At 43.5% G+C, this 144,179-nt stretch overlaps 1 protein-coding gene across 2 annotated transcripts; it reads right to left on the bottom strand.

Annotated features, from left to right (window-relative positions):
- Window positions 1-24,167: 24,167 nt before the first annotated feature.
- Window positions 24,168-141,791, bottom strand: ACSS2 (acyl-CoA synthetase short chain family member 2). Of its 2 annotated transcripts, XM_069752130.1 has the most exons (19): window positions 140,983-141,734; window positions 94,140-94,335; window positions 66,957-67,048; window positions 66,735-66,838; window positions 58,432-58,504; window positions 58,263-58,338; window positions 57,414-57,525; window positions 52,743-52,781; window positions 40,245-40,382; window positions 39,998-40,168; window positions 39,738-39,871; window positions 36,124-36,256; window positions 35,975-36,031; window positions 35,636-35,716; window positions 33,877-33,985; window positions 31,565-31,633; window positions 31,163-31,339; window positions 30,930-31,004; window positions 24,168-26,167 (listed from the first exon to the last, which is right to left on the bottom strand). In XM_069752130.1, the coding sequence occupies exons 1-19, from the start codon at window positions 141,092-141,094 to the stop codon at window positions 26,040-26,042; spliced, it is 2,076 nt and encodes a 691-aa protein (XP_069608231.1). In that variant the 5' UTR covers window positions 141,095-141,734; the 3' UTR covers window positions 24,168-26,039. The 2 variants fall into 2 exon arrangements, with proteins under 2 accessions (XP_069608231.1, XP_069608232.1); XM_069752131.1 differs by lacking the exon at window positions 52,743-52,781 and having other exon boundaries at window positions 140,983-141,791.
- Between the last annotated feature and the right edge of the window lie 2,388 nt (window positions 141,792-144,179).

Here is a 144,179-nt window from a genome sequence, read left to right as displayed (position 1 = left end):
GTAAATGTTGAGAAATGTGATTGGAAAAAATACATTTTTTTTTTAATGGTCTTGTGACATTACTGATTGCCGCAAATGATCCATTGCTTTGTTAATGTCAAGTAATGAAACCCAGGAACCGTATGCAACGTTATTACCAATTCTACCATTTTAATTAGATGTTACATTGCACTGAAATTAATAAAACCTCATTTATCTTTAACTCTAAAAATGACTTATTACCACACTTATTTCATGTTTAGATTCTTGTTCTTCAGTCCCCCCCCATGGACTGATCATCAATATTCAAGAGGTAAAACAAATGCCTACATATTAACTTTGCTCTGTTACAGCACAGATTTGATCAGTGACTGCAGCCAAGCTGTATATTCCAATGGAAGCTACGGTAGATTCACCTCCCGAATCAAGCTGCTGTTCTGTACTTCCACCATACTTTACATTTCTGCTCTGCGTTTTCAAGTTTAGCAGTTAATGTAACATATGAACATCTGATATGCATAGATTTCTTTTGGCGTGGTAATAAAAGCAACATATGGGGTGGGCTTTCTCACAATAGCTTCCTGGTTGTGTAATTAATTAGTTTTGATGGTGTAATAAAGATGAGTTTTACTACATGTGATGTGTGATTCATACAGCACCAAAAGGAGAATTTTGTGTACTCACCATAAAATCTTTTTCTCTGAGCCAATCATTGGGGGACACAGAACCATGGGTGTTATGCTGCTTGCCACTAGGAGGACACTAAATAAACTCAAAGAATTAACTCCTCCTCAGCAGTATACACCCCTTGACTGGCCAGTAACGACCCAGTTCGGTAGTAAAGCAGTAGGAGTATAAGAAAAACCAAGACAAGTAAACTATGTAAAAAAAAAAGAGAGGAACAAACCACAACAACAACCAGCCAATAGGCTAACAGGGTGGGTGCTGTGTCCCCCAATAATTGGCTCGTAGAAAAAGACTTTAGGGTGAGTACACAAAAATCTCCTTTTCTCCTACACCTCATTGGGGGACACAGGACCATGGGATATCCTAAAGCAGTCCCTGGGTGAGGAGCAATTGCACTGCTAAAACCCCATGTACTACTGACTTACTGAGATACCACCGTCTGCAGAATGCCTGCCAAGGGCAGCGTCTGCCGAAGCCTGGGTATGAACGTGATAGTGCTTCGTGAAGGTATGCCTACTGGACCAAGTCGCAGCTTTACACCTTAATCCCTGCTGGGACAGGGGTGTTCCTGATGCCGTAAGATTCCTGAATAGTGGAGCGAATCCACTTGGCTAGAGTGGCCTTAGGAAAGGTCTACCCGCCTCAATGTCCCTCCGGAAGCATGAACAGGACATCCAACTTACGGAAGGGAGCCGTGCGGGATATGTACCGCCGAAGAGCTCTAACCACATCCAGAGAATGGAGAGCTTTCTCGATACGATCAGTTGGTGCCAGACAGAACGACGGCAAGACAATGTCCTCATTTAGATGAAAGGAGGAGACTACTTTAGGTAGGAAAGAGGGAGAGGTTCTCAAAACTACCTAGTCTGGATGAAAAATCAGAAAAGGGGGTCGGCGAGAGAGGGCCGCCAACTCAGAAACTCTCCTGATTGATGTAATCACCACAAGAAAGACCACCTTCCAAGAAAGGAGAGAGAGAGAGAGAGATGTCCTGCAATGGTTCGAAAGGGGCCATCTGAAGAACTTAGAGAACCATGTTAAGATCCCATGAAGCCAAAGGCATTCTGTAAAAAAGGACCACCCAGGAGACTCCTTGGATGAACGTCTTAACTGGCAGTCTGGAAGCGATCTTTCATTGGAATAGAACAGACAAGGCAGACACTTGTCAGGCCTTGCCCTAGGCTCGCTCAAGGGACTCAACCTGATTGGAGAAACTCCAGAATGGACGGAATGGAAAACACCAGAGAAGAACGTCCATGGGCATTGAACCATGAAAAGAAGATGCGCCAGATACGATGATAAATGCGCATGGATACAGGTTTCCTAGCACGAATCATGGTAGAAGAAACCCCTGGGGAGAATCTGGCTTGGGCTAAAATCCAGGATTCAATGGCCACGGCGTCAAAGACAGGGCCTCGGAGTTCTGGTGGCAAATGGGGCCCTGTGAGAAGATCCATGCGATCTGGAAGCCGCCAGGGGACGTCGGCGACCATTTAGACGATTTCCACATACCGGTCTCCCCTCTGCCCTGATCTTCTTGATGACTCTTGGGAGCAGAGGAAGAGGTGGTACCGATGCCACGACAGGACCAGAGCATCTGCTCCGATGGCGCGAGGATCGTGGGATCAAGCAATGAACTCGGGAACCTGGTTGTTTAGCCTCGAGGCCACAAGATCCACATCCGGTGTCCCCCAGCAAAGACAAATCTGCTGGAAGACTTCCGGATGGAGGGACCACTCGCCCGAGGCAAGACCTTGGCAACTGAGGAAGTCCGCTTCCCAATTCTCCACACCCGGTATGTGGATCGCCGAGATGAGCGAATGATTGGTCTCGGCCCAGCGTAGGATGTGGGAGACTTCGAGCATGGCTGCCCTGCTGCGGGTTCCCCCTTGCCGATTGATATATGCCACAGCTGTGGCATTGTCGGATTGGATTCTGATGGGATGGCCTGCGAGAAGGTGGTGAAAGTTGTGTAAGGCAAGTGTGATTGCTCGAATCTCCAAGATATTGATTGGAAGACGCCACTCTTGTGGACCAACGACCCTGTGCCGTGTGGTGATTGAAACCTGCACCCCAGCCCAAAAGGTTGGCATTGGTGGTCACCACTAATTGGCGCACTGGGAGAAACGACTTCCCTTGGTCCAGGGAGGACTGCAGCGTCCACCACCTGAGGGTCTGCCTGACCTATGGGGACAGGCGAAAACGACGGTCGAGGGAGGATGGACTCCTGTCCCAGGCTAACAGCAGCGCCTGTTGCAGGGGACGGAGATGGAACTGCACAAACGGAACAGCTTCCATCGCCACAACCATTTTCCTGAGGATGCGCATCGTGAAGCGAATGGAGTGAGGGACTTGCGTGCTCCCTGTTGTAAGGACAAGACCTTATCTAGAGGGAGAATGACTAACCCGTGGGACGAGTCCAAAATCATGCCCAGGGAGCAGATTTGCTGAGCCGGCTCTGGAGATGATTTCTCGAAGTTGATTTTCCAACCCAGGAGAGAAAGAGAATCCATGGTGATATTTACAGACTCCTCGCAGGCATAATGAGACAGACCCTTGATTAATAGGTCGTCCAGATACGGAAGAACTACCACTCCCCGAGCGTGAAGAATGGCCATGACAGCTGCCATGACCTTCGTGAAGACTCTGGGGGCAGTGGCGAGTCCGAAGGGCAAGGCAACAAACTGGAAGTGTTCTTCCTGGACTGCAAAGTGCAGGAACTGCTGATGAGAGGGAAAAATTGGGATGGGTAGATAAGCATCCTTGATGTCTATGGATGCAAGGAACTCTCCTTTTTCCAGGGACGCGACAACGGAACGGAGCGAGTCCATCCTGAAGTGTAGAACCCGTACGAACTTGTTTAGCAGTTTGAGGTCCAGTATGGGCCGTAGAGTCCCGTCCTTCTTTGGGACCATGAATAGGTTGGAGTAAAACCCCTTGAACCTTTGGTCTCGAGGGACTGGAATTATGACACCGTCCCTTTGAAGCGCCTGTATGGCCTGAAAAAGATGTGACGCCCTTGATTTGGGGGGAGAAGACTGAAAGAAAACTCGATTTTGTATCCGGAAGACACGAGCTCTCTGACCCACTCATCGTGAATGACCGAAAGCCAATTTTGACGAAACGAAAGAAGACGTCCGCCTACTTTGTCGGTGTCCTCCGGACACGTCGACGAGTCATTTTGTAGAAGGTTTAAGGGATGCGGATGCCTTAGGGCCAGAAGGTCTCGGTCTGGGTTTCCAGGGGCGGTTAGGTCTATATGAGATCTTGGGATTCCTGTTTTCCCACCGTCCCAAACCAGGGGCAGTGGAGGACCAACTGGAGTTGTTACTGTTACGAAAGGATCAGAATTGAAACTGTTGTTGATTCCGAAAAGGCCTGGTAGGTTTTTGCTGGGGAAGAAATTTACTCTTCCCTCTGGTAACATCAGAAATGATTTGGTCTAGTTTCTCCCCAAATAAACAGCCAGCTTGGTAAGGTAAAGAAGTCAGCGACTTTTTAGAAGCAGAATCTGCTCGCCAATCACGGAGCCACAAGGCCCTCCTGATGGAGATTGCGATTGCAGCCGTTTGCGCTACGCAATTAGCCGCACCTATGGAAGCGTTAACTACGAAATCTCCAGCCTGAGCCATCTGGTTAGCTAGACTAGCCACCTCTGGGGGGAGATTGCTGTCATGGACGGTAGAGGTTAACCCCTCTGCCCAGGCAACCATTGCCTTAGCCACCCAGGTAGCGGCAAAAGATTGAAGGAGAGCTGCTCCTGAGGCCTCAAAAACTGAGCGAGCCAGGTAGTCAATTTGATGGTCAGAAAGATTTTTGACTGATGAACCGTCGGACAGAGATAAGACTGTTTTGGATGCGATTCGCGAAACGGCAGGATCCACAGAAGGAGAATCAACTCCGTCACATCCTTGGAGAAAGGATATTTAGCTTCCGTGGCATTTTGAGCCGTATATCACTTCTCCAGGTGTTCCCTGTGTATTTGGACAATGTCCTGAAACTCAGCGTGATTAGCAAATATCTTTTGAACGCGTTTAGTCTTTTTAAAAGACACGACATGTTCCTGAGTGGATACAGATTCCTCGTCCACCATTACTGTTTTGTTGACTCAATAAGGGAGTCAAGTGTCTCCTGACCGATAGAGGAATCTTGGGTTAAAGATTCCTCCGACTTGTAATCCAAATCATGTACACTGTGACCCTCGGGGGAGCCAGATGAGCTTGCAGATGCTGAAGCTCAAGTGTGTACAGGAGACGAGGGAAGGGTCCTTTTTCTGGCACCCCGAGATTCCCGTAGTACAGTACGCCCTCTGTGGTCGGACGGCCCCGCACCTGCGCCAGATTCCGACGCAGTCGATGAAGGTATGTTCTGGCTTAGGGAGGATCCCCGGAAAGAGTCCAATGCCTTGACCAAGGATTCCATTGATCTTGACAAGGACGTGACCTACTCAGGAAGGTTAGGCTCGACTGGGTCGGTGGACACATTGGAGGTGGAGGCAGAAGGCGGCTGCGCACAGGCTTGGTCACAGTTCTGGCACAAAGGGGTATTGTGGGCTTGTAGCAACACAATTGCAAGCGGCACATGAAGTAAAGAACACAGTGTGCATTTTATTGCCCTTTTAGCCTCCTTAGATTGAGACATAGTGTATATCTATTCTCCAATAAACTGCGATAGCAGGGCTATGGGTGCAGAGAAGGGGTTAAGCTTTTCCCTATGGAGTGGAGCAGCTTACCCACGGTCCTGTGCTGGCGTCCCCAGGGAGGAAGAGAGGGAAGTAGCGTTTTCGGCTGAATTTCCCCGCATAAGTGGAGTCCCAAGATGGTGCCTGAGATTTGCAGGGCTCTTCTCGTTCAGAGCGAGAACCGCCTAAGTATTGGGTGGGGTTCCGGCGGTGGGCAGGATTTTTGAACTGCGGCCTAGTCCGGCTGAAGAAGTCGGGGACTAAATTTGGGGGGCCGGCCGGCGGAGCGCGCCGGCGGCCGCAACGCCGCGCCTAATGATCACCGCTGGCATCTAGCCAGCGGTACCTCTCCCCAGGGACCCAGATCGCACCTTCCCATGCCGGCAGCGTGAGGAAGGGTAGTACTCACCAAGGAGGGAGTCACCTCCAGCTCAATCGATCCTCCCTATGCCGGGGTATGGAGAGCGTCCTGATGTGTGCCTGCCGCAGGGGACTTACGGATGTGCCTGCCGCAGGGGGCTTACGGCTACTGTGGGGACTACATGACGCCGTCAGGTGAGGGCTTAATTGCGGAGGAGCCCCGAAGATGCACATAAGAGGTATACTCTATGTGCTCATCCTCTTACAGGGGGGAGATTGGGACCATATAGGAACCATCGCCCTAGCGTAGATTAGGAGTGCGCCAGTCGTCGCAGGAGAGGTACGGGGAGGTATACTCGCCGTGCTCGCCTGTTGATCGGGGGAGAGCAGACCCTGAAAAAGAGTTCGTCACCCTCTTCAGTCCGTTAATTAAAAAATAAAAATTTACCGAAAAAATAAAAATAAAAACGTTGGGGTCTGAAAACAGATCCAAGTGCCTCCTACAGACACTAAGCAAGAACTGGGTTGTTACTGGCCAGTCAAGGGGTGTACACTGCAGAGGAAAAGTTAATTCTTTGTTTACTTAGTGTCCTCCTAGTGGCAAGCAGCATAACACCCATGGTCCTGTGTCCCCCAATGAGGCGTAGGAGAAATATATATATTTTTTAATCGCAAGACAGGATTCCCGTTATTATGGCATTACCCAATTAGCCCTCAGTGAAGGAGCACAATTGTGGTCCTCATTGAGGGTTACATACTTTTCATATATAATCACCATTTTAAACTTTTGGAGGAAGAGTGCTTTCTAGAAATTAGATCAACCTAAGATGTCCGATTTCAAACATGGCAGTCCTAGACCAGTTTTCATCTCCTAACAAGTCCCTTTCCTGCACTGTTCTCACACAAGAGTGCACATAGCCACTAAGCATTACTATGAAAACATTTTTTTTGCTTTAGTGTTCGGCTAATCAATAATCTAAATATACACGGACACCAGAGATTGGCACGGTATGCATGGTTGAGCACCTGGCTATTCACTCTGGCCATGAGCCTGCATCACCTAAAGGTTGTTTTTACATTTTATATAATACGACATACTTTGTCAAGAGTCTGGACTGATTAGAAGCTCCTGCACACATAATTTATACTAATAGTGATGAGCGGGTATACTCATTGCTCGGGTGGTCTCCGAGTATTTGTGACTGCTTGAAGACTTAGTTTTTGTTGACACAGCTGCATGATTTACAGTTGCTAGCCAGCCTGAGTACATGTGGGGGTTGCCAGGTTGCTAGGGAATCCCCACATGTAATCAAGCTCTCTAGTAGCCGCAAGTTATGCAGCTGTGGCAAGGAAAATCTTCGAGCAGTCATAAATATTACAAAGCAGGATATAATCCACAAGAATAAATATGTATGGTTAGCAATGGACGTAAAACTTAACTTTTATTATCTCCAAATGAGAAACATGCAAAGTGCCCACTAAAATCACCTAAGTGAAGAAAATGACGAACATGACACTACAAGACACAAGAAAGGGGAGGGGGAGGGATAAAAATACTGATGACAATGGAATAGTATGCTCCTATGGGAGCCTATACCAAAAAAGAGTGTCAGAACGTGATTCTGAACATATAGTTCAAACCCGGTCTCGTACCGGAAAAGCTTAAAAAATAAGCGACACAAGAATCACCACACTAGGTTTTATGTCAATCAAGTTGTCAGACAGCAAAATAGGTAGGAATTGGCGCAAGTGCTATTCAGTCACGTCCCAGCGTATAGTAGAAGTGTCGCTGAGATCTTTACCAAAAAAGAACTGCAATACAGGATGAATAAGCTCAAAGGGTATACAAGTGTTAATATGACCTATAACACAACATACTTATTGGGTATTAATGAAATTGCAACCCATTACATCCTTTGCTCATCCAGCTGTGTATAAGAAAATGCACTTATCATCCTACCGCATAATAATGTTGAGATTAGTGACAGAAGTGACATAAAGACCACTATTGTACATCAGCATATAAATAGTAGCAAATGAGAAAAAATATATATAGAAGGCTCAAAGTGACAAATAGCGTGCCTAGGTTCCTGTATGTTAGCGGGCTAAATGCCCATCTCTTGCATCCATAAACCACAGGAAACCTTATACAATAATGCCTATAGCCACATCCTTTCACCTGCAATGAAAGACAACACAACTCCTATACTTCCTAAGATAGCGCAAATAGGGTTGAACATCATCTGCGTTTACTTTCAATATCAAGCGGTGATAAGGTTAGATCTCGCCCAGTTCCCGAAATGGCTGTACCATATCCCTGCAAGGTTTCACACGCCTTCAGAAATGGGGAGCGGGTGGTGAGCCTCTATAGCGTCTCCCGACGCGTTTCATCCTATCTCGGATTCATCAGGGGAGTGTAAGCGATAGCTGCAAATAGCTGCGTTACCTATTCCCCGCCTGTGTCTTTTACAAATAGTCCGAAAACCGGAAGTGCGTCAGACGCCGAAAGCCAGCTGGCAACCGCGCGCGACCCACCTCCTATGCCTGGAACGCATCACCACACCCGTGGAGCGCACCTAATGCGCATGCGTGTGATGTGCCAGGTAGGTTACACGCCGAAAGTCAGCTGACAACCGCGCGTGACCCACCTCCTATGCCTGGAATGCATGACCGCACTTGTAGAGCGCACATAGTGCGTATGCGTGTGATGCACCAGGCTGGCGATGTCTCAACGCTGATGGCATCTAGACAGCGTATAATGCACCTGCCATAGTAATGTACAGGTACAAGTATGAACTATCGCCTATGTATGATCTCGCATACATGTAAGTCCCAAGAGCAGACCATTCATGAGGGGAAGTCTCAGGACTGATCTCTTAACTGTGTATTTGCAAAAAGACACCAGGGAAGCCCCTATGGAGATAAATTAAAGGGCTTGACATGTTGTCTATACTGTGTTTTACAACTTAAATCATGATAAATATGATTCAGAAAAGAGAGAATACACAGGAGAGATAAACAGGATAGATGTTGGTAATCGTTAACAACAAAGATCCTGTTGGATCCGAACGGTATGATTCAGGCTCTACTTAGAGCTATATAAAACAATGGGACACTGAATAGAATGGATGCTAAAAGAACCAATAAACCAAATTTATATGCAAATATGAAATGGACAAACTTGAAAAAAGGAACGCACTTGGTTGTCTTGGTTGGTGAAGGTCTTGTGATTTGACCGAAAACGTTTAAATAATCTTTAAACTAGATGCACAAATAAATGGGATGTTCACTTTTTTATCTGAAAGAAACCATTTGAGTGCCAAGTGATTTATTGCTATTGGATTGACGGGCTGGAAACCTGACTTGGGCACCACACAAGATCCTTGAGTGCCGTGTGTTTTGTCTTTACCCGTCTCAGACTAGTCATCTGAGCCACTTAGGGCACGATTCACTAAAACTGGCATTTTATATATCAGTTGTAGTGATGAGCGAATATACTTGTTACTCGAGATTGCCCGAGCACGCTCGGGTGTCCTTCGAGTATTTGTAAGTGCTCGGAGATTGTTTTCCTTGTAGCAGCTGAATGATTTACATCTGTTAGCCAGCTCGATTACATGTGGGGATTCCCTAGCAACCAGGCAACCTGTTGTGAATTCTGTGATCAAGCTCCCTCCTGTGGTCACGAGTGGTACTGCGGCTTCTGAGTTTCCTTCCTCAGGTGATGAGGTTAAGTCGTTAGGTGCTGCTCTATTTAACTCCACCTAGTGCTTTCATCCTGGCCTCCAGTCAATGTTCTAGTATTGGTCTTGCTTCCTCCTGGATCGTTCCTGTGGCCTGTCTGCTCAGCATAAGCTAAGTTCTGCTTGTGTTACTTTTGTTGCTATATTTTCTGTCCAGCTTGCTTTTTTGGTTTTGCTTGCTTGCTGGAAGCTCTGAGACGCAGAGGGAGTACCTCCGTACCGTTAGTCGGTGCGGAGGGTCTTTTTGCCCCTCTGCGTGGTTGTTTGTAGGTTTTTGTGTTGACCGCAAAGCTATCTTTTCTATCCTCGGTCTATTCAGTAAGTCGGGCCTCACTTTGCTAAATCTATTTCATCTCTGTGTTTGTATTTTCATCTTTACTCACAGTCATTATCTGTGGGGGGCTGCCTTTTCCTTTGGGGAATTTCTCTGAGGCAAGGTAGGCTTATTTTTCTATCTTCAGGGATAGCTAGTTTCTCAGGCTGTGCCGAGTTGCATAGGGAGCGTTAGGCGCAATCCACGGCTACCTCTAGTGTGGTTTGATAGGTTTAGGGATTGCGGTCTGCAGAGTTCCCACGTCTCAGAGCTCGTCCTATGTTTTGTGGTTTTTGTCAGGTCACTTGTGTGCTCTGAACTTCAAGGTCCATTGTGGTTCTGAATTACCTATTCATAACAGTACTGGAGGCCCAAAGTACTATGCTTCTCAATAGAGGGAAAAAAGAAGTTCTGAGACCATTTTTTTTCTTTGCACTGTGTTTTGCCTTTTTTTTCCCCTAGACATTTGGGTGGTTCAGGACACAGGTGTGGTGATGGACATTAAAGGTCTGTCTTCATGTGTGGATCTTCTCACTGCAAGAGTACAAAATATTCAAGACTTTGTGGCTCAGAATTCTATGTTAGAACCAAGAATTCCTATTCCTGATTTGTTTTCTGGAGATAGAGCTAAATTTCTGAGTTTCAAAAATAATTGCAAACTGTTTCTGGCGTTGAAACCTCGCTCCTCTGGTGACCCAGTTCAACAAGTTAAGATCATTATTTCTTTATTACGTGGCGACCCTCAAGACTGGGCATTTTCCCTTGCACCAGGAGATCCTGCATTATGTAATACTGATGCGTTTTTTCTGGCGCTCGGATTACTGTACGGTAAACCTAATTCAGTGGATCAGGCAGAGAAAAATTTGCTGGCTCTGTGTCAGGGTCAGGATGAGATAGAGATTTATTGTCAGAAGTTTAGAAAGTGGTCTGTGCTCACTCAATGGAATGAATGTGCTTTGGCAGCAATCTTCAGAAAGGGTCTCTCTGAAGCCCTTAAGGATGTCATGGTGGGATTTCCTACGCCTGCTGGTCTGAATGAGTCTATGTCTTTGGCCATTCAGATCGGTCGACGCTTGCGTGAGCGTAAATCTGTGCACCATTTGGCGGTATTATCTGAGCATAAACCTGAGCCTATGCAGTGCGATAGGACTTTGACCAGAGCTGAAAGGCAAGAACACAGACGTCAGAATGGGCTGTGTTTCTACTGTGGTGATTCCACTCATGCTATCTCCGATTGTCCTAAGCGCACTAAGCGCTTCGCTAAGTCTGCCACCATTGGTACGGTACAGTCGAAATTTCTTTTGTCAGTTACTTTGATCTGCTCTTTGTCTTCCTATTCTGTCATGGCATTTGTGGATTCAGGCGCTGCCCTGAATATGATAGACTTGGAGTTTGCTAGGCGCTGTGGGTTTGTCTTGGAGCCCTTGCAGTGTCTTATTCCATTGAGAGGAATTGATGCTACGCCTTTGGCCAAGAATAAGCCTCAGTATTGGACCCAGCTGACCATGTGCATGGCTCCTGCGCACCAGGAGCATATTCGCTTTCTGGTGTTGCAAAATTTGCATGATGTGGTCGTGTTGGGGTTGCCATGGCTACAAGTCCATAACCCAGTATTAGATTGGAAATCAATGTCTGTGTCCAGCTGGGGTTGTCAGGGGGTACATGGTGATGTTCCATTTCTGTCTATCTCATCATCCACCCCTTCTGAGGTCCCAGAGTTCTTGTCTGATTACCGGGATGTATTCGATGAGCCCAAGTCCAATGTCCTACCTCCACATAGGGATTGTGATTGTGCTATCGAGTTGATTCCTGGTAGTAAGTTTCCTAAGGGTCGACTGTTTAATTTATCTGTACCTGAGCACGCCGCTATGCGGAGTTACGTAAAAGAATCCTTGGAGAAGGGTCATATTCGGCCGTCGTCATCGCCATTGGAAGCAGGGTTCTTTTTTGTGGCCAAGAAGGATGGTTCGCTGAGACCTTGTATTGATTACCGCCTTCTAAATAAAATCACGGTCAAATTTCAGTACCCCTTGCCGCTGCTATCTGATTTGTTTGCTCGGATTAAAGGGGCTAGTTGGTTCACCAAGATAGATCTTCGTGGTGCATATAATCTTGTGCGTATTAAATGGGGCGATGAATGGAAAACTGCATTTAATACGCCCGAGGGCCATTTTGAGTACCTAGTTATGCCATTCGGACTTGCCAATGCTCCATCAGTATTTCAGTCCTTTATGCATGACATCTTCCGAGAGTACCTGGATAAATTCCTGATTGTATACTTGGATGATATTTTGGTCTTCTCGGATGATTGGGAGTCTCATGTGAAGCAGGTCAGAATGGTGTTCCAGGTCCTGCGTGCTAATTCTTTGTTTGTGAAGGGATCAAAGTGTCTCTTTGGTGTTCAGAAGGTTTCATTTTTGGGGTTCATTTTTTCCCCTTCTACCATCGAGATGGACCCTGTTAAGGTCCAGGCCATCTATGATTGGACTCAGCCGACATCTCTGAAGAGTCTGCAAAAGTTCCTTCGCTTTGCTAATTTTTATCGTCGCTTCATCTGTAATTTTTCTAGTATTGCTAAACCATTGACCGATTTGACCAAGAAGGGTGCTGATGTGGTCAATTGGTCTTCTGCTGCTGTGGAAGCTTTTCAAGAGTTAAAGCGTCGTTTTTCTTCTGCCCCTGTGTTGTGTCAACCAGATGTTTCGCTTCCGTTCCAGGTTGAGGTTGATGCTTCTGAAATTGGAGCGGGGGTTGTTTTGTCGCAAAGAGGTGCTGATTGCTCGGTGATGAAGCCATGCGCCTTCTTTTCCAGGAAGTTTTTGCCTGCTAAGCGAAATTATGATGTTGGCAATCGAGAGTTGCTGGCCATGAAGTGGGCATTCGAGGAGTGGCGTCATTGGCTTGAAGGAGCTAAGCATCGCGTGGTGGTCTTGACTGATCACAAGAACTTGACTTATCTCGAGTCTGCCAAACGGTTGAATCCTAGACAGGCTCGTTGGTTGCTGTTTTTCTCCCATTTTGACTTTGTGGTTTCGTACCTTCCGGGCTCTAAAAATGTGAATGCGGATGCCCTGTCTAGGAGTTTTGTGCCCGACTCTCCGGGTTTGCCTGAACCGGCGGGTATTCTCAAAGAGGGAGAAATTGTGTCTGCCATCTCCCCTGATTTGCGGCGGGTGCTGCAAAAATTTCAGGCTAATAAACCTGATCGTTGCCCAGCAGAGAAACTGTTTGTCCCTGATAGGTGGACGAATAAAGTTATCTCTGAGGTTCATTGTTCGGTGTTGGCTGGTCATCCTGGAATCTTTGGTACCAGAGATTTGGTGGCTAGATCCTTTTGGTGGCCGTCGCTGTCGCGGGATGTGCGTTCTTTTGTGCAGTCCTGTGGGATTTGTGCTCGGGCTAAGCCCTGCTGTTCTCGTGCCAGTGGGTTGCTTTTGCCCTTACCGATCCCGAAGAGGCCTTGGACACATATCTCTATGGATTTTATTTCGGATCTCCCAGTCTCTCGAAAAATGTCGGTCATTTGGGTAGTTTGTGATCGCTTCTCTAAGATGATCCATTTGGTACCCTTGTCTAAATTACCTTCCTCCTCTGATTTGGTGCCATTGTTCTTCCAGCATGTGGTTCGTTTACATGGCATTCCAGAGAACATCGTTTCTGACAGAGGTTCCCAGTTTGTTTCGAGGTTTTGGCGAGCCTTTTGTGCTAGGATGGGCATTGATTTGTCTTTTTCCTCGGCTTTCCATCCTCAGACAAATAGGTAAAAGCAAAGCAATATTACAGGGATCAAAAAAGAAGAAAATCGTACCACGCAGGAAAAGTCAGCAGGAAAAGATTTGAGTTGATTTGGGCGGTGTGGTGGCACTATATCACTTTAATAATTTATGCACCTTAGTATAGCTTTGGTGGTTTTATTAGTGGGTTTTATTACCCCCTGTTCTATCTACCCCCGTTTCTTTGTTTCACATAAATTTGTTTTGTTCTTAATTTTTTGTGCAACAGTAATTTATATATATATCACAGTATATGAGATTTTGCAGTCAAATAATTAATTTATTTTTTCACCATTTTGCACATATTTTATTATATATTTTTACACAAAAAAAACCCTTTTTTATATACAATTTACACTTAATTTTTTTCTTTTTTTATTCCTGCCTTTTTCTATTTTCTTCATGTAAATTGTTTGGTGTACAGTCTATTCATTTTATCCTGATATTGTGGGGGCCCTTTTGCTTGTACAGCTTTGTAATCCTGTTGCTACGCGGATGTGGTTTTTTCTGTTTTTATTCTTTATGATTGTATTATCATTGGCATTTCCTTGAATAAAGCCATATTTTTAATTGTTCTTTGCGTGGTACGTTTTTCTTCTTTTTTGATCCCTGTAATATTGCTTTGCTTTTACCTTCTTGAGCAGTGGTTTCATTGCAATTGGGCACAGTGCACCTTGGTGGTTGATTTTATCTATTCTTATATATATCACTTTTTTAGGGGTGATATCATATCGGTGAATTTTATACATACCAATTGTGGGTATACTGTGTTATTTATCTAATCCTCAGACAAATGGCCAGACTGAACGAACCAATCAGACCTTGGAAACATATCTGAGATGTTTTGTTTCTGCTGATCAGGATGATTGGGTGTCCTTTTTGCCGTTGGCTGAGATCGCTCTTAATAATCGGGCTAGCTCGGCTACCTTGGTTTCACCGTTTTTCTGCAATTCTGGGTTCCATCCTCGTTTCTCTTCAGGGCAGGTTGAATCTTCGGACTGTCCTGGTGTGGATACTCTGGTGGACAGGTTGCAGCGGATTTGGACTCATGTAGTGGACAATTTGACCTTGTCCCAGGAGAAGGCTCAACGTTTCGCTAATCGCAGACGCTGTGTGGGTCCCCGACTTCGTGTTGGTGATTTGGTTTGGTTGTCGTCTCGTTATATTCCTATGAAGGTTTCCTCTCCTAAGTTTAAGCCTCGTTTCATTGGTCCGTATAGGATTTCTTTGGTTCTTAATCCTGTGTCTTTTCGTTTGACCCTTCCGGATTCTTTTTCCATCCATAACGTATTCCATAGGTCATTGTTGCGGAGATACGTGGCGCCTGTGGTTCCATCTGTTGATCCTCCTGCCCCGGTTTTGGTGGAGGGGGAGTTGGAGTATATAGTGGAGATTTTGGATTCTCGTGTTTCGAGACGGAAACTCCAGTATCTGGTTAAGTGGAAGGGTTATGGTCAGGAAGATAATTCCTGGGTCTTTGCCTCTGATGTCCATGCTGCCGATCTTGTTCGTGCCTTTCATATGGCTCATCCTGGTCGGCCTGGGGGCTCTGGTGAGGGTTCGATGACCCCTCCTCAAGGGGGGGGGGTACTGTTGTGAATTCTGTGATCAAGCTCCCTCCTGTGGTCACGAGTGGTACTGCGGCTTCTGAGTTTCCTTCCTCAGGTGATGAGGTTAAGTCGTTAGGTGCTGCTCTATTTAACTCCACCTAGTGCTTTCATCCTGGCCTCCAATCAATGTTCTAGTATTGGTCTTGCTTCCTCCTGGATCGTTCCTGTGGCCTGTCTGCTCAGCATAAGCTAAGTTCTGCTTGTGTTACTTTTGTTGCTATATTTTCTGTCCAGCTTGCTTTTTTGGTTTTGCTTGCTTGCTGGAAGCTCTGAGACGCAGAGGGAGCACCTCCGTACCGTTAGTCGGTGCGGAGGGTCTTTTTGCCCCTCTGCGTGGTTGTTTGTAGGTTTTTGTGTTGACCGCAAAGCTATCTTTTCTATCCTCGGTCTATTCAGTAAGTCGGGCCTCACTTTGCTAAATCTATTTCATCTCTGTGTTTGTATTTTCATCTTTACTCACAGTCATTATCTGTGGGGGGCTGCCTTTTCCTTTGGGGAATTTCTCTGAGGCAAGGTAGGCTTATTTTTCTATCTTCAGGGATAGCTAGTTTCTCAGGCTGTGCCGAGTTGCATAGGGAGCGTTAGGCGCAATCCACGGCTACCTCTAGTGTGGTTTGATAGGTTTAGGGATTGCGGTCAGCAGAGTTCCCACGTCTCAGAGCTCGTCCTATGTTTTGTGGTTTTTGTCAGGTCACTTGTGTGCTCTGAACTTCAAGGTCCTTTGTGGTTCTGAATTACCTATTCATAACAGCAACCCCCACATGTACTTATGCTGGCTAATAGATGTAAATTATTCAGCTGCGGTGATGAAAACTAAATCTCCAAGCACTAAAAAAAAAATCGGAGGACAGCCGACCATGCTCGAGAAAGCTCGAGTAACGAGTATATTTGCTCATCACTAATCAGTAGTAATGGAGTGCAGGAGTAAGATGTGCTTAATTCTCAAACTTAATGAATTAATCGGATTTCATCACCATCATGCGCCCCACCAGAAATGTTAATCTAGTCTGTAAATTGAATACATTTCTGGGGTAAATTATGCTGCTAAAATGGCATACCTTTTCAAAAACTTGTGAGGCGGGCTTCACCATGCCCTGTCCATTTTGGGGGATATGCCTGAATCCATTATGAAAACAAAGTTGCTAAATTTTTGCCCAACTTCGAGATCAGATGACATGTTCCCTTTAATACGTTTTGTACATCTTTTGAGGTGGCTGTGTGCCAGTGTCAGAAAAAGTACTCTAGTCAAGGGCAAGCATTTCTTTTAGGCTGTATTCACACATCAGTATTTGTATGCCAAACCACTAATGTCTCCAAAACACAGGTCTCGAGCTTTCATTTATAGTTTTTCTCTGCCAGTTCCACTCCTGATTTTGGCATACAAACACTGATGCAGAATACTTACATGTGAAGGTGACCTTACAAAGTATTCTATTTTCTAATGTAAATTATAGTTCACTTAGCACAGCCTGAAATACTATGTTCTTTTGATTTCAGAAGTTTTGGATCTGACCTTCCCCCAATAAAATAAGAAATATATTTTTTTTTGCTCAACGTGTTGTGCAAATCTTTGTGGCTTTTATAAAAATTAAAAAAAAAGTGTTGCTCAGGCTCCTGTGAGCAGTGCAAGGTCTAAAACATGCTACCTTGGCCTCCAGCATGTCCAGGGTTGTCTCATATCTGGGACATCATTAGTTGACAATTGCAAATTGAGCTGCCAGCAGAAGATCATGATGCTCAAGTGCATTTGGCTTGGCAGAACAACCATTAATAACTTACCTGATAGCAGCCAGGACTGTAACTGCTAGAATGTCTGCACATGGCATCATACTCTACACTAAGCACCATTTTCAAAACCTTTATTTATTCAGTATTTTTTTTGTCAGCATTGGAATATCACTAACAAGTCTATTAATCCTTTGATAAGCACAATGTCATTTCCTTCTTGCTGCTGCAATGCAATATGGAGGAGTGCATTATGTTAGCTATGGGGGCTGTGCTCCACTTCACACACTTTTAGTAGTGTCAGACAAGCATGGCAACTGCTGTTTTGGTGGTGAGATGCAGAGAACCAGGGACTTTTAATCCCTATTCATCAGTCACTAAATTTGTTCTATTTTGTGGGTAAACTAATTCAGTAGGTTCATTTATGTAGTAAAGCAGTTGTCTGGAAAGCATGTCATGATTTATGTCCAATGTGGCATTGCAGAGCAAATACACCCTTTTCAGGCTGTTTTGCAGATTACTAAAGGGGGTTCATGAATACAGTGGGACCTTTTGTGCAAAGCAGAATACCCCACCCATGCAACAACGTTAAAGTTCTTTTATTGAAAACAGTAAGACAGTAGTCTGTGCCTAAAATATCAACTGAAATGCATTAAATCTAAAGGCCTTGGCCCAGCTTCATAATTTGTGATTCTTTTAAGTCACTAATTAACTAAACACAGAAAAAATAAACCCAAATGCAATAATTAGTTGGGCCTTCTTGTGTCTAGATGAGATAAGTAATTATTTCCTACTTTAAAAACTAAGAAATAAATAAGGAAAGACACAAAAGTAAGAAAGATGAATTTTACTCTATTCAGCAGAATGTGACAATAGGAAAATATATATGTACCAAGCAGTACATAAGTGTCATGAGAAAAATGCAATATTAGACATACAATAGACATTGCACACTTAATATTTCCCTTTATCCAGCAACTATGGCAGGGATCAAAGCACAAATCAATCAAGATAAGTCATTCACTGGGAATACACAGTGCTTTCTCCAACTAAGACACATTGGTAGCTGCAATGATATATGTATTACAAATTGATTAGAATGTCTTTAAAGTGTAAAAGCAATAAAAAGTTATTCTTTACTATAGGCTCCTACCATTGGGATCACTGAGTAATGCTGTTGGATTCCATATAACATGGCAGATACCTGTATGAATCCAATGAGGCTTACGATTTACTGAAGTTCAGAAATTACTTTAAAAGGTAACACTGACATACACAGCGATAATTTGTTGAACATTCTAATCTACAGAAGCATTTCTACTTTGATTACAACCCATCTTCTATATCTGTTTGATCTGCACAAACTGTTTGAAAATGATTCTGGGTGCTTGATAGAGGTAGCCGTTGGCAGATATATTTGTCATCTAGACAGTTGATCTATAACCAACTTCACACTGAAGAGCTGAATGGATGGCAGTAATTTGTGCACACGGTGTAATCCATCTCATACCAGTAAATAGCTAATTGTAGGTACATAGTCACGTTAAAGTGTATACATCACTTTGTGGATGGGATAAAACAGTCTAAAAAACTAAAGCCTAGGGCTCTTCAATAATGCCTTTTTTTAACAATGCAGATTCTTAATTTCCAGCCTAAGTTCTTTATTTCAGTTGTTCATAGAAGTCACGTAATACCGATTTCAATATATGATGAATCCCAGCCAATCTATAAAGGAGGTTACTTGCGTTTTTGCCATTTAAACAGAAAAATAGCATCACACACTGGTAACATCTTGCTGTTAATGTGAAGACCAGAACAATTGTAAGTAAGTTTAACCAATCCAACCTAAAGGCCCTCTTACACAAAGTACTGATGATCAGAGATGTAGTTACGTATGTCCGTATTTGGACTGCTGATTGCATCGTTCTCCCTGAGACAAGCCGCTGGTCGATGTGTTAGTTGGCGTCTTTTCATAGAGAACACAGAACTGTCGGACGAGATTGTTGTTGGCTAAAGCATCTGACAGCCATCTACTGTGTAGGACCAGCCTTAATTTAGGCTGGCCATAAACATTGTACAATCATAAGGTCCACCCTTTCCTTCCTCTTTAATGAACCAAATAATGGCTTTTGCTTAGGGTTAAGTGTGAAATCTGTGCAAAACAATCTATGCAAAACATTTTTGCTTGGTCACATTTACTAGAGATGCCACCACCTTAGACATTTGACATAACATACATATCTGATAAATTTGGGTTTCTCTCCTTACCCTTTTATCAAGGTGAAAATGTACCTTTAAAGGTTTTACAATAAATACCTGAAACAAAATCCAAGAGAAAAATTTAAAGTGTGTTAAATTTGGAATTTCATGCTGTACATCCAGAACTTTTGTACATACACTGCATTCATTACTCAAAAAAAAAAAATCCACGCCAGTATTGATCTTCACATCAATGTAGACATGGATTTTGTTCTACCACTACCCTGTCCTTTTACAAAAGAAAGTTTTCCTTAAAACGTACCTCTGTTAAATCACACAAACCTCTTTGGAGTATTCACTTCAATGTGTGAATTCAGGTTTCCAATGTCAAATTATAAAAGGCGTATTCTATGCATTTTGATGCCCATTTCATTATGGTGCAAAGGCTTTAAAGAGTAAATGCACGTCCCAAATAAAAACATTTCAGAATAAGCTGTTGTGTGTGTATATGAGGGATATCGCTAGTTCTGCCCATTACAACTTGGAAGCTGCATTTTAGCAGTTTACTTCAGCAATAGATGTATCTGCAGCAGCTTCTTGGGGTTTATTGCTTTTGTTATCCCCCTGATTCTTGGATCTCTAGGTGTCATTTGCATCCCTTTCTGTAGATGGATTTGAGTAGTTTTTGGACAGTGAATGATCAGTCCAGGAAAGGAAAAAGACTGAAAGTGGCTAAAACGTTCATTAATTATGGTGATTAGATTCTATTGTACTATTGATTTATAGGAGAAAAATAAGATACTATTACAATTACTGCAGTTATTAAAACAACAAAATCCAAATCTATGCATATCAAGTGAAAGCTACATGTGGTTTTGCCTAGTATACTTACATAGAAGGATGAAAATGGCTGTTGGAATATACAAGAATGACTGTTTAACAATCACACATTAAAATGCCCAATATTTAAATTGTCTCGCATTAACACTAAAAATCTCCAGCTTATGTTGTGCCGATTTCCTAATAATGTAACAGGTGGCTGTATTTTGGCCCTCCAGTATAATATTAGTGTAATACAAAACTTCTCAATTTGTAACTAACAAAATACAACTGAGCTGTCACTTCAGGCACCTTTTTAAGTCCTATGCACATGCCATCATTGTCAGGTAATGACACTATGAATCGTGTAATGAAAAGTACAATCTCAATTTATTGCCTGTACCATTATATTCTATCTACATTTAGGCTTCTCATTTGCATCATGGATCCTCATACGCCTTAATAGCCAAGTCTGATATACAAAATTGAATGAGATATGCTCTGAGCCATACAGATCTCACTCTCAGATTTACAGATGTGTGAATACCATTCCAACCTATTGAGTCCGAGTGAGGTCCAAATATATATAAAACATTTGGATGGCATTCAGATGTGTCACACGGGTGTGTGAATGCAGCCTAAACGTAATAAAGATCTATCAGAAAATCCATGTTCTGCTCATTTTAAACAAATTGTTGATTCTAAAACATGTTAAAAGGCCTGTAAGTTCATATCTCTACCATTTTCCACAAAGTACTAGGGGTGCAATAATTATGAAAAATTGTATTTATTAAAGATGAAGCACAAATTGGGTCTACAACCTAGTGTCATCAATTACATGGTTAGAGAACCTTTTTGTCATTATCATTAATTAACAGGATGAAATGGGTCTCATTAGTTTTCTGTCAAGTGCCCGAAATGAACACAGTCCTCGGTGGTTCCCAGATACTTGTCAACCTATAGTCTACTAAATGAAATTAAGGGAGTCTATCGCCCCTAAGCGCACATAGGAAAGCAAGTGATCCTCGGCGCACTCGTAATCTGGCCAAGGGCTCAGTGCACCATTCCACCCCCACAATAAACATTCTGCATATCTTACCTTGATTGACAGAGCTCACTGTCTGAATTGGATCCCCGTCCACACAGCATACAAGAGCAGAGTACACTTACACAGCATCAGTGCGAGAGCACCCTCATCCCACTCTCCTGTCTGTATTCGCTTGCTACTGTGTGATCCTTTGTGCATCAAACAGGAATGGAAGCGCTCCCATACTAACACTATTTGCGTACACTTTGCTCCTGTAGTATCAGTGCAGGGCTGGAGATTAAATTTAAACAGCGCTCAGTGAGCTCTGGCAATCAAGAAAAGAGGTGGTGTGTAGCCTGTTAATAGAGGGAGTAGAACAGTGGCCAAGCTATGGGTGCACTGAGGACCCCTCACTTAGGGCTTGTTTCCATTTGCGAGAAACACGTCCGTGTCTCGCAGGTTAAAACCAAGCTCTGGTGCCGGCACTTGGGAGCGGAGCGTGCAGCTCCATGTGTTGCTATGTGGCCGCACGCTCCGCTCTGGAGTGCCGGCGCCACAGCTTGGTTATCACATGCGAGACACGGAAGTGTTTCTCGCAAATGGAAACAAGCCCTTACATATGAAAAACATTTTTTGTCCAACTAAAGAATCAATCTCATACCTGCAGTATAGATTTTACTACAATTATGCAATGTTCTCTGTAGGACTTTATATTTCAATCGCGTTTTTGGAACGACATAGGCTTTATCCAATTTCCATTTTAAAAATTTGAATGTCAGTTAAAAGTTGGGTACGTTTAGATTGTTCTTGTGTCCCCTAAGATACAAATAAAATATATAGTATATTATGGCCATTTACTGTATTTTGCGGATTATACGAGACACCCCAAATTTTGGGGAGAAAAATAGGATTTTTTTTTTTTCTAATAATATGGTGGTACTTCTTATAATCCATGCATCTTATTGCTTACTGGGGGTGGTGACTGCGGTGAAGCGGGGTCCCAGGGTCGCTGCTGGAGGAGGCAAAAGTGGAGCGTTACTGCAGGCCGCAGTGAACTCCGAGAAAACGGCTGCCGAGGGCAGCGCTTGCACAGATGGAGATCTTGGCGCTGAGATCTCATTCTCCCCGTGATCTTGGTGCCGAGATCTCCATCTGCGCATGCGCTGCCCCCGGCAGCCACTTTCTCGCAGTCCACCGCATAGGAAACCATGTACGTGCGGGGGCTCTGGGCTTTCACAAAATGTTGGTAGAGCCCCCCGCAGCACCGAACACCCGCAGTAGCACGCCGCACATCTGAACACCCCCTCATCCCAGCCTGCAGCAACGCTCCACTCTTTCCTCCTCCAGCAGCGACCCTGTTCTACTGTGGCCGGTTAGGTATGTCCTCATTATAAGACGCACTACCCCCCCCCCCCCCCCAAATTTTTGGGGAAAAAGTGTGTCTTATAATCCGAAAAATACGGAATTTTGGTTAGACAAGAAAAGACATGGTTGTCTGGGATTCAGTATATCACATTCCCATTGTAGTCACGAAGTGGATTGCTTGTTGAACACCTTAAAAAGGAGCTTGGCTACGTGGTTTCAAAATATATACAACACAAAACTAAAAGCTCTACTCTCGTATCAATCCCTCGCAGTAGTCATGTGGCAACTCTCCAGAAGAGGAAAGAAGAGACCAGCAGGGGACATAAGCAGTATGGAGGAAAAGCAGGGAAACTGGTTGAAGAGTATAGAGATTTTTTTTTTTAATTTCTAAATTATACGGGGTCCAGTTTGGAAGAAAAAAAAAGTCTTAATGGGTGTATCAAAATAATCTTATGAAAGTGGCTAAACTACAGAGCAAACAAGTCTGTGGCTAAATCCACAGGAGTTTGCTTCACTATCCTGTCAGACATTTATTGCCTATCCTGGCTTTACATAAGGCTGCATTCACACATCCGTGTGACAAGTCCTAGTACTAGCTTTTTTTTCCTCCTACAGCACACGAACCCATAGTGTTTCACTGTGATCTATAGACACATCAGTTCTAAATACAAATCAGTGTCTCTAGTTTAAGAGACTCAGAGCATGTCCTATTCACATCTGTTTTTTTGGATCAGACTTGGCCATTAAAGTGTTTGGAGATCCGTATACACTGAAAACAGACTGAGGCTACGTTCACATTAGCGTCGCGTCGCTGTTGCGTCGGCGACGCAGCGGCGACGCGCCCCTATGTTTAACATAGGGGACGCGTGCGTCTTTTTGCACGCGTTTTCCGACACGTGCGTCGTTTTAGACGCTAGCGTCGGACGCAAGAAAACGCTACAAGTTGCATTTTTCTTGCGTCCGATTTCGTCAAAAAATGACGCACACGTCGCAAAACGCGTGCGTTTTTGCGCGCGTTTGCGCGCGTTTTTCCGTGCGTTGCGTCGCCGACGCGGGGCGGCGCAACGCTAGTGTGAACGTAGCCTAAGACAGTTCTATTTGCGTTTGATCTGTTTTTAATTGATAAAAAAATGTTTAGACAGTTTACCTGTACCTGATTCAGTGAAATAAAAAAAAAAAGCATAAATTGGTCCATTTTTCTCAGATGGTAACATTTGCACACCAGCCCCTTTAAAGAGGACAAGCATACTTCTCCTGATATGTCTGACATTTTCTCATATCCCCCCAAATTATTTAGCATCCTTTACTGGAAGTCTGTGTTAGGGCTGTTTCAGATGTTTGTGATAACCGATCCAATGTCAGATCACAATGCACGGGCTGGCCGCACATCTCCTGACCAAGGTGGGATAGCTTCATATATTTCTATGAAGCCGTCACGCTCGGGTCAGGAGATGTGCGACCAGCCCATGCATTGCAATCCGACATCAGACAGATTATCTTAGACATCTGAAACAGCCCTTAGGTGGTTCTTTAGTTATTCCTGCTAGAAATGTATGAATAAATTAAAAACTGAGTGTTTTTTTTATTTTTAATGCGTTAGCCTCACACATGGAATGTCCAACAGTTTCCGATTGTGAGGACACATCCTATGGACTGGGGAGAATGGTAACGCCCAATGGTAAATGTATCCATATCTCTCTAGGCAATAACAGAAGACAGACAACACAAAGATCTAACAAAAGATTCTCCAGAATGGTTAATTTACAACAGATGATAGATGCAAGTATTACTATAGACATACCAGGGGAGCAGACAGGCCCTTTTTTCTTTTTTTAACACATTTCTAGGATATTTTCATCATGGAATTAGCTTATTTCAGAGTACACACATTCATTTTGATGCATTATGGGCAAGTAGTTTAATATGACAGAATTCGCAGAATACATTAAGAAAAAAAAAAAATAAGACTGTCACAAAACACATGAGTCAATCCTCATAAAATATACACACTATCCCTTATCAACATAAAAATTATATAACCCATAGCAAAAATATATAGAATCAACACACTTAAAGGATCTTTGTATCACGTGCCCGACGCCGGAGGACCCTCACAGTGCACAGTAGAATGACTGCAGACTTTCACCCTATGGTCGGACAATCATTTTAATAAACTTTTCAACTTGGCCAATTAAAAGAAAACATGGTCTGTACCACAGAGTTGTCAACTTAAGCAACAGGAAAGATTAGAAGTATAGGTTTCCATAGATAAGAATAGGTTTAGATAGGATATACACAGTGGAGTTGTTGTACTGTACCAGCATTGTTATTTCATGAAATCTCATTCCTATGCTAAAAGAAAAAACTTGCAGCATAAACTGACCTGTGCTGCAACAACAATATCACCCCGAAGATTACACTTTTAGCACATCTTGTTACTGCAGGTTTTCCAGTATACCCTTAAAATCCTCCATGATGGAACGTCAGTGCTGAATGTGGCAAATTGATGCTGGTTGCTCCAAATCAGTTGTGTGTAAAATGCATAATGTTAAAGTAGTAGAGAGGAGTTAATCGATTTACAGGACCCTGGTGGTAGTCCATGACTGGGCAAACCACCTTTTATCTGCTGGCATCCCCAGAGCCTCTTCTGATTAACAAGAGCATAGTGCAGTAGCTGCGACATTACACTGGGCTTACAAATCAGAAAACGTGCAGTGGAGTCCAGGAGGTACAAGGCAATTCACAGGGTTCCCTCAGTGCACTCCAAACTAATTCACTCATCTCGTGTTAAAACTTTAATTCAGGAAAGACATTAAGTTAATGACGTATCCATGAAATACCCTAGATCTCAATTAAAATTAAAAATTGATGGTAGAAACTAAATAAGTCTCATCAAAATTTTTAGTCTGTAATCTGTCCTTATTATGTATGCAGGGGTGTGTAAGTATTAAAATACATACAGACTGCCATCTTCTCAGTTGTCTAGTGCCGCTCCAGTCCTCTTCTGAACCACATGACTGCCCTTCAATTTTGTCAGCTCATGCAGCGTCTACTGTCTGGAGCAGTAGCTGTTTTCCTATAAATCACTGAGTTGCTTTCTTAATCATAATGAGAAATTTCTATCTATCTGTCTAAACATAAACCTCTTTGTGAGCCGGCTAGTCAGATTTCAGGTCACGTGGGCCAGAAGAGAACTGAAGTGCTGCTGGAAACGGGAAAAATGGCAATCGGTAAGTATTTTAATACACTTGCACACCATTACATACTCAACTAGGATGGATTATGGACTAAAATTGCTGAGATAATTAAAAAAAATAAAAATAAAATACAAAATGAATAACAAAGCTCCATCCTGCTAAGTTGATTGGTCAACTAGCATTTGAGGGAGTCAAAGCAGCTTGATGTAGAATATTGTTTATCATTAGTGAGCTCTGTCTCAAAGACGTCAGGCCATCCTAAACACCAAAAGAGGAGAAACGTGTTTTTTTTATACATTTGTCTTTTTTATTACAATTCTGTAAGTTTCTTTCTCTACTCCGTCTGGAGAACCAAATTCCATTATCTAAATTATATAACTTATTTGTTTGAAGGGTGCGTGCGCAAGTAAAAAGGCTGTGTGAAAATCCTATAAGTGTGGCGATCCAATATATTTTTTTCAACCCTGTATCACTGCCATATACAGAAGGTGTTTGCTCATCCATGGGATTCACAGAAAACATTACATTCCCCTTCAAAGGATTCATGGTTATGCCCCTTATGTCCTAATGAATAGTTTTACATCGGTTCTCAAACAGTTGATTTATGACACTTGTGTCTGCAAGAGTTGAAGTGTCTCCCAGTTCTCGATCATTTTTGGCAATTTTCCTCAACACCCGTCTCATTATTTTACCTGCAAAAAAATGTAAACAATGCAAAGATACATTATCACTATTTAGCAACACAGTGCAGAACCTGACATTGGGTTTACAGGCTTTAGCAAATAAAACTCTTGTGAGACAGTTTTCTACCATACGTTGTGTATCCCTTTCTAAAAGGTTTTCAAGACATGTGCTTAAAGTTATTAAATGAGAATCTTTACTTTGACCTCCAGTTATATTGGATGGGAGTCTTCATTGCCTTTATCGATGTTATTTGATAGGAAACTTCATTGGGACACCTCCAGTTAATTACCACCATGTCATAGAAACTTTATAAGATTGTAATACCTTTCTACAAGTTTTCATAGAGTTTATCTAAAGTGAAGACATTCTATCAAAATGCCATAAATGTAGCCATCACTGTATTACATGTGCATTAGCAGATTTCTGGAATTAAAATATAACTTTTAATAAATATAAAAATATAACATCCTGGTCAGTGACACTAAATCAGAACATGTGTTTATATACAAAAAAACAAAACAAACAACTCACTGTTTTTCAGCACCCCAAAAAATCATAGGACCCCCCATTGGTGTTATTCCTCTTTGCTGACAAAACGGGATACTTTGTTGAAGGGGATACCTCATAATAATGTCATCTTATTAATGAGTGTACATAAAGGAACAATCTCACCAGGGTCCATTCTGGGTTGTTCACTTGGAATCCCTCATGTAAATCGGGAAAGGGGAGGTGGTGTATGCAATCCCAACCCAAAATTCCCTTTTATCAGAGGGATAATTGCAGTCTCCCAATGCATTTCCCCACTATTGATTCATCAGCGGATAGTGAAAGTGCCTCTTCATTTAGCCGATTATATAGGGGGCCCTCCCTGTAAATCAGATTTACTAGATTTGCCATTACTGTACTAGATGTAAAATCCCCTTCCTCACTGAGCCAGCTTTAGTTTTTGCGCTTTCATTTTTTCTGCCAACACCACCATATCAGGGCATATTTTTTGCAGGACGAGTTGTATTTTTGAATGAAACCCTTCACTTTACCCTATAATGTATTCAAACACGGGAAACAAATTTCAGTGTGGGCGCAATGGTAAATAAAAAAAATAATTCTGCCACTGATTTTGCTTTTATGGTATTTATTATGCAGCAAAACTTTCCTGGTAACTTGATTCTCTAGGACTTAGGTCAATATGATTACGGAGATGCTAAATTTAATTGTTTTTATTTAGGTTTTTTTTAACTTTATTAGTTTTCTACTAATTCAGAACCTTGGAGCACATGATTTTTTATTTTTACAATTTTCTAAGACATAACCATGTTCCTAGGATGAGCTATTTTTTGTTGATACACCTACCTTTTTTGGTTGTATTTTAGGCAATGTGACATATTTAAAACAAAAAAAAAAAAAAACATTGATTCTGGCAGTTTCATTATTTCTTTTGTGACCTTTACTATACGAATTAAATAATTTTCAGAAATAGGCCTTTTAGGCTACGTTTCCACGATGAGCTTTTGGTGCGTGTTTGATGATGTAGCATTTCTGCACCTATTTAAATTGGGTTAGGTGCAGTTTATTGTTGCTTTCTTTTTAACATACGTTTTTATCACGTTTTTGTCTGTGCGTTTTTTGGCTGTGTTTGGTATGTCATGCTTTAAATAAAGCAGTTTTGATACTTCCCGTTTTTTTGCTTTGACAAAACTATTGATATACTTACTGTAGGTGTGGATTACATGCATTTCCATGGCAGAAACACAATAAAAACCCATGCACGTTTTTTTCCTGCAGATTTTCCGCATCTAATGAAAACCTATGGGGAGACTCCACACTGAAAAATCAGCTTACCCACAAGACAAATTGATGTGTTGTGGATTTAAAAAATGCAGCGCAGGAGACTTCGGCTATGTGCACACGATGTGGATTAGGCTTAGGAATTTCTGGTGCGGATTCTGCCTCTCCTGGCAGAAAACGCACCTGCGGATAGGTCGTGTTTTTTGTGCGGCTCCGCAGCTTTTTTGTGCGTTTTTGCTGCGGTTTTCTTGCGTTTTTTACCCCATGCGGTTTTCTATAATGGAATGGGTACAAAAACGCTGCAGATTCACAAAAAAGAAGTGACATGCTACTTCTTTTAAACCGCAGCGTTTTTTCCGCAAAGTGTGCACAGCATTTTTTTTTCTCATTGATTTACATTGTACTGTAAATCAATTGCGGATCTGCAGCATTTCTGCGCCTCAAAAAACGCTGCGGATCCACAGAGAATCCGCAACGTGTGCACATACCCTTAACGCAAAATTAAAAAGAAGAACAGTGTGTATGAGATTTTTATAAATCCCATCCACTTTGCTGGTACTGTAAAAAGCTGTGCAATAACATGCAGTGTCAAAAACACACCAAAAGCTCATTGTGGCACTGTAGCCTTACAGACATGGTAATACCCCGTATGGTTCTGCACTGGGTTGATCTTGTGCGGAGTGCGCTGTAGCTAAGCTACGGTAGTTTACCATTTAGATGCTGCGGTCAATCTCAGAAGATGGCTGTGAAAATATTTACGTGATGCAGTCTATCAGACCCCCATGAAGAGATCGTGGATCATTAATGGGATACTATGATAGCTGAAAGCCTGCTACAGACCCCTGGTTGCTGCCAACTTGGTTCTCTTCCTAGTCTCAGCTATGAACTGGGACTATGAGACTGCAATTTACCCTATATACTGCCTAACTGTGGTACTATAGTGTATAGTATCACAAAATCACAGCTTAAAGTTCCCTAGGGAGGCTAAGACATACTGTATAAAGTAAATTATAAACAACAAATTAAAATATATTTTTTTAATCTTAAATATTGAAACATCAAATCAATGACAACAAAATGAACACAAAAAAATAAAAATCATATTTGGTGTTATGCCTGTAAGTGTCTAATTTATCAAAATATAAAATTAAAGTACCACTCCAGCATTTTTTTTTTTAATCTTACCATTGGAGTGGTGCCACTAAGCAAGTTCCCTACCCCTAGTATTATACCCACCAGCAGCCGTTTTCGTCTTTTGTCTATGCTGCTCCGGTCGGTCTTCTGCAGTTTATGATCTGCAGGATAGCTCTAGTCGTTTACTAGCTCGATTTGGATATCACAACTCAATGCAAGTCTATGAGAGCTAGAATGAGGTTCTCAGACTCGCGTTGAGAGGTTGTGACTGTTACTGTGCAACTTCGGACTGACCGAAAGTCCGGGTACAAGATGGCTGTGCAAGACCTGAGCAATGCCAGTATCAGCTGAAAATGGCGGCTAGTGACTATTATACTAGGGTGAGGAAACCTACATTAGTGGTGCTGCAAACATTTTTACTATATTATGATCACTCTAAAAACAAAACCTTAAAAACTATTGAGGAATTGCATATTTTTCACCATTTAACCCCACACGGAATTATTCAAGTTATTGAGTACAATATACAGGAACATTTTGTCATTAAAAACTACAACTAATCTTCAAAAAACAAACCCCTTATACAAGTGTGTCAATAGAAACACAAAAAAGTTATAGATTTTGGAAGAAGAGAAGGGATAAACAAAAGCGCAAAAGAAAGCCATTGTTTGGGAGTGAAGGAGTACCAAGATGGCATCAAAAGAGGCCTTCAGTAAGTTCTCCGCTACCATGGTAACTCTCACCTGGATTGCGACTCTTAAATACCACTGTCAGCAACTTGACAGCAGCATCCAAGTGTTAAACAGCAGCGATCAGACCTAGCCCCAATAGCTGCAGTTCAGAGGCAAGTATCAACTATACAGCATGGCCGTCATACACCAAGTACTGGTATGAAGCAGGCAAAGTTTCTGAGCCAACGCTAGAAACATGCACCCAACATTCACCGGAAATGTCTACCGGATGTTGCTAGGGGGTTAATTATGCTCTTAACATAATGGACTAATGTGAAACTAAATTGCATCAAGTGAACAAAACCATATAATGAATGTTTGCCCAGATAAGCATTTTTTGCTGACCAATTTCCTAATATAGGTTTATAGCAGTGCAAGCTCAGATTTACTGATACACTGCACAAACTCTTCTGTACTGTCATCAATGCGAAGGATAACTAAACTTAAAGGGACTCTGTCACCTGAATTTGGAGGGAACAATCTTCAGCCATGGAGGCGGGGTTTTTGATTCACCCTTTCCTTACCCACTGGCTGCACGCTGGCTGCAATATTGGATTGAAGTTCATTCTCTGTCCTCCGTAGTATACGCCTGCACAGTGCAAGATTGCCTTGCGCAGGCATGTACTATGGAGGACAGAGAATTAATTTCAATCCAATATTGCAGCCAGCATGCAGCCAGCGGGTAAAGAAAGGGTGAATCAAAAACCCCAAAACCCCGCCTCCATGGCTGAAGATTGTTCCCTCCAAATTCAGGTGACAGTGTCCCTTTAATAAACTTAATAGCCACAGTTCAGTATCTTCAATAGTGGGGGTCTGGATACTGAGATGTCCATTACCGAAATGGTATGGGTTGGCACCCTGCTCTGCTTGTGCTCCAAAGATTACTTCTGAGCTTCTACCTCTTCGCAATCAACCTATTAATATGGGCATACAGGTTATAGAATGCTTAAAATAGTCATACATGTATGCCTCATATCTGAGGTCTTGTTGTGCAGAAATCATATTTCCCTTATTCCCAGGCTCTGGGCAAAAGCACAAAGAGGAAAAATGGTTGGGTTAGAAAAGTGGTAAAGACACAGTACGGTAACTATGATATGAAATTTAATGCAGTATTGGTTACCTGAGCGTGTTTTAGGCAGTCCAGGGGCATTCTGGATATAATCTGGAGTTGCAATTGGTCCAATCTTTTCTCTTACTATAAAAGAACAGTAATTAAATCACTTTTTGGTGGAATAAATAATTAACTAAATGTTATCATTGAGCTTACAGACCACAAATCAATATTTGATTGTGTAAATGGCACTCATAATAAGCTACCAAATATGCCCATAATATAAAAAGAATAGCCATTACCTAGTTTTTTGAGTTGATCACTTAGCAAGCTAGTAAACTCATGTCCATCGCGCAGTGTGACAAAGCAATACAGACATTCACCCTTCACTGGGTGTGGATGGCTTACGGCAGCAGCCTCAGCTACAGAAGAGTGTTCAACTAGTGCGGACTCCACCTCTGCTGTGCTAAGCAAGTGACCTGAGGGTAGAGTGAAAGCAGAGCATCCAACAGATTCAGTGACTAGTACAGAGAGCCATGACGACAGAAGCTAGTGAATTTATAAGGATTTCATTTAGGCCGGTTTTACACATCAGGCATTCATGGGCAAAGTACAGACCACACTGTGATGCCACACTGTTGACGATCTTCTCAAACGGACATGGCACTCCATACTCTGACTGTAGAGCAGATGAAATGACTCACCAGAGACATTAAGCATGTCATCAATCCTGCCAGTAATCCAATAATAACCATCTTTGTCTCTTCTACAGCCTAAAAAAAAAAAAAGGAGAAGTTATTTTAATGAGCAATCATTTTTACCAAGCCAATGTTTTCAGGTTTTCAAACAAGCAGATGGACAATATCCTTGTTATATAAAGGAAACATTTGATGAACATCCTCAATTCCTTTATAAAATAGAAGTAGTATGATTTGTGGCAACAGTAAATATTAAAAACATGGATCTTTATTCTGGACTCAAACCAAGTTTCAAAATGTTAAAGCAAGAAAAACAGGTTTGTTAAGTCATTTCCTGGTCCTTATGTTTCTCTAGACATTTATGTAGGAACTGTACTTTCAACAATAGTACAGTAAACAAGAAACTTTGTAACATATCTTATCAGAGATTTCTGCTTCTTCCCCTCCACCCTGCCTTTTGAAGTCACCATCCACTGTGGGGAAAAAAAAATAGCTCAACCATCTTGCTCAAGACCAGACTAACTGCCAGTGTAGTGAGGGATCAGGTTACACCTCAAATTGTACTGTATAGGGAGAGTACGGGGAGTAAGGGTACCGTCACACAGTGGCACTTTGATCGCTAGGACGGCACGATCCGTGACGTTCCAGCGATATCGTTACGATCTCGCTGTGTCTGACACGCTACTGCGATCAGGGACCGCGCTGAGAATCGTACGTCGTAGCAGATCGTTTGAAACTTTATTTCGTCGCTGGATCTCCCGCTGACATTGCTGAATCGGCGTGTGTGACGCCGATTCAGCGATGTCTTCACTGGTTACCAGGGTAAACATCGGGTTAATAAGCGCAGGGCCGCGCTTAGTAACCCGATGTTTACCCTGGTTACCAGCGTAAACGTAAAAAAAACAAACATTACATACTTACCTTCAGCTGTCTGTCCCCGGCGCTCTGCTTCTCTGCACTCCTCCTGCATCCTGTGTCAGCGCCGGCCAGCCAGAAAGCACAGCGGTGACGTCACCGCTCTGCTTTATGGCTGACCGGCGCTGACAGTGCAGAGGAGAGCACAGCGCCGGAGGACAGACACGGAATGTAAGTATGTATGTAGTGTTTGTTTTTTTACATTTACGCTGGTAACCAGGGTAAACATCGGGTTACTAAGTGCGGCCCTGCGCTTAGTAACCCGATGTTTACCCTGGTTACCAGGGGACTTCGGGATCGTTGGTCGCTGGAGAGCTGTCTGTGTGACAGCTCTCCAGCGACCAAACAGCGACGCTGCAGCGATCGACATCGTTGTCATATCGCTGCAGCGTCGTTTCAGTGTGACGGTACCCTAAGTTTTAGAAGCATAGGCAAACACAGAAAGATTGTGCCAGGCATTCTGTCAAGTCTTTAACCTCACCCAGATCTGGAATCACATTTACACTGGTCAGTGCTGATGTACAATCTCCTCCATACTTCTGTTTGTTTCTACTAGGGCATGTAGAGCAAGAATCCCACTGTGTGGGGATAAGGGAGACATAACTACTCTCCTCTCAGCAGCTCAGACTTAAATGCAAATTAAGAGAGATTACATACATGGGAAAACTAATTTAATTGCAGTATACAAGTTATTTAAGGGCAAAACAGCATGATTCCTCACACATACACGACAGCTTATTCTGAAAAGCTACTTGAAAGTATAGCTATCAGATAAAGAGGAGCTTTCACAGTATAATTTAATTTGAGTATTATTATTATTTATTTATTTATTTATATATATAGCACCATTAATTCCATGGTGCTGTACAAGAGAAAAGGGGTTACATACGTATCACCTCCAAATGGCCCCTCTCACTGGATTATGGAACCGTTTATCTTTTTCTTCTTTGCCCCCAAGTTCTACAGTTATGTCTAATGGTAATAAAGATGCAAATTTTTCCTTCAACCAACTGGACACAAACCACAGAACTTATCTGTGAGCTCTGCCACATTTGTATTGCCCAGCATCAGAGGAGAATAAGCAAACACTCTCAGAGAAGTTCTGTGTTATACGCCCAGTTGGTTGAAGAAAAAAATGTGCATCTTTATTACCAGGAGGACCAGGGGAAAAAGAAAAAAAGAAAAAAAATGAAAACCAGTTCCGGAATCAGTGCCAATTAGAGGAGGCACACTGTTTAAGTACAAAAAAATCCAGTGAAAGATCCTCTTTTTAAAGATACTCCAGTTATTCTTTGCATAAAGATTTTAAACAATGTTCCAAATAAACAATTTGTACCAACTTAGATGACGACGAGTATACAGAAAGTAAACTGAAAAATTGTGTAGGTAAGAAGATAACATACCATCTCCTGTCACATAATATCCAGGAAACTTCTTAAAATAGGTTGTCTCAAACCGTTCATGGTTTCCATAGACTGTGCGCATGAGCGCAGGCCAGGGTTGTTTAAATACCTTATGAATAAGAGAGTCATCATATGGAAGGTGAAAAATCATTCATTAATCATGCTCTATAGAAACAAAACTGGATTTACTGTAAATTTCCTTTGTATAAAGTAATTTTGTAGATTATACCATTCTCTAGTTTTAGGCTAAAGTAGTTTCAACAGAAGAAGACATTTTAACTTCCACATAATCCCCTTTATATGTGAATTTCCGGTACTTGTAGTATTGTCAGTACCCTACGTAAAGGGGGTTGGTCCAGCCTTAGGGTACATTGTGATGGCAGCCTTGTGAATCCTCACAGCGTGTATCGCTGCCGGGAAGCGTGCAGTGATGTGAGCGCAATTATGCAATTTGCATATTTCCAGCCACATTCTGACTAGTTGTGTCCCTCCTCTGCACGTCTAGATGGCATGTGACTGCATGTATACAAATCCTACACTTATGGCCACACGTCCGCCGTCAGAGAATCCTCACAGTGCGCACAGTGAGGATTCACAAGTCTGCCCTTATTTAGAGTGACTTAAAACTTGTACCCTAAGGCCGAACAATTCTTCAAATATGAACGTGCAAAAGATTTTTTCAGTTTTGTCCCTTTTGGAATGGCTTGGCTATATTAATTTGCAAGTCAGAAAGTATGCAATCAACCATAGCCATACTGGTGTAACTAGCTGCAAGAAAAGTGAAGATTAAGAGCGCCATACATACAAATTTAATGTTGGTATGATTGTGTTAACTTTTGTGTGGTCCAGAATTTTGGACACTCCAATACTTGTGCTTTTGCTAGTACAAAATAATTTACTGCTTGTAATAATTTAATATTTTGCTATGTGTTATCCAGTAAAATGAGAAGCTTTCAGAATACAGCTAATTGTGCAGAGTACACAGAAATCATTGCTTCCCATAACAAAACCTAGAATCGCCCCCCACTTCAGGACTAAAATATAATGCTCTAGTTAGTAATCTTTTTAATCACTTTAGGGGTATGTGCACACATTAAGTGATTGCAGCAGACATTTCGGTATCAAAAAACATGCCTCAGCAGGAAATATGCTGCATAAAAACATGTCTTTTTGGGTGCGCTTTTCCCAGTTATTAGAATGGGTGAAAACGTCTGAAAGAATTGCCAGGCAGATTTGAAATGGCTTTAAATCTGTAAGAAAAAATAAGCAACATGTGCGTGAGATTTCAGAAAGCTCATTCACTTTACTGGTACTAGGAAATGCTTCAGTTTTTGTGACATAACCGAGCTGAAAAAAATGAGACAAACACACATTAAATACTTAACATGTGCACATACCCTAGAATTACATCTATATAGGTGTTGGAACTTTGTTTTTCAGAAACCGTTAAATTTTTATATTCTGGATCCACCACTAGGGGGAGCACACAGTACATGGATTTATATACAGCATAGCAAACCTTTTCACACCTGTACAAGTCTCTATGCAGTGAGCTCCCCCTAGTGGTGATTGCAGGAAAATGGTTTCACTAAGTTGGCAAGCAAAAAAGTTGTTGCGTGCCAAGCCAATAAAGGTGGCCTAATAGGAAAGTATGTCACTGTGGTTTGTATTTCTAAAGTATTTGTCTACAGATGGCTAGATGAAAAAACCTGGGGAATTGTAAAATAGGCTTTCGACATTAGATTAGTGAAAATCGTACCAGATAACCTTCAGCTTCTCCTTCAAGTTCCTCCCCAGATTCATTTAAGATGGCAGGAACTACTCCAAAAAATGGAAAAGTCTTAATAAAGAAGGGAGAAAATGACAATTAATTTATGGAGTATACAACTAGATAACTCCTTATTTACTAAAGCTCCAGTCTCTCAATTAGTACATGGCAGCTACAGTTTTCAAGGATATATGCAAGATTGTAGTGCTTCCTTTTAGGGATAAATTATTTTACACAAAATAATCACAAAAATAGGATTCTACATGAAAATATTCAAAAGAATGCTAAAAAAACAAAAAGAAAAATAATCTATATTTTGCCGTCACTTACTGCTGAGCCAGGCTTGGTGGCAGTTGCCCCTGGAAGTGGAGTTAAGACATGACCCCCCTGCAAATAAATAAGCACGTTACCCTCTATTGCCACAGATCATAACTGACTATTGAGACTCCTTTGTAAGACACTCAAGTTCTATTTCTCACCGTTTCAGTCTGCCAAAAAGTATCGACAATTGGACATCTCTTCTCCCCTACCACATTGTAATACCAAAGCCAAGCTTCAGGATTAATTGGTTCTCCAACTGTTCCCAAAATCTTCAGGGATTTCCTACTATACCTGTCAGGAAAGATGTATACATGTTAAATGCCCACATTTATCCATATGAATAACACAGATCACACTACTGACAATGTTTGATGATCAAAGCTCACCATATCCCCTTTCCTTCACAGATTACAAGGTATGCTTAGGAGTCAAGGAACATGTCCTTTGTCCATTTCATGTGTTATACCAACAGAAAAACTCCAGCAAGAAATAGATCCATACTATGATGGATAAAAAACACACCATAGGGACTCCATCAAAGGGAATCTTTCAGTAGGGATAACCTTGCCTAATACCTATGGGCATGTAGGTCACAGGAAGCTGAATAAAATGATACCTTGATATCTGCGATTCAATGTCTTATTCCAGAGACATCCACATTTTTCTTATATGTAAATGACCTCTTCCAGGCTCTGGGAGGATGGTGCCTGGAAGATAACTCTGCCTCCAGAGATTATTTTACATGAAGGGGGAGTTACTTGTCTTACACTGGTAACTAAGAGAACAGGAGAACTGAAATTTCTCTTCTTGCAAACACATTTTTTGCTTCTGTCTGATCTCTGCTGTAATGCAACAATATTATAGTCCTGTCTGCCTGTGAGCTGGAAGCTGAGAGGAACCTGCAGATGTGTTAGGTAAAATCACACACAGCAGTGAGATCAGGAGAGCAGACAGCGGCCATTACACATCACACTGGTAACTCCCCCTTTGTTTAAAATAAACTCTGGAGGCAGAGTTATCTTCCAGGCAGCGTCCTCCCCAGAGCTGAAGCCCTGCTAAGTGTAGCTCAGGCAATCAGAGTATTGCAGCTTCTACACTGTGTGCAGAATTATTAGGCAAGTTGTATTTTGATCACATGATACTTTTTATACATGTTGTCCTACTCCAAGCTGTTCAGGCTTGAGAGCCAACCACCAATTAAGTAAATCAGGTGATGTGCATCTCTGTAATGAGGAGGGGTGTTGTCTAATGACATCAAAACCCTATATACGATGTGCTTAATTAGGCAACTTTCTTTCCTTTGGCAAAATGAGTCAGAAGAGAGATTTGACGGGCTCTGAAAAGTCCAAAATTGTGAGATATCTTGCAGAGGGATGCAGCAGTGTTGAAATTGCCAAACTTTTGAAGCGTGATCACCGAACAATCAAGCGATTCATAGCAAATAGCCAACAGGGTCACAAGAAGTGTATTGGGCAAAAATGGCGCAAAATAACTGCCCATGAATTGAGGAAAATCAAGCGTGAAGCTGCCAAGATGCCATTTGCCACCAGTTTTGCCATATTTCAGAGCTGCAACGTTACTGGAGTAACAAAAAGCACAAGGTGTGCGATACTCAGGGACATGGCCAAGGTAAGGAAGGCTGAAAAACAACCACCTTTGAACAAGAAACATAAGATAAAACGTCAAGACTGGGCCAAGAAATATCTTAAGACTGACTTTTTAAAGGTTTTATGGACTGATGAAATGAGAGTGACTCTTGATGGACCAGATGGATGGGCCAGAGGCTGGATCAGTAAAGGGCAGAGAGCTCCACTCCGACTCAGACACCAGCAAGGTGGAGGTGGGATACTGGTATGGGGTGGTACTATCAAAGATGAACTTGTGGGACCTTTTCGGGTTGAGGATGGAGTGAGCCTCAACTCCCACCTACTGCCAGTTTCTGGAAGACAACTTCTTCAAGCAGTGGTACAGGAAGATGTCGGTATCGTTCAAGAAAAACATGATTTTCATGAAGGACAATGCTCCATGCCTCCAACTACTTGGACATGCCTCCATCTACTCCACAGCGTGGCTGGTCAGTAAAGGTCTCAAAGAAGAAAAAATAATGACATGGCCCCCTTGTTCACCTGATCTGAACCCCAAAGAGAACCTGTGATCCCTCATAAAATGTGAGATCTACAGGGAGGGAAAACAGTCCACCTCTCGGAACAGTGTCTGGGAGGCTGTGGTGGCTGCTGCACGTAATGTTGATCGTAAACAGATCAAGCAACTTACAATCTATGGATGGAAAGCTGGTGAGTATCATCATAAAGAAAGATGGCTATATCGGTCACTAATTTTTTGGGGGTTTGTTTTTGCATGTCAGAAATGTTTATTTCTAAATTTTGTGCAGTGATATTGGTTTACCTGGTGAAAATAAACAAGTGAGATGGGAATATATTTGGTTTTTATTAAGTTGCCTAATAATTCTGCACTTTAATAGTTACCTGCACAAACAGATATCCTCCTAAGATAGCCAAATCTAAAAAAAAAAAAAACCACTCCCAACTTCCAAAAATATTAAGCTTTGATATTTATGAGTCTTTTGGGTTGATTGAGAACATAGTTGTGGATCAATAATAAAAATAATCCTTCAAAATACAACTTGTCTAATAATTCTGCACACAGTGTAGTATGGAGACTAGTGAAGCTTCTATAAAGTAAAAAAAAAAAAAAAAAAGTTTGAATTTTTTTTTTTTAAATGAAAATATAAAAGTTCAAATCACCTCTTTCACACCATAAACTTTTTTTTTTTTTTTTTTTTTTTTTTTTTTTTTTAAACCTGCATATTTGGTATTGCAGCGTTCAAGAAAATGTCCGATTAAAATACAATAATCTGATCAGTAAATGCTATAATTAAAAAAAAAAAAAAATCAAAAACACCATAATTACATTCTTTTGGTCGGCACAACATTGCATCAAAATACAATAACAGGCAATCAAAAGATCATAAATACCACAAAATTGTATCAATAAAAAAGTCAGCTCAGCACGCAAAGAAATAAGCCGATATTAAAAAAATAAAATGGAGAAGCTACAGGTCTCGGAAAATGGTGCCTTTTTATTTTTTGCAAATTTTGGAATTTTTTTTCACCCTTTAAATAAAAAAGAATCTATACATGTTTGGTGTCTGTGTACTTATAACGACCCAGAAAATCACAATGGCAGGTCAGTTTTAGCATTTAGTGAACATGGTAAAAACAAAAAATTGTGGAATTGCACTTTTTTTGCAATTTCACTGCACGTTGAATATTTTTTCCCCGTTTTCCAGTACAAGATGAGGTAAAACCAATGGTATCGATCAAAAGTACAACTCGTCCCGCAAAAAAAAAAGCCCTCACACGGCCATATTAGCACAAAAAAAAAAAAAAGTTAAGGCTCTGGGAAGAAAGGGAGCAAAAAAAATGGAAACGCAAAAACGGAAAACCCCAAGGTCATGAAAGGGTTAACTACAGTAGAGTGTCTGACTTCCATGAGGTTGGACATAATTTTAATTGAAAAAATAGAGATTGTGGTGTTTTTTCTGGTTAAACAGACAACTTATTGAAACCAACGAAGATTTTAATGGACGTGTGATACTATTAGCAAAAAAGTATTTGTAGTTATCTGGCTTCGCAGTGCTATTATTTTACTAGTTGACCTTAAATGAGCACACACTAATCTGTGCATAATATTAACTACTATGGCTATCTAAAAGGCAAAAATTTCAATTTAGGAAAGGCTGATGTGGTACCTTTTCACTGGCTCCTCTCCATACTTCATCAGCAGGCGAATTGCTGTTGGCGCTGTATAGAATTTGCTTACACTGTACTTATCAATGATCTGCCACATGCGGCTAATATCTGGGTATATGGGTAGTCCTTCAAACTGGAAAAAAAAAAATAGAAAATTGTACTAAATGAATAATTGTAAGAGGAAATTAACATACATTAAAAGGCTTGAATAAGTTTGTGTTTCAGAAGGGGCTACATCTTGTCTGAAGAATTTACTTACCAACACACTGCTTGCCCCATTCGCTAAAGGCCCGTATGCAAGGTAGGAGTGCCCAGTAATCCAGCCGATGTCAGCAGTGCACCAGTATATATCATCATGATGGTAATCAAACACATACTTGAATGTGGTGGCAGTGAAGATCATGTAACCTCCTACAGTATGAACAACTCCCTGAAGATTAGAAAAATCATTAAATATTTGATCCTCTTACTATGGATTATTTTTGACCACAAGTGTATGCATTTACCTTGGGCTTGCCGGTAGACCCACTGGTGTAAAGAATAAACAGCTCATCTTCAGCATCACACCACTCCGGCTCACACTCCGTGCTGGCATTCTTCACAAGTTCATGCCACCACAAGTCGATAGATGGATTCCATGTGGTCTGTAAATAAAATACTATCTTTATTGCAAAGAATCTGACTAAACCCTATGGAAACCGCAAACAGCTGTGCACATGCTGCGGGAAAAACCGCGCGGGAACGCAGCGGTTTACAATCCGCAGCATGTCACTTCTTTGTGCAGAATCGCGGCAATTCTGCACCCATAGGAATGCATTGATCCGCTTACTTCCCGCATGGGGCTGTGCCCACCATGCGGGAAGTAATGCGGATAATGTGCAGATGGTACCCGGGGTGGAGGAGAGGAGACTCTCCTCCAGGCCCTGGGAACAATATTTGTGTAAAAAAAAAAATAATTAAAATAAAAAATAATGATATACTCACCTCCCAGCGCTGTACGCGGCCGTCCGGTTTCAGGTTGCTATGCGAGCAGGGTCTGCGGTGACGTTGCGGTCACATGACCGTGACGTCACGAAGGTCCTTCTCGCACAGCATCTTTGGAACCGGACCGCCGGACCGCATATGCAGCATCAATAGTAAAACAAGTGCAGGATTAAACCCGCAGCGGAACCCGCAACACAAACCGCGATAAATCTGCAGGGATAACCGCAGTGGGTTTGCCCTGCAGATATATCAAATCCGCTGCGGGAAAACCCGTGGGAGAACCTGCAGCCCCCTTCCAACGTGTGCACATAGCCTTAACAACCATTGAGACTACAACAGTTCAATTCTGAAATTATAGACACTGCTCATGGGGTGTGGAAAATTCTAATGCAATGAAGGCTGCAATTAATGTGTTGGAGACTATGAAGTGGTTGCAAGGTAAGGTGTTCATAAGGGGCTTTCTACTACACTCCGTGTTCCCCTTCCTTTTAACATGTTTTTAAAGAGGTCAGGAAAGGTCAGCAGTAACCCAAAATAATTAAAGGGGCATGTAAATAAGTTGCAGCCCCCTTTTGCCTAAATATTGTGGAAGGCTAAAAGGTCAGAGTCCCTCACTGGTGGTTGAGGAACAAAAACTGCGACAACCATGACATGTAAATAAAAACGAAAAATAAAGCCCTAATAAGATTAGACAGCAGAAGCGAGCCTGTTCATGGCAACGTGCTAACAGTTTTTCAAGGGAGCAAATACAGTATATAATAAACATCTATTATGAGACTAATATCTTTAATGCCTCATTCAGACATCCATGATTTTTCCCCATACATAAAAACAGACTTATTAGTGATGAGCGGGTATACTCTTTGCTCAGGTCGTCTCCGAGTATTTGTAACTGCTCGGAGATTTAGTTTTCGTTGCCTTATCTGCATGACTTACAGCAGATAAGACAGCTTGATTACATGTGGGGATTCCCTAGCAACCAGGCATGTTCTCAGGCTGGCTAGAAGCCGAAATCATGCAGCTGCGTCAACCAAAACTAAATCTCCGAGCAGTTACAGTTGTGTGAACACGCCGCATACAGAGTATGTATCTTAATGCATTGGTGTACCACACGGCCAAACCCTTATTGAAGGCTGGCTGTTTCATTAGGTATTGCACCTGTGCATTTGCTATTTTATTTGGGTCTGCTGCACCCTGCTTGTGGATTTGTATTGAGGCCCATTTAGACAGGTAAGCATCTCTGCCTGTTTTTGGTGTGTTTTATTGAATTTTTCCTTTTTAGTGTTTTTAAATCTCCGAGCAGTTACAAATACTTGGAGACCACCCAAGCAACGAGTACACTCACTCATCACCAACTGTTATTCATCAGTGTATAGGATCAGATTTTCGTGAGCATTTGGTCAGTACTTCAGTTCTTAGCATTTCATCAGCGATTTTCACTGATGAAATAAAATCTGTAAGCTTCTCCTTACATTAACCACGGACTGCATATGGACGCCAACAGTGTGCCAGTTGGGATTTTCATGGACCCATAAACACGTATGGACAATCTAATCCATGACTCGGATGAAAAACAGACATGTCCCAGTGATTTTTTTCAGACTTCTTGGTCTGCAAAAAATACACGGATGTGCGAACAGTTCTATAGACTAATGGCATTCATGCGGGTCTGAATAAGGCCAAAGTAGCAGAGCTTCACTTTAAAAAGACACACGTGGGAATAATGAGATCAAAGTGGAAGTAAAAGTATAAAATGAGAATTAGGGGCAAACCGACCAAATATGACCATTACGCAAGTACAAGCTCAAAATTTAATACAAAGTTGTGAGCTCATACTCTGTTCTCATGCTATAAGCAAATTGGTCCATGCAAACTGTTTATTACCTTAGATCACATATCATACAAAGACTGGGCTATGACAGCACCAAGTCAAAAATCAGCCATGCAAACCAGATATGTGACAGCAGCCGTCAGTGCTCGACTGCTCAGCTAGAAAAACAGATCAGCAATTGACAACCTAACAGAAGCATGTATTGTTCTACAAGAAAGTCAAGTAGATTTAAATTTTATTTAACCAACGACTCAACTTTTGGTAACAAAATATTATGAAAACAAAACACAACATTAAAGTTTAAAGCGAATTTGTTAACAGGATTTACCCTTATAATAACAGCACTGCAAGTGTCTTATCCTCACCCCAGTGTTTATATAAAGTCTCTTGTATTTTCACAAAAATCTCTATTCAATCCTTTAAGGACCATGGAATTTTTCATTTTTGCACTTTTGTTTTTCTCTCATTTATTAGCCACAACTTTATTTTCCCATCAAACTTTTTGACACAGTGTTTTGTTTTTGCACCGTTCATAGTGTGGTACAAATTATGTGGAAACATGATTCTCCAGGTCAGTCAGATTATGGCGATACCAATTATACTTTGTTTGTTTTTTCTACTGAAGAGATGAAAAATAAAATCATAATATTGTTAACAAATGTTTTTGCATTGTCAACATTTTCCAAGACCTGTGAACTTTATCTTTCTGTTGAAGGGGTTTAATGAAAACTTGTATTTTTCATTGTGAACGTTTGTTTTTATTGATTCAAATTTTTTGTTCATACAGATACTGATCTACTGTGAGTCTGTGGAAAGGAGTTTTTTTTTTATAATGGTGACTATGTAAGACAGCTGTCTTTAATGCAGGTAACGAGTTGATTAGGAGCGTCAACTCTAACCGGTCTGTAGGAGCCAGAACTCTTATGGTTGGTAGGGCATCAAATACTTATTTCTCACTGCAAAATGTAAATAAATTTATAACATTTATAAATTGTAATTTTCTGTATTCTATTTTTTAAATTCTCTCTCTTAATGTTAAAATTAACCTACCCTTAAAACTACAGACTGTTCATGTCCGTCAGTGGGCAAACTCACAGAATCAACAAGGGGTCACCCAGTCAATTTTGTGTTTTCCATGAAAACTCTACTTTTATTAATCAAATGAGTTGCCAAATGAATTTAAAATCTAGTCCAGACATTGACAAGGTTCTAAAAAAAAAGATTATTTGAAATCATAATTTCTCCTTCAAACTTTGCTTTCGTCAAAGAATGCTCCCTTTGCAGCAATTACAGCATTGCAGACCTTTGGCATTCTAGCAGTTAAAGGGACTCTGTCACCTGAATTTGGAGGGAACAATCTTCAGCCATAGGGGCGGGGTTTTCGGGTGTTTGATTCACCCTTTCCTTACCCGCTGGCTGCAATATTGGATTGAAGTTCATTCTCTGTCCTCCGTAGTACATGCCTGCACAAGGCAATCAGTCATGCTGAAAGATGTTGCAGATCGCTCTCCATGGCATCTCCAGACTATCACATCTGTCACATGTGCTCAGTGTGTATCTGTTTCCTTCTGTGAAGAACACAGGGCGCCAGTGGCGAATTTGCCAATTCTGGTGTTCTGTGGCAAATGCAATCGTCCTGCACGGTGTTGGGCTGTGAGCACAACCCCCATCTGTGGACGTCGGGCACTCAGACCATCCTCAGAGTCAGTTTCTAACCGTTGGTGCAGACACATGCACATTTGTGGCCTGCTGGAGGTCATTTTGCAGGGCTCTGGCAGTGCTCCTCTTGTTGCTGCTTGCACAAAGGCTGAGGTAGCGGTCCTGCTGCTAGTTTGTTGCCCTCCTACATCCCCCTCCACGTCTACTGGTAGCGCCTCCAGCCTCTGGACACTATGCTGACAGACACAGCAAACCTTCTTGCCACAGCTTGCATTGGGTGAGCTGCACTACCTGAGCCACTTGGGTGGGTTGTAGAGTCCGTCTCATGCTACCACGAGTGTGAAAGCACAACCAACATTCAAATGTGACCAAAACATCAGCCAGAAAGCATTGGTACTGAGATGTGGTCTGTGGTCCCCACCTACAGTACCACTCCTTTATTGAATGTGTCTTGACAATTGCCAATAATTTCCATCTGTTGTCTATTCCATTTGCACAACAGCATGTGAAATTGATTGTCAAACAGTTTGATGTCACAGAAGTTTAACTTAATATCATTTGCATAATAATTTGGAACACAGTGTAAAAGTAAATATATTTTCTTTATTTTATTATTGTCCCTACCTATGGGGGTGATAAAGGGGGGGAAGGGTCATTTACTATTTTTTTGTATTTTGATCACTCTGATACATTTTGATCACTGTGATAAAACCTACATGGAACAAATCTGCCGGCCGATTTGGCGGTCGCACTGCGCATGCGCCCGCCATTTTGGAAGATGACGGCACCCATGGAAAAGACGGACGGACAACGGGAGGGTCGGTAAGTATGAGGGGGTGGGGGGAGCATGGGGGGAGCACGGGGGGGATCGGACAGGAGGATAGGGGAGCGGACAGGAGGACGGAGGGGAGCGGACCACAGAACGGAGGACTGGGGAGGAGATCGGTGGCGGGGGGCTGATCAGGGGTGCATTGGCCATGGCTGGATTGTAATATTTCACCACTTTTCATAGGTGAAATATTACAAATTGCTCTGATTGACTGTTTCACTTTGAACAGCCAATCAGAGCGATCGTAGCCACGGGTGGGCCAAGCCACCCCCCTGGGCTGAAGTACCACTACCCCTGTCCTTGCAGATCGGGTGAAATTGGAGTTTACCCTTTCACCCGATCTGCAGGGACGCGATCCCTCCATGACGCCACATCGGCGTCACAGGTCGTGATTGGCACCGACTTTCATGACGCCTACGTGGCATCACAGGTCGGAAATGGTGTTAATTGTGAGGAGCCAAATGCATCCAAGAAACCATACACCCTATGCTTGCCAAGTAGAAAATGCACATATACAGTACAGACCAAAAGTTTGGACACACCTTCTCATTTAAAGATTTTTCTGTATTTTCATGACTATGAAAATTGTACATGCACACTGAAGGCATCAAAACTATGAATTAACACATATGGAATTAAATACTTAACAAAAAAGTGTGAAACAACTGAAAATAGGTTCTTCAAAGTAGCCACGTTTTGCTTTGATGACTGCTTTGCACACTCTTGGCATTCTCTTGATGAACTTCAAGAGGTAGTCACCGGGAATGGTTTTCACTTCACATGTGTGCCCTGTCAGGTTTAATAAGTGGGATTTCTTGCCTTATAAATGGGGTTGGGACCATCAGTTGTGTTGTGCAGAAGTCTGGTGGATACACAGCTGAAAGTCCTACTAAATAGACTGTTAGAATTTGTATTATGGCAAGAAAAAGCAGCTAAGTAAAGAAAAATGAGTAGCCATCATTACTTTAAGAAATGAAGGTCAGTCAGTCTGAAAAATTGGGAAAACTTTGAAAGTGTCCTCAAGTGCAGTGGAAAAACTATCGAGCGCTACAAAGAAACTGGCTCACATGAGGACCGCCCCAGGAAAGGAAGATCAAGAGTCACCTCTGCTTCTGAGGATAAGTTTATCCGAGTCACCAGCCTCAGAAATCGCAGGTTAACAGCAGCTCAGATTAGAGATCAGGTCAATGCCACACAGAGTTCTAGCAATAAACACATCTCTACAACAACTGTTAAGAGGAGACTGTGTGCAGCAGGCCTTCATGGTATAATAGCTGCTAGGAAACCACTGCTAAGGACAGGCAACAAGCAGAAGAGACTTGTTTGGGCTAAAGAACACAAGGAATGAACATTAGAAAAGTGGAAATCTTTGCTTTGGTCTGATGAGTCCAAATTTGAGATCTTTGGTTCCAACCACCGTGTCTTTGTGCGACGCAGAAAGGTGAACGGATGGACTCTGCATGCCTGGTTCCCACCGTGAAGCATGGAGGTGGTGTGATGGTGTGGGGGTGCTTTGCTGGTGACACTGTTGGGGATTTATTCATAATTGAGGGCATACTGAACCAGCATGGCTACCACAGCATCTTGCAGTGGCATGCTATTCCATCCGGTGTGCGTTTAGTTGGGCCCTCATTTATTTTTCAACACGACAATGACCCCAAACACACCTCCAGGCTGTGTAGGGGCTATTTGATCAAGCAGGAGAGTGATGGGGTGCTACGCCAGATGACCTGGCCTCCAAAGTCACCAGACCTGAACCCAATCGAGATGGTTTGGGGTGAGCTGGACCGTAGACTGAAGGGAAAAGGGCCAACAAGTGCTAAGCATCTCTGGGAACTTCTTCAAGATTGTTGGAAGACCATTCCCAGTGACTACCTCTTGAAGCTCAGCAATAGAATGCCAAGAGTGTGCAAAGCAGTCATCAAAGCAAAAGGTGGCTACTTTGAAGAACCTAGAATATAAGACATAATTTCAGTTTTTTGTTAAGTATATAATTCTACATGTGTTAATTCATAGTTTTGATGCCTTCAGTTTGAATGTACTATTTTCATAGTCATGAAATTACAGAAAAATCTTAAAATGAGGTGTGTCCAAACTTTTGGCCTGTACTGTATATGTGTGTGTGTGCATATGTATGTATGTATGTATGTATGTATGTGTGTGTGTGTGTGTGTGTGTGTGTGTGTGTGTGTGTGTGTGTGTGTGTGTGTATGTGCGCGTGTGTGTGTGTGTGTGTGTGTGTGTATATATGTATATATCTATATATCTATATATCTATACACACACACACACACACACACACACACACACACACACATATACATATATATATATATACATATATATATATATATATATATATATACACACACACAGTATCTGTATCTCTCTCTGTCTTCATACATACACATACATCCACACACACATACACACATATATAATCTTGCAAGATATTTGTACATCTAAGGTACCTTCATATAACTATTTTTGTAATCAAATCTGATATACCTGGATGTCTTTATTGGTATATTGCTTCTCACTCAATTAGAATATCATCAAAAAGTTAATTTATTTCAGTTCTTCAATACAAAAAGTGAACCGCATATTATATATAGAGTCATTACTAACAGAGTGATGTATTTCAAGTGTTTATTTCTGTTAATGTTGACGATTATGGCTTAGAGCCAATGAAAACCCAAAAGTCATTATCTCAGTAAATTAGAATACTTTATAACACCAGCTTGAAAATCCAAAATGTTGGCCTACTGAAATGTATGCTGAGCACATGCACTCAATACTTGGTCAGAGCTCCTTTTGCATCAATACAGCATGGCATGGAGGCGATCAGCCTGTGTCACTGCTGAGATGTTATGGAGGCCCAGGTTGCTTTGATAGCAGCCGTCAGCTCGTCTGCATTGTTGGGTCTGGTGTCTCATCTTACTCTTGACAATACCTCAAAGGGGGTTAAGGTCAAGCGAGTTTGCTGGCCAATCAAGTACAGTGCTACTGTTGTTTTTAAACCAGGTGTTGGTACTTTTGGCAGTTTGGAATGACTCTATACGAGTTTCACTTTTTGTATTGAAGAACTGAAATAAATTAACTTTTTGATGATATTCTAACTTAGTGAGAAGCACTTGTATATGCTTTGTGTATTTTAGGAGCGGTGGATACTAGGGTCTTCAGGGGACAGTCATCAGTAAGCGGGGGCGCCATATCGACAAATTAGGGTGCCAACCTCCGTGGTCAGACAGGCTAACAGCTCTATAGGGCCTATGAATTTCAGTTAGCTTCATTTCCTGAATATTAAAGGGAACCTGTCACCCCGTTTTTTGAGATTGAGCTATAAATACTGTTAAATAGGGCCTGCGCTGTGTGTTCCTATAGTGTATGTAGTGTACCCCGATTCCCCATGTATGCTGAGAAATAACTTACCAAAGTCGCCGTTTTCGCCTGTCAATCAGGCTGGTCAGGTCGGGAGGGCGTGGTGACATCGCTGGTTCTTCCTCAGCTGTACGTTGGTGGCGTAGTGGCATAGTGGTGAAGACACAGCGCGCGATCTGCGCTGTCATCCCTTTCGTCGGTGGGGGCGGCCATCTTCCTGGGGCCGCGCGTGCGCAGATCGAGTGCTCTGCTGCACGGGGCTTCAGGAAAATGGCCGCGGGATGCCGCGCGTGCGCATTAGAGATCGCGGCGGCCATTTTCCCAAAGCCGAGTTTGCATCTCGGCTTTGGGAAAATGGCCGCCGCGATCTCTAATGCGCACGCGCGGCATCCCGCGGCCATTTTCCTGAAGCCCCGTGCAGCAGAGCACTCGATCTGCGCACGCGCGGCCCCAGGAAGATGGCCGCCCCCACCGACGAAAGGGATGACAGCGCAGATCGCGCGCTGTGTCTTCACCACTACGCCACTACGCCACCAACGTACAGCTGAGGAAGAACCAGCGATGTCACCACGCCCTCCCGACCTGACCAGCCTGATTGACAGGCGAAAACGGCGACTTTGGTAAGTTATTTCTCAGCATAAATGGGGAATCGGGGTACACTACATACACTATAGGAACACACAGCGCAGGCCCTATTTAACAGTATTTATAGCTCAATCTCAAAAAACGGGGTGACAGGTTCCCTTTAACTAGAATGGCTCTTTAAATGAGAATGGTCCTAATATGGACAATTTTAAATATTAATAGTTATTTTTAAAGCTTCTTTTTTATGATTACATATTGTTTGAGACCCCCACAATATATATATATATATATATATATATTGTAGTCTTGTAAAGCCTAGCCACAGAGTGAGATTCATAAGACAATCATTTTAGCTTTTAAAAGCCCCTGCACCACTAAATACCTTGTTGTACCAGCCTGCGGACTGCAGCCATGGCCAACTCATGCCACTGATGAACTCTCCTACCAGCCTTGAGCACTCAGCATCTCCTGCCCTGCCAGCAACTAAACCTGCCACCTGCTCCACCACCGCTGTTCCCCAGGTAATCTACAGCAAAAGTGGATTATAACACACCATTTTATTAAAAAAATGATGTTTTCCTATTTTCCGCCCCAAAATTTGGGGTGTGGCTTATAAACCAACATCTTATAATCCACAAAATACGGTACTTTTTTTAGATTGTATAGTAAAAATTAATTCAAAACAACTTGTCCTACAAAAAAAAGAAAAGAAACTTCATATGATTATGCTGACAGAAAAATAAATGAGGCATGGCTCGTGAAAAAGGAAAGGATGAGAATACAAAAGAGCAATAATGAAAATTATCTGTGTTGCAGAGGGGATGATATAGGAAAACTTTGAAATATACCTATTGCTCGGTTTGGACACATCATACGAAGAGAGCAATCGCTGGAGAAGGACTTCGTGGTCAGAAGAATAGAAAGAACAAGACAAAAAGACCAACAAACTCAATGGCTTATTATAATAAAAACTATGGAGAAGACACTTGCGGATCTATTTACACCTGCACAAGATGGATCTTCCTAGAGATTGTTGATGGCTTGGGATTGAGTCGAAGGCCATTTAGGAAAGAATAAATAAAATGCTCTGTTGTCAACATTACAGTGAATATTTCAGGGAAAGCGCAAACAATATATTCCTACATTCTGTTAAACTCCATTATGTGAGTAGAAGCGGCCTTCATTCAGATCAGTAGATCAGTAGGTCTATTTGTTATAAATTAGTGTACTTCACCAGCAGTCCATGTGAACTTTACAGAGAGTGCAGGAATATACATTTGCACAGACCATCAGTCTAGTCAGAGTATGAATCTGACCAGAAAGCGCCACTGCTGAGCCAGACCCGGCAACTTCAGCATTTTTTGTGACAACAAACCAACCATTAAAGATACGTGCGCATGGAGCCTATCTGTGGCCTTTCCTCAGCGACAAAGCCAATCTGTATCAAATTGAGTCAATTTCATTGCGGATTTGCACAGAATGAAAATCCATTCAGCAAGTAAGTTTCTGCACGATTTCTAACTGGTTTATTAACATTTGAATGAGATAAGAGAAAGCCCGACATCAGAATTTAACCCAGAAGCTATTTAAGCGGTCTCCGAATACCATTTTTAAATGGAGTTTAGTGCCACAATATGCAAAAATAAACTACTTAAAACGGTTATATAGGAGACTTGGACCCTAAAAGAATTACGGCAGCAATATACATTTTAAAGTATTTTTGTTAAAGGGCACCATTTAGCCCCCAATTTGCATTTTTTAGCACTCCATGCGCTCCTGACAAGCGAATGCCACTGGAATGCAATCTACAAACCTGTGCATTAACGGAATGACATCTGATGCTCTCATCCTATGGCACGATTAGTGTGGGAGGAGGGAAAGAAGAGCAGAGCTGACAGCACTGTGAGAGGAGAGCTGCATATGTGTTTGTTATGACACACATCTCGTCCCTACTCCTCTCCCTCACTTGTAATCACAGTAGATATCTGCCAGCAGTGAGATCAGTCAGGAGAGCAGCGCTGTGTGTCATTACATAGCTAGCATATTTCCCAGAGGAGCATTGCGGCTTTAAGTCTCCTCATACCGGCATGCTTAGCATGTCAATCTCCGCAAGGAGAAAGATACTTCTTAGAGATCAGTCGGACGCCTCTCACACAGCCAAACCAGATCTCCGCTTTGTACTGACGAGGGGCAGTACCCTGAAACACAGTGTCTACAAATTGAGATTCTGGTTTGGCTATTATCCTAAGTCATGTGATAAGGCTTGTTAAAGGGTCGACATTGACTGTTAGGATTGCTACTTCCAATAGGTGGCACTAGAGTTCTAGTTCTCTTCCTCTCTGAAGAGACAATTTGCATAATTAGCACGTCTCATGAAAAACGCTGAATCTGAAAGTCTCTTGGTGCATATTCATTTTTTTTTCTCCCCGGCATGAGGCCTCCTGCCTAGGGAAGTAAATTCCCTAAGAAGCTAATATCTGCTAACACCCTGTTGATCTTTGCTTGTAAAGTATTGATTCTAATTATCGGCAATATCTCAGCAACTAAGATGAGACATTAAAAAATAAAAACATTGTTTTATTTAGCTCTGCAGAGACACTACGCCATGATGTGGCCAGTTTAACATGGCAAAACTAGTGAAAGGTCCTCTTTATATTTATTCCTTGGCCATCTTCCCATAGAAAATCTTTTGGGGTGCATTAATAATCTGTATCTCTAGCAGGTGACTAAGCAGGTGTCTCCAAAAAGAGATTTGGCATAGTCACCTGATAAAAGGAGTACCCGCATTTGGCAATGGCAGGACAAAATTAATGCATAGGAAGGCCATATTACCTAATTAATAGAGGATTAAAGAAATAACATGGTGTGTCTCTGCTTTATTCACTTGAAAGTCTTCGTGGAGGGCAAGCAGGCAGAAATCCAGCCAAGGGTAGGAAGTGTGTGAATTTGGCACTTTTAGATGACAAACTCAAAAGGTAATATCAACCCGTATACAGTTTATAGGACCAAGTAGACAAGCGGACCGTGAGTTAGAAGACTGCTAATTGGATGTATACTAGCATATTTAGGCTGCATTTACAATAGGTTTTTGATGCAAAAATAGTTTTTGACACAATTTTAAAAAACTATTTAAAAAATGTTGCAGTTTCACCACGATCGAGGCATAAGCAACATGTGAACGCAACCTTAAACTGATAATTGGCAAAAGTGTTCAAAAGAAAGCTCGTATCAGATTCTCAACTCATCAACATGGGCCTTTACTCATGAGAAACTCAGGGCTACTTTTCCCTTGTAATTTAGGCGGCTTTCACACTAGCGTCGGCGCGGGGCAGTCGTGTGGCCATATGTCGCAATGCGTCGCTAATGTTAATCTATGGGGAAAAAAACGCATCCTGCAGACAACTTTGCAGGATGCGTTTTTTTCTCCTAAATGACGCATTGCGACGTACAGTCAAAAACGCTAGTGTGAAAGTAGCCTTACTCTGCACAAGTTAATTTAACTTCACACAGCTTATCAATATATCCTGTTGATACTTAATCCTTTACTAAACAATGTTCATAAAATGTAGCCCTGGTCCAAGTTAAACACATAGTGTTCAAGACTATACGTAAGCAAGACCGTGCATGTTAATGAGACACCCTGGGACAGACATATGCAAAGACAGAAAGCCACGGAGCAGTTAGTGACACACTAGAAATGATTAACACAGCTGCCTGTGGACACAGGTGAAATACCTGGGGTACAGCTCGCTTTGCTTTGTCCTGCTTGTTTCCCTGTCAAAAACCCAGACATACAAGCATATTCAGTAGCCTTAAAAAGCAGCAAACACTGACAGGGTGAGAAAAAAAATAAGGTTTATATACCGTACTTGCTTTCCTGCAAACAAGCACACATGCATTCACTCATACATTTCCCTCCTCAGTCGAATCCTTTGCAACTTTTTTTTTTTACTAAAAATTGCAACTGGGAAACCTGTGTGATAAGTAATGTAGCCATTGTTACATATAATCCATATAGAAACTATAATGGCAGCAACATTAGTAAACATCTAGGCTTCTCAGAACCACACAAAAGATATACGAGAAGATCTTTAATTGGAGAAGGTCAATTGAATTCCAAGGCAGTAAGCAAAAGCAATAGCATGGGAAGTGGGTTACTGAAAGCAGAATCTTCTACTAACCACAAAGTAGAAATTGGGTCAAGAAAATAATAATGTCACAAGCTATTAGTACCCCCTGGAGAAGGCAAACTGGATGATTCAGTAAGTGCAGCCCAATAGGCCGCAGGGAGCCTTCTCCTCTGGGCAATACGTGCATTGATCCTTGTAACTGTGTCCTGGTCTGAGCATTCACAATAAGTTGGGACTTTTATGTCATAACTAATTGTTAACACAATTGGGGGTTGTTATCCTGAATGAATTTCGGACTGAACAATGTAATGCTCTGCATTTATTCTCCTAATGTCTTAAGTGACGTCTATGAATATATCATAACTTTTTAATTATCTTTACATAAGGAAGGGCTGCAAACAGAAGGTATCCCACTCTCCTAACTAGTTGTGGTATAGCTACTTAGGGACCCCTTGAACTAGCCAGCCACTAATAAAGAACCAGCTCTGGAGGGCATGGAAAATCATGTATTTACTGGAAGCAATTAAGTAGAATGGCAGCGTATAATTTTACATTATTAAAAAGGGTTATCCATAATTTTTAAAGTGATGTTTCATCCGTAAAAGACCAATAGAGCAGGGGTCTTCTGCAGTGGGCAGACCTGTACAAATTCTCCAAATTTAGTCAGTCAATTTAACCAGCAGGGAGAGAAATATATATATATGAAGCAACTTTGAATCATATTGTTATACCCCTCCATGCCCCATGTGTTGCTCCTGCCCCGACAAAGGGCAGTACCCAAGTATGGTACTGTCTAAAAGAACCCCAAAACCAAGTGTCTTTCCCAAGTGGGGCATGACAGGGTATAACAGTTTAAATCCTTGAGACGACTGACTCCGATCCCTCCTGCACTTAGGATTCAGGTAAGTCATGCAATTCTGGGAAGACCTAACCTTTTTTATGAGCACTTGCAGTTTATATGTTTATTCTGGTGGTATATATATATATACAGTGGGGCAAAAAAGTATTTAGTCAGTCAGCAATAGTGCAAGTTCCACTACTTAAAAAGATGAGAGGCGTCTGTAATTTACATCATAGGTAGACCTCAACTATGGGAGACAAACTGAGAAAAAAAAATCCAGAAAATCACATTGTCTGTTTTTTTAACATTTTATTTGCATATTATGGTGGAAAATAAGTATTTGGTCAGAAACAAAATTTCATCTCAATACTTTGTAATATATCCTTTGTTGGCAATGACAGAGGTCAAACGTTTTCTGTAAGTCTTCACAAGGTTGCCACACACTGTTGTTGGTATGTTGGCCCATTCCTCCATGCAGATCTCCTCTAGAGCAGTGATGTTTTTGGCTTTTCGCTTGGCAACACGGACTTTCAACTCCCTCCAAAGGTTTTCTATAGGGTTGAGATCTGGAGACTGGCTAGGCCACTCCAGGACCTTGAAATGCTTCTTACAATGCCACTCCTTCGTTGCCCTAGCGGTGTGCTTTGGATCTTTATCATGTTGAAAGACCCAGCCACGTTTCATCTTCAATGCCCTTGCTGATGGAAGGAGGTTTGCACTCAAAATCTCACGATACATGGCCCCATTCATTCTTTCATGTACCCGGATCAGTCGTCCTGGCCCCTTTGCAGAGAAACAGCCCAAAAGCATGATGTTTCCACCACCATGCTTTACAGTAGGTATGGTGTTTGATGGATGCAACTCAGTATTCTTTTTCCTCCAAACACGACAAGTTGTGTTTCTACCAAACAGTTCCAGTTTGGTTTCATCAGACCATAGGACATTCTCCCAAAACTGCTCTGGATCATCCAAATGCTCTCTAGCAAACTTCAGACGGGCCCGGACATGTACTGGCTTAAGCAGTGGGACACGTCTGGCACTGCAGGATCTGAGTCCATGTTGGCGTAGTGTGTTACTTATGGTAGGCCTTGTTACATTGGTCCCAGCTCTCTGCAGTTCATTCACTAGGTCCCCCCGCGTGGTTCTGGGACTTTTGCTCACCGTTCTTGTGATCATTCTGACCCCACGGGGTGGGATTTTGCGTGGAGCCCCAGATCGAGGGAGATTATCAGTGGTCTTGTATGTCTTCCATTTTCTAATTATTGCTCCCACTGTTGATTTCTTCACTCCAAGCTGGTTGGCTATTGCAGATTCAGTCTTCCCAGCCTGGTGCAGGGCTACAATTTTGTTTCTGGTGTCCTTTGACAGCTCTTTGGTCTTCACCATAGTGAAGTTTGGAGTCAGACTGTTTGAGGGTGTGCACAGGTGTCCATTTATACTGATAACAAGTTTAAACAGGTGCCATTACTACAGGTAATGAGTGGAGGAAAGAGGAGACTCTTAAAGAAGAAGTTACAGGTCTGTGAGAGCCAGAAATCTTGATTGTTTGTTTCTGACCAAATACTTATTTTCCACCATAATATGCAAAAAAAAATGATAAAAAAAAACAGACAATGTGATTTTCTGGATTATTTTTCTCAGTTTGTCTCCCATAGTTGAGATTTACCTATGATGTAAATTACAGACGCCTCTCATCTTTTTAAGTGGTGGAACTTGCACTATTGCTGACTGACTAAATACTTTTTTGCCCCACTGTGTATATATATATATATATATATATATATATATATATATATATATATATATATATATATATATATATATATATTTATTTCGCTCCCTGCGGGTTAAATGAAATAAAAAAAGTCATCCTAAAATGGCGGCAATCAGTATCATATTGATATGAATCTTAACTTTTTGCACACCAGTAGATTAGCTGTTTTAACAAGCAAGTGCTGGTGCCATTATTCTACTGCCCAATGCTGAGCTTTTTGTGAAATGATGCAGCAATATGAAGCATAGCAGCTATGGAAAATATAGCACTGTGCAGTAAGGTCCCATGGAAACTATGAAGGGAAAACAACACCCCCAAAACCACTACTACCCTACAATCAGTTTAGATAAATTACTAAATGTCCAGAAAATAACAAAGGGCACTTCAACAATACTAAGACACTAGATCCCATAGCAATCTCAATGGACCCAAGAAGAGATCCCACAAATAAAATGTAAAATCATTTTTATTAGTAGGTAAATATAAAAGGAACAATGAATAGATCCAAAAATTACACAAAATACCGTACTAAGGGACGCCACAGAACAAAGTAACTAAGGGTACATATGCATAACAACCATCTGCATAAGACACATGCTAGAGGATGACTAAAAGTGCTTGAGCCAAAAAAGGGGTGAAGGGGACGCCCAGGAGAAGTAGTGTGGCAGGTAATATACATCCGTTGGTTATCTCTTTTTTCCCCCCTTTTCTAGTGAGACTGTTAAGCCCTTTATACTGGCCCATTGCGGCAATTATATATGAATCGGGGGGGTCCAATATTGATTTTGAGACCCTATGTTGTTTAGAGTCTTGGGTGATGATTATATATGCCACTTAGCTTCTCTGTAACATGGGTATTAGTGTCAGTACTTTTTTGGCTCAAGCACTTTTAGTCATCCTCTAGCATGTGTCTTATGCAGATGGTTGTTGTGCATATGTACCCTTAGTTACTTTGTTCTGTGGCGTCCCTTAGTACGGTATTTTGTGTAATTTTTGGATCTATTCATTGTTCCTTTTATATTTATTTACTAATAAAAATGATTTTACATTTTATTTGTGGGATCTCTTCTTGGTTCCATTGAGATTGCTATGGGATCTAGTGTCTTCCTACAATCAGTTTGTCTGACACCACTGATGTAATATTGATAGACTATTCATAGGAGAGGCATTCAATTTTACAAACAAATCAGCATTCTAAAGTCCAGACTTCTGGGACTGCTAAAATTTGAAGATGATTTGTCTTCATGAGAGATCTCCTCTAAGAGTCTACTCCATGATTGTCTCATGCAGGTCACGCTTATTATCTCAAAGGATTTGCCTTAATTCCTGCATGAGCCAGGTTATCTTAAAAGGAACACTGTCAACACAGGATGACTGTTCAAACTTACTACAAACACTTGGTGCATTATGGCATGCATTTAACTACACCTTCCCAACATTTCCACACAACCACCCTCAACTGAAAACTCTGGCTTCATAGGGCCAGAGAAGGGCAGATATACATAGTAACCAAGCAAGTGGGAAGGCCAATAAATGATGCACAGAGTGCCCGTAATTGGTTTGAAGTCATTGCCTTTAAAAACCCTCACCAAGCACATATGCTTCACACAGAGCGGACCAAAATGCATACTGGGATATTGGATCTGTTGCCATGGGTTTACCTGTACATTTTGGCACGGCCTTTTGCATGGAGGAGAGGATGTGCTTGTTCCATCACAGATATCATCTCTCCCCAAGTGTTTCAGTACGATGCACTTTCTCAGTGGGTAGTTCCTGCAAAGAAACACTAGTTATACATAGGTATTTGAGATGCCAATAATGTCAAATATTTTATTCAAAACTGTACTTCTCCTTATTAGCACAGTAAGGTTTAAAGTTCAAAGAATCTTCTCATTTAGTCAATTACTACATTCCAGCATATACACATTCACATGCTCTAAAAATATTTACAAAAGCAATTTTTTGTAAGACAACCCCCTTTAAACGATAAATGAAGGGCAAAGAGAATCTATATATATAATTGTCTAAGGGTTTTTCCGTCTGTCTGTCTGTCCTGGAAATCCCGGCCCTCTGATTGGTCGAGGCCACCAGGCCTCGACCAATCAGCGACGGGCACTGCGACGATGATGTCATAATGGTTGCTATGGCGATGATGATGTCATAAAGGTTGCCTCGACCAACCAGCAACGGGCACAGCGACGATGATGTCATAATGGTTGCCATGGCGATGATGATGTCATAAAGGTTGCCTCGACCAATCAGCAACGGGCACAGCGACGATTATGTCATAATGGTTGCCATGGCGACGATGATGTCATAAAGGTTGCCTCGACCAATCAGCGACGGGCACAGTCTGCCGCGAATTCTGGAATCATCATTTTCCATATACTACGGGGACATGCATATTCTAGAATACCCGATGCGTTAGAATTGGGCCACAATCTAGTTTAATATATTTCTCTTCAATAGAAAGGCAGGTAGTCATCCATATCATATTTTGCTCCGCTTACTTCTCTGAACACTTCTTTAGTGCCTCATCTGCAATCTGCTTCAAGTTAATCAACTTATCTCCACGAAAAAAGCCATCTGAAAAAAAGTCAGAATATATGAAGAAATTCAAAAATCTTTTCTAAAATCATTTCCCAATGCAAGCCCAAGCACTTTAAGAACCATGTCTACCTGCAGTGATAAGAAGGGAGCAGTGAGAGTCCAAGATCCGCTCACACAAAGACTCGGCCGAAAACCCTGCAAACTAGACAAAACAAAGGTCAAACTTTTACTAACAAATATCTTTCCTTACCTATTAAAGAGCAAGATAGAAGTTTCTGCACAAGAGGTTTTTCTTTTTGTCATACTCATCTGATGACAATTTGAGATGTACAGGTGCTGCCAAAACATACCAACTGATCATTCTTGTGGAGAAATTAAGAACCAGCCATGTTTTTTTCTTTTTAAACCGATTTCCATATTTGCATCTCAGATGAGCAATGTTGGAAGTCTCCAGTAGTTTACTTTAAAGCACCACTTCAGCGGTTTGTTTTTTCCCAGTGCTGGAGTGGTACTTTAAATGTAAGCCCCATGCCCCTGTTCTTATACTTACCTTCTGGTGGCTACACCTTTTACTGATGCCACTCAGGTCCTGCGGCGTCACCTTGTGCCCGTAACATTTGACTGGCAGGAAGGAATATATATGACATGCGTATGCAATGCATTCTTAACATCACCTTTTACATACTGTATTTCCCTATGTAATTTAAAACTAATTTTCCAACTAATAAGCCAATGATATAAAAGATATAGATAGAAAAATATTGGATAGCTAATAGATATGGCAGCTCTAATGAGTGTTGTCGTCACTATCTGGCGACGCCTGTGAAAAGCAGGAGCTTTACTACTATTGACAGTTGCCGAAGGCAGATTGGGGGAATGTGGACTATGTCGTAGCTTCATGGAAACATTTTTTGGTAATAAATTGGTGAACGATGGACAGTCTCTCGTTTTTATTTATGTAGTTTTAGGTTTATCGCAATCGTTGTTAACTGCAGATCTTGGGATTTTTTTGACTTTTTTACAATAAATTGGTGAACGAGGGATAGTGTGGGGGAGTCTTTATTTGAACAAGTATTTTTTCTGTGTGTGCTTTTATTTTTGATTACCGAGTTAGTAATGGGGGTGTCTGATAGACACCTCTCAATTACTAACCCAAGGGCTTGATGACAGCTGTGAATTGTCAATTAAAGATACCATCAAAAACAACTAATATTACCCAAGAAATTGAGGAGTGCAGAAGACAGGGGTTCAAACGGAGGCTGTGTGAGCCCTTTGAGGATTATATTTAACCCCTTTACTCCCAAAGGTGGTTTGCACGTTATGGACCGGGCCAATTTTTACAATTCTGACCACTGTCCCTTTATGAGGTTATAACTCTGGAACGCTTCAACGGATCCCGGTGATTCTGACATTGTTTTCTCGTGACATTGTACTTCATGATAGTGGTAAAATTTCTTTGATATTACCTGCGTTTATTTGTGAAAAAAATGGAAATTTGGCGAAAATTTTTAAAATTTCACAATTTTCCAACTTTGAATTTTTATGCAATTAAATCACAGAGATATGTCACACAAAATACTTAATAAGTAACATTTCCCACATGTCTACTTTACATCAGCACAATTTTGGAACCAAAATTTTTTTTTGTTAGGGAGTTGTAAGGATTAAAAATTGACCAGCAATTTCTCATTTTTACAACACCATTTTTTTTTTAGGGACCACATCTCATTTGAAGTCATTTTGAGGGGTCTATATGATAGAAAATACCCAAGTGTGACACCATTCTAAAAACTGCATCCCTCAAGGTGCTCAAAACCACATTCAAGAAGTTTATTAACCCTTCAGGTGTTTCACAGGAATTTTTGGAATGTTTAAATAAAAATGAACATTTAACTTTTTTTCACAAAAAATTTACTTCAGCTCTAATTTGTTTTATTTTACCAAGGGTAACAGGAGAAAATGGACCCCAAACGTTGTTGTACAATTTGTCCTGAGTACGCCGATACCCCACATGTGGGGATAAACCACTGTTTGGGCGCATGACAGAGCTCGGAAGCGAAGGAGCGCCATTTGACTTTTCAATGCAAAATTGACTGGAAATGAGATGGGACGCCATGTTGCGTTTGGAGAGCCACTGATGTGCCTAAACATTGAAACCCCCCACAAGTGACACCATTTTGGAAAGCAGACCCCCTAAAGAACTTATCTAGAGGTGTGGTGAGCACTTTGACCCACCAAGTGCTTCACAGAAGTTTATAATGCAGAACCGTAAAAATAAAAAATAGTTTTTTTCACAAAAATTATCTTTTCGCCCCCAATTTTTATTTTCCCAAGGGTAAGAGAAGAAATTGGACCCCAAAAGTTGTTGTACAATTTGTCCTGAGTACGCCGATACCCCATATGTGGGGGTAAACCACTGTTTGGGCGCATGAGAGAGCTCGGAAGGGAAGGAGCGCCATTTGACTTTTCAATGCAAAATTGACAGGAATTGAGATGGGACGCCATGTTGCGTTTGGAGAGCCACTGATGTGCCTAAACATTGAAACCCCCCACAAGTGACACCATTTTGGAAAGTAGACCCCCTAAGGAACATATCTAGATGTGTGGTGAGCACTTTGACCCACCAAGGGCTTCACTACAATTTATAATGCAGAGCTGTAAAAATAAAACAAACATTTTTTCCCACAAAAATTCTTTTTTAGCCCCCAGTTTTGTATTTTTCCAAGGGTAACAGGAGAAATTGGACCCTAAATATTGTTGTCCAATTTGTCCCGAGTACGCTGATACCCGATATGTGGGGGGGAACCAACGTTTGAGCGCATGGCAGAGCTCGGAAGGGAAGGAGCATTATTTGGAATGCAGACTTAGATGGATTGGTCTGCAGGCGTCACATTGCGTTTGCAGAGCCCCATATGTACCTAAACAGTAGAAACCCCCCACAAGTGACCCCATACTGGAAACTAGACTCCACGATGTTGTGAGAACTTTGAACCCCCAAGTGTTTCACTACAGTTTATAACGCAGAGCCGTGAAAATAAAAAATCTTTTTTTCCCACAAAAATTATTTTTTAGCCCCCAGTTTTGTATTTTCCCAAGGGTAACAGGAGAAATTGGACCCCAAAAGTTGTTGTCCAATTTGTCCTGACTACGCTGATACCCCATATGTTGGGGTAAACCCCGGTTTGGGCACACGGGAGAGCTCGGAAGGGAAGGAGCACTGTTTTACTTTTTCAACACAGAATTGGCTGGAATTGAGATCGGACGCCATGTCGCGTTTGGAGAGCCCCTGATGTGCCTAAACAGTGGAAACCCCCAATTATAACTGAAACCCTAACCCAAACGCACCCCTAACCCTAATCCCAAAGTAACCCTAACCACACCTCTAACCCAGACACACCCCTAACCCTAATCCCAACCCTATTCCCAACCATAAATGTAATCCAAACCCTAACCCTAAATTTAGCCTCAACCCTAACTGTAGCCTTAACCCTAGCCCCAACCCTATCCCTAGCCCCAACCCTAGCCCCAACCCTAACGGGAAAATGGAAATAAATACATTTTTTTATTTTTTCCTAACTAAGGAGGTGATGAAGGGGGGTTTGATTTACTTTTATAGCGGGTTTTTTAGTGGATTTTTATGATTGGCAGCCGTCACACACTAAAAGACGCTTTTTATTGCAAAAAATATTTTTTGCGTTACCACATTTTGAGAGCTATAATTTTTCCATATTTTTGTCCACAGAGTCATGTGAGGTCTTGTTTTTTGCGGGACGAGTTGACGTTTATATTGGTAACATTTTCGGGCACGTGACATTTTTTGATCGCTTTTTATTCCGATTTTTGTGAGGCAGAATGACCAAAAAACAGCTATTCATGAAATTCTTTTGGGGGAGGCGTTTATACCGTTCCGCGTTTGGTAAAATTAATAAAGCAGTTTTATTCTACGGGTCAGTACGATTACAGAGATACCTCATTTATATAATTTTTTTATGTTTTGGCGCTTTTATACGATAAAAACTATTTTATAGAAAAAATAATTATTTTTGCATCGCTTTATTCTGAGGACTATACCTTTTTTATTTTTTGCTGATGATGCTGTATGGCGGCTTGTTTTTTGCGGGACAAGATGATGCTTTCAGCGGTACCATGGTTATTTATCTGACTTTTTGATCGCGTGTTATTCCACTTTTTGTTCGGCGGTATGATAATAAAGCGTTATTTGCCTCTTTTTCTTACGGTGTTTACTGAAGGTGTTAACTAGTGGGCCAGTTTTATAGGTTGTGTCATTACGGACGCGGCGATACTAAATATGTGTACTTTTATTGTTTCGTTTTTTTTATTTAGATAAAGAAATTATTTATGGGAATAATATATATTTTTTTTTTCATTATTTAGGATTTTTTTTATTTATTTATTTTATTTTTTTTACACGTGGAATTTTTTTTTTTTTTTTTTTTTAACTTTTTTACTTTGTCCCAGGGGGGGACATCACAGATCGGTGATCTGACAGTTTGCACAGCACTCTGTCAGATCACCGATCTGTGTGAGAGCTATGCAGGCTTACCAAGCCCTGCTCTGAGCAGGCACTTGGTAAGCCACCTCCCTCCCTGCAGGACCCAGATGCTGCGGCCATTTTGGATCCGGGCCTGGAGCAGGGAGGGAGGTAAGGAGACCCTCGCAGCAACGCGATCACATCGCGTTGCTGCGGGGGTCTCAGGGAAGCCCGCAGGGAGCCCCCTCCCTGCGCGATGCTTCCCTGTACCGCCGGTACACCGCGATCATGTTTGATCGCGGTGTGCCGGGGGTTAATGTGCCGGGGGCGGTCCGTGATGATAGGCAGCTGACACCCGGCTGCGCTCCCCCGTGAGCGCGGCCGATCGCGCTGGACGTACTATTCCGTCCTTGGGAAGTAGGGCCCACCCCACATGGACGGAATAGTACGTCCAGTGGCAGAAAGGGGTTAAGTCCCAAGGAGGGACAACAGTCTGCCTTCTGGGATGAGATCTGAGGGCTAAGACATGAATCTCTTAATCCAAAGGTGGTTGGCCAAATCCTGTTCGAACATAGAGCTTAGGGAGAAAACTTGAACCTTCAGAGTACTAGGTTTAAGGCCAAGATCTAGCCCTTTTTGTAAGAAATCCAACACTTGTGGAATATTTGGATGGAATCAATCAGGCAGATTCGGGAGACAGAAGGATGAAAACTTCTTCCATACCTTACTATATATAGCATTTGTAACTGGCTTCCTGGATCTCTGTAGGGTAGAAATTACTGTGCCTGAAAGCCCTCTAGCTCTTAGCACCTGGGTCTCAGTAACCAGGCAGCTACGTAGATTCAATATTTGAGGTACTGGATGAAGAAACGACATCTGCTTCCCAGAGTCTAACAGAACCCCCAGAAACTTCCTTGTTTTGGAAGGCTGAAGCTGGGACTTCTTCAGATTTGGCCACCCCCCCTGCGATCGCAGGATATCGAGAGTTTTTGATATGTGGTTTCTGAGAATCAGAGAAGAGGAACCTACAATTAGAAAATCGTCCAGATAAGGAACTATGCAGACTCCTTGTTTCCGGATATATGAAACGGCCTCTGACTTTTTGGAAAAAACTCTCGGCACCGAAGAGATGCCAAAGGGGAGCATGTTGAACTGAAAGTGCTTCACCTGCTGATTTTGCTGTACCGCAAACCTCAGGTATTTCCTGTGTCGAGGATGAACTGGAACATGGAAGTAGGAATCTTTGAGATCTATAGTTGCCATGAAGAAATGCGGGCCTATCAGGGGAATGGCCGACTTCACAGATTCCATCTTGAAGCTGCGATAGAAGATGTGCTTATTGGGATTTTTTAGGTTTATACTAATGCGTGCCTCCCAGAAGGTTTCTTCACTAAAAAAAAAAAAAAGAGACAGGAGTAGTGGCCTGTTCCCCATTGCTGCAGAGGTACTGGGGAGATTGCTTTTGACCTTAGGAGATCCTGGAGACCTGTCATTAGAATGGTTTGGGCTCCTGAAGATGGAAGGGAGGTGACCCTCAGAACCCGAGGAGGGGAGGACTCGAACTCTTTCAGCAGGCCCCCCTTGATGATATTGAGGACCCACTGGAAGTTGGAAATGGCCTGCCAATGGTGGAAAAATTTTGTAAACCTCACCCCTTACTGGGTTGGAGTCATTGCTTATCCTGCCGGGGCTGCTGCTGGGGGACAAGGATGTTCTTCCCCCTTCCCTTCGCATAACTCCATCCTCCAGTTTTACCCTTTGCCTTTGTCTGGGGGGTCTGGGACTGGGAGGCACGAAAAAAAATGCTTCTTGGAGGTTTTTGTTCAGGAAGGGCTTTTTTCCTGTCAGTGGCTTCCTCTAAAATTTCATCAAGAGCAGGGCCAAACACATTCGCCTTTAAAGGGGATTGAACATAATTTAACTTTTGAGGCAACATCCCTGCTCCACATTTTGAGCCAGAGAGCTCTTCTGGCAGAGTTAGATTTGAACTAGGGACCTGGAGGCAATTCAGATTGATTCCATAGATGTATCAGCCAGAAAGCCTGTAGCCCTTTGGAGAATAGGAAGAGAATCCAATAGCATCCCCCTTGAGGTGCGCTGGGATATATGATGCTCCAACTCTTCAAGCCATCGGAAGAGAGCTCTAGCTACACAGGTGGATGTTATTTTAGATTTTAACGCAGAGGTGGACGTTTCCCAGGATTTCTTCAACAGACTATTTTTCTATCCATAGGATCTTTCAATTGTGAAGAATCCACAAACGGGAGTGTGTTTTTTTTAGCCATTCTAGCCACCTGAAGGACCATCTTAGGAATCTCCTAAGTAGGGGAATTACCGTCCAAGGGAAACGTTTCAACTCTGAGGGGGTGGAAAGGCGTTTCTCTGGGAGCTCCCATTCCTGAGCTATCAGATCCAGAATGTTTTTTATTAACTGGAAAGCCCCTTTGTTTCCCTGTTTTCAAGCCCCCCAAAATTTTGTCCTGAATGGACTGCAGGACTGACTCCTCCTCCAACCCCATAGTAGAACGTATAGCGCTCACCAACTCTTCTATATACTCTGACGTGAAAAAATATTTTCTAGCCTCCGAAATCCTGGGGGATGTAGATTCTTTCCATGTTTCAGAGGATGAGGGATAAGAGTGTTCGGACTCGTAATCAGAGTCCACCCCCTCAATTTTCCGTTTTTTTTGTTTTGTTTTTTTTTTTAGAGGTAGATGGCCCTGGAATGAGTGGTGGCGGAGGAGGGGTAAAGGCGGCAAAGGAGGACTGAACCTCCTGCTTGACCAGGGTACATATATCCTCGATGAGAGAGGGCTGTTCCGCTCTGACCACTTTGTCTGTGCACACTTGACAGAGCTTCTTCTCCCATAGCGAGGGAAGCTTACTATTGCAGATCGCACATTTGAGAGGCTTTTTGGCAGGGGTATTATGGGCAGACTGGTCTCCCTAAAAAAGAGGGAGAGTAGTGCAAGTAGAGGGACGTCTATACTGAAAAGGTCCCTAGCCTAGGACCCTCCCTATATCCAACTTACAGGAGCAGCACTGGGTTCTGCAGGAGCAGGGCAGGAAGCACCAACCATACTGAGGGCATCAGTCTTACCTGGAAGGGGTCTTCAGGCAGGTTTAAATAGTTATAAACCCTGCCCCCAGCGCGATTGGCTTTTCTAATTTCCTCCTCCCCGGGTCCAAGAGCAGGCTTCAGCGCACTTTCAAGTGCTCGGCACGCCGTTAAGTAGTCCGGGTGCATGGCACTGGAAGTGCATGCGCCCTCCACTTCCGGGAAGCCGAATAGCGCGCAAGTGAGGAAGAAAGGACCGGAGAGCTTCGGGAGGCCTCTGGTCGGTGATCACCGGCCCGCTTTACCCTCCTTGTGGGGGCGCAGGTGGGCTGGGAAGGTCCCAAGGCCACAGCTGGCGACGGGAGCAGATCTGAGGAGGGACGAACCCACGACCACCACTGTCCGGTTTAGCAAAAGAAGGTACGCTGCAGTCACTGGCCCTACAGCATACTACAACCTCTCCATGCCCCATGGGGGACAGGAAAGACACTGGCGAATAGGAGGTGGGAGGGGCTTTTAACCTCTTGTGCTTCCTGTCCCCCATTAGGGTGTGGAGACAACCTCCCATGCTGTCGTGGAAGGTGACTATAGAAAAATTGCAGATGAGCAATCGTCTGAATTATATGCTGTATTATATGTGTGAGCGAGCCCTAAGTGGTTGCCCAAGCATAGATATAGGTTTTAGGTTGCCAATGTCCATGTGGCGATATCACAGCATGTCTCCTAATCCGTGAGGTTCACTATTGTAAAATAAATCCATTCACTCCATTATAAAATTCAGTGCACAAAAGTATAACTTTGAACCTGCTGTATATTTAGTGACAATTATGAGATGAGATGATATGATCTTCATAAAAATATATGTCCAAACATAAAACTCACCACTATGGAGTGAATGGCTCCAATTCGAGCACAAGCCAGCATTGCCACAACAAGCTCTATCACCATGGGCATATATATGGACACACGGTCTCCTTTTTTCACACCTGCGGAAACAAATGTTAGTTTGTTTTAATGGGTTATGGATACATAAAAAACGACCGTGGTAAGAGTCCACGTTTTATTACAGTAACATTAAGCAGGCATGGTTAAATGACCGTATACCTTGACTACGTAGAACATTGGCAAACTGGCACACCTTCTTCAAGAGCTCTGCATAAGTGATGGACGTAGAGTCTCCTGGTTCATTCCCTTCCCTAAAAAAAAAAAAAAATAAATCAAAGATGAAAGACAGAAATGATCAATTTAAAGTGACAGTAACTGGCCTAACCGCAAAAGAAAAAATCCCTTCGCCCCCTAAAAAAAGAATGAATACATTAGATTAGGCACATAATTCAATCATGACAATATATAATGTAACTCTTAGTCACGCCATCTAGAGCTGAGATTATATATATATAAAGCTGAATGTGTGTGTGTGTATGTCCGGGATTGGCATCCGCACCGTCGCAGCTACAGCCACAAAATTTTGCACAGTCACACGTCTGGACCCTGAGAGCGTCATAGGCTACGTTGTGAGGTGAAATTTTAACCCCGCGCTTTCCAATTCACCAAACAATTTTGCCCCTATCTACATAATGGGGAAAAAGTGAAATGAAAAGTGTTGGAGGCGTCGCAGCTACAGAAACAAAATTTTGCACAGTCACACGTCTGGACCCTGAGAGCGTCATAGGCTACGTTGTGAGGTGAAATTTTAACCCCGCGCTTTCCAATTCACCAAACTATTTTTCCCCTATCTACATAATGGGGAAAAGTGAAAGGAAAAGTGTTGGAGGCAAATTGACAGCTGCCAGATGTGAACAAGGGAGACTTAAAGAGTGAGAGCGATGGCGCCAAAGAGTATATACCGTATAGTTGCTAAGGTGGGACCCCGACATGGGATACTCACCACACACGGGGATATGAACACACACACAAAATGCGCCACACACTACCACCTGCTTGAACACATATACCACCCTCAGCACACATTTCACCACACATACACCAACCTCGCCACATAAAAGTCGAAACACAAAAGTCGCCGCTCAAAACTCACCACGCGCAAAACTCGCCACATGCAAAAAATAGGCTCACGCAAAACTCGCCACAAGTGCAAAACTCACCTCATGGAAAACTCGCCACACGCAAAACTTGCACATGCGGAAAAATTGCCACATGCACAAAATTTGCAACACATGCAAAAGTTGCCTCACACAAAACTTGCACATACTCAAAAGGCACCAGACAAAACTCACCACGCGCAAAACTCGCCATGCGCAAAACTTGCTGCACACAACTTGCTACACTAACCTGTCACATGCAACTCGACACACAAAAAGTTGCTACACGCATGTTGCCACACAAAACTCAACACACACAACTTGACAAACGAAACTCACCCTAAAACACACACAAGTCTGGTATTAGCCTTCAAAAATAAAATTCTGATTAATAAGCAGACAAACTACAAGAGCAACAAATGTACCATATAGGAAATACGGCAGCTGTCAGTCACATACACATAATAGACAGGTTATGTGTGAGCTAACATATACTGCCAGGGGGAGGGCTTCCTGTTGGCTCGGGATATATCAGGCTGCCAATTTATCTTACAAATACTGAGGTAAAAATACTGAGCAAATAACGTGTTAACGAGGTCTAATACAGGAGATCACACAGGTATATACTATATACAGGGGAGATGACACACAGATATATACTATATACAGGAGAGATGACACACAGGTATATACTATATAAAGGAGGAGATGACATACAGGTACATACTATATTCAGGAGGAGATGACATACAGGTATACGCTATATATAGAAGATGACATACAGGTATATACTATATACAGGAGGAGATGACGCACAGATATATACTATATACAGGGGAGATGACACACGTATATACTATATACAGGAGGAGATGACATACAGGTATATACTATATATAGGAGGAGATGACATACAGGTATATACTATATATAGGAGGAGATGACATACAGGTATATACTATATACAGGGGAGATGACACAGGTATATACAGGAGATGAAATACAGGTGTATACTATATATAAGGGAGATGACAAACATGTATATACTGAGGTGAAAATGAGAGGTGTGAGGTGAAAATGAAAAGGTGTGAGTGCAAAATGAGAGGAGTGAGGGAAAATAGTGGAGTGATCGGAAAATGAAAGATGTGAGGTCGAAATGACAAGTGTTAGGGGGGAATGAGAGGAGTGAGGGAGAAAATGAGAGGTGTGAGGGAGAAAATGAGAGATGTGAGGGGGAAAATTAAAGATGTGATTGGGAAAATGAGAGGTGTGATGGGAAAATAAGAGAAGTGAGGTGCTATAACTAACCACAGATATTTACTATACGCCTCCAACACTTTTCCTTTCACTTTTTCCCCATTATGTAGATAGGGGCAAAATTGTTTGGTGAATTGGAACGCGCGGGGTTAAAATTTCACCTCACAACGTAGCCTATGACGCTCTCGGGGATTATATATATATATATATATATATCTGATCTAACGGTTGTTTGAACTACAGTTACAAGTAGCCTAATCTTCAGACAAGTGAGACTTATTATTTATCTAGGCCATTTATACATCTGCTCCACTCCTTTATTTTTGTCACATCACTGATGATAAAAGCCACTTGTTATTTACATGACTGTTCATCTTGGCTATATCCCATTTAGATGACCTAAAGCAATATAGGACTCCGATATTTATTCATCTTCCTATGAGACCACTGGGTCCTCACACTAGGGGTACTTTGTGTGAAAAACTTTGTGTGTGAGATTTTTGTGTATTTTTCAGTGTTTAGTATGTTAAGGGTGCATTAGGGCCTTCAGGACTACCAACGCTGAGCGACGGCGCCATCACGTCTACAACCAGGGTGCCAACCTCCGCTGACAGGTAGGGCGATTTCTTAGGGCTCTTCTAGGGAGAGATTAGCCTTTCATAGTAGGTTATAACACTTTTTCCCTGTTGGCCCATACTTTAGCACCATTTTTAAGCAAATATTGATTTTTAAAATATATATCAATAAAAGTCAATTCGTAGAGGTCTATTTTCCTTTTGGTTCTGAACAAGGGATGACATTAACAATGTGATGGAGGGGGCAGTTGCCTAGCTGATACTCCAGAGACTGTTCATAGCTTGTTCTCCACCACAACTACATCATGATCGTTACCTAGCGCTATTGCCACGAGCTACCAGAAACCAAAAGCCACACAGCATAATCTTGCAAGTTGGGGACCCTTGCACTAGGATACAGGTCACACAATATTAATTGTTCATATAATAACTAGTACTTTATTATAACTGAAAATTAAAGGGAATCTGTCACCTAATTTTGGGCCTATAAGCTGCGGCCACCGCCATCAGGGGCTTATCTACAGCATTCTGTAATGCTGTAGATAAGCTCCCGATGTAACCTGAAACATAACAAAAACACGTTAGATTATACTCAACCATGGGAGGTCCCGATGCGGTCCGGTCCGATGGGCGTCGCAGGTCCGGCGCCTCCCATCTTCATACGATGTCGTCATCTTTTCTTCCTGTCGCAGCTCCTGTGCAGGCGTACTTTATCGGCCCTGTTGTGGGCAGAGCAAAGTACTGCAGTGCTCAGGCACAGGGAAAGGTCAGAGAGGCCCGGCGCCTGCGCATTGAAGTACTTTACGCTGCCCTCATCAGGGCAGATAAAGTACACCTGCGCAGGAGCCGCGACAGGAAGCAAAGAAGAGAACGACATCGTATGAAGATGGGAGGCGCCGGACCCGAACCTGCGACGCCCATCAGACCGGACCGGGACCACTCCTGGGTGAGAATAATCTACCGTAACTTGTTTTTCTTATCTTTCAGGTTACATCGGGGGGGGGGGGGGGGGGGCTTATCTTCAGCATTACAGAATGCTGTAGATAAGCCCCTGATGGCGGTGGCCGAAGCTTATAGGCCCCAAATTAGGTGACAGATTCTTTTTAATTACCGTATAAAGCTGAAATGAATCCTATCAAGCACTAATGAGTCTACAAAGATGGCACACTTAAAGGGAACCTGTCACCCCGTTTTTTCAGATTGAGCTATAAATACTGTTAAATAGGGCCTGCGCTGTGCGTTACTATAGTGTATGTAGTGTACCCTGATTCCCCATGTATGCTGAGAAATACATTACCAAAGTCGCCGTTTTCGCCTGTCAATCAGGCTGGTCTGGTCAGGTGGGCGTGTTCACAGCGCTCTTTTCTTCTCCAGCTTTCCGTTGGTGGCGTAGTGGTGTGCGCATGTCCAAGGTCCGAATTCCCTGCGCCCACGTGAAGACACAGCGCGCGATCTGCGCTGTAATCCCTTGCATCGGTGGGGGCGGCCATCTTCCTGGGGCCGCGCGTGCGCAGATGGAGTGCTCTGCTGCACAGGGCTTCAGGAAAATGGCCGCGGGATGCCGCGCGTGCGCATTAGAGATCGCGGCGGCCATTTTCCCAAAGCCGAGTTTGCATCTCGGCTTTGGAAAAATGGCCGCCGCGATCTCTAATGCGCACGCGCGGCATCCCGCGGCCATTTTCCTGAAGCCCCGTGCAGCAGAGCACTCCATCTGCGCACGCGCGGCCCCAGGAAGATGGCCGCCCCCACCGATGCAAGGGATAACAGCGCAGATCGCGCGCTGTGTCTTCACGTGGGCGCAGGGAATTCGGACCTTGGACATGCGCACACCACTACGCCACCAACGGAAAGCTGGAGAAGAAAAGAGCGCTGTGAACACGCCCACCTGACCAGACCAGCCTGATTGACAGGCGAAAACGGCGACTTTGGTAATGTATTTCTCAGCATACATGGGGAATCAGGGTACACTACATACACTATAGTAACGCACAGCGCAGGCCCTATTTAACAGTACTTATAGCTCAATCTGAAAAAACGGGGTGACAGGTTCCCTTTAAATGCCTTTAAAAGGAATCGGTCACCAGATTTTCACCTGAGAACAGCATGATACAGGGGCGGAGACCGACGATTTCAGGGATGTATTATTTAATGGGCTGCTTGCTGCAGTTTTGAAAAAAATCAGGTTTATGTGCCGCAGATCTATCAACTCTCCGAATACTGAACTTTTTATAACCTCGCCTACAACACTAATTGAGCTTTCAGACTATGCAAACTGTACACAGCTTTCAGTGTTGGGGGTGGGGTTATGCAAAGGAGAAGCCCCCTCACCTTACATGTCTAATCATTTACATATAGCAATCACTAAAGACCATGTCATTTAAGCAGATAAACAGCAGAAATCGGAATTCACATTACAGTGCCAGGGGATCAGTTACTGTGCCCTTTTGAGCAGGATGAAGTACATGTGTGTATGGTAAGTACACCCTGCAGCTGACATACATATACGGTATCAATTTCAGTTCAGAACGACGTGATCAGCTCACATAGGGCTTACAGGCATGGGAGAAATATGTTGTTATCAGGCTGCGGGAGTAATGATCACTTATTGACTCATTGGGTATTATGCTGGTTGAGCCAAGTTTAAATAAATCTCTGCTTTAGACTGAACTTTCTGGTGTGCAATGCTGCCGTGGGCCTGTGAATTCCAGGACTTAATCCCTTAAAATACAGTCACAAACAAGGATAACAATCCATTGTTCTGTATATTATCATCTTTTTATAGGTTGACATTGTAATGTACATATAGCACCCCTTCAGGGCTAGAGTTAGTGGCAGGCTGACCAGGCCGCTGCCTAAGGTCCCCAGCTGTGGTGTGAGCTAATAGCAGCATACCACAAGGCCGCTATGGGGCCCAGCATCGTGCCGCCATCATTAAATTAGTCGGTGTCACGGAAGCCGAAACATTTGGAAGCAGTGACTGAGGAGAAAGTGTCAGATGACGCTCTCTCTCCCATCATTCCCCCGCTGCTTCTGATGCAGTGGACGCGTGATGACGTCACTTCATCGTGCGTCATGCTATGCCAGTAGTGGAGCTGATGAGATGCAATGCAGAAGCCAGAGTAGCAGGGAACGAGGAAAGGTAAGCATTGTGTGTAATACTGCTGGAGTAAGTGTGAGTGTGTGTGCACGCATTTTGAGGGGGTGCTGCATTATATTGAGCAGTATGATGACACATAGTACAATACACATATACAATACGGGGGACTGTGGTGCACATTATACTATGTGGAGGACTATGGGGTGTATTATACTAAACAAACAAAATGATGCCTATTTATCAAATGATTGTATTGTTTATGCCGAAACAAAAATAATTGTTCTCAGCAGCACATCGTCCGATGTAACCTGCAGATATACTGCCGATATCATACTGTATGGTAACACATTTATCTACTAGTGACCATTCTGCGCCCATCATTCTTCCTCAGGTGTAAAGAGGCCAGGAAACAAGCATTGAACGACTTCAATATAGTCGATCGCACTCGTTTAGAGGCCTGAGCTCAGCGCATGTAAATGCAACAAAATGTTTCTGTGTGATGTGGTAAATGTTGGCATTTGGGGCCCCATTTTAAACTTTTGCCCAGGATCCAACTTTGTCCTTAATTGGTTATGAACTTACCTTCCCTTTAGGGAAACTAAATGGCAAATCCTTGGGGGAGCTTTAATGGCAGACATTAATTCACAAGCCTATAAAAGATTTAAAGCTGTATTCCTACCACAGTAAATATTTTCACACAGCAGATTTTTCATATCATTCACCTGAATAAAGTTTGCAGAAATCCAGTAACAAATCGGCAACAAATTTAGTACACAGAAAAGAGAAAGTCCCCCCAAAAAAGCTAATCATGCAAAAGCAATCTAAAATAAAATTCTATAACTTGGATAAACATCAAATTAAATTAAATTTACAACACTGCTAGGGTGCTTTCACATAGCATTTTTGACTGTGTCCGAGGGGCCACCTCCAGTAGGCGTTTATGCCCGAAAATTATGTATGTCAATGCACTCTGTTGAATATTAGACAAAGACAGCAGGAACAATAAACTTCACATACTTAAAAGGGTCATAATTAGTTCAAAAACATTTTGGACATGACAATTTTGGATAAGTGGGACCCCATCGATCACGAGTTTCATAGGCAGCCATTTGTAGTGAACGTGGAAAATACTTTCCCCCATTTAAAATGGTCAAGGAGCGTGGTAAGGGACAGGGAACTGGACATAATGGTGATGGTGCATGCAGAGGCCGTGTCCAAGCTGAAATCGTGCCACAACAAACACCCATATCTTCTCGCCCGACATTCCTGTATGAATTATTAGGGGACCGCAGCACACCACTATTGAACCTAGAGCACTGTCAAAAGGTTGTTGATTGGATAGCAGATAATGCTTCCAGTCACTTTGCCACCATCCCCACCCTGTCTTCCACACAGTCAAGTCTCAGTAGCCGTGAATCTGGACCGCATATTCCTCACCCTGGTCCGCCTTCCTCCCACCATGCCGAGTGCCCAGAGACAACTGATCCCACACTTGGACACTCCGAAGAGCTGTTCACTTTTCCCATTTATAGATTTGGGCCTCTTGCCAGGTCCACTTGAAGAGGGGCAAGAGGAGATCCCATGTAGCGATGCCCTAATATTTGAGCAGCCACAGTCACACGAAGGCGACGGTAGGAAAGTGTCACAAGAGGTGGACGATAAGACATAATTTCCAGAAAGTCAGGAGGACAACCAGGGTGCGAATGTGGAGGACGAGGTGGTGGATTATATAGTAACTGACCCAACCTGGCAGGAGAATATGCAGAGCGATGGCAGCAGCACACAGGGGGAGGGAGGCTTAGCACCCCAACAGGCAGGAAGAAGCAGTGTGGTGGCCGCAGACAGAAGGCAGTCAACCATTCCCCATAACACCAACACGACGGAAGTGGCCAGTACAACTGTTAGGTCTTCCAGAGTCTGGTTGTTTTTTAAAGACTCTGCCGATAACCCAAAGAGGCCATTTGCACCACCTGCCAGGCCAGCATCAGCAGGGGTAGCAAAATTACCAGCCTGACCACCACCAGCATGATCAGGCACATGGCAGCAAAGCACCCGACTTTGTGAGCCGAACCCCAGGGTTCAGGAACAGTGTCTGCAGGTGACACCCCTGCTTCTTCCGTTGTTGTGTGTGCAAGCCAATCCCTTGTCCATGGTGCATGCAAAGATTCCTTCTGCCCTGCACCTGTCGCACACACTCAACCTAGCACCATCAGCAAGCACGCCACGTCCTTGTCCCAGCGCAGCGTTCAGTTGTCTATACCCCAGTCCTTGGAACACAAGCGCAAATATGCAGCCAATGCCCCACAGGCCACACTACTAAATTCACACATTTCACAACTGCTAGCGCTCGAAATGTTTCCTTTTAGGCTCGTGGAGACGGAAGCTTTCCTCAACCTGATGGTAGCGGACGTCCCTCGGTACTCGGTCCACAGCCGCCACTATTTCTCCCAATGTGCCGTTCCCGCATTACACAAGCACATGTCCCACATTAGCCGTGACCTCAACAAGGCAGTTACTGGGAAAGTCCACCTAACCATGGATACGTGAACAAGTGTTTGTGGGCAGGGATGGTACGTCTAGCTGATGGCACACTGGGTAAACAATGGAAGTCGGGACCTAGTCGGACCTTGGGATGGAACACGTCCTCCCAATGCTGAGGATTGCAGGCCCTAGGTCAAACAGGGTTGCCACCACAGTCTACAGCTCCTCCACCTCATCCTACTCCTCCTCTTCAGCCTCCATCTCTCAAATGACCACTTCAGTCACAAGCTGGAAGCACTGTAGCATTGCCTCAGTCAAGCGGCAACAGGCTGTGCTGAAGCTAATATGCTTAGGTGACAAACCACACAATGCTGAAGAGTTGTGGACAGCTCTGAAAGAGCATGCAGATCTGTGGCTGACACCGCTGAACCTACAGCCAGGCATGGTTGTGTGTGACAATGGCCGGAACCTGATGGTGGCTCTGAGGCGAGCTCACACGTACCATGCCTGGCCCATGTGCTTACCCTCGTGGTTCAGCATATTCTCAAAACCTACCTGGAACTGCCGGATCTGCTTGTCACAGTATGCCGCCTGTGTGCCCATATTAGCAAGTCAGCTACAGCTTCAGCCGCCCTTGCTGTGCTTCAGCAGCATTTGCAGCTTCAGCCTCACCGACTGGTATGTGATGTCCACACGCGTTGGAACTCTATATTGCAGATGTTAGAAAGGATTTGTGAGCAGAAGAGGACAATTGTTGACAACCAGCATCAACAAGCCCGTCGTTATTCAGTTCAGACTCCACACACAAGACCTCAGGCGTGGACATGGATGTCAGACATATGTTCCATCCTCCAAAACTTTGAGGTCTCCACCAAGATGGTGTGCGGCAATGACACTATAATTAGTGTCACCATCCTGATTCTGTGTTCTGAAACGCTCTCTGCTCACAATCAAAAGAGGATTCATTGCAGGCGGAGCACGATGAGATGGAGCAAAAAACCATACAGGGTGATTACACACAGCCCAGCCTCATCTCATCCCAATGTGGATTGGGTGACAATGAGGAAGGAGTTTAGCATGGTCAGTTGTCCTCTTGGTGAGGACACTGAAGTCTTGCCTGTTAGCAGTCTGGCACGCCTGGCTGAGTTTCTATTATACTGCCTTTCCAGTGACCCTCGTGTTCTCAAAATTTTGGGTGAGTCATTACTGGTTGGTGACACTACTAGACCCATGCTACAAGGAGAACTTCCGATCTCTTATTCCTGAGGCGGACAGGTCTACTAAAATGGGGCAGTACCAGAAGGCCCTTGTTGCGGAATTATTAAAAAAATTCCCATCTGAACGTTGGTGGCAGCAGAGGTCACCGTTCATTGGACAACCAAGGAGTACAGGTGAGAGAACTCCAATCCAGCAAAGTTCTGGGAGAGTTTTCTCAGACACTCCCCATTGCACAGGTCGTGAGGCACAGGGTACTCTCACAAGGAGTGCAAAGTTTGGGAAGATGCTGAGGGAGTACCTTGCTGACCATACCAACGTCCTCTGTGATTCCTCTGTGCCTTAATTATTGGGTATCCAAGCTGGACACGTGGCATGAACTGGCTCTCCACGCCATGGAGGTTCTGGCCTGCTAGCATTTTGTCAGAGTGGGTTTTTAGTGCTGCTAGTGGAATTATAAAACTGATAAGCGCATCCGCCTGTCAACTGAAAATGCTGACAGGCTGACTATTAAAATGAACAAGGACTGAATTGGGCCAGAATTCTCAACACCACCAAATGTTAGCAGCGTAACAAACTCAAATCCAGTGTCTTTTTTAAGGTCTATTCCCATGCACCTCTTCACACCTACGCATGGGTATACGCTTCCTGATTTTGGCTATTTGCTGTTGTCGTCCTCCTTCTCCTAATCCTCCACCACCATATCACCAGGGTGACCGTGATCCCATGATGCAACACCCACATCATTTTTTTAAAGGGTGTTTATGATGCCTGTTTAAAAAAAATTGGTAGACAGTATGTTCATGTACATTCCATAGCGGTAAATGTTTGTCAGCCCATACACTTCGTGCATAGGCATTAAACGTATAGGAGACCCACTCTTTTTTTTTTTTTTTTTTTAATGAGGCCCTCCATGTCTCTTCCAAGGGGCATTGGAGTGCCTCCAAATTTTGGGCAGCCGTTGCTTCACTGCATAGGCAAACACTATGGGAGACCCACTTCCTAATAATGAGAACATTGTTTTCAGTAGGTCCTCCTCTGTCTCTTCAAAGGGGTTTTGGGGTGCATCCAAATTTTTGGCAGCCACTCACTGCATACACAATAACAGTAAAGGAGACCCACTGTTTAATAATGGAAACAAAGCATAGCCGGATGATAGCCCTCACTATACTTAGAGAGCTAACTGCTGGACCTATAAAAATAGGTTTTGTGACTTTCAGAGGTCCTCCTTCATAAATGAAACAGGATGTGTCTGATGATGTGTCACAAACACCACATGGCCAGATAAGGTTGGAAAATGTTAAAATGACATTTCCTAGTGAATGCTTTTGTCTTGGTTGAAAGCAAAGCTAAAGTTCAAAAACGCATCAAAAACGCTACGTGTGACCATAGCCCAAGGTGTGGAGGAGCATTTTTGGTTATTTTGCCTTATATACAAGTCATTACCCTGGAAAGGAATTTCTTTAACATATTTCCCAGGAAAATCCATTTTGTTTTTGTATGTTTTATTGTGAGTCTGTAAAAGCGGTGTAAGACTCTGATAATATTGTTCACAGCAGTGACCTGGGAGTCAGAAATGCTTCCAGGGGGTCTTCCCCATGCTGTTCCCATGTCATTTGAGCACTGTTCCCATCGATTTCCACAATTTCTAGTGTCTCTGAGGACCGCCGGGGGGGTCCACCGGAAAAATGCTTGAGTTTCCCATAGACTTACACTGGGCTTGTTGCTCGGGTCGAACACCCGAGCATTCCAATTTGTTCGACCCGAGCACTTTAGTGATTGCCCATCACTATTCCCTATCCTTCCAAATCAGCGTTTTGTACTTTTCTAGCACCATCCCATGATGTAGAGTACACGATGGTCCACAAAACCATAGTATCCAAATCAGGGAATTTCACATCATGTGACTTCAGAAACTTCACTTTGCAAGCAGTGATGTAACCACAAGGATTGTACCTTATTAGCTTGGACTGTTACATATGAGAAAACATCTTTCCTACATCTGATAAACAGAAGTTGAGAAGAAATTAATCCAATTAGTCATTTGCAATGCCCATTACCTAATTTGAGACCAATATTGGCTTTCCAAGTTCATTAAAATGCCGCCAATCTTTCCTAATACACAATTTAAAATTACATATTCCAGAGCTCTGTAGAACATGTATCTCCAAAGAGCCATTACATCTAGGTGCTTGCAGACCATACTGATTAAATCAGCTCAGTGTCACAGCGTCTAATGGAATTTGATAAAATGATAGATTGACAAAACAGGACATCCTATTAGGATAACTGATATACAGGACCTGATAATCAAATTCCATCCAGCAGCTACAGGGCCTATAAATGCCTATAGGATGCTGCAGCTTAGATTATTTTCCATGATTTATTGTGTAAAACTGCGGTAAATAACAGGATTTAAATCCTCCTTTTTTGACAATGCAAAGGATGGCATTAGTGAAGGAAGGCATTGAGACAAATATCAAGGACTTACAAGCTTTCATGTGTAAGGATATGTATATCTTGACAGATTCTGCTTAAAACAGCACCAAAAAAATGGACATAGCGAACAGCAATATGAAAATTACATTGCTATACACATGTTCCATCTTATGTTACGTCATTTAACAATTTTAGGATTCGGAAACCATAAAGTGTTTAACGCCTTCACCCCGCAGCCTGTTTTCACCTTTCTGCCCAGTCCAAATTTTACAATGCGGCAGTTTTTCAGCACAGAAATGGACCAAAAATATTAGGGAATCTTTATGCCAGCTAATTCAATGAGAATTCTGAAGTGCTGTGCACATGATCAGTAATTTTCTTTTGAGTATTTCCAGTGCGTTTTTTCTGAATCAAGTCAATTCACTGTGCAGATTTTTATTGTTTTTCACCCACTGACTTCAATTGAGTGTCAAATCCACAGTAAAAAAACAAGGTATAAAAAGGTTTGCGGATTTACTGCTTTATTTACAGACTTCCTATGGTATTTCCCACGCTGTCATCTTTGAGACAGCGTGGGAAACAGGTGTGGGGGTTCTGATCAGCAGGAACGTTACCGGTCAGAGCGCTATGGGGTCATGCTGTCAGCGTGACCCCGCAGCTGTGACTGTGGCCCGCGGTAAAATGCTTACCGCAGGTCACCGGCGTCACAGCTGGTGAGAGACTACTACTCCCATCAGGCTACATCTGCTGTCACTGATAACAGTCAGTCAGTGCCTGTGCTCAAAATTAAAAAATAAAGCATTTAAAATAATTAAATACATATTCAAAATAAAAAACTCACGCAGCATTGGTGTCATAAGCACAATCACCAGGGCTCATCAGTTGATGAAGTTTCTCACTATAGCTTAGCGCTACACACGGGGGGGTGGGGCATTAGAGGTTTTAGAGATGGGTTGCCTAGCCTTGACTTACTGCAAATAGCCAGGTGGGGTTGCTGCAGGAACCCCATCATTGTCCGGAGTGAGTACTCCGTGAGACGCGGCATCCACCTCTTGTTATACCATCTCTAATCCCACTGGATGATCTTTTAGAGGAAACACTTTCTATTATCAACAACCTTCACATACAGCAGTCGGTAAACTGAAGAAGGTCACCAAGACAAAAACGTCGGTATGTATACTCTTTACTACTTTACGTAGACTGCATTAAATAATTTGACTTCAGCATCTGGTATGTGCCAATTTTTCTATATATGATATTCGATGTGAATAGCCAGGGAATCTTTATAGCTATTGGCTACTTCCAAGAATATTTACATCAGCCCTAAGCTGTTGGTTTTCCCTCTGCTGGTTATGAAAATTACGTGGGAGCCAACAATTTCTTTGCCTGCTGATTTCTGCCAGTTGCTGTTTAGTTACAATCTATGTAGGTTCATTCTATTGACACTCCTACATAGGCTGGGACAGTGAGTGTCTAACTCTTTACTTACTGGTTTAGTAATGAGGGTGTGTGGTTGACAATTTTTCATGACTAAACCTAGGGTTTGGTGTCAATGACAGATGTTGCATCAGAATGAAAAAGAAAGTGTTAGACCAAGAAATTATATCACAAGACATTTGTTTAAAAAAAAAAAAAATCTTTAGCTAAAAAAACAAACATTCATTGCTGTACAATAACAAGCAAAAACGCATGCAAAAAAATGCATACAAAACCGTAGCAAAACGTGAGTTTTTGCCAAAGCAATTTTGCTGCCAAGAGACCAAGAACCCTTACAGAAATTTCTGCAAGTAAGTACTCAAAGTATGAGGTAATAAGTAGTAACAAGTCTGGAATGCTTCAACGAATCAAAGTGATTGAGATTTTTTTTTTTTTGTGACACGTACCTTATGTTAGTGGCAAATTAAAATTTTTATATCCTTAAACCAGTTTGTCATGCTGCACAAAATAATTTATATGTCTGCTTTACATCAGCATTATTTTTGAAACAAAAAAACATTAGGAAGGGTTAAAATTTTAATTTTAACCCTTATCAGTTCGGTAACAAAGCAGTAGGAGCTTAAAGTATTAACAAGGATGAACTATATCAAAACTAAACCAACACAGAAAAAACCAAAGCCATTACGCTAACAAAGCCATTAGGCTAACGGGGTGGGTGCTGTGTCCCCCAATGATTGGCTCGGAGAAAAGGATTTTACGGTGAGTACACAAAAATCCCTGTTTCTCCTACGCCTCATTGGGGGACACAGGACCATGGGACAACCTAAAGCAGTCCCCGTGTGGGAAACAGCCAACTGTTATTGTCCCTTGTACCCACAAGTTACAGATGCGGCACTGCAGCCTGCAAAATTCGTCTGCCAACGGTCGGATCTGCCGAGGCCTGAGAATGGATATGGTAAGGTTTTGTAAACGTATGCAAGCTAGACCAAGACGCAGCTCTGCAAACCTGTTCTGCCAACGTTTGGTGCCAGATGGCCCAAGAGGCACCCACTGACCGCGCGGCATGAGCCTTAATCCCTGCTGGGACAGGATGACCTCTAATCCATTAGGATTCCTGAATAGCCGAACGAATCCACTTAGCTATTGTAGCCTTAGAAGCGGCTAGACCCTTCCTTGGCCCCTCCAGGAGCACGAACAGGGCATCCGACCTGCGGAAAGACGCTGTGCGCGAGACATATCTCCTAAGAGCTCTCACTAAATCCAGAGTGTGAAGGGCCTTCTCGATACGATATGCTGGTTCCGGACAGAATGAAGGCAAGACAATTTCCTCATTGAGATGAAAAGAGGAAACAACTTTCGGCAGAAAAGACGGGGATGTTCTCAAAACCACCTTATCTTGATGAAAATTCAGGAACGGGACTCGACAAGACAAAGCTGCTAGCTCTGAGACTCGTCTGATAGACATGACCGCAACTAAGAAAGCCACTTTCCATGAGAGAAAGTATAGGGAAACTTCCTGCAGAGGTTCGAAGGGGTCCTCTTGCAGGACTCCGAGGACCAAATTAAGGTCCCATGGTTCCAACGGCATCTTATAGGGCAGCACCACGTGTGAGAGACTCCCTGGATGAATGTCTTCACCTGTAATCTGTTGGCAATCCTGCACTGGAACAGGACTGACAAGGCTGAAATCTGCCCCTTGAGAGAACTAAAAGACGAGACCTGAATCCAATCCTGTTTGCAGGAAATCGAGAATGGAAGGGATGGAAAATTCAAGAGCAGAACGTCCCCGGTCCTTGCACCATAAGAAGGTCTTCCAAGTGCGATGATAACTGCGCATAGACGTAGGCTTTCTAGCGCTGATCATGGTAGAAATCACTTCCGGAGAAAACCCTGCCTGCTCTAGGACCCAGGATTCAATGCCTGAGGAGGTGTTGCTTGCCTGAGGAGGTGGTGATGGCGAACTCAGTCGAGGGGTTCAAGAGAGGCCTGGATGTCTTCCTGGAGCAGAACAATATTGTATCATGAAAACTATCTTGTATCCGGAGGACACAGTCCCGGACCCACTCGTCATGTGTGACTGAACGAAAGCAGACGGCCGCCTAATTTGAGTGTGTCCCTCGGATACCATAGTGAGTCATTGAGTGGAAGGCCTGCCTGGTTTGGACCCTTTGGGTCCAGACTGTCTGGGCCTGCCTCTCCAGGAAGGGGAAGGTCTATGTGAGGGCTGGAAACCTCTGTCCCTGTGTTGTAACCGCCCAGGACCTGAGGATGTGGATGTAGAAGACCAGTTTGAGTTGTAACGAAAAAAAAAATAAAAAAAAATAATCGGGACCGAGCTTGCTGCTGCTGGTTCCAAAAGGGCCGAGCAGGCCTCTGCTGGGGGAGAAACTTGTTCTTTCCTCCAGTGGCGTCAGAAATGAGTTGATCGAGCTTTTCGCCAAACAGGCGACCGCTCTGATAGGGTAGAGAGGTTAATGACTTTTTGGAAGCAGAATCCGCACGCCAGTCTCTGAGCCATAGAGCCCTCCTAGTGGTGATAGCATTTGCTGCTGCTTGGGAAGCACAGTTAGCGGCATCCAAGGAAGCGGTGACTACAAAATCCCCAGCTCTGATTATCTGAGTAGCGAGGTCTGCTACTTCGGGAAGGTCGGTGTCCCGAACGGCTGTTGACAAGACCTCCGCCCAGTGGGCGCTAACTGCTGGTAGGCGGAGGTAAGCCTGCGGCCTGTACCGGCCAGAAGCCGGGAGCTAAATTTCTAATGCGGGCCGTGGCCATACACCACCGCGGTACTGCCGCCGGAGCACCGGTGCCCGACCCGGCCATGCAGGCCGGGAGTTTAAGAAATAAGGTCCGCAGCGCAATGTATCTGAGGGCACCTCCCCCATCCCAGGGACCAGGACTCCCCTGAACCTCCACCAGCCGCTGCAGATCTACTCACAGTAGGTGCACTGGCTTGATATTCAGACTCAATCCACCGACGCCATAGTCAGGGGTGGGTGGAGAGCTTCTGCCTTCCATCATCCGCTATATCAGTGGTGATGCAGTGGGGGGCTGCACGGACGCCATAGAAATAATGTCCGGCTGTACGCCTGGCTCCAGGAGAGGTAGATGGAGACGATACTCCATGTGGTCGCCTGCTGGTGTGGGGAGATCGGAACGCGAAGGAACCGTCGCCCCTAAAATGAGCTCAGGCCTGGCTTCCCACGTCGCAGGAGAGGGTACGGGGAGGGACTCTCCGTGTTCTCGCCTGTTGATGATTCGGAGATCGGAACCTAGTAAGTATCCGTCGCCCCTTCACTCAGTTAAATAAAAAATAGAAGATAAAAATCAAGAATAAAATAAAAACGTTGAAGTCTGAAAATCAGACCCAAGTGCCTCCTACAGACACTAAGCAAGAACTGGTTCATCTAGAGCCAGCAGGAGGGTGTATACTGCAGGGGAGGAGTTAATCTTCACTTAGTGTCATCCTAGTGGCAGCAGCATAACACCCATGGTCCTGTGTCCCCAATGAGGCGTAGGAGAAAATTAGACACCCCCAGAATAAACTCCTTTATTTGTAATAAGAACAGACATCTTTATTGAATCTAAATTAAACCATACTCACATCATCGCCCATTCCACTGAAGCCAACGTCTCCAGTGAATTAATTAAAATACACAATATTTCTCACCTGTCCAAAGTGAAAAGATAATCCATAATCTCCCACGACGATCCTGATGGCTGAGAGCAGTCACTGATGTGACTGCTCTCAAGGACAGCCGGCTATACACTGACATAGGAGGTAATTACTCCTGCAGTGTATATAGTGCTAAGCTGCGGTACAACGTTCACCGTTCAGAGTTCATCAGCCGAAGAGCCTCAGTGAGCTCACTTTCTCACACAGCTGTGGTGCTGTAAGTGAGGTCACAAAGGCTCATCAGCTGACGAACTCCGGTGAACGTTCTCATCGCAGCTCAGTCCACACATTGAAGGAGTGATTACAGTATTGATTACGGCAGATAGGTGAGGGATATGGTGGTTTACTATTTTTTCTCTTTTTAAGGCAACATGGGAATCGGGGATTAGGCGTTAAGGAGAGCATATGGTGTTTTATATTTTTAATTTTTTTTTACATGAGACAACAGGCTTCAGGGATTAGGGGAGTATATATGTTTTTTTTTATTAGGTCAATATTTCTTTATAACTTTTTTTTAGTTTTTTACTTTGAGCACAGGCAACGGCTGATGCCTACGCCCATCAGTAGCTGCCTGCTCCCACTGCAATCAGTGGCAGCAGGCATCGGTTGATGGGAGTAGTAGTCTCATCAGCAGATGCTGGTAACCTGCGGTATGCATTTTAGCGTGGGTCAGTCACAGTATCATCTGCAGGGTCAAGCTGACATCTCACAGTGACCCCACAGCGCTCTGACTGACAGTAACGTTACTGCCGATCAGAATCGCCGAGCCGATGTTTCTCGCGTTATTACAGATGACGCGTGGGAAACACCTGATACGAAGTCAGGAAAAATGCAAGCAAAAACTCAGCAAATTCGCAAACATTTCTATACCTGCATTTTTGACTGACTCAACTGAAGTCAATGGGTGAAAAATGTGGCAAAAATACAAAGAATTGACATGCTGCAGATTTAAAAGCAGCACAAATTTGGAAAGAAAAAATGATTGATCATATGTATAGCACTTCAAGATTTTCATTGACTTTGCTGGCAAAAGGTTTCCCTAGCATTTATTGGCAAATTCCGTGCTGAAAAACCGCACCAAAAACACAGACAGCTGCTTTTTTTTGCGGGACGAGCTGACTTTTTATTTGTACCATGTCCGTCCCCTAACTTATTTTTTTTAAATCAATTTCTATTCCGATTTTTGGAAGGCAGAATTAATGAAAACCAGCAATTCCGGAATAGCTTGTCTTTTTTTTCATACTGTTCACCATGTGGCAAAAGTGACAAGACCATTTTATTCTTTGGGTCAGTACGATTACAGCAATAGTCTTAGTTACTTACCAGGAACAGAATTTTTTTTTTTAAACTCATGACAGCACCACGAGAGAGGGGATCTGCCCTTTAAGCATAGGAAACCTACAGGAATAAAAGGGCGACATCTCTCACGCATCAGTTGGCTTACAGAGCATGAGAGGACCTCCAATGGTCATTGGAAAACACAATTTTACCTGCACCACAAATTACAACCATAAATGTTAACTTATACACTAGTGAAAGAAGTGCTCACCCATAAGTGATGGGAGGGAATATAAGGGTGCTGTCACGGGTTCTGAAAAATCCCCGTTACCGAAAAGTAACTAAGACTTTATCAATCACAAATGACTGCACCACGAGAGAATTACAGAGAACAGTAAGGATTCAGCCTGGAGCATTCTTCTTCCAAAAGGGGAGGTTGGAAGAGGAACCCATATACAGACTATAATGTTTATAGAAAGTGGAAGGAGAAGACCTGGTTGCTGCTTTACAGATCTGCTCGATTAAGACATCTGTTCTCTCTGCCTAGAAAGGTTGCCAAGGCCCTTGTGGAGTGAGCTTTCAGACCTTCTGGAACTACTTGCAGAATAAGCTAAATAAAATGCCTCCCTAATCCATCTAGCTAGTGTGTGTTTTGAAGAGTTAGGCCCTTTTTGGGTCCAACGAATAACTTTTTTCCAGGGGTCAGCAACAGACAGGTACTTCAGTAGACATCTTCTAACATCTAGCGTATGAAGCTTTCCTTCCTCCTGATTCTTTGGGATTGCACAAAAAGAAGGAAGAACTCTCTTGTAACCTATGAACCCGGGATGCTACTTTAGGTAGGTAGGATGGACCCGACATCAAGATTGCTCTGTCTTCCAAAAACTGAGTGAATGGTGGAACTCTGGAAAGGGCCTGAATGCCACTGACCCTTGATGTTGATGCAGACGTTAAAGTCACCAGGAGAGTTGTTTTAGGGGAAATAATATTTACAGATGCTAAATCAATAGGCTCAAATGGTAACTCTGTCATGGCTGTAAGGCTAGGTTTAAATCCCACGACACTACTCTTTCTTTTAAGATGGGCCTGGATGTAGATGAAGCCCTAATAAATCTAGATACCCAATAATTCTGTGCTAGATGACAGTTAGGCTGCCGTCACACTAGCAGTATTTGGTCAGTATTTTACATCAGTATTTGTAAGCCAAAACCAGGAGTGGGTGATAAATCCAGAAGTGGTGCATATGTTTCTATTATACTTTTTCTCTATTTGTTCCACTCCTGGTTTTGGTTTACAAATACTGATTTAAAATACTGACCAAATACTGCTAGTGTGACGGCAGCCTTATACAGGGCCCCCAGAGTGGACACTTAAACCTTGAGGGTGCCGGTGGATAGTCCTAGTTCAAAGCTTTTTTTTGCAGAAACTCCAGAACACGACCCTTTGGAGCCTCTTCCTCAATCCTTGATCCCGAGGCAGATAGTTTTCTCCATGTTCTGGTAAAAATTCTTGTTGTCAATGCCTTCCTACTTTGAAGATTGGGAGAGAAACCACATTCCATTAACAGCACCCTCTCAAATTCCACGCCGTGAGGTGAAGGTTGGTTACTCGTGGATGGTAGATTGGTGCCTGAGGGGAGATTCAAAACCTCCAAGAGTACCCATGGGTCAACCATGAGAACCATGGTCTTCTGGGCCAACCAAGATAATCCTTGCTTTGTCTTCTCTGATCTTCCTTACCAGCAGCAAGATCAGGGCTATTGGAAGAAAAGCATATGCCAGATTGAACTTCCATGAAACCAAGAAGGAATCCCCCCTCTCCCCCCAGGGACCCTCTCTGGGGTTCAGAGAATAGAAATTATTCATCTTCATGTTCAATTTGGTGGCAAAGAGGTCTATGTCCGGGTGGCCCAACATCTTAAATATCTGGCTGAAGATGCACTGATTATTTTCCACTCTACTTGCTTTAGTTGCGGCTTAGAGAGTCCACCCCGATGTGCTCTTTCCCCCTTATGTGAAGAGCCGTCAAAGACAAGAGATTACTTTCCTCTAGTTGGAATAAGCGATCTGTCGTCTCCATTAATGGACTGGATCGGGTTCCCCCTGGTGGTTTATGTATGCCATTGTTACCTGGTTGTTGGAGACGATCCAGACATGACCCTGTAGAGACACAAGGAGTCTCCTTACTGCTAATTCAACTGCAAGCAATTTCTTCAGGTTTGATGCAAAATCTATTTTGTCAAGTGACCAAATCCCTTGGGTTATTACATCTTCTAGTTGAGCAACCCAACCCCGCCTTGGGGCTTGCATCCATGGTGACCACTCCTGATATTTCATTCTCACAGGGAACCCCACTAAACAGATTAGTGAAAATCAATTAAAAAAAAAAAAGAGGAAGAGACTGCACTGATGACGGAGATAGCGTCATCCTTCCAGGTGCCTTCTAATGGAAATGTCATTAAAAACACATCCCATCGTAAGGCTGTACTTTTAGGGGCTCTAATCTTGAATTTATTTAAAGGTTCAACAGCCAACCCAATTGTTCTAAAGTGGACATCACTCCCTCTAGCTGTGTAGTGCAATGTCGGGACGAATTGCCTACTACTATGTCTACTACTAGAAAGCCATCCAAATTGGGGTACAATCAATACACTCTTTTCCCGGAGATGGTCCATGACATCTGCAACCACTCTGGTGAAAAAACGTGGGACAATAGCGAGGCGAAACAGGAAGGCTCTAAATTGGAAGTGTCTGATTACTCCCCCAAGGACTACCGCAACTGAGGTACTGTTGGTGTTTTACATGTATAGGCATATGGTAGTAAGCATCCTTCATATCTAAAACTGCCATGAAGCAATCCGGGCAGTCTGGCTTAATTAGAAAAAGAGGGGAGTAAAACCCTTTCCCTCTCTCTAACAAGGGAATCTCCAATAGGACAGCTTGCTGCACCAGCTCTGAGACTTCTGCCTCTAGGGCTTGTAGCTCTGTTGTCATAGACAGAGGGAGCTACTATGAACCTTCCTTGCGGGATTGATTGGAACTTCATTTTCGGGCTTGGACTCTACTATCCCAAGTGCAGTCCTAACCGTTTCTACGAGCTTGTCCATCTGTTCTAACCTGTGTCATCTGAAGAAGAGAAGGCTGCTGAAGACAATTTGGAGTGGTCGTCATCCTTATCTGAGAAATTCTATACATCCGACACAGCAAACTTAGCACTTATTCTTTTGTCCCTTATGATCTTTTTCTGGAAAAGGTATTTAAAGGGATGCGCTAACTTCCACCCTGGTGATTGATTTTAAGTTGGTGGCAAAGCTAAGGGTCTCCTCCGCTACTGTCTGCTCTAAACAAGACTAGTAAAGTCTTTTTGGTAGATGTCAGGCAATAGATTCATGCAAAGCGCACACGCCTTGTGCTTATACTTTACTAGGTAAAGAACTGTTCAGCAATAAGGCTACGTTCACATTAGCGCTCTGCATCGGGTGCAGCCGCGGCGACACATGCGCCATGCGCCCCTATATTTAACATGGGGGCACATGGACATGAGTTTGCATGCGTTTTGCGATGCATGCGTCTTTTTTGCCGCAAGCGTTAGGACGCAGAGGACGCAGCAAGATGCATTTTTTTTGCGTCCAAAATCCGGCAAAAAAAAGGACGCATGCATCGTGAAACTATGCGTTTTTGCATGCGTTCTTTGTGTTGTGCGTTGCGTCGCTGACGCAGCAGCACACAACACAAATGTGAACGTAGCCTAAATGACAAAAAAGGGGAAAGGCCATCATATAGTGAACTTTCAGGAAGATCACTTACCAGTGTGAAGCAATCAAATGGTACAGGATTATGAGGGGGGGACACGTCTCAGACAAAAGACGATCTCGAAAGGCTGAAGACTAGTCCACTCTGCTGGAGTTCCTCTGACTGGATCTGCCACTGCCTGCAGAACTCCGTCTCTCAACAACACGGCCGCTGCCAGTACTACTACGGGGTCGACGCTGTTCTGCTTGCTGCTCGGACTTCTGCTGGCACCCACCCCTCCAGAACTTTCAGGGATACTGAATTTGGGTCAGCAGGTCAGTCCCATGGCCTGCGCATCAACATGGTGAACCCCGGCCGCATCATCAGGGTGCGCCCTGGCAAGCTCCTCGACTCCGAATATGCCAGCAGCATCACTGAAGCCCTGCACATGCCACTATCTTCTTTCCTGGTGCGTGCCAGCGCCTGCAGAGCCAGCTATCCCCACCAGAATACAGCTCACCCCAGAACCACTGTGTTGTTTCCAGGGACCCCGCACCGACCAAGGCAAGTGAAATACCGCTGCCTGAACCGACCGGCCGGGGAAAAACAAACAGTCATCCATTCTTCTGATCTTCAGGTAGGCCTGCCAGAGGTTTGCATCTCGGCTTTGGGAAAATGGCCGCCGCGATCTCTTCTGCGCACGCGCGGCATCCCGCGGCCATTTTCCTGAAGTCCCGTGCAGCAGAGCACTCCATCTGCGCACGCGCGGCCCCAGGAAGATGGCCGCTCCCACCGATGACGGGGTAATAGCGCAGATCGCGCGCTGCTTCTTCACGTGCGCGCAGTGGATTCGTCACTGCGACATGCGCACACCACTACGCCACCAACGGAAAGCTGGGGAAGAAAAGAGCGATGTCACCACGCCCACCTGACCAGACCAGCCTGATTGACAGGCGAAAACGGCGACTTTGGTAACGTATTTCTCAGCATAGGTGGGGAATCAGGGTACACTACATACACTATAGTAACGCACAGCGCAGGCCCTATTTAACAGTATTTATATCTCAATCTGAAAAAACGGGGTGACAGGTTCCCTTTAACATATTTGTGTTGTCGGGCACAGGAGGTATGTGTGCTAATTTCTCCTATCCTATGAAAAAGAACCTGAATGTACCTATCTAACCTCTGTTCAAACCATTAAACATTCTCTCACTTCAATTTCATGTAAAGGTAAGTCCTTTCAGAATTATTTGTTTTGGATGCCTGTGGTTATATATTCATAGTTGTATTTAGGAAAAGTGAATCATACTATAGGGAGAAAAGACCAGATGGGAAAAAAATTGAGATTGTCTTTCTAAGTGCGTTATTTCCAGATCCAGGGGTTTCTGTGTACCTCACTGGACCTGATGCATAACACACTATTTATGGGACTGACTGGTCCTTAATTTCTGTAGGGGGTTGGTATTACTCCCCTGCCATATCTGGGATGGAGTTTGAAGCCAATTATCCAGGTCCGCAGAGCGCCGATGCTGTGTGTGATGCCTTGCGTGTCACCGCCAGCAATGTTCCACAAACTGGAAGCACGTCACACGCTATGGGCGGTAACAAGATGGTATGGCTCTGGGTTTATTTAACCCAGACAGGCACATTATAGCAACCAGGAGATCTGGTGGACAACTCCCCTGATGAGTCTGCATAGATGAAACGCATCGGGAGACAAAGTCTTGACACTACCCTTCACACTAGTGGCAGAGTGCAGAACTTGGGGTACCTATCCTCTGGTTAACTAGGCGAGATTAAGTCTTTATTGATACCTTCCATAAAATTCTGGTGTCTTTATTAATTACTTGGTGCATACTTATGATCTAAAAGGAAAAACTAAAAACTATTTAACGTATATATGGTAAACATAGGAAGCACTAGTTATGCTGCATTTTGTCATAATGGGAGAGACATATAGCCAAGTTGTTTTTCTCGTGTACCTGCACAGAGAATTTAGGGGTCTGGAGTGGATATAGGGTCATGTACATGACGACTTTAAAAATACTGTGATCTCTTTTTAACCCCCCTACCTACTGTGTTTACTTATTAAACCAATACCAAAAACTAAAAGCACTTTCAACCATATGATCTGAAAAATGAGAGAGTGTGAACCACCATAAGGATCTTTGGTAACTATGGTAAAAATAAGTGCCTTAAGAAAGGTTATAAAATAAGGTATCAGATAGCACATCACAAACTAATCTCAGAATAGAAGGGTATCCAAGTATTAAGTCCTATAAGTATTTCAGACTGTTATTTTTGTGCTGAAACCCGCAATTGAGATATTTTAGGTACCTCACTCCCCACTGTCAATGCGTGGAGGGCACTTCTGTGCAACATGTGTTCCTTTTGTGTTTTCTGGGGTTTTTTTTGTCAATTTTATTATTAAAAGGTTAAGTTTTAAAATCCCCATTCTCGCTATACCTGACGTACCTGCCAGGATGGGCCCAAAATAGGAGATGTGTATACTATGATGGGCCCAAGATGGCGGACATCTACTATATAATTGTCTAAATGGTACTTCCGTCCGTCTGTCTGTCTGTCACGGATATTAATTGGTCGTGGCCTCTGTCTATCATGGAAACCCAAGTCGCTGATTGGTCGCCGCAAAACAGCCACGACCAATCAGCGACGGCCACAGTCCGGAAGAAAATGGCCGCTCCTTACTCCCCGCAGTCAGTGGCCGCCGGCGGCGCCCGCTCCATACTCCTCGCTCCCCAGTGTCCCCGGCGCCCGCTCCATACTCCCCGCAGTGTCCCCGGCGCCCGCTCCATACTCCTCGCTCCACGCAGTGTCCCCGGCGTCCGCTCCATACTCCCCGCAGTGTCCCCGGCGCCCGCTCCATACTACCAGCAGTGTCCCCGGCGCCTGCTCCATACTCCCCGCAGTGACCCCGGCGCCCGATCCATACTCCTCGATCACCGCAGTCACTCTCCCCGGCGCCCGCTCCATACTTCCCTCCGGTCACCGCTAACACAGGGTTAATGCCGGCGGTAACGGACCGCGTTATGCCGCGGGTAACGCACTCCTTTACCGCCGCTATTAAACCTGTGTGTCCCCAACCTTTTACTACTGATGCTGCCTATGCAGCATCAATAGTAAAAAAAAAGTAATGTTAAAAAAACTGCTATACTCACCCTCCGTTGTCCGCTGAGGCACTCGCCGCCATCTTCCTTTCCCAGCGATGCTTTGCGAAATTACTCAGAAGACCTAGCGGTCTCGCGAGACATCTGGGTAATTTCGCAAAGCATCCTGGGAACGGAAGATGGCGGCGAGTCCATCGACACAGCGCCGTTGGATCCCAGGAGGCCGAGAGACAGGACGCTGAGGAGCAGCAACCAGAATGGTGAGTATGTTAGAACTACAAAGGGCCCTCGGATCGTTAGGTGAGTATGTTTATTTTTTATTTTTTAACCTGTGACATACGTGGCTGGGCAATATACTACGTGGCTGGGCAATATACTACGTGGCTGGGCAATATACTACGTGGGCTGAGCAATATACTACATGGCCATGCATATTCTAGAATACCCGATGCGTTAGAATCGGGCCACCATCTAGTTACTGCATAACGAGCAAGGGGTGGACAACACATGTCTTTATATGATTTAGAATGCTACAAGGAACCATACATCTGACCAACATGCAGGGGGGCCCATTGGAATCTAATTATGCCACTGATTATGTATAACTCAGCTGTGTTATATCTCTGCACAGTAGTTGCAGAGTTCACTGAGGAGGAGGAGAGTATGGTATGTTCTGTTCTCCCCTGCATGACGCTACCTACTTATGATTGGTCATCCTCATGCAGCTGAAGCAGTACACGCCCCAAAAGACAAAATTTCTGGTAACTCCCTTTGAGGTTATCATAAATTATAACCTTAACTTTACAAGCTAATCTTTCCACAACAGAGATGATAAATTAAAACACTTTAAAGCTACGTTTAGTTTTTTTTTTAAAGAAAATCTGGTCAGTTTAACATGCTCAAACTAGTAAAAGGTCCACTTTAACTTTGGGTATCTTTGGAGTTGAAGTCGTAGGGGCTAAGTGAGGCCACCAAAGGCAGCAAGTACCCATCATCTCAAACAATGGGTCAAGTAGGGAAATCTTTATAAGAACCCTCTAGCACTGACAGATTGGGATCACCTGATATTCACACTCTGTCTACACATTGGTGGGAAGGGGTGACCTCTGCTGTTTGGGACTATGCCTTGAATTCTGCTTCAATTCATCCCAAAAGCTGTACTTCTAAATGCTCCTCTTATTTTCCACGGACAACCTGGGATACTTTTTTTCTAAAATACTGACTTCACATACTATGGGATATTTCCTGGAAGAATACAATTTAACATGGTAATTTTTTCTAGAACAATAGCTTTTTTTGCCATTAGTGTGTTTTATCATGTTCCTCAGATATGTTTAATATTGCCAGAATATGGAAAATTCTAAGTCTGGCAAAAAGGACCTCTCTTTACTGACACCTCAAAGTTCAAGAACAAGACCTATAGCCCAGTTGTTTCTCTTGTGTACTTGCAGAGGATTTAGGGGTCTGGGGGTGGATATAGGGTCACATACATGACTTATTTATATATACACTGTGATCTCTTTTTAAACCTCCCCACCTATTGTGTTTACTTGTTATACCAATACCAAAGCACTAAGAGCACTTTAACCCATTAGTGACCGGGCCAAATTTTTTAAATCTGACCAGTGTCCCTTTATTTGGTAATAGCTCTGGAACGCTTAAACAAATCCCAATGATTTTGAGATTGTTTTTCGTAGCACATTGTAATTTATGTTAATGGTAAATTTAGGTCATTATGTTTTGTGTTTATTTATAAAAAAATATCAGAAATTTGACAAAAATGCAAAAAAATAGCAATTTTCAAGCTTTGAAAATGTTTGAGGGTGTCTTACTGAAAAACCAATTCACTAACGGCATCTAAAAAAGTTATTAACTTTTGTAATGGCAAAAAGACATTTATGTCGCATCTGCCACAAAAAATATTACTTACCAATAAAATGCCACTTTATCCCCCAACTTCTTGTCTTGGATATTTCTGTCAAGGACATTGTAACATATATTGGTGACAGCTCCCTTCATGTATTCAATGTAGATCTTCCCTTTAGTAACGTCAAAGTTGTATTTAAAAAATGGCTCAATAGGAGGCACCCGCCAGTAGAAATCATTAGCAATTTCTCCCCAAAACTCTGCAAAAGCAGAAAAAGAAAAAAAATTTAAAAAAGTTAAAGACATTTCTATATATGACATGTACACTTAAGCAACTAGGCATTTTCTATTGTTGCAATACGAAATCTAATCGCCTTCTTTATCCTGGACATTTTTTAACATTGGTAAGATATGCCATAAATGTCCAAACGGTAGGGGGATCCCATCACCATCTAAACAACAAAGCCCTGGTACTCACTGTCAGAAGTGAAGAGGTGGCCGCACACACACCAAGTGGGATCTGTATCCGTCAGACATTTATGGCATATATAAATGTCCCAAATGAAAATGCCCCTTTAAGAACTTTCACAATTTAAAATATTTTGTAAATCCAGCCTCTCGTCATGCATTAATAGAGCTCAGCTACAGAACTGTGAGTCTCTATAGTTACAGACTGCAAATTGTGTAGTCTGATCAGTTATGGATCAGCCTATTCCCTTTGCGCCTCACTGCTTTAATATAGACAGTGTACGTCCAACTCTAATTTTCTCAATCTGCAAAACTACTGTAGTGCTTTAAAGTTTGTGAACCATATTACAATTTTCAATATTTCTGCATAAAATTGATCAAAAACTACACCAACTACACCATAGGAGACAACATCAAGGAAAAACTGCTCTTCAAAAATGAGCAATAATGACCATATTCAGTTTACTACTAATCACCTGAAAAAGCCTGAAGGCTATTGGAACAATGGCCCAAATTCATCAAGTGGGGCATGTTCGAGTCAGAGGCACACACCTCTTAATCAATCAGGTGCATCTGAAAAGTGGCATGTGTCTCGCTACAAATCTTCTCCAGTCGAGCCATTGCTTTACAAAATGAAAACCTCAATCTGGGATATAAAGTAGCGGTATTATAGTTTGGGATTGTTTTGCTGCACCTGGGCGAGGACATCTTGCCATCATTAATGGAACAATGAATTCTGATTTCTACTAGAAAAGTCTAAAGATAAATGTTGATCAGTCCATGAGCTAAACCCTAACTAAGGCTAAGTTCACATTAGCATTCGAGTCTGCAGCTTGCTGCTGCGGTCTTTTCCTTAAGCTCCGCCTACATCCTGCATACCTATCTTTAACATTGGGTACAAAGGGACATGCGTTGTATGCGGATGCATCTGCATGCGTCGTTTTGACGTGACCGAACGCAAGAAAATGCAAAATGTTGCGTTCAGCAGACACATCAAAACGACGCACATGGACGCATCCGCATACAACGCATGTCCTTCCGTACTCAATGTTAACCCCTTTACCCCCAAGGGTGGTTTGCACGTTAATGACCGGGCCAATTTTTACAATTCTGACCACTGTCCCTTTATGAGGTTATAACTCTGGAACGCTTCAATGGATCCTGGTGATTCTGACATTGTTTTCTCGTGACATATTGTACTTCATGACAATGGTAAAAATTATTTGATATAACCTGCGTTTATTTGTGAAAAAAACGGAAATTTGGCGAAAATTATGAAAATTTCGCAATTTTCCAACTTTGAATTTTTATGCAATTAAATCACAGAGATATGTCACACAAAATACTTAATAAGTAACATTTCCCACATGTCTACTTTACATCAGCACAATTTTGGAACCAAAATTTTTTTTTGTTAGGGAGTTATAAGGGTTAAAAGTTGACCAGCAATTTCTCATTTCTACAACACCATTTTATTTTAGGGACCACATCTCATTTGAAGTCATTTTGAGGGGTCTATATGATAGAAAATACCCAAGTGTGACACCATTCTAAAAACTACACCCCTCAAGGTGCTCAAAACCATATTCAAGAAGTTTATTAACCCTTCTGGTGCTTCACAGGAATTTTTTGAATGTTTAAATAAAAATGAACATTTAACTTTTTTTCACAAAAAATGTAATTCAGCTCCAATTTGTTTTATTTTACCAAGGGTAACAGGAGAAAATGGACCCCAAACATTGTTGTACAATTTGTCCTGAGTATGCCAATACCCCACATGTGGGGGTAAACCACTGTTTGGGCGCATGGCAGAGCTCGGAAGCGAAGGAGTGCCATTTGACTTTTCAATGCAAAATTGACTGGAATTGAGATGGGACGCCATGTTTCGTTTGGAGAGCCCCTGATGTGGCTAAACATTGAAACCCCCCACAAGTGACACCATTTTGGAAAGTAGACCCCCTAAGGAACTTATCTAGAGGTGTGGTGAGCACTTTGACCCAACAAGTGCTTCACAGAAGTTTATAATGTAGAACCGTAAAAATAAAAAATCATATTTTTTCACAAAAATTATCTTTTTGCCCCCAATTTTTTATTTTCCCAAGGGTAAGAGAAGAAATTGGACCCCAAAAGTTGTTGTACAATTTGTCCTGAGTACGCTGATAGCCCATATGTGGGGGTAAACCACTGTTTGGGCGGATGGGAGAGCTCGGAAGGGAAGGAGCGCCGTTTGACTTTTCAATGCAAAATTGACAGGAATTGAGATGGGACGTCATGTTGCGTTTGAAGAACCACTGATGTGCCTAAACATTGAAACCCCCCACAAGTGACACCATTTTGGAAAGTAGACCCCCTAAGGAACTTATCTAGAGGTGTGGTGAGCACTTTGACCCACCAAGTGCTTCACAGAAGTTTATAATGTAGAACCGTAAAAATAAAAAATCATATTTTTTCACAAAAATTATCTTTTTGCCCCCAATTTTTTATTTTCCCAAGGGTAAGAGAAGAAATTGGACCCCAAAAGTTGTTGTACAATTTGTCCTGAGTACGCTGATAGCCCATATGTGGGGGTAAACCACTGTTTGGGCGGATGGGAGAGCTCGGAAGGGAAGGAGCGCCGTTTGACTTTTCAATGCAAAATTGACAGGAATTGAGATGGGACGTCATGTTGCGTTTGAAGAACCACTGATGTGCCTAAACATTGAAACCCCCCACAAGTGACACCATTTTGGAAAGTAGACCCCCTAAGGAACTTATCTAGAGGTGTGGTGAGCACTTTGACCCACCAAGTGCTTCACAGAAGTTTATAATGTAGAACCGTAAAAATAAAAAATCATATTTTTTCACAAAAATTATCTTTTTGCCCCCAATTTTTTATTTTCCCAAGGGTAAGAGAAGAAATTGGACCCCAAAAGTTGTTGTACAATTTGTCCTGAGTACGCGGATACCCCATATGTGGGGGTAAACCACTGTTTGGGTGGATGGGAGAGCTCGGAAGGGAAGGAGCGCCGTTTGACTTTTCAAAGCAAAATTGACAGGAATTGAGATGGGACGCCATGTTGCGTTTGAAGAGCCACTGATGTGCCTAAACATTGAAACCCCCCACAAATGACACCATTTTGGAAAGTAGACCCCCTAAGGAACTTATCTAGAGGTGTGGTGAGCACTTTGACCCACCAAGTGCTTCACAGAAGTTTATAATGCAGAGCCGTAAAAATAAAACAAAATTTTTTTCCCACAAAAATTATTTTTTTAGCCCCCAGTTTTGTATTTTCCTGAGGGTAACAGGAGAAATTGGACCCCAAAATTTGTTGCCCAATTTGTCCTGAGTGCGATGATACACCATATGTGGGGGGAACCACTGTTTGGGCACATGGGAGGGCTCAGAAGGGAAGGAGTGCCATTTGAATGCAGACTTAGATGGAATGGTCTGCAGGTGTCACATTGCGTTTGCAGAGCCCCTAATGTACCTAAACAGTAGAAACCCCCCACAAGTGACACCATTTTGGAAAGTAGACCCCCTTAGGAACTTATCTAGATGTGTGCTGAGCGCTTTGACCCACCAAGGGCTTCACAGAAGTTTATAATGGAGAGCCGTAAAAATAAAACAAAAATTTTTTCCCACAAAAATTATTTTTTAGCCCCCAGTTTTGTATTTTCCCGAGGGTAAAAGGAGAAATTCGACCCCACAATTTGTTGTCCAATTTGTCCTGAGTGCGCTGATACCCCATATGTGGGGGGGAACCACTGTTTGGGCGCATGGGAGGGCTCGGAAGGGAAGGAGCTCCATTTGGAATGAGGACTTAGATGGAATGGTCTGCAGGTGTCACATTGCATTTGCAGAGCCCCTAATGTACCTAAACAGTAGAAACCTCCCACAAGTGACACCATTTTGGAAACTAGACCCCCTAAGGAACTCATCTAGATGTGTTGTGATAGCTTTGAACCCCCAAGTGTTTCACTACAGTTTGTAACGCAGAGCCGTGAAAATTAAAAAAAAAAATCTTTCCCCCCAAAATTATTTTTTAGCCCCCAGTTTTGTATTTTCCCGAGGGTAAGAGGAGAAATTCGACCCCAAAAGTTGTTGTCCAATTTGTCCTGAGTGCGCTGATACCCCATATGTGGGGGGGAACCACTGTTTGGGCGCATGGGAGGGCTCGGAAGGGAAGGAGCTCCATTTGGAATGAGGACTTAGATGGAATGGTCTGCAGGTGTCACATTGCATTTGCAGAGCCCCTAATGTACCTAAACAGTAGAAACCTCCCACAAGTGACACCATTTTGGAAACTAGACCCCCTAAGGAACTCATCTAGATGTGTTGTGATAGCTTTGAACCCCCAAGTGTTTCACTACAGTTTGTAACGCAGAGCCGTGAAAATTAAAAAAAAAAATCTTTCCCCCCAAAATTATTTTTTAGCCCCCAGTTTTGTATTTTCCCGAGGGTAAGAGGAGAAATTCGACCCCAAAAGTTGTTGTCCAATTTGTCCTGAGTACGCTGATACCCCGTATGTTGGGGGAAACCAACGTTTGAGCGCATGGCAGAGCTCGGAAGGGAAGGAGCGCCATTTGGAATGCAGACTTAGATGGAATGGTCTGCAGACGTCACATTGCGTTTGCAGAACCCCTAATGTACCTAAACAGTAGAAACCCCCCACAAGTGACCCCATATTGGAAACTAGACCCCCCAGGGAACTAATCTAGATGTGTTGTGAGAACTTTGAACCCCCAAGTGTTTCACTACAGTTTATAACGCAGAGCCGTGAAAATAAAAAATCTTTTTTTTTCCCACAAAAAATATGTTTTAGCCCCGAGTTTTGTATTTTCCCAAGGGTAGCAGGAGAAATTGGACCCCAAAAGTTGTTGTCCTATTTGTCCTGAGTACGCTGATACCCCATATGTTGGGGTAAACCCCTGTTTGGGCACACGGGAGAGCTCGGAAGGGAAGAAGCACTGTTTTACTTTTTCAACGCAGAATTGGCTGGAATTGAGATCGGACGCCATGTCGCGTTTGGAGAGCCCCTGATGTGCCTAAACAGTGGAAACCCCCCAATTATAACTGAAACCCTAATCCAAACACATCCCTAACCCTAATCCCAACAGTAACCCTAACCACACCTCTAACCCTGACACACCCCTAACCCTAATCCCAACCCTATTCCCAACCGTAAATGTAATCTAAACCCTAACTGTAACTTTAGCCCCAACCCAAACTGTAGCCCTAGCCCTAACCCTAGCCCTAACCCTAACCCTAGCCCTAACCCTAGCCCTAACCCTAACCCTAGCCCTAACCCTAGCCCTAACCCTAGCCCTAGCCCTAGCCCTAGCCCTAACCCTAGCCCTAACCCTAGCCCTAACCCTAGCCCTAACTCTAACCCTAGCCCTAATGGGAAAATGGAAATAAATACATTTTTTTAATTTTTCCCTAACTAAGGGGGTGATGAAGGGGGGTTTGATTTACTTTTATAGCGGGTTTTTTAGCGGATTTTTATGATTGGCAGCCGTCACACACTGAAAGACGCTTTTTATTGCAAAAAATATTTTTTGCGTTACCACATTTTGAGAGCTATAATTTTTCTATATTCTGGTCCACAGAGTCATGTGAGGTCTTGGTTTTTGCGGGACGAGTTGATGTTTTTATTGGTAACATTTTCGGGCACGTGACATTTTTTGATCGCTTTTTATTCCGATTTTTGTGAGGCAGAATGACCAAAAACCAGCTATTCATGAATTTCTTTTGGGGGAGGCGTTTATACCGTTCCGCGTTTGGTAAAATTGATGAAGCAGTTTTATTCTTCGGGTCAGTACGATTACAGCGACACCTCATTTATATCATTTTTTTATGTTTTGGCGCTTTTATACGATAAAAACTATTTTATAGAAAAAATAATTATTTTTGCATCGCTTTATTCTCAGGACTATAACTTTTTTATTTTTTTGCTGATGATGCTGTATGGCGGCTCGTTTTTTGCGGGACAAGATGACGTTTTCAGCGGTACCATGGTTAGTTATATCTGTCTTTTTGATCGCGTGTTATTCCACTTTTTGTTCGGCGGTATGATAATAAAGCGTTGTTTTTTGCCTCGTTTTTTTTTTTTTTTTTCTTACGGTGTTTACTGAAGGGGTTAACTAGTGGGCCAGTTTTATAGGTCGGGCCGTTACGGACGCGGCGATACTAAATATGTGTACTTTTATTGTTTTTTTTTTTTTATTTAGATAAAGAAATGTATTTATGGGAATAATTTTTTTTTTTTTTTTTTCATTATTTTGGAATATTTTTTTTTATTTTTTTTTACACATTTGAAATTTTTTTTTTTTACTTTTTTACTTTGTCCCAGGGGGGGACATCACAGATCAGTGATCTGACAGTTTGCACAGCACTCTGTCAGATCACTGATCTGATAGGAGTGCAGGCTGCTTCACAGTGCCTGCTCTGAGCAGGCTCTGTGAAGCCACCTCCCTCCCTGCAGGACCCGGATCCGCGGCCATCTTGGATCCGGGGCTGGAGGGAGCAGGGAGGGAGGTGAGACCCTCGCAGCAACGCGATCACATCGCGTTGCTGCGGGGGGCTCAGGGAAGCCCGCAGGGAGCCCCCTCCCTGCGCGGTGCTTCCCTGTACCGCCGGCACATCGCGATCATCTTTGATCGCGGTGTGCCGGGGGTTAATGTGCCGGGGGCGGTCCGTGACCGCTCCTGGCACATAGTGCCGGATGTCAGCTGCGATAAACAGCTGACACCCGGCCGCGATCGGCGGCGCTCCCCCCGTGAGCGCTGCCGATCGCATATGACGTACTATTGCGTCCTTGGGAAGTAAAGCCCACCCCACATGGACGCAATAGTACGTCTAATGGCAGAAAGGGGTTAAGGATAGGTACGCCGGACGCATGCGTAAGAAGGCGGAGCTGAGGAAAGAAGTCCACAGCACCACGCTGTGGACTCAAAGGCTAATGTGAACCCGACCTAAGAGACCGTCGAGCAAGACGACTCATAGAACAAATCGTTCTAAAAAAAAAAAAAAGGATAAAGGTTAAAATTCTGGAATAGCCAAGCAAAGTCCTGATGATAATGCTATAGAAATGTTGGGGAAAGGACCTGAAGCGTGCTGCTTATGGGAGAAAACACACCAATATAAAGTTTAAGCTGTATTTCAGGAGGAATCTACAATATAATTGTCTAAGGGTCACTTCCGTCTTTCTGTCTGTCTTTCTGTCATGTATATTCATTGGTCGCGGCCTGTCATGGAAATCCAAGTCGCTGATTGGTCATGGCAAAACGCCCACGACCAATCAGCGACAGCCATAGTCTGGCAGCGAAATGGCCGCTGCTTTACTGCCCTGCAGTCAGCGGTGAGCGCTCACACAGGGTTAATGCCAGTGTTAACGGACCGCGGTGTAACGCACTCCATTAACGCAGCTATTAACCCTGTGTGACCAACATTTTACTATTGATGCTGCGTATGCAGCATCAATAGTAAAAAGATCTGTTACAAATAATAATAAATAAAAAAAAGGTTATTCTCACCTTCCGACGTCACCCGCTGTCCTCGGCAGTGCAAGCAGCAGGTTCCGGTGCCAAGGATGCTATGCGAGAAGGACCAGCCATGACGTCACGGTCATGTGACCGCAACGTCATCACAGGTCATGCGCTCATACCAACCCTGGGACCGGAAGCTGCCGCATGCACCGCACAGAGGCACCAGGACTTCAAGGGGCCTTCGGAAGGTGAGTATATGTTTATTTTTTTATTTTAAGTCTTTTTTAACCACGCATATAGTGCCCACATTGCTATATAATACGTGGGCTGTGTTACATACTGCGTGGGCTCTTATATATACTACATCTCTGTGCTATATACTATGTAGCTGGGCAATATACGTGACTGTGCAATATACTACGTGGCTGTGCAATATACTAAGTCCTGTGTTATATACTACGTTGCTGTGCAATATACTATGTGGCTGTGTCAGTTCTGTTATAGACTACGTCGCTGACCAATATACAACATAGCGGTGCAATACACTACGTGACTGTTATATACTACATGGCTGTGCAATATACTACGTGCCTGTGCAATAGACTACGTGCCTCTACAATATACTAGGTGGCTATGTTATATACTACATGGCTCTGCTATATACTACGTGGCTGACCAATATACTACATACCTGTGCAATACATTATGTGGCTATGTTATATACTACGTGGCTGTGTTATATACTACGTAGCTGTTATATACTACGTAAGCTGTGTTACATACTACGCAGCTGTTATATACTACGTCGGTTGTGTTATATACTACGTCACTGTGCAATATAGTACGTAGCCTGTGCTATATACTACCTACATATTCTAGAATACCCGATACGTTAGAATCAGGCCACCATCTAGTAGGATAATAATTCTCCAAAATGAAGTGCAGTCCTAATGAAAAGTTACTGGAAACATGCAGTTAACGCTGCACATGGGAGGGAGGGGGGTGATACCAGACACTGAAGGCAAAGGTTCACATATTTTGGTCAATCACCGACATGTGACATTGCATTCATTTTCATCAATAAAAGAAACTGTTGCTTTTTTTTTTACTCATTGGTTTTATTTGGTTCTCTATTTACTTTCAGGACTTGTGTGAAAATGTGATGCATGCCAAAATATGTTGGCTTCACAAACTTTCAAGCACTACTGTATATATGCATTTATGAGAAATCTGTGTGGCTCCATGCAAAAATAGAGAAACATGCAGGTATAGTATAATAGTGAATAAGAGGCTATGGGTAACATATTCCACATCCGATCTGTACGAACGTCTCAAATCCTTAATTGGCCACTTGAAAAAGACCTAAACATCGAATCTTGTTCACAATGTGCAGTTTGTCAACTTTATTTTTCAATAATGCAAAAAAACTGAATATATATCCATCTCTCTCTCTCTATACACACACACAAACACACACACTACAGACCGAAAGTTTGGACACACCTTCTCATTTAAAGATTTTTCTGCATTTTCATGACCATGAAAATTATAAATTCACACTGAAGGCATCAAAACTATGAATCAACACATGTGGAATTATATACTTAAAAAAGTGTGAAACAACTGAAATTAGGTCTTATATTCTAGGTTCTTCAAAGTAGCCACCTTTTGCTTTGATGACTGCTTTGCACACTCTTGGCATTCTGTTGATGAGCTACAAGAGGTAGTCACCGGAAATGGTCTTCCAACAATCTTGAAGGAGTTCCCAGAGATGGTTAGCACTTGTTGGCCCTTTTGCCTTCACTCTGCGGTCAAGCTCACCCCAAACCATCTCGATTGTGTTCAGGTCTGGTGACTCTGGCATAGCACCCCATCACTCTCCTTCTTGGTCAAATAGTCCTTACACAGCCTGGAGGTGTGTTTGGGGTCATTGTCCTGTTGAAAAATACAGGTCCTTCTCAAAAAATTAGCATATAGTGTTAAATTTCATTATTTACCATAATGTAATGATTACAATTAAACTTTCATATATTATATATTCATTATCCACCAACTGAAATTTGTCAGGTCTTTTATTGTTTTAATACTGATGATTTTGGCATACAACTCCTGATAACCCAAAAAACCTGTCTCAATAAATTAGCATATCAAGAAAAGGTTCTCTAAACGACCTATTACCCTAATCTTCTGAATCAACTAATTAACTCTAAACACATGCAAAAGATACCTGAGGCTTTTATAAACTCCCTGCCTGGTTCATTACTCAAAACCCCCATCATGGGTAAGACTAGCGACCTGACAGATGTCAAGAAGGCCATCATTGACACCCTCAAGCAAGAGGGTAAGACCCAGAAAGAAATTTCTCAACAAATAGGCTGTTCCCAGAGTGCTGTATCAAGGCACCTCAATGGTAAGTCTGTTGGAAGGAAACAATGTGGCAGAAAACGCTGTACAACGAGAAGAGGAGACCGGACCCTGAGGAAGATTGTGGAGAAGGACAGATTCCAGACCTTGGGGAACCCGAGGAAGCAGTGGACTGAGTCTCGTGTGGAAACATCCAGAGCCACCGTGCACAGGCGTGTGCAGGAAATGGGCTACAGGTGCCGCATTCCCCAGGTAAAGCCACTTTTGAACCATAAACAGCGGCAGAGGCGCCTGACCTGGGCTACAGAGAAGCAGCACTGGACTGTTGCTAAGTGGTCCCAAGTACTTTTTTCTGATGAAAGCAAATTTTGCATGTCATTCGGAAATCAAGGTGCCAGAGTCTGGAGGAAGACTGGGGAGAAGGAAATGCCAAAATGCCTGAAGTCCAGTGTCAAGTACCCACAGTCAGTGATGGTGTGGGGTGCCATGTCAGCTGCTGGTGTTGGTCCACTGTGTTTAATCAAGGGCAGGGTCAATGCAGCTAGCTATCAGGAGATTTTGGAGCACTTCATGCTTCCATCGGCTGAAATGCTTTATGGAGATGAAGATTTCATTTTTCAGCACGACCTGGCACCTGCTCACAGTGCCAAAACCACTGGTAAATGGTTTACTGACCATGGTATTACTGTGCTCAATTGGCCTGCCAACTCTCCTGACCTGAACCCCATAGAGAATCTGTGGGATATTGTGAAGAGAAAGTTGAGAGACGCAAGACCCAACACTCTGGATGAGCTTAAGGCCGCTATTGAAGCATCCTGGGCCTCCACAACATCTCAGCAGTGTCACAGGCTGATTGCCTCCATGCCACGCCGCATTGAAGCAGTCATTTCTGCCAAAGGATTCCCGACCAAGTATTGAGTGCATAACTGAACATTATTATTTGATGGTTTTTTTGTTTGTTATTAAAAAACACTTTTATTTGATTGGATGGGTGAAATATGCTAATTTATTGAGACAGGTTTTTTGGGTTATCAGGAGTTGTATGCCAAAATCATCAGTATTAAAACAATAAAAGACCTGACAAATTTCAGTTGGTGGATAATGAATCTATAATATATGAAAGTTTAATTGTAATCATTACATTATGGTAAATAATGAAATTTAACACTATATGCTAATTTTTTGAGAAGGACCTGTAAATGATGGTCCAACTAAACGCAAACCGGATGGAATAGCATGCCGCTGCAAGATGCTGTGGTAGCCATGCTGGTTCAGTATGCCTTCAATTTTGAATAAATCCCCAACATTGTCACCATCAAAGCACCCCCACACCATCACACCTCCTCCTCCATGATTCACTGTGGGAACCAGGCATGTAGAGTCCATCCGTTTACCTTTTCTGCGTCGCACAAAGACACGGTGGTTGGAACCAAATATCTCAAATTTGGACTCATCAGACCAAAGCACAGATTTCCACTGGTCTAATGTCCATTCCTTGTGTTCTTTAGCCCAAACAAGTTTCTTCTGCTTGTTGCCCGTCCTTAGCAGTAGTTTCCTAGCAGCTATTTTACCATGAAGGCCTGCTGCACAAAGTCTCCTCCTAACAGTTGTTGTAGAGATGTGTCTGCTGCTAGAACTCTGTGTGTCATTGACATGGTCTCTAATTTGAGCTGCTGTTAACCTGCGATTTCCGAGGCTGGTGACTCGGATAAACTTATCCTCAGAAGCAGAGGTGACTCTTGGTCTTCCTTTCCTGGGGCGGTCCTCATGTGAGCCAGTTTCTTTGTAGCGCTTGATGGTTTTTGCAACTGCACATGGGGACACTTTCAAAGTTTTCCCAATTTTTCGGACCGACTGACCTTCATTTCTTAAAGTAATGATGGCCACTCTTTTTTCTTTACTTAGAATTTGTATTATGGCAAGAGAAAAGCAGCTAACAGTCTATTCAGTAGAACTATCAGCTGTGTATCCACCAGACTTCTGCTCAACACAACTGATGGTCCCAACCACCTGTGAAGTGAAAACCATTTCCGGTGACTACCTCTTGAAGCTAATCAAGAGAATGCCAAGAGTGTGCAAATCAGTCATCAAAGCAAAAGGTGGCTACTTTGAAGAACCTAGAACAGGGGTGTCAAACTGCATTCCTCGAGGGCTGCAAACAGGTCATGTTTTCAGGATTTCCTTGCATTGCACAGGTGATAATTTAATCACCTACAGAGAATGATTCCAGCACCTTGTGCAATGCTAAGGAAATCTTGAAAACACGCATGGTTTGAGGCCCTCGAGGAATGCAGTTTGACACCCCTGACCTAGAATATAAGACATAACAAAAAAGCGTGAAACTCAAACAACTGAAATTAAGTATATAATTCCACATGTGTTAATTCATAGTTTTGATGCCTTCAGTGTGAATTTACAATTTTCATAGTCATGAAAATACAGAAAAATCTTTAAATGAGAAGGTGTGTCCAAACTTTCGGTCTGTACTGTGTATCTATATCTATATATCTATATCTAAATATATACACACACATACATATATATATACGTATACATATTTACATCAAAAGAGTTGGTTCCAGCCTTCCGATCCATGACATTACCTTGACGTTGGTGGATGGGCTCACATTTTTTGGCCAAATTTTGTGCAAAGCATCTTATGTGTTTTTTCATAGCTTTCACAAGCCATTATGCTATTCACATTTCATGTATCACACATTCCCTTGCTTTAGTACAATTGAGTGCAGCCATTCATTATATATATATATATATATATATATATATATATATATATATATATATATATATATATATATATATATATATATACATACATACATACATACACACACACACACACACACACACACACACACACACCGTATATACTCGAGTATAAGCCGAGATTAGTGTGCGCGCCGCTCTCTGCCTGATCAGTCAGTGCAGAGAGACGCCGGGACGGGACGCTGAGGAGCTGCAAGCAAGAGAGGCGAGTATGGCATTTTTTTTTTATTATTATTGCAGCAGCAGCAATGGCACAGCTTTATACGGAGCATCTATGGGGCAAAAATGAACGGTGCAGAGCACTATATGGCACAGCTATGGGGCAAGAATGAACGGTGCAGAGCACTATATGGCACAGCTATGGGGCAAGAATGAACGGTGCAGAGCACTATATGGCACAGCTATGGGGCAAGAATGAACGGTGCAGAGCACTATATGGCACAGCTATGGGGCAAGAATGAACGGTGCAGAGCACTATATGGCACAGCTATGGGGCAAGAATGAATGGTGCAGAGCACTATATGGCACAGCTATGGGGCATTAATGAACGGTGCAGAGCACTATATGGCACAGCTATGGGGCAAGAATGAACGGTGCAGAGCACTATATGGCACAGTTATGGGGCAATAATGAACGGTGCAGAGCACTATATGGCACAGCTATGGGGCAATAATGAACGGTGCAGAGAACTATATGGCACACCTTTCTATGGTACATCTATGGGGCAATAATGAACGGTGCAGAGCACTATATGGCACAGATATGAGGGCAATAATGAACGGTATGGAGCATCTATTTTTATTTTTGAAATTCACCGGTAGCTGCTGCATTTTCCACCCTAGGCTTATACTCGAGTCAATAAGTTTTCCCAGTTTTTTGTGGCAAAATTAGGGGGGTCGGCTTATACTCGGTCGGCTTATATTCGAGTATATACGGTATACATACATATACACATACATATTCACACACACACACACACTATATGGTGGCCCGATTCTAACGCACTGGGTATTCTAGAAGATGTATAGTAGTATATAACAGCCCACATAGTATGTAACAGCCCACGTAGTATACACTGTGTTCCAAATTATTATGCAAATATTTCCTCATTTTCTTTAAATTACCTATCTGAATTGCAGTCATTGTTATTTTTCAGCCATCTACTATTCTAGTATAAATTGCAATGTTTTGGAACAAACTGCCTATGAAAACAGTATAGTTTAAAAAAAAAAAAAAAACACTCAAAATGCATGTTTTAAATTATTACGCACAGCAGAGTTTAACCTTTTTTTTTTTTTTTTTTATTTAATTTTGAACAAAAAAATGGTCAATTGTGAAGTTATAAGCATTATCAACTTATTACAAAATAAAATCAAACAGTTTTCAAGTGAAAACTTTATTCTAGGTGATGTTACATTTGCACATAGGACCCCTTGTTCCAAAGAAGCTTCTGAACTCTCTCGTCCATTGAATTTCTCAGTTTTTGGATGGTTTCTGCTTCAATTGTTTTGCATGTGGACAGAATACCCTCCCAGAGCTGTTGCTTAGATGTGAACTGCCTCCCGATATCATAGACACTCCTTTTGATGATGCTCCAGAGGTTCTCAATGGGGTTGAGGTCAGGGGAAGATGGTGGCCACACCATAAGTTTGTCCTCTTTTATGCCCATAGCAGCCAGAGATGCAGATGTGTTTTTTGCAGCATGAGACGGTGCATTATCATGCATGAAAATGATCTTGCTGCGGAAAGCACGGTTCTTCCTCTTGAACCATGGCAGGAAGTGTTGTTTTAGAAACTCCACATAGATTATGGAGTTCATCTTTACCCCTTCAGGGATCATAAAGGGGCCAACAATCTCTCTCCCCATGATTCCAGCCCAAAACATTACTCCACCTCCTCCTTGTTGGCGCCTTAGCCGTGTTTTCATGGGGTGTCCATCAACCAGCCATCCTCCACTCTATCCATCTGGACCATCGAGCGTTGCACGGCACTCATCGGTAAACAAAACAGTTTGGAAGTCAGTCTTCATGTATCGTTTGGCCCACTGGAGCCATTTCTGCTTGTGTGCAGTGGATAGAGGTGGTCGACAGGATAGCTTACGCACAGCTGCAAACCTCTGAAGGACCCTGCATCTTGTTGTTCTGGGGACATTGGAGGCACCAGCGGCTTCAAAAACTTGTCTGCTGCTATGACAAGGCATTTTTGCAGCTGCTAGTTTAACCTTACGCAATTGCCTGTTGGAAAGAGTCCTCAATTTTTCCTTATCAGCACGCACACGTGTGTGCTGGGAATCAGCTACATACTTCTTGATTGTGCAATGATTACGATGAAGTGTCTTGGCAATGTTTATTGTAGTCATGCCTTGACCTAAATACTCCACAATTTGTTGCTTCTCAGCAGCCGACACATCCTTTTCTTTCCCATTTTGGCCAAAAAGCATTAAGCTACTTACAGGTAGTGGCATTTTTCGGAGGCCCATGACCGCACTACGAGAGAGGGGATCCGCCCTTAAGGAACAGGAAACCTACAGATACAAAAAGGGCGGCACCTCTCCCATGCATTAGTTGTATTTCAGAGCCTGAGAGGACTACCGCGGTTAGTGGTACCCAAATATACATTATATACATTTTGAAAAAATAACCTATTATATTGTAACTAGACACCATACATGAGATCTACATATTATACTATATACATATCAGGAAGTGCAACCCCCACGTGAATAGGGAGGGAACTAAGGGTGCCGTCATGGGCCTCCGAAAAATGCCGCTACCAGTAAGTAGCTTAATGCTTTATTCGGACTCCCATGACAGCATTACGAGAGATTTACAGAGATGTAAGCTACCTTAGGGAGGGACTATAGTTTGTAGCACCCTTAACCCGAAGGAGAGATCTGTAGGATCCAGTCCCTTCAGGAACAGGAAACCAACTGATGCATGGAGAGGTGCCGCCCTTTTTGTATCTGTAGGTTTCCTGTTCCTTAAGGGCGGATCCCCTCTCTCGTAGTGCTGTCATGGGAGTCCGAATAAATGTAGGCTGCTTAATAATGTGGAACAGCCTTCTTAAGTAGTCTTGCCTTTATTTGGACACACATGCCAAACTAATTTGCACAGGTATCTGCAATTGCTTTCAGTGATAAAAAGAGCCCTGACACATCACCATCAATGAGTTTAAATGACAACAAAAAAATTCTAACCTTATCACTCCTAAACTCTTTGTGCATAATAATGTGGAACAGTGTATAGCACAGAGACGTAGTATATAACAGGCCACGCAGTATATAGCAGTGTGGGCACCATATCCCTGTTAAAAAAAGAATTAAAATAAAAAATAGTTATATACTCACCTTCCAGCGGCCCCCGGATCCAGCCCAGGCGTTTAGTGATGCTCCTCGCGACGCTCCAGTCCCAAGAATGCATTGCGAAAATAACACGTGATGATGTAGCGGTCTTGCGAGACCGCTACGTCATCTTCGGTCATTGCCTCAATTGATTCTGACATTGGCGCGGGATTTAAATCACACTTCGCTGATTGGTCGCACCTGACCGGCCGCGATCAATCAGCGAAGTGTGATTTAAATCCCGCGCCAATGTCGCCGATTGGTCGGAACGGAGCATCGCGAGGAGCAGGAAAAGCTGCCGCGGACGACGGAAGGTGAGAATATCACGATTTTTTAAAATTTATTTTTACCCTTCGCCACGACAGCACCCACATGAGAGGGATCCGCCCATAAGAACAGGAAATCTACAGAATAAAAGGAGGCGGTCCCCCTCCTCCTCAGTTTAGGTTTCCTGTTCCTATAGGAATCCACAGTACCTGCAGTAAGAAGAGGATTCCTGGGCCAAAAGCATCCGCCTCTGTGGTCTCTGAGGGAACAGCAAGGGCTGCGGTGCCAGATGCAGTGATGGGGGAGCCCCTACTTGCAGCCTCCTCCCTCGTCTGTCGGTCATTCCATGGTCCGGGGTGGGACTCCCGGTTCCATGAGGATGAGTGTGTTACTGCGGCCGCCAGGCTTTTCAAAACTTTTAGCGCCGGCTGCGCAGTATGGAGAGCAGCACGTCTGACCCAGAAGTAGCCGGAGAACTTCCGGGTCGGTCCAGAGAGGCAGGAGACACGGCACCAGATTTAAATATGGCAGCGCCAGACATTGCCGGTGTGTGTACCATGGCTTCACCGGCTAATGAAGCGCACCTACAAATGGCAGCACAGCGCCCTCCTAGCAAAGAGGGAAACGCTAGAAGCGGCAGCAAAAAAAGCAGTGGTCGCCCTAAAGATCAGCGAGCCACAAGCAGACAGCAGGGTAGAAAGGATAATCTACCCAAGACCCAGGAGTCTCCACCTCCAAAGCCGGTACCTTTCAGCTTCACTGGGTGAGTGTAAAAATCCTCTTCCTATATGCTGATCTATTCCTCCTATGTCCCCCTCTTCTTTTAGACTAAGAAACAGACGCACAAGTCCAAACAAAGAATGTTCTCTGTGCATGCAGCTCCTCCCGGATTCATACACTAAAGGTACTGTTACACGAAACGATTTACCAACGATCACGACCAGCGATACGACCTGGCCGTGATCGTTTGTAAGTCGTTGTGTGGTCGCTGGGGAGCTGTAACACAGACACCTCTGTCCAGCGACCAACGATCAGGGGAACGACTTCGGCATCGTTGAAACTGTCTTCAACGATACCGAAGTCCCCGGGTAACCATCGGGTTACTAAGTGCAGGGCCGCGCTTAGTAACCCGATATTTACCCTGGTTACCATTGTAAAAGTAAAACAAAAAAAAAACAAAAACAGTACATTCTCACATTCCTGTCATGTCCCCCAGCGTCAGCTTCCCTGCACTGTGTAAGCGCCGGCCGTAAAGCAGAGTGGTGACGTCACCACTGTGCTCTGCTTTACGGCCGGCAGGCGCTGACACAGTCAGTGCGGGAAGCTGACGCCGGGGGACGTGACAGGAATGTGAGTATGTACTGTTTTTTTTTTTTTTTAACTTTTATTATGGTAACCAGGGTAAATATCGGGTTACTAAGCGCGGCCCTGCGTTATGTGTGAAGGTACCTGTAACAGGGTCTACTAAGCTGGGGTACCTCTTTCAGTACCACCCCGTGTTTCCGGAGGTCCACTCTGCTTTTGCTGGATTCTGAATGAAGGACGCTTGCTGGAATTCCTTGGTTACGTGAGAGCATATAAAAGCTGACTGCTACCCCACGTATTTCCAGTCTAAAAGAACTCACTTTATTTACAGCACACAGAATATATAACACAGATACACAGGGCAGGCCAATAGAAAAAGCAGGCCAGACATACATTACAATAGCCGCAGGGGGCCGGAGCCTGCTGATATTTACTGGGGGAATTACAAAGGTGGGGGAGGACAGAACGAGAATAACTTGTCCTCTCTGCCCAGGGGCGCAGCCTGTGGACTGATGCATTTCACATGGAACCTATTATACATAATATATACTGCATAACATATTCTTGGTGCTGGGGGTTCTGTAACAGTACCTTAAAAGGTTATGCCCTGACTGCATTAGTCTAACTTTACGGGAAGAAAGTGTAATGACACCCATGGATGTAAGAGCCATAATACGGGAAGAAATGCAGGCCTTAGGGCAGACCAGTGGTTCAAGTACATGCCTTCCGAATAGATCCCTTTCACCAGTGGCCAGCTCAGATTCAGATGATGTGCAGGAAAAATCCTCTGACACTCCAGGATCCCAATCAAGTTCATCCAAAAATGAGGGTTGTCTTTGCCTCCCTGATGGTAGCATAGATAATTTAATAAAATCTGTCAGGAAGACAATGGGATGCCTTGATGGAAAAGGATCTAAGTCTGCACAAGACAATGTTTGCTGGGATGGCCCACAAAAAATGTAGAACCTTTCCGGTAATTCCAACAATTAAAGAGTTGATTAAAAAAGGAATGGGATAAGCAGAACCTTTGAGGCTTTTTACCATCATCCTCTAAGTGATGCTATCCTTTTAGTGACGACGAACTAAGTTAATGGTCTAAAGTCCCTAAGGTGGATGCTGCAGTAGCATCTACATCAAAAAAGTCTGTCTGCCAGTGGAAGATTCAGGGGTTTTACCCGACCCTCTAGATCGTAAGGCAGAAAGCATGTTAAAAAGATCATGGGAGGCCAACACGGGGGCATTCAAACCGACCATTTCTGGTACATGTACCGCCAGATCATTATTAGTTTAGGTGGATCAGTTGGAGGAGCAAATTAGAGGTAAAATCCCCAGAGAAAAGATTCTGCCGGCAATTCTTCTAATTAAGGAAGCTGTTGCATTCCTAGCGGATGCATCAGCAGACTCCTTACGTTTAGCAGCCAGATCAGCAGGCTTGGTGAACACAGCCCGGCGAGCACTCTGGTTAAAAAGCTGGAAGGACGATGCACAGGCAAAAGCAAAACTTTGTGCAATCTCATGCCAGGGGGAGTTCCTTTTTGGCAAGACATTAGATGACTTCCTGACCAAAGCGGGGGAAAGAAAGAAAGGATTCCCTGATCAATCACTTCCTTCCTACAGGAGAGCCTTCAGAAGACGACCCTTTTTCAGGAATAAAACATTCGAGACCCAAAAGGATCGTTGGGAATCAAAGGACACAAAACAAAAAGGTGCATTGTTTTCTGGATCCTTTGCCGCAAGGCGTAACAAGTACCACTAGTCTTCAAGTTGGTGGCAGACTAAAAATGTTTGTCCAAAAATGGAAACTTATAACATCAAGCCTGTGGATTCTTGACATCATAGAGTCTGGATTAAAATTGGAATTTGAACGAATCCCTCCGCATTCATTTAAAGTAACATCTCTTAGGAGTCCGGAACAACAAAAGGCTCTTGAATTAGAGATCCTGTCCTTACTATCTAAAAAAGTTATGAGATAAGTTCCTAAAGATCAGGAATGAAGGGGATTTTATTCTCCTTTATTTCTGATCACTAAACCTGATGGTTCATTCCAGACCATTATGAGGGTATGTGCACACGTCAGGATTTCTTGCAGAAATTTTCCTGACAAAAACGGACATTTCTGCCAGAAATCCGCATGCGTTTTTCATGCGTTTTTGACGCGTTTTTCCCAAATGTATAGAATAGCGGGAAAAACGCAGAGAATCCGCAAAATTAATCAACATGCTGCTTTTTTTTATCACGATGTGTTTTTTCGCGGAAAAAAACGCATCATGTGCACAAAACATGCAGAATGCATTCTAAATGATAGGATGCATAATGTATGCATTTTTAATGAGTTTTTATAGCGTTTTTACCACGAAAAAACCTGAACGTGTGCACATAGCCTTAATCTCAAAAAATTTAATTATTTTTTATATAACCGTACCTTTAAGATGGAATCCATTGGTTCTATCAATCTTATTTCCTAGATGTGTGATGGCGGGAATAGACTTAAGACGCCTATTACCATCTCCCAATTCACACCAAGTATCAACAATACCTGAGAGTGGCAGTCAACCTGGTAGGACAGATTTGTCATTTCCAATATGCAGCAATGCCCTTTGGTCTTTCGATGGCTCCTCGTGTATTCACAAAAGTAATGTTAGAGGTGATGGCTTACCTGTGCCAACAGGATACTCTAATTATACCCTACCTAGATGATTTTCTGTCTCAGTGTGAGAACAGTCTTTCTAATACAATTTCATCCCTGCAGGAGTTAGGATGGATAGTCAATTTAAAAGAAAACTCCAGATTGGTTCCAGAAACCTTCCAATCCTTCTTGGGACCACATCTAGACTCCATAAGTCAGAGGTGTTTTCTTCCAGAGTCAAAAAAATTGACTATCAAAAGTGACACTAGCAAGGAAAAACCCTAAGACATCACTAAGGGAAGCTATGTCTTTACTGGGGTCCGTAACCTCACGTATTCCAGCAGTTCCATGGGCCCGGTATCATATTAGATCCTTACAACATGAAATCCTGCATGTTCAATAGATCTCACAGGGTCATCTGGAAAGGAAACTAACTCTTTCCCGAAGTGTAATAGAATCCCTGACCTGGTGGTTGGATAGAGAACACCTTTCCAGGGGTGTACCCTGGATAATAGAGCCTTCCAAAATAATCACCACTGACGCTAGTCCCTCGGGATGGGGTGCCCACATTGGGGATAATTTAGCACAGGATCTCTGGAATCCTGCAGAGTCACTCTATTCTTCAAATTGGAAAGAGTTAAAGGCGGTTGATCATGCCTTGAATCATTTTCTTCCACAGATGCAGGGAACACATGTAAGAATCTTGTCAGACAATTCCACCACAGTGGCATACGTGAACCGTCAAGGAGGAACACGGTCAGAAAATCTAATGTCCATAGTAGCAGATCTCTTTCAACTAGCAGAAGCCCATCTTTCATCCCTAACAGCTCTTCATATCAAAGGGGTAGAGAACACAAAAGCAGACTCAGTCGAAACATGCTACGCCAGGGAGAGTGGACTCTCAATTATATTTTTTTTAAAAATAGTAAAATTATGGGGTACTCCACAAATAGACCTGTTCACCACCAGAGAGAACACACAAATTCAAATATTCGCCTCCCTGAACAAAATAGACCATCCGGATGTACTGGACTCACTTCAGTATCCCTGGAATTTCGATCTAGCTTATGCTTTTCCTCCGATGACATCAGGAAGATCAGGAGGGAAAAAGCAAGGGTGATCCTTATCGCACCCTTCTGGCCGAAGAGACCGTGGTTCTCTTGTCTCCGAGCCATGTCAATATGCGACCCTTGGATTCTACCATCAGATCCGAAGCTGCCATCTCAGGGGCAGTTCTTCCATCCTTCCCAGTGAAAGGGCTACACTTGACGACGTGGAATTTGAGAGGCAGCTATTGACTTCAAGGGGCTTCTCTAACAACCTTGTTAACACTCTATTAAGTAGGGAAACATCTACTACTATAACATACAGCAGAGTGTGGAAAAAATTCTTAAATTTTCATACGGAACGTTTCACTAGACAGGCTCCGATCTTTGCTATCCTAGAATTTTTACAGAAAGGTCGAGAACTGGGAATGTCCGTAAACACCTTAAAAGTACAGGTCTCAGCCTTAGGGGCCCTGTATGGGTACAATATAGCGGGAGATAGATGGGTCACGAGATTCATAGGGCATGTAAGCGAAGTAATCCGGTCCACATTCCACGGTTACCACCTTGGGATTTAAACCTAGTACTCGATGCCTTAACTAACTCCCCATTTGAACCGCTAGATTCTGTTCTCTTGAATATTTTGACATATAAGGTACCTCTGTTAGTAGCGTTAGCGTCAGCCAGAAGGGTCAGTGACATCCAGGCCCTGTCCAAAGACCCACCCTTCCTGTTAGTATTCCAAGATCAGGTAATTCTTAAACCAGACCCCTCATACCTCCCTAAAGAGGCGTCTAGCTATCATAGGTCTCAGGAAATATTTCTCCCTTCCTTCTTTGATACTCCAATAACTACAGAGGAACAACGGTTCCATACCTTAGATGTTAAAAGAGCCATCTTGACCTATATAGAAAGATCTCAGGCCTGGAGGCAGAGTAGGGCTCTGTTTGTGTCCTTTCAGGGCCACAAGAAGGGACATGGAGTCACAAAAGCTACCTTATCCCGGGGGATCAGAGAGGCTATCTGCTTGGCTTATTCGTCAAAAGGCGAAAATCCTCCGGAAGGCATAAAAGCACATACTGCGCGAGCCATGGCATCCTCCTGGGCGGAGAAAGCAGACGCGCCAATTGAATATGTAAGGTCGCACCTTTTACAACCATTATAGACTCGATCTATCTACATCTTCTGACCTGGCTTTTGGTAGAGCTGTCCTTAGCACAGTAATCCCATCCAGATGATGGTTCTCTGAAAGTAGGTCCACACATGCTTCTGCCAATCCCCCACCATTTTATCACAAAAGGACATAATATATCCCAGTTGAAGTTTCAGGTCGAACAAATACCGACCCCCGGACGCGGGGGAGGGGGGGGCAAATTGGCTACACTAAAACGCCGCAAGGCGTATTGGATTCACACCCTCGATACCCTGAGTCCGAGGGGACTGAATAGGGAATACGAACTGCTATCTGTTCTATAACGTATTTCTATAATATATTTCTGTGCTATCATGATGGTATGGTTGGTGATGGACATGCTTTATGGTGTTTTATATCCTCTATTTTGATGAGCTTTTCCTGGTCATCCGTGCAATATAACATAAATATGTATTTATTATGTATCTGCAACATAGATCATCCTCTGGATGTCTTTTAGATGACTATGACTAGATGTCACCGTACCTTGCATATTTAACGTTTTTTTATCTGTTTTCCTCAGAGTCACCTTTACTGATGCTGTATGTGTCACTGCGCCACCTTGAATACCACCTACCGTATATACTCGATTATAAGCCGAGATTTTCAGCCCAAATTTTTGGGCTGAAAGTGCCCCTCTCGGCTTATACTCGAGTCAAGGTGGGCGGCAGGGTCGGCGGGTGAGGGGGAGAGGGCGCTGAGGTATACTTACCTAGTCCCAGCGATCCTGGCGCTGTCCCTGCCGTCCCACGGTCTTCGGTGCTGCAGTTCTTCCCCTCTTCAGCGGTCACGTGGGACCGCTCATTAGAAAAATGAATAGGCGGCTCCACCTCTCATAGGGGTGGAGTCGCCTATTCATTTCTCTAATCAGCGGTGCCGGTGACCGCTGATAGAGAAAGAGGCTGCGGCACCGAAGACAGCTGTGACAGGCAGAGCGAGCGTCAGGATCGCTGGGACTAGGTAAGTATTTTATATTCACCTGTCCGCGTTCCATCCGCCGGGCGCCGCTCCATCTTCCCGGCGCCTCCATCTTCCCGGCGTCTGCGCTCTGACTGTTCAGGTCAGAGGGCGCGATGACGCATATAGTGTGCGCGGCGCCCTCTGCCTGATCAGTCAGAGCGGAGAGAGACGTCGGGAAGATGGAGGCGCCGGGACCGGACGCCGGGAGCTGCAAGCAAGAAAGGCGAGTATGTGTTTTTTTTTTTATTGCAGCAGCAGCGGCCATGGCACAGATTTATGTGGAGCATCTATGGGACAATATGAACGGTGCAGAGCATATATGGGGCACAGATATGGGACAATATGAACGGTGCAGAGCATATATGGGGCACAGATATGGGGAAATATGAACGGTGCCGAGCACAGTATGGGGCACAGCTATGGGGCAGTATGAACGGTGCAGAGCATATATGGGGCACAGATATGGGACAATAATGAACGGTGCAGAGCACAGTATGGGGCACAGCTATGGGGCAGTATGAACGGTGTACAGCATATATGGGGCACAGATATGGGACAATAATGAACAGTGCAGAGCATATATGGGGCACAGATATGGGACAATAATGAACGGTGCAGAGCATTGTATATGGGGCACAGATGTGGAGCAATAATGAACGGTGCAGAGCATATATGGGGCACAGATATGGGACAATAATGAACGGTGCAGAGCATATATGGGGCACAGATATGGGGCAATAATGAACGGTGCAAAGCATATATGGGGCACAGATATGGGACAATAATGAACGGTGCAGAGCATATATGGGGCACAGATGGGACAAAATGAATAGTGCAGAGCACTGTATGGGGCACAGCTATGGGGAAATATGAACGGTGCAGAGCACTATATGGCACAGCTATGGGGAAATAATGATCTATTTTTATTTTTGAAATTCACCGGTAAATGCTGCATTTCCACCCTAGGCTTATACTCGAGTCAATAAGTTTTCCCAGTTTTTTGTGGCAAAATTAGGGGGTCGGCTTATACTCGAGTATATACGGTATATGGATATCACCCTCCTCTTCAGCAAATATGTATGGCATTTCTACAAACTCGCACCATCTATAAGCTCACTTTCCATTCACACAGCATCACCACTATAGCCGTGTCCACATAAGTATACCGCCATATGCGGCTCTGTTACCGCTGGACGCGGAGCCACTTGGGGACAGAAAGGACAAACATCCAGCCATAACCCCCTGCAATCTCACTCCAGGACCGCCTCTCACCCGGTCACATGGAACACAGGACACGCCTCCGGACACATCACTTCAGGTCCGGACGCCTTACAGGAAGCACGCGCTATTTAACACGCGCTTCCTCACAAGGGGCCTCTGACTATGCACGCGTCTGACTAGCGGTGGATGCCACGTCACATTCAGGACCCCCAGTGAGCTAAGGTAAACCACGGGATTGATACCCCTCCACTCACCCACCCAGCACTCTGATACATCAGTACTCAGGAGGAATTTCACTGTCTCATTTACAGCTGTCTTACTCTCCATCCTGTTTGATGGGACTATTCAGCATAATCTATGAGGTAACCTTTTTCCAGCTATGTACACCTCACATGCCGGCCAACCACTAGCTAAACGGCACCTGGCATATTTGTCTTTACAGAATTGATCAGGTTTATCTGACAAACCACCATTACCTCACCACAACTGTAACAGTATGGTACGCTATGTTTCCTACTAGTCAACACTGTTTCATCTTGGTGCACTGGAATACTTTGTGGATCCTTGTCATTTTTGAGATACCTTTTTTTCTACTATGACCGAATCGCAATGATGTATATACTTTGGTTGTTTATACTTTTGTTGTTTGTTTTTCCTTTTTCACGCCTTTGACAATCGGATGTTATACTGCATGATTGTATTATGTTCTTTTTTTCATTTCTATTTATTTTGCCACTGTAGAAGGTCTGTTTAGACCGAAATGTTTATTGGTACTACACAATAAATTAAGCTGCATACACTTAAGTTGAGTGCCAGGTTCTCTTTATATTTATGTCACATGGTGTGGGAACCTACCTGTGCACCCTTTCAGTGGTGCGCACGTCTTATTTACTTGTGTTTAATGTAGTAACATATATTAGGAAAGATTAGATTAAAAATTTCCTATTACTCCCTCGCAACCTGCAAATTTTTTACTTTTTATTTATTTTTTTACACCTACTTCCTTTTTGATGACATTTAGTTTGAGAACTCCCTCTACATGCTGGGATTCTCAAACGAGTCGATAAGAGGACTGAGGCTGCAGTCTCTGCCCCCAGCCTAAAACAAAGTGTCATCAGCTACATACGTTTGGGGGGAGGTGGTCTAGGCCCTGTTGTCAATTCTGATATACGATTAATAGAATTTTGTTGCTGTGCAATTTTTTTTTTTTTTTTTTTAAACAGTGATGAGATGTGACAGGAGAGTGCACCATCAGTGCATATTGTAGGAGAAAACCCAGCAAGCATTTTCCTTACAATGTACACCGACTAATAAATGTTAGTTAAGTAACACCCCTTTAACTCCTCTTGACTTTGGACTTCCAGGAATGGAGAAGTCCTTTCTTCTGGCTATTGGTGGCAGTTACAGCCTCAGCTCTTCACACCGAGAGGTGAATAAAACCGTGCTGGGGCCACAGCTGTGATTGGAAGACGAACGCTGCCTGAGAGAAGAAGGTTAATTTCCTTCTGGCAACGGGGCTCTCAGTGCCAGCACGTTATTAACCTGGAGATTAACCTCTTTAAGGGGTTTGTCGGCACAAAATTCAAATCACATACAAGCATTTCATGCACCCTTGAGGTGGGTAAACATTTAAGTGCACTTTACGACCTACTAGTTTTCCCTTCATCTCAACCCTTCTCTGGCCTTATAAAGTCAGAGCTGTCAAAGAAAAGGGTGGAAACAAAGGGAATAAAAGTACTTAGGAAAGTGTATTTAAGTGTTTTAGCCCTTCTGCGATGCGCTGAGCATCTGCTCTTTGTTTATTAGCATAGATTGACTGTTTAGACTCCCTTGAGAATATTTGCAGGGGTTGCATGAGATTAGAAAAGAAAGCAGACCTTTTTACTTGACACTAAAACTAGGGCTGTGGAGTTGGAGCCTATTTTGGTGGAGTAGGTATAAAATGGACCGATTCCTAAAATATATAATAAATTGGGTACAGTAGTTCAATGCAGTTTGTGGGGAATATTTTTTTCATAAGAAATTGGGAAAGTTATGAAATGTCCTATAAGTGTCTGTCCTATTCCTGATCTAAGGTCTAGACTTTTAGCCGAGATGAATTTGTGCTGCAGTTTATGTTCATAAGTAGTGAAACTCCTCCTCTATAAAAATAACCACACAGGGAAGGAAAGCCTACATTCATCTCAGAATTTCTGGAGTGAACAGGAATGCAGGGTTAAAGAAGGTAAGTACTTCCTAAAGCAGATCTAAATTTTCAATAAACTATGCATAAATCAGCAGTCAGTATATGTTGTCTCTGTATGCTTGAAGTTTTAGTGTTTTTCCTCTTTGCTCATGTTTGCAGAAATTAGCTGCTCTGATGACTTATATACACTATACATAGAATAAAGGGGAAAACAGTGTTCTAACATCTTAAATTCAGAAATACAGTAACAGGATCGATGAGGACATATTTGTGTGTGTTCTGGAATGTGATTCAGCACAGATATTACTACAGAAGAACAGTAAAATGATTCTTTACAATTAAATGATCTTGTTGAAGCGGCTTCCCTCCTCTTTCCTATTCATCACATGTGCTGTGTTGTGCACACACTGCAGCTGGCAATAAGAAATAGTCTGTAAGAGGGACATGCTGGAACTCTGATTAGCAAAGTGAGGAAATTGGCTATTGCTGCCAGAACCCCTAAAATTGATTCCATCTTGAAGAGACGTGCTGGAAAAGGGGCAATTGTGGATAAAGCCACTCGGTGGGGCAGCACCTATTTCATGACTGAGTGATTGCTTGAGCTGAAATCCTTCCTTGTAGATATGGCCAACCCTCAGGTAACACTACATGAAGGTCAAGGGACACAGGTGGCTGAATTGAAGGAATTGCTTCATCACCCATTTACAGTGACTAAAAAGTTACAAGCTGAGGATTTAACTCCTGGCATTTTTTATAAAGCAGTGGAAGAACTTGTTGTTTTGTCTGCCCCAAAGAGGAGGTTTAATCGCAGATGTCATTGCTGCTTCACTGAAACAGAGACACACTGCCATTAGAAAATAAAATTCTTCTGGCAGCTGTTTATGTGGACCCGAGTCATCGTATATTGCTGGATGTTCAACAGCTTACTAAAGGAAAAGAAGCTTTGATTGAGGTAGCAGTTAGGATGAGTGGGCTACAGGATGGCCAAGAGCAAGAGGACACGGGTCCTGCCAGTTCTGCTGCCGTTCCTTTATCCTCATCAGATGAGGAGTTTAATTTCGACAAGTATTTGGACGACAGAGCAGGCAAAGCGCTGCTGTAGGGAAAAAGTTTCCACTCCCATAGTAAACAGACTGGCCATATTTCAGCAAAATTTTTCACTTGCTCTCAAAGAAGTAGAATAGTTCAATCATTCATCAAAATTGACTGTGCACAAGGCAATTCCTTTATACCCTGAAATTGCTAAGGTTTCTTTCACACTTCCGTCTTTTTTAAGACATTGCAATGCGTCGTTCTGTGCAAAAAGCACATCCTGCAAAGTTGCCCGCAGGATGCGTCTTTTGCACAGACTTGTATTACCGACGCATCGCGATGTATGGACACTCGTTCCATACGTCGTGCACTGGATGCGTCGGTAATTGGCGAACAGTCACAAAAAAGTTCAATGTAACGTTTTTTTTTGTACGATGCGTCTGCCATTTTCAACCGCGCATGCGCGGCCAAAACTCCGCCCCCTCTTCCCCAGACTGCAGAGTGGGCAGCGGATGCGTCGAAAAACTGCATCCGCTGCCCACTTCGTACGGGCCTGTACCGACGGAAATGTGAAAGAGGCCTAAGAGATGTTGCCCATGTGTTTACTGCTTTGCCACCAACCCAAGTTAGTGTAGAGAGGTTGTTCTCTAGCCTTAAAATAATCAGGTCAGATTTGAGGTCATCTATAAACGAGGAACTGATGGAGGCGATACTATTTCTTAGAACAAATTCATAGACTGCACAAATGCTATTAAGTATGTTTGTTGAAAACTTCCCCCCCCCCCACTTACAGCAGAGTGTATATTAAATTGTAAATATGCAAAGTTTTTTTATTTGTTCTAACGTTGTATTCCAATAAATATATTTTATGTTCTATCCAAATGGTTTGATTATTGTATCATAATGAAGATTAAAAGCCTGATGTTACCATTTTACTACAGTAAATTTATCACTTAAACTTAGACATGAGCCATATATGAGGGCGTTGGAGGTTTGGCTTACCGACTCCACAGCCCTGACTAAAACACTCCTTTTCATGTGCTCTGCTTGACATTTCAGTAAGACAACAGAGCTAACCTAAAATATTAGAAAAACTGATTCTTTGACAAATAGAAGCAGACCCCTTTACCCAATTCCATACAACCTCTTATTTTGGCATTGTGAGGTTCCATACACAAAGATTCACATTTGTATGACATTTGTTTTCATTGTCATGCCCTTCAAGCTGACACATTTGTTTCAACCAGAGCTAAAGAAGTGACTATGAATGGTCTGGTCTGTCCGATACAATTGTTTTGACATAAATAACCAGAGTACTGAATGAATACAAATGTTGCAATACTTACCACACCAAACTAGAAAAAAAGAGCTGTAGGTGCTACCAATATTTACAGTCAAAATAACTGTATGTCGATAAATATGGTATCTTAGCAATGATTGCTAAAATTTGTCTCATTTGTGGGGGAGGGGGGGCTGTGCCAATGAAGGAAAAATCTGAAGTGATCTAGCTACCATTGTACAGATGCAATGTTGGCCTTGCCACACCCATGCAGTGGTTACTAGAGTTACTATTACAGTAGATCCCAAGGAGGAGGAAAATAAAAATTATTTACAGAGACTAAAGACCGAACAACGAAACTTGCCACAAAGGTGGGTAATGCAGTCTAATCCATATTGCTTGCACAATACCTATCCTTCCTTGGGCCTCATTCAGACATCTTTTTTCACAGAGAGAGTGCACTCATTATATTCTATGGGACTAGTATCTTTATTGCAGAGCATGGGGGGAAAAAAAGCATGTCTGTTTCCGAGTCATGAATTAAACTCACCATTATAAAATCTATGCTTCTGTGAAAAACTCTGGCTGCACACTTTACTGGATCCTGTCAGCAGGGTTGTGCATAGTAACCTACACACAGTGTCAGGTCGGCGCCGTTATACTGATTAAAATGATACCTTGGTTGATGAAATCTGTCTTGTGGTTGTTAATATTTAGTTTTCAGTTTTGAGTTAATGATATGCTCGTGCTCCAGGGCGGCTTCATGTGGTGCACCAGTGAACTGCCCCCCAGTTTACATAATGAATATTATATGTACATACTGAACAGTAAAAAACCTTCTGCAGGCAGGTGCCGGCCATGGCACTTTCGATACAGCATAAATCGCATGTGTACTGTGTTTAGAATTAATGTGGTTCAGGTTATTGTGATTAAAAAAAAAAAAAAAAATTGAAAATGGCGCCCGTGCAGAAACTGCTATTGGTGTATAATAGAGGTGATCCGATAGCTGCTAATGCGCACGCAGCACCATTTTGGAGGAGGAAATATTTTCTCTAGTAAGATGGCGCTGCCAGCACCTGCGCAAAAGCAGCTATCGGATCACCTCTATATACACACTGATCGGTGCAACTGCACAGGCGCAGCGGACGCCATTTTCAAATGGATTTTTTCTATCAGGATAACCTCAACCACAATTATAAACACAGTACACATGCGATTATGCTGGAATGCAGGTGCCACAGCTGGCGCTTGCCTGCAGAAGGGCTTTTTTTTTCCAGTATGTACATATATTCATTATGTAAACTAAGGGGCGGGTCATTGAGGGATCAGGGACCTGTCAGAAGCCATACTGATGAATACCTAATCAGAGACCACATGAAGACCCCCACACAAGTCGCCCTGGAGCACGAGAATATCATTAACTCAAATCTGAAAATAAAGATTAACCCCTTCATGGCCCAGCCTATTTTGACCTTAAAGACCTTGCCGTTTTTTGCAATTCTGACCAGTGTCCCTTTATGAGGTAATAACTCAGGAACGCTTCAACGGATCCTAGCGGTTCTGAGATTGTTTTTTCGTGACATGTTGGGCTTCATGTTAGTGGTAAATTTAAGTCAATAAATTTTGCGTTTATTTGTGATAAAAACGGAAATTTGGTGAAAATTTTCAAAATTTCGCAATTTTCACATTTTGAATTTTTATTCTGTTAAACCAGAGAGTTATGTGACACAAAATAGTTAATAAATAACATTTCCCACATGTATACTTTACATCAGCACAATTTTGGAAACAAATTCTTTTTTTGCTAGGAAGTTATAAGGGTTAAAATTTGACCAGCGATTTCTCATTTTTACAACGAAATTTACAAAACCATTTTTTTTTAGGGACCACCTCACATTTGAAGTCAGTTTGAGGGGTTTATATGGTTGAAAATACCCAAAAGTGACACCATTCTAAAAACTGCACCCCTCAAGGTACTCAAAACCTCATTCAAGAAGTTTATTAACCCTTCAGGTGCTTCACAGCAGCAGAAGCAACATGGAAGGAAAAAATGAACATTTAACTTTTTAGTCACAAAAATTATCTTTTAGCAACAATTTTTTTATTTTCCCAATGGTAAAAGGAGAAACTGAACCACGAACGTTGTTGTCCAATTTGTCCTGAGTATGCTGATACCTCATATGTGGGGGTAAACCACTGTTTGGGCGCACGGCAGGGCTTGGAAGGGAAGGAGTGCCATTTGACTTTTTGAATGAAAAATTGGCTCCACTCTTTAGCGGACACCATGTCACGTTTGGAGAGCCCCCGTGTGCCTAAAAATTGGAGCTCCCCCACAAGTGACCCCATTTTGGAAACTAGACGCCCCAAGGAACTTATCTAGATGCATAGTGAGCACTTTGAACCCCCAGGTGCTTCACAAATTGATCCGTAAAAATGAAAAAGTACTTTTTTTTCCACAAAAAAATTCTTTTAGCCTCAGTTTTTTCATTTTCACATGGGCAATAGGATAAAATGGATCATAAAATTTGTTGGGCAATTTCTCCCGAGTACGCCGATACCTCATGTGGGGGTAAACCACTGTTTGGGCACACGGCAGGGCTCGGAAGGGAAGGCGCGCCATTTGACTTTTTGAATGGAAAATTAGCTCCAATTGTTAGCGGACACCATGTCGCGTTTGGAGAGCCCCTGTGTGCCTAAACATTGGAGATCCCCCACAAGTGACCCCATTTTGGAAACTAGACCCCCCAAGGAACTTATCTAGATGCATATTGAGCACTTTAAACCCCCAGGTGCTTCACAGAAGTTTATAACGCAGAGCCATGAAAATAAAAAACAGTAATTAGACCTACTGGTAATTGTATTTCCAGGAATCCATCCTGACAGCACACTGGAGGACGTCCTTCTTATCCTTGATGGGACAGGAACACGAGAGGTTAAAAGGACCCTCCCCCTACCACCCTTCAGTGCTTTTCCAAAGTAACACATCTGGATGGATGCAAAAACACAGGTTTATTCCAACAAAATAATCAATCATACAAATGTTACATCACATGAGTATAAAGATCATACATTAGGGAGGGAACTAATAGTGCTGTCAGGATGGATTCCTGGAAATACAATTACCAGTAGGTCTAATTACTGTTTTCCAGTTCACCACCTGACAGCACACTGGAGAAATACCAAAGGAGAATGGTATTTAGGGTGGGACTACTGCTTGAAGTACCTTCCTACCAAAAGCCAACTGAGGCGATACTACATCTAACTTGTAGTGCTTCGAAAAGGTACTAAGGCTAGACCATGATGCAGCTCTGCAGATCTGATCTGCCGTCGCCCCCCCTTTCTCTGCCCATGGCTCTACATGAATGGGCTTTGATGTTGACCGGGGAATTTTGCCCGCTAGCTCTATAGGCTAAGTTGATCGTGGATTTTATCCACCGTGCGATAGTCGCTTTAGACGCTTTCCTACCTTTATTTGGACCCCTGAACTGGACAAACAAATTGTTGTCCTGTCTCCAGGGTCTGGATATTTCAAGGTACCTGAGCACCGAGACCCTTACGTCTAAGTTATGATAAAATCTTTCTTTCTGATTTTTAGGGGACTGGCAAAATGATGGTAAGACAATTTCCTGATTCATATTGGAATCTGACACAACTTTAGGGAGAAACGCCGGATCGAGTCTGAATACTAGTTTATCCTCGAATATCTGAAAGTATGGATTCTGCACCGACAGGGCCTGTAGTTCCCCCAATCTTTTTGCCGACGTGATTGCAACTAAAAATGCGGTTTTGAGAGAGAGTTTATCCACTTCTATATCCCCCGATACATCCCACGCCGGTTTACATAGGAAATTCAGAACCAAGTTCAGATCCCACGGCGGGACAGAACGTCTAATCAGTGGTTTTAGTCTCTGGACGGCTTTAGAGAACAGTCTAATCCAGGGATGAGCAGAAAGGGAAGAGTCAAAGAATACACTTAGGGCCGCTATCTGGACCCTCAATGTGCTTGGTCTAAGACCTTTTTGAAACCCTGACTGCAAAAAAATCAAGAATTTTGGGGATATTTGGGTGGTCAGTATCAACTGTCGTCTCTCCGCAAAACCCACAGAATCTCTTCCATATTTTCAAATAAATAGCCGATGTTACCGGCTTCCTGCTCGCTTGAAGGGTAGAAATGACATCATCCGAGAGTCCTTTTGCTCTCAAGACCTTCCGTTCAGGATCCAGGCCGCCAGCTGAAGTGCTCCTGGATTCTGGTGTAGAACTGGTCCTTGTAGAAGAAGATCCTCTCTCTCTGGCAACAGGAGGGGTTCTTCTACTGAGTTTTCTCAACAATGGGAACCAACTGCGTTTCGGCCAGTGAGGAGCTATGAGAATGACCTTGGCCTCGTCCTCGCAGATTTTCCTGAGTGTCCTCGGAATCATCGCTAGAGGAGGAAATGCATACAGGAGACCGTGATTCCAGGGTTGTGAGAAAGCATCGATCGCGGCTGGAGTCTCCCAAGGGTTTAGGGAGTAGAAGGTCCTGAGCTTTGAGTTTCCCTTTGAAGCGAATAGGTCCACCATCGGCATTCCCCAATGATGACACAGGTCTTTGAACACCTCGTTGTTCAGTTCCCACTCCGTGGGGGATACGCTTTTCCTGCTGAGGAAATCTGCCAACTGGTTCTTGGAGCCCTCCAGGTGAATTGCCGTGATTGACAGAACCGACCTTTCTGCCCACTTGAATATCCATTCCGCCAGGTCTTGTAATGCCGGATGTCTTGGACCCCCTTGATGCCGCAGGAATGCTACCGTTGTCGTGTTGTCTGAAAAGACCTTCACGTGTTTGTTCTGTAGCAGATGTTGTGCTGCCGTCAGGACCTCCCAAACCGCTTGTAGTTCCCTGTGGTTTGATGACTGGTTGCCGTCTGCCTCTTTCCAGCGACCTTGAAAATATCTTCCCAGTACATGACCTCCCCAACCGAGCTGACTGGCGTCTGTTGTAACTGAAACGCTTGGTGTTTGAAGCCATGGTACCCCCAGTCGGAGGTTCCTGGGAAGAGTCCACCAACCCAGAGATCTTTTGATCTGCGGAGTAAGGTTCAGAGTTCGGTTCAGCGAGTTTTGTCTTCTGTTCCAGCTTCTCAGAACTCCCCTCTGAAGCTGTCGAGAATGAAACTGGCTCCATCTTACACAGGGAATACACGCCGTCATCAGACCTAGTATCTTCATCCCGTCTCTGATCGTATTCCGACCTCGGGAAAAGTGACGGATCTTCTGTATTATGCCCTTCAGCCTGTCCTCCGGAAGGAAGGACATTCTTGTTTGTGAATCGAGCATGACTCCCAAGGATTTTATTTTGGGTTTTGGGATTAGGTCTGATTTTTGCCAATTTACAATCCATCCTAGATTCTCTAGAGTTGAGATGAGGGACCGACAGTTGATCCTGAGTTGGACTTCTGAGTCTGCTGCTATTAGGAAGTCGTCCAAATAGGGGACCACCATTATATCCTGATTCCTCAGGAAAGCAACTACTTCTACCATAAGTTTTGTAAAAACTCTGGGAGCGGAGGCCAGGCCGAAGGGGAGACAGCGGAATTGGAAATGGAAGATCTTTCCTTCCAAGACTACCGCGAACCGCAGGAACCTTTGATGGTTTAGATAGATGGGAACATGGTAATATGCACTCTTTAAGTCTAGAGTGCACAGGACCATGCCTTTTCCCAACCCGGGAATGGTGGACCGAATCGACTCCACCTTGAACCTTTTATAAATGACCCAATTGTTCAGATGTTTTAAATTTATAATGGTTCTCGATTCTCCCGATGGTTTTGTTACCGAGAAGAGATTGGAGTAATGACCCCTGCCCTCTTCCTGAGGGGGTACTGGGACAATGGCCGCCATTTTTAGAAGGTCCTGAATGTCTGACCACATGGGGGATGACAGTTTTAGATGGGAGCTGGATACCAGGACTCTTTCGGGAGGAAGAGATGTGAATTCTATTTTGTATCCCTGGGATACTATCTGTAAGACCCTTGGACTTGATGTGATCTCCCTCCAACCTTCCAGAAAACCTGTCAGACGACCCCCCACTCTGATGGCATCATTTTCTGCGGTAACTGGAACCCTGTCCAGAGTAGCTTGATTCTTTATTTTTAGGCCTGTTATTCCCCCCTTTTTGGTAGCTCCATCTACCCTGCTTTCCCTTACCCCTATAATCGGGTTTTTGATTATAGCGGGGCCTCCGAAAGGGCTGGAATTTTTTAGGTTTCTCTTCCGGAAAACCTTTTTTAACATCTGCAGCTTTCTCTAAAATATCGTCGAGGACTGGTCCGAAGACCTTGCCCCCGGAAAAGGGTATAGCACACAATTTATTCTTAGAATGCATGTCCCCTGACCAGCTCTTAAGCCAGATGGCTCTACGGGCTGCATTCGATAGCGACTGGCCCCTAGCTGCGAACCTAACCGATTCTGCAGATGCGTCTGCCAAGAAGGTAGTTGCTAGTTTTAGCAAGGGTAGGGATTTTAGAATATTATCTCTGGATGTTTTAGCTATCAATTGATCTTTAAGATCATCTAGCCAAAGGTCCATGGAGCGGGCTACAGATGTCGCTGCAATATTAGCCCCAATAATTGCCGAGGAACTTTCCCAGGACCTTTTTAGAAGGCCATCTGCTTTTCTGTCCATGGGTTCTTTCAAGTTGGACGAATCTTCAAACGGAATCGCCGTCCTTTTGGAGACTTTAGCCAAGGGTATGTCAATTTTTGGTACATCAACCCACTCCTTGACTTCCTCTGGGTTAAACGGCAAGCGAAGTCTGAAGTCCTTAGGGATAGTCAGTCTCTTCTCGGCTTCCTCCCATTCCTCCAGAATCATAGATCTGATATGGGAGTTAACAGGGAACACCTTGGATGTCTGTGAGCGCAAGCCTCCAAACATTTCGTCCTGAACGGAGCAAGATGGCTGCGGCTCCTCCACCTGCATGGTGTGCCGCACTGCTTCCAACAGTTCTCCAGTGTCCGCAGCAGAGAACAGATATCTTCTCCCTTTCTCCGGGGGATCTCTACTCTCATCTTCCTCCTCTACCTCCGACCCACAGGATGATGAGTCTATGGAAGAGTACTCGACCCTTGGTCTTTTCCTCGGCCTCTCCGAAGGTGAAGGTGAGACTTGAGGGAGTACCAGACTTGAGACTGAAGCCTGAACTTCCTCCCTTATCATGGCTCTCATATTAGACATAAGAGACGCCTGCTCCTCTCCTATGACCTTGCAGGTGCACGCTTCACATAGGGGTTTCTGCCAGGAATCCTTTAGCTTAACCGCACAGATAGGACATTTCTAATTCCTACTGGGCTTCTTTACCGATTTCTCAGATAGGGAGGCTGCCTATTGAGATAAGCCGGATTACGTACCGGTAATGCTCTTTTAATGAGTCCACGACAGCACCCCACATGAGAGAGAGGGATCCGCCCATAGGAACAGGAAACCTACAGAATAAAAGGAGGCGGTCCCCTCTCCTCCTCAGTTTAGTTACAGAGTATAAAAAGGGAACCGCAAAAGTGTTAGTATTCATTCTTATTCAGTCACATAAATTTCTTAACTCTATACAACCATTATTTGTGACCTTAAAGGAAAGAGCTGTGCATAATTTAGGGAGGGTAATACATGGGTGCTGTCGTGGACTCATTAAAAGAGCATTACCGGTACGTAATCCGGCTTTTTACCCTTCGCCACGACAGCACCCCACATGAGAGATTTTCAGAGAGTCATTATTTGGGTGGGATTACTGTATTAAGAACAGCTCTACCAAAGGTCAGATCAGAAGACGTGGACAGATCAAGTCTATAATGGTTGTAGAAGGTAGAAGGTGTAGACCAAGTTGCAGCCTTACATATTAAATGGATCGGTACATCTGCTTGTTCCGCCCAGGAGGAAGCCATGGCTCGTGTTGAGTGCGCTTTTATACCCACTGGAGGAATCTCGCCTTTTGACGTATAGGCCAAGCAGATAGCATCTCTGATCCACCGAGATATGGTAGCTCTCGTGACCCCATGTCCTTTCTTGTGGCCCTGAAAGGAGATAAACAGAGCCCTACTCTCCCTCCATGTCTGACACCTTTCTATATAAGTCAGGATGGCTCTTCTGACATCTAAGGTGTGGAACTTATGTTGTTCTGGAGTTACAGGTGAATCAAAAAAGGAAGGGAGAAATATTTCTTGTGACCTGTGGTAGGTGGACGCTACCTTAGGGAGGTATGAGGGGTCTGGTTTCAGGACTATCCGATCATGAAATATCAGTAAGAAAGGTGGGTCTACTGATAGGGCCTGGATGTCACTAACCCGTCTAGCTGAGGTTAGGGCTACTAGTAAGGCTACTTTATATGTTAGGATTTTTAAAGGTATTGAATCTAATGGTTCAAATGGAGAGCTTGTTAAGGCCTCTAATACTAGATTTAAATCCCACGGAGGTAGACGGGGAATATGAACCGGTTTACTACGTTCACAAGATTTTATGAATCTGGAGATCCACCTATTAGCTGCTATATTGCATCCATATAGGGCTCCTAATGCCGAGACCTGAACTCTTAAGGTATTTACAGATAGTCCTAACTCTCGGCCTTTTTGCAAGAACTCTAGGATAGGTGTGAGTGGAACTTGCTTAGTGAACGGTACCGTGTAGAAGTCTAAAAATTTATTCCATACCCTACTATATATTAGGGTGGTAGATCTTTTCCTGCTCAATAAGAGGGTGTTTACTAGTTCTGTTGAGAACCCTCTGGAACTTAATAGTTGCCTCTCAAATTCCACGCCGTCAAGTGAAGACCTTTCACTTGCGGGTGGAAAAAGGGGCCTTGGTACAGCAGCTCCTTGTCTGATGGGAGAATCCAAGGATCGCATAGGCACATGGTCTGGAGACAAGAGAACCATGGTCTTTTCGGCCAGAATGGTGCAATGAGGATTACTCTTGCCTGTTCCCTCCTGATCTTTCTGATCACTAGAGGAATCAGAGACATTGGAGGAAAGGCATATGCCAGTCTGAACCGCCAAGGATGGTGGAGAGAGTCCAACATATCTGGGTGATCCCTGGTGTTCAGGGAAGCGAACCTTTGTACTTGCCGGTTGTCTCTTGTGGCAAATAGGTCGATTTGTGGTATCCCCCATGCTTCTGTTATCCTTCTGAATATGGATTTGTTTAAGGTCCATTCTCCTTGACGCAACTCGTTTCTGCTGAGGTAGTCTGCCCTGATGTTCTCTACACCTTTGATGTGCAGGGCTGTTAAGGATGTTAGATGAGCCTCTGCCAGCTGAAAGATGTTTGCAGCTATTTTCATCAGACTTCCTGACTTTGTACCACCCTGACGGTTCAAGTATGCCACTGCGGTGGAATTGTCTGAGTAAATTCTTACATTTGTTCCATGAATCTGCGGAAGAAAATGATATAAGGCACATTCTATTGCTTTTAACTCCTTCCAGTTGGAGGAACATATTAATTCTGTCTGATCCCAAGTATTTTGGGCCAGATTGTCTTCCATATGTGCTCCCCACCCAATAGGGCTGGCGTCGGTGGTAATTATTTTAGACGGGTCTATTATCCATGGCACACCCCGTGATAGGTGGTCCATGTCTAGCCACCAGGATAGTGATTCTAAGACATTACTGGAAAGAGTTATTCTACTTTCTAGATAACCGTCTTTCCCCTGAGCCGACAATACTTCGTACTGCAATTGACGGGTATGGAATTGTGCCCAAGGTACAGCAGGGATACATGATGATAATGACCTCAGTAAGGACATGGCCTTTCTTAGTGTCATGTAGGGTTTGCGTATTGCGTCTGATACCTTTGATTGTATAGTCAACCTCTTTGACTGAGGAAGAAAGCATTTCTGACTTACGGAGTCTAGCTGGATTCCTAGAAATGTCTGAACGGTTTCTGGATTCAGCCGAGATTTTTCGAAGTTGACGATCCAACCTAACTCCTGTAGGGACGAGATCGTATTAGATAAACGAGTTTTACATTGAAGTGCAGAGCTTCCTACCACTAGAAAGTCATCTAGGTAGGGTATTATCAAGGTATCTCGTTGGCGTAGATGAGCCATCACTTCTAGTATCACCTTAGTGAAGACGCGGGGAGCCATAGAAAGCCCAAATGGCATTGCAACATACTGAAAGTGACGAACCTTTCCCTCCAGGGTGACTGCTACCCTTAGGTACTGCTGATGTTCGGCATGTATGGGAAGATGGTAATAGGCGTCCTTTAAGTCTATTCCGGCCATGACACACCTAGGGAATAAGAGTTTTATGGTAGAACTAATGGATTCCATTTTGAAGGTATGATTACGCAGGAAAGAATTTAATTTTTTAAGATTTATGATGGTTCTAAATGAACCATCTGGTTTATTAATCAGGAATAAAGGGGAGTAGAACCCTTTCCCTTTTTGATCCTGGGGAACTTCTATCAGGACTTTTTTAGATAGAAGAGATAGGATCTCTATTTCTAGAGCCCTCTGTTGGTCCTGACCTTTTGGAGATGTTATTATGAAGGAATCCCAAGGGATTCGACCAAATTCTAATTTAAGGCCGTATTGCACAATGTCCAGAATCCACTGGCTGGATGTTATCTGTTCCCATTGGGGAAGAAAAAATTTTAATCTGCCGCCTACTTCCTGGTTAGCGGTATTTACATCTCGGATTATGGGACCCGCTAAAAAAGGCACCTTTTTGCTTTGGGTCCTTCGACTCCCATCGCTCTCTTTGTTCAAGCGGCTTGTTCCTAGTAAAGGGGCGTCTCCTGAAGGCTCTCCTGTAGGATGGGAGATATTGGTTAGGGAAGCCTTTCTTCCTTTCACCTGCTTTATTCAGGAGTTCATCCAGCGTCTTCCCAAAAAGGAACTCACCCTGACAGGGAATCGCACAAAGTTTCGCTTTAGCTTGTGCGTCCCCCTTCCAATTCTTTAGCCAGAGTGCACGCCGGGCTGTGTTGACTAGGCCGGCTGACCTGGCTGCAAGACGTAGCGAGTCCACTGAGGCATCAGCTAGGAATGCTACTGCTTCTTTAATTTGAGGCAATTTCAGCAGGATAGATTCCCTCGAAGTTTTGCCTCTAATCTGTTCCTCCAATTGCTCCGTCCATACTAGTAGAGATCTTGCAGTACAGGTACTAGATATGGCGGGCCTGAACGCCCCCGTATTGACTTCCCATGACCTCTTTAGTAAAGCTTCTGCTTTACGGTCCAGCGGGTCTGTCAGGACCGACTGTTTGGTTGTGGAGGCTACCGCAGCATCAACTTTCGGCACCTTTGACCAGGTGTTTAGGTCTTCATCGCTGAAGGGATAGCGCCTTTTAGAGGATGATGGTAAAAACCCTCTATTCTGCTTGTCCCACTCCTTTTTAACAATATCTTTGATGGTTTGTATGACGGGGAAGGACCTACGTTTCCTCTGTCCTAACCCCGCAAACATTATGTCCTGTGCTGATTTCTTTTCTTTCCCATCTGGGCACCCCATCGTGCTCCTGACAGATTTTATTAAATTGTCCACATTACTGTTGGGAAGACAAAGTCCCCCTTCAGTCTCGGATGAGCTCGGCTGAGATCCCTCTTCGTCTGAAGAAATACATACACCCTCTGACTCCGAACTAACCGGAGACCGGGACCTGCTAGGCTGACGGGTACTGGCGCTACTTGTCTGCGCCAAACCCTGCATCTCTTCTCGGATAATAGCTCTGACATCTGAGGGAGTCATGATATTTTCCTGCCGTAGAGTTTGCATGATACACTCCGCACACAGTTTTTTGGCATAATCATCCGGGAGGGGCTGCGTACATAAAGCACACTCTTTATGCTTAGATTTGTGTGTCCTTTTCTTAGTCTAGAGGAAGGATACAGGAGGAACATATATCAGCATATAGGAAGAGACTCTTTCAAAAACTCACCCAGTGAAGCTGACAGGTACCGGTTCTGGAGGCGGAATTCGTTTGGTGGTAGAACTCTTCTCTGGAGGTCGGCCACCACTCTTTGTGCTGCTCCTCGTGCTTCTCTCCCTGCTGGGAGAGCGCTGTTGCACTGCGGGCAGGTGCGCTTCGTCGGCCGGTGAAGCCATTTCACACACACCGGCCCGACGTTAGCGCTGCATTTTTAAAACTGCCGCCCATTCTCCTGCCTCCCCGGACCAACCCGGAAGTGCTCCCGCGACTTCCGGGTTAGACGCGCCGCTCTCACTCACCATGCGGCAGCCGGAGGCTATTAAGCCGGCCGCTGCAGCGCGCGCGTCCTCACAGTGCCGGCCGGACCTACGGTGACCGGACCCGGACCGTGGATGTTTGGCCAGACGAGGGGGGAGGCTGCAAGCAGGGGCTCCCCCGCCGCTGCTTCTGGTACCGCAGCCCCTGCCGTTCCCACAGAAACCGGCGCAGGCGGGTGCATGGCCCAGGGATCCTCTTCATCTGTAGGTAAGCCGGGTCCCTGTAGGAACAGGAAACCTAAACTGAGGAGGAGAGGGGACCGCCTCCTTTTATTCTGTAGGTTTCCTGTTCCTATGGGCGGATCCCTCTCTCTCATGTGGGGTGCTGTCGTGGCGAAGGGTTATATATATATATATATATATATATATATATATATATATATATATATATATATATATATATATATATATATATATATATATATATATATATATAGCAAACACTAGCGTTTTTTTTTTGTTGTTTTTTTAGGGCCTCTACTTACTAGTGCTGCTGACTCCTGACCCTCTGCTCTAGCTGCGTCCTCCATGATGCTCTAGAGATCACTACCGCCCCTGCACATACCTTTTTATTCTGTTCCTCACTTCAAAAAAATGATGCTCCAGCGTTCTCCACCGCTCTTTTCTCTGCACTTCCTGTAGCAGAGACGCCGTCCGTCCCCCTCAGCCGCAAACCGGAAGTGACATGCGGCCGGAAAGAGAGGAAGGTGCGGCGTTGAACTGGTTCCCCCAGCGGCCGCATGGAGACGCCAACGCCAGCAGAGGCCGCCGCTGAGCCTGCACACACCAGGGGACGGACGGAGGGATCGAGAGCCCCCGCCAGGAGGAAGCAATCCCCAACCCAGGAGCAGCGCTACACTGGTAGGCTGAGGGACCCTTCGGGCGGGTGTCAGCCAACGGGTGTCTCAGGAGGGAAGGGTGAGGCTGAGCCCCCCCGATCCACATCCCCCCCGCACAGAACGGCAGATCCTCTCGTCCGTTCCTATCCCTGATGGGACAGGAAAAACACTGAAGGGTGGTAGGGGGAGGGTCCTTTTAACCTCTCGTGTTCCTGTCCCATCAAGGATAAGAAGGACGTCCTCCAGTGTGCTGTCAGGTGGTGAACTGGAAAATAATTTTTCTTTCCTCAAAAATGATTTTTTAGCCTGGAATTTCCTATTTTGCCAAGGGTAATAGGAGAAATTGGACCCCAAATGTTGTTGTCCAGTTTGTCCTGAGTACGCCGATACCCCATATGTGGGGGTAAACCACTGTTTGGGCGCACGGCAGGGCTCGGAAGGGAAGGCACGCCATTTGGCTTTTTAAATGGAAAATTAGCTCCAATCATTAGCGGACACAATGTCACGTTTGGAGAGCCCCTGTGTGCCTAAACATTGGAGATCCCCCAGAAATGACCCCATTTTGGAAACTAGACCCCCAAAGGAACTAAACTAGATGTGTGGTGAGGACTTTGAACGCCCAAGTGCTTCACATAAGTTTATAACGCAGAGCCATGAAAATAAAAATAAAAAATTATTTTCTCAAAAATGATCTTTTAGCCTGCAATTTTTTATTTTCCCAAGGGTAACAGGAGAAATTTGACCCCAAAAGTTGTTGTCCAGTTTCTCCTGAGTACGCCGATACCCCATATGTAGGGGTAAACCACTGTTTGGGCACATGCCGGGGCTCGGAAGTGAAGTAGTGAAGTTTTGAAATGCAGACTTTGATGGAATGCTCTGTGGGCTTCACGTTGCGTTTGCAGAGCCCCTGGTGTGCCTAAACAGTAGAAACCCCCCACAAGTGACCCCATTTTAGAAACTAGACCCCCCAAGGAACTTATCTAGATATGTGGTGAGCACTTTGAACCCCCAAGTGCTTCACAGACATTTACAACGCAGAGCCGTGAAAATAAAAAATCATTTTTCTTTCCTCAAAAATGATGTTTTAGCAAGCAATTTTTAATTTTCTCAAGGGTAACAGGAGAAATTGGACCCCAGTAATTGTTGTGCAGTTTGTCCTGAGTATGCTGGTACCCCATAGGTGGGGGTGAACCACTGTTTGGGCGCACGTCAGGGCTCGGAAGTGAGGGAGCACCATTTGACTTTTTGAATACAAGATTGGCTGGAATCAATGGTGGCGCCATGTTGCGTTTGGAGACCCCCTGATGTGCCTAAACAGTGGAAAACCCTCAATTCTACCTCCAACACTAACCCCCCCACACCCCTAACCCTAATCCCAACTGTAGCCACAACCCTAACCCAAACACACCCCTAACCACAACCCTAACCCCAACACACCCCTAACCCTAACCACAACCCTAATTCCAACCCTAACCCTAAGGCTATGTGCCAACATTGCGGATTCGTATGAGATTTTTCAGCACCATTTTTGAAAAATCCGTGGGTAAAAGGCACTGCGTTTTACCTGCGGATTTACCGCGGATTGCCAGTGTTTTTTGTGCGGATTTCACCTGTGGATTCCTATTGAGGAACAGGTGTAAAATGCTGCGGAATCCGCACAAAGAATTGACATGCTGCGGAAAATACAACGCAGCATTTCCGAGTGGTATTTTCCGCACCATGGGCACAGAGGATTTGGTTTTCCATATGTTTACATGGTACTGTAAACGTGATGGAACACTGCTGCGAATCCGCAGCCAAATCCGCACCGTGTGCACATAGCCTAATTCTAAAGGTATGTGCACACGCTGCGGAAAACGCTGCGGATCCGCAGCAGTTTCCCATGAGTTTACAGTTCAATGTAAACCTATGGGAAACAAAAATCGCTGTACACATGCTGCAGAAAAACTGCACGGAAACGCAGCAGTTTACATTCCGTAGCATGTCGCTTCTTTCTGCGGATTCCGCAGGGGTTTTACAACTGCTCCAATAGAAAAATCGCAGTTGTAAAACCGCAGTGAAATGCGCAGAAAAACCGCGGTAAATCCACAGCGGTTTAGCCCTGCGGATTTATCAAATCCTCTGCAGAAAAATCCGCAGAGGACCAGAATACGTGTGCACATCCCGAACCCTAACCCTACCCCTACCCCTAGTTCTTACCCCAACCTTAGTGGGAAAAAAAAAAAAAAAATTTTTATTGTCCCTACCTATGGGGGTGACAAAGGGGGGGGGGGGGGGGGGGGGGTCATTAACTATTTTTTTTATTTTGATCACTGAGATATAACCTATCTCAGTGATCAAAATTCACTTTGAAACTAATCTGCCGGCCGATTCGGCGGGCGCACTGCACATGCGCCCGCCATTTTGGAAGATGGCGGCGCCCAGGAAAGAAGACGGACGGACCCCGGGAGGCTAGGTAAGTATAAGGGGGGGGGGGGAGGAGATCAGGGCACGGGGGGGGTGGATCGGAGCATGGGGGGGGTGGATCGGAACACTGGGGGGATCGCTGTGCGGGGTGGATCGGAACACTGGGGGGTGGATTGGAGCACGGGGTGGGGGATCGCTGTGCGGGGGGGTGGATCGGAGCATGGGGGGGGGGATCGCTGTGCGGGGGGGTTTGATTGGAGCATGGGGGGTGTGATTGGAGCACGGGTGGAGCGGGCAGGAGGACGGGGGAGAGCACAGGACGGAGGGGAGCGGACCACAGATCGGAGGGCTGGGGGGGCGATCGGTGGGGTGGGGTGGGGGCACATAAATGTTTCCAGCCATGGCCGATGATATTGCAGCATCGGCCATGGCTGGATTGTAATATTTCACCAGTTTTTTAGGTGAAATATTACAAATCGCTCTGATTGGCTGTTGAAAGTGAAACTGCCAATAAGAGCGATCGTAGCCACGGGGGGGGGTGAAGCCACCCCCCCCCCTGAGCTAAACTACCACTCCCCCTGTCCCTGCAGATTGGGTGAAATGGGAGTTAACCCTTTCACCGGATCTGCAGGGACACGATCTTTCTGTGACACAGCATATGCGTCACAGGTCGGATTGGCACCGACTTTCATGACGCATACGCTGTGTCACAGGTCGGGAAGGGGATATATATATTTTTTTTTTTTTCTTTTAAAAGACAATGTCTCAATTTTTGTTCTTTTGTCAACTAGCTTTGAATGGCATAGACAGGACAACATTTGTGTCTTAAATGTAATTGAAACATACGGTTAAAAATGTCTCCCCTTAAGAATGCGGAAAAAAAAAATTTATATACCGTTTGTCTTTCATACATTCTTTTGGGACGCAAAACAAAGAAAACAACTCGTCAAGTTATTTTTTTTTTTGTACGTCCAAAAAAAAAAAAAAAGTGTAATATGACAAACTTCCCAAAACATTATTTTGACCATATTTTCCCCATTTTAGTCTATGAATATGCTGCCATTTACATCTGGATAGTTTTTAGCAATCCTAGCTTACATGTCCAGCAGAATTCCCCGTATTAAAGGGACACTGTCACCTGAATTTGGAGGGAACAATCTTCAGCCATAGAGGCGGGGTTTTCGGGTGTTTGATTCACCCTTTCCTTACCCGCTGGCTGCATGCTGGCTGCAATATTGGATTGAAGTTCATTCTCTGTCCTCCATAGTACACGCCTGCACAAGGCAAGATTGCACTGTGCAGGCATATACTACGGAGGACAGAGAATGAACTTCAATCCAATATTGCAGCCAGCGGGTAAGGAAAGGGTGAATCAAAAACCCCAAAACCCCGCCTCCATGGCTGAAGATTGTTCCCTCCAAATTCAGGTGACAGTGTCCCTTTAAGCCTCAGACACCTGTGGTTTTCATTGTACCAAAGTGACCCAAGTTCCATCAGTTTTACTGTCAGTGATTTTCACGCATGAGAAGAGAAATACATTTCATAGCTTCTCCTATCCGTGGCAATGGTAATCATTGACAGCACACCGATGCCATCTGTGCAATGTCAGTGATTTTCATGGACCCATAGACAAGTATGGGTAATTTTGATCCACGATTCCAACCAAAAAACGAACATCTGATTTTTTTGTTCGCAAAAAAAAACAAAAACGAACAACATCATATATTATAATGGGTACGCGTTCTATCTGAAAAAACATAAAAAATCAAACAGAACACGTACTTGTTTCACGGACATGTAAATGAGGCCTTAATATTAGACGTGAATCCCCCAAATTACCACCCTTACCAATGTGACTGACATGAATCCCGAGACCCTGATGTACAGCGACATTAGCCATCACTCACCGCTGGGTTCTCGCACCGATCTCCCATACATTTCTTGATATTTCTGAAACGACGGGACGTGTCCGGTGGCGGTCACCTCTGGCGCAGGAGGGAACACATCTGGAGCAGACATGACAGCTATAGTGCAAATACTGACAAGACAAGCTGCGGAATCGGACCAGAAAGGGGAAAGTGGCTCTTTTAAAAACAAAATGTAAATATCCTAAAACATTGAGTTTATCATATGCAAAAAACTAAAATTAAAATCTCAACAAGTCTGAGCTCCAATCCTAGTGTGAGCCAGGGCAAGCCCGCAGGAACACGCACAGTCCTCTACAGCCAGCAGCGGAGCAACACGCTGCAGACGGTCCCATAAGGCACGACCGTCACTAAAAACTTCCTAAAATATCAAGATTTGCAATGTGGAGCCTGGCAGTCACTGCCCGCGGAAAGGAGTGCGACAAGAGAAGTTCCATTCAGTCTCCTGAGGCACAGGAAGGTGGCAGACACTTGGTGAGGGCAATGTATGAAGAGGCAGCAGAGGAGAGAGAGCTGCAGAGGGAGAGAGAGCTGCAGAGGAGAGAGAGCTGCAGAAGAGCCGCCGCCGGCCACCGTGTCCTCTGAGGAAGCGCGAGGTGTCAGTGTGCGGGCTGCACCGTGCACAGGAGGCGTGCGGAGTCCTTCCTCATGTCCAAGCTTGACCCTACAGAGGAGGAGACTACAAGACACACAAAGAAGCAACGCCTGCGTGCTGAGCTGCTCTATGGCGACGCCTGCTGTCCGGAGGAGCACACCGCCGCTCTCCTCAGCGGACACGGCGCGCACTGCTCGGTCACACACATGGGTGTGGTTGTAGATAAGCAGGAGTGGTGTGTGCGCTGCAGAAAGTATGGAGAGCGGACACCACAAGCACCAAACACAGCTCATCCCGTGCCCAGCCGCGTCCTGTTCTGTCAGAAGAATTCTAGTCAGATGTCATCTCACAGCTCCCACATAATGAATGACTAGGCTGCCCTGACTGGACCATCCCTGTCCACCCTAGGGTCCACACAGGCTGCGGTGCAGATAATATCCCTCCCTGATACAGTGAGGTGTCAGCTGTAAAATGGCTCCTGCACAGCAACATAACTAGAGTCAGGTGGGCTCCCCTTGCACGTTATTCAGATGAATGGGTCCTTATAGCGTTCTAAAGCCTATAAGGCAACGCACGCCGCGGCAAATTTTAAGCCATGCATCTGACCACACCCATTCATAATTAGTCACACCCATATCCATGTCCCAACCACACCCATTTAGCACTGCTAATCACACTGTTTCATATACAATAATTATAAACAAAAAAATATGGCCACACAATGCTCCATACTGTATAATGGCCACACATGATGCTCAATACTGTATAATGGCCCCACATGATGCTCCATACTGTATAATGACCAAACATGATGCTCCATACTGTATAATGGCCACACATGATGCTCCATACTGTATAATGGCCACACATGATGCTCCATACTGTATAATGGCCCCACATGATGCTCCATACTGTATAATGACCAAACATGATGCTCCATACTGTATAATGGCCCCACATGATGCTCCATACTGTATAATGACCCCACATGATGCTCCATACTGTATAATGACCTCACATGATGCTCCATACTGTATAATGACTGCACATGATGCTCCATACTGTATAATGGCCACAGATGATGCTCCATACTGTATAATGTCCACACATCATGCTCCATACTGTATAATGGCCACACATGATGCTCCATACTGTATAATGTCCACACATCATGCTCCATACTGTATAATGGCCACACATGATGCTCCATACTGTATAATGTCCACACATGATGCTCCATACTGTATAATTGCCACACATGATGCTCCATACTGTATAATGGCCACACATGATGCTCCATACTGTATAATGGCCACACATGATGCTCCATACTGTATAATGTCCACACATGATGCTCCATACTGTATAATGTCCACACATGATGCTCCATACTGTATAATGGCCCCACAATGCTCCATACTGTATAATGACCGCACATGATGCTCCATACTTTATAATGGCCACACATGATGCTCCGTACTGTATAATGGCCACACATGATGCTTCGTACTGTATAATGGCCACACATGATGCTCCATACTGTATAAAGGCCACACACGATGCTCCATACTGTATAATGGCCACACATGATGCTCCATACTGTATAACGGCCCCACAAAGCTCTATACTGTATAATAACCGCACATGATGCTCCATACTGTATAATGGCCACACATGATGCTCCATACTGTATAATGTCCACACATGATGCTCCATACTGTATAATGGCCACACATGATGCTCCATACTGTATAATGGCCACACATGATGCTCCATACTGTATAATGGCCACACATGATGCTCCATACTGTATAATGGCCACACATGATGCTCCATACTGTATAATGACCAAACATGATGCTCCATACTGTATAATGACTGCACATGATGCTCCATACTGTATAATGGCCACAGATGATGCTCCATACTGTATAATGACTGCACATGATGCTCCATACTGTATAATGGCCACAGATGATGCTCCATACTGTATAATGGCCACACATGATGCTCCATACTGTATAATGGCCACACAATGCTCCTTACTGTATAGTGACTGCACATGATGCTCCATACTGTATAATGGCCACACATGATGCTCCATACTGTATAATGGCCACACATGATGCTCCATACTGTATAATGGCCCCACATGATGCTCCATACTGTATAATGGCCACACATGATGCTCCATACTGTATAATGGCCCCACAATGCTCCATACTGTATAAAGACCGCACATGATGCTCCATACTGTATAATGGCCACACATGATGCTCCATACTGTATAATGGCCACACGTGATGCTTCGTACTGTATAATGACCGCACATGATGCTCCATACTTTATAATGGCCACACATGATGCTCCGTACTGTATAATGGCCACACATGATGCTTCGTACTGTATAATGGCCCCACATGATGCTCCATACTGTATAATGGCCACACATGATGCTCCATACTGTATAATGGCCCCACAATGCTCCATACTGTATAAAGACCGCACATGATGCTCCATACTGTATAATGGCCACACATGATGCTCCATACTGTATAATGGCCCCACAATGCTCCATACTGTA

This window comes from Ranitomeya imitator, chromosome 2, assembly GCF_032444005.1.
Source record: "Ranitomeya imitator isolate aRanImi1 chromosome 2, aRanImi1.pri, whole genome shotgun sequence".
In the NCBI taxonomy this organism is placed as follows: Eukaryota; Metazoa; Chordata; class Amphibia; order Anura; family Dendrobatidae; genus Ranitomeya; species Ranitomeya imitator.
The sequence above is the reverse complement of the archived record's forward strand: the minus strand, read 5'-3'. Positions and strand labels throughout refer to the sequence as shown.

What these genes read in the sequence shown, in the direction of transcription:
- ACSS2 (XM_069752130.1), bottom strand. Translation starts at nt 141,094, where the DNA reads ATGTCTGCTCCAGATGTGTTCCCTCCTGCGCCAGAGGTGACCGCCACC. An exon ending in GAGCCATTCACTCCATAGTG is followed by an intron (nt 58,505 to 66,734) that starts GTGAGTTTTATG and finishes TGTTTTGTCTAG; the next exon opens with TTTGCAGGGTTTTCGGCCGA. An exon ending in ATGGGGCAAGCAGTGTGTTG is followed by an intron (nt 39,872 to 39,997) that starts GTAAGTAAATTC and finishes TTTTTTTTCCAG; the next exon opens with TTTGAAGGACTACCCATATA.